At 58.1% G+C, this 125,988-nt stretch overlaps 2 protein-coding genes across 4 annotated transcripts; one reads left to right on the top strand and one right to left on the bottom strand.

Moving 5' to 3' along the window:
* Window positions 1–2,263: 2,263 nt before the first annotated feature.
* Window positions 2,264–57,048, top strand: SBF1 (SET binding factor 1). Its single transcript, XM_050325019.1, is given in 43 exon segments — window positions 2,264–2,412; window positions 26,604–26,689; window positions 30,011–30,148; window positions 30,401–30,538; window positions 31,613–31,723; window positions 34,487–34,592; window positions 34,796–34,928; window positions 35,873–35,981; window positions 36,259–36,372; window positions 36,953–37,030; window positions 37,467–37,580; window positions 38,567–38,695; window positions 38,828–38,926; window positions 39,609–39,813; window positions 40,078–40,190; window positions 40,734–40,883; window positions 40,991–41,059; window positions 41,465–41,623; window positions 41,966–42,225; window positions 42,799–42,971; window positions 43,077–43,150; window positions 43,255–43,450; window positions 43,797–43,924; window positions 44,549–44,724; window positions 47,562–47,701; window positions 48,287–48,494; window positions 48,564–48,760; window positions 48,856–48,993; window positions 50,203–50,298; window positions 50,530–50,607; window positions 51,116–51,300; window positions 51,802–51,978; window positions 52,399–52,500; window positions 52,595–52,780; window positions 52,905–53,031; window positions 53,116–53,246; window positions 53,743–53,976; window positions 54,132–54,242; window positions 54,486–54,507; window positions 54,510–54,696; window positions 54,813–54,900; window positions 54,991–55,122; window positions 55,427–57,048. Coding segments are annotated over 43 exon segments (5,751 nt in total). The 5' UTR covers window positions 2,264–2,357; the 3' UTR covers window positions 55,526–57,048.
* Window positions 57,049–68,465: 11,417 nt separating this feature from the next.
* On the bottom strand, window positions 68,466–121,246 carry PPP6R2 (protein phosphatase 6 regulatory subunit 2). Of its 3 annotated transcripts, XM_050325021.1 has the most exons (25): window positions 121,115–121,166; window positions 114,103–114,179; window positions 101,752–101,884; window positions 94,419–94,664; window positions 91,768–91,954; window positions 91,008–91,145; window positions 90,187–90,252; window positions 89,142–89,254; window positions 86,463–86,576; window positions 84,891–85,017; window positions 84,075–84,227; window positions 82,962–83,159; window positions 82,307–82,371; window positions 81,346–81,461; window positions 80,435–80,520; window positions 80,061–80,141; window positions 79,545–79,642; window positions 77,249–77,306; window positions 76,256–76,383; window positions 75,211–75,380; window positions 73,450–73,612; window positions 72,967–73,055; window positions 71,564–71,771; window positions 69,381–69,536; window positions 68,466–68,644 (listed from the first exon to the last, which is right to left on the bottom strand). In XM_050325021.1, exons 4-25 carry the CDS (start codon window positions 94,643–94,645, stop codon window positions 68,593–68,595), a joined length of 2,793 nt encoding a protein of 930 aa, XP_050180978.1. In that variant the 5' UTR covers window positions 94,646–94,664; window positions 101,752–101,884; window positions 114,103–114,179; window positions 121,115–121,166; the 3' UTR covers window positions 68,466–68,592. The 3 variants fall into 3 exon arrangements, with proteins under 3 accessions (XP_050180978.1, XP_050180980.1, XP_050180979.1); XM_050325023.1 differs by lacking the exon at window positions 114,103–114,179 and having other exon boundaries at window positions 121,115–121,246; XM_050325022.1 differs by lacking the exon at window positions 121,115–121,166 and having other exon boundaries at window positions 114,103–114,439.
* Window positions 121,247–125,988: the final 4,742 nt, after the last annotated feature.

Below are 125,988 nucleotides of genomic sequence, written 5' to 3' on the forward strand. Positions count from 1 at the left end.
CACACCCCACACACACCTCTCACCTCTGGGCACTTCCAGGGCAGCTCAGCCCGGTTTTCTCATTCCCACCCTCTGGCACTGCTCTGGTCCCGTGTCCCAGCTGTCACCTGTGCCAGCTGCCCATCCTTTGGGCTGTCTGCAGGCTGTCACCCTGCCGGTGATCCAGCAGTCACCCCAGCACATCCCTGGCCCTGTGTCACCATCCCATGGGATTGCACCCGGAGCCTCACCCTGACCCTCATGTCCTCCTTGGCCACATGGACACCACTCGGTGGCCTCCAAGCCAGGATCTGGCCATGGACCCACCAGTCCCACAGCTCTGGCACTGCTGGCAGGGCAGGAGTTTGCCCGTGGCAGCACCTGGGCCTGTGAGTGGGGACACAGGGATGTGGGATGTGGGGACATGGGGACGGCCATCCTGGTGCCAGCCCCACCCCGGCCCCGGCCCCATGGAGCAGGCAGGCAGCCCTTGGCATGGCACGTGGTGCTTGGCACATGGCACGGGGACACCCGGTCACCACTGTCCCTGCACCAGGGACCCCCCAGCACCCTCAGGAATCCCCCTGTGCTGTGGGACTGTGGCCTTTTCCCGGGTGGGCTCTGCCTGGGAGGGGCACCAGCCCAGTGTGGGGGACTGGGGGGATCTGAGGGGACCCCTTGGTGGTGCCTGGGCTGTGACAGTGCCAGGGCTGCAGCCGAACATGTCCCGACACGGCACACGCGGCCGGTGACGGCGGTGCAGGAGGTGCAAGGGCCGGGTGGGATTGCATCACACCTGGGGAGGGGGTGGTGCAAGGGGGACCCCCACTCTGGAGGGGCTGCTGGGGCCGGCTGTGCACCCCGGGCACCCCTCCCAGCCCGGGAGGACCCGAGATCCCAGGGGGTGTGAGCCCCGAGGCCAGGGGTGGGCAGTGCCCGGTGCCGCCGCAGGCCGTGGGTTTGGCACGGCCGGGCCGTGGCCATGTCACTGAACCCGGACCCCCAGGGCCCCTCGGGGGGCTGAGGCCGGACGGGACCCAGCTGCCCCCCCACCCCGCACGCACCCCACGTCCCGCTCCCGCGTGGGAGTGGGAACGGGGATTTTCCCGGGTGAATCACGGCCGGCTGTGCCCCGGCGTGTGCCCGTGACCCCGTGCCCTGGGACAGGCATAGCCCGAGGATGCTCAGCGGAGGGTCCTGCCCTGGCACCTTCCTGTCCCTGGCACAGGTGAGCTCTGGGGCGTGGGGGCAGCTGCTGCCGTGGGATGGGATGGGATGGGATAGGATGGGATGGGATGGGATGGGATGGGATGGGATGGGATGGGATGGGATGGTGACCCCACCACTGCAGCCGCTGCTCCGAGCCGATGCCACCGAGGGCTGTGCCAGGGCATGCTGCCACCTCGGCCCCCGTGTAGCCCCAGCCCTGTCCCCGGGTGGAGTCGTGCAGGTGTGGCTGCCCAGGGACAGGGATGGCGAGGACAGATCCCGGTGCCCGGGGGGGCTGGCACCGGCACGGGGACACGTGCTGCCCGTTGGCCACGGGGCCGCTCGGCTCTCCGAAGGCTGATCCCGGCTCCAGCCGCCCCGATGGGCACCGGGCTGGGCGCTGCATCCCCGTGGGACCCCCATCCTGCCCCCTGCGCCGTGTCTGGCTGTCTGTGCCGTGAGGGGCTGCACAGCCCCCGCCACGTGGGTGCCAGGACCCCGTGGGGCGGGGACACCACGCCCAGGGTCCCTGGTTGGGGGGGTGCACACCCGTGGGGCTGCACAGCTGCGGGGGGGCTTCTTTGCCTCTTAGGGGGGGTGAACATTCGCGGGGTGATTCCCAGGGGGCCCTGGGGAACGGGAGGTCGTGCACAACTGAGGTGTCCCCGCACACGCGCGTGCACACACCGGGCACGTCCCCTCACACCTGGGGGGTACTTCCCTTATCGGGGGAGTTCCCCACGTACACGAATCCATGCACACCCCTGAGGTGTCCGTGCGTATCTGCGGGGGTCCCCACACCCCTTCCATGCACATCTGGGGGTCCTGCCGCATCTGCGGGGGTCCCCCAGCCTTGTCCGTGCACATTTGGGGGGGTCCTGCCACACTGGGGGTCCCCCATCCCTGTCCCCGCCCCCCGGGGATCCCCGCCCCCTGGGAAGCCCTGCGCCGGCCCCGCCCCCGCCCCTCCTGGCCCCGCCCCTCCCGCCCTCCCCTCAGCCAATGGCGCGCGCAGCTCCTTCCCTCCCGCAGCCAATGGGGCGGCGGCGCAGGCGCGGTGTGCGCGGGGCCAAGATGGCGGCGGGCGGCGGGCGCGGGCGGGCGGAGGAGCCCTGAGGAGCCGAGCGGGGCCCAGCGCGGGCCCGGGGCCGGCACGGGCCGCGCCCGCCATGGCCCGCCTGGCCGACTACTTCGTGCTCGTGGGATACGACCCCGGCAAGCGCGGTGAGCGGCGCGGGGACGCGGCGGCGGTGGCGGTGGCGGCGGCGGCGGCGGCGGCGGGGGCCGGGCCCGCGCGGGACCGCCTGGGACGGCGGCGGTGCCGGGTCGGGGGTGCGGGATCGGGGAGTGCGGGGAGAACCCGGGCCGGGGCTGCAGGTCCGGACTGAGAGTGCGGGGTCTGGTCGGGGCGCGGGGTCTGATCGGGCCGTGCAGGGTCCGGGCCGGGTGTGCGGGGCTGTCCTAGGGGTGCGGGTGTGCCCAGCCCGGGGTGCAGGGCTGTCCTGGGGTGGGGTGTGCCCAGCCCGGGTGTGCGGGGCTGTCCTAGGGGTGCAGGGTGTGCCCAGCCCGGGGGTGCGGGGCTGTCCTGGGGTGCGGGGTGTGCCCAGCCCGGGTGTGCGGGGCTGTCCTAGGGGTGCGGGGTGTGCCCAGCCCGGGGGTGCGAGGCTGACCCGGGGCTCTGGGGCCGGGCCGGGCAGCGCTCAGCCTGCACCCCTGGCCCGGCCCCGAGCCCCCGTGCAGGCCCTCTCCGCAGCCCCCCGCAGGAGCTCCCCCCGCCCGGTCCGGCGCGTTCAGGGTGTCGATGTTCACAGAGGCTCCCCCCGCGCTGTCGCCGAGCTGTCACCGCTCCGGAAACATCGGCCGGGCCTGGGGGTGGAGGGCGGGCACTGCTGCCCTCCCGGGGGAAGCTCCCGGCCCCGCCGCCCCGGGCATCCACAGCCCCTCGGACAGGGGGTTGTGCTCCCAGCCCTGTTCCCCCCGGCAGCTCCCCGTGTCCAGCCCGACCCCCAGGTGTGCCGGGCACCTCGTCTCTCCGTCCTCTCCCACTTCCCTTCTGTCCCTCGGGTGCTGTCATTGGTTGTTTTGGTCATGGGGTGTCCCTTGTTTGGGATCTGGGGGCCTCTTTCCATCGTATTTCCTCGTACCGTCCTACCCCCGACACCTTTTGGTGAAAATGAGCTTTGGGAGCGTCATAAAGGACGTGAAGCGACCCCAAACCAGGATTTGTTGCAGAACTCCCCTCTCCGAGCATCCCTTCCCACCTGGCACGTTCCCAGGAGGAGCAGCTGGGTGGGCTGGGGCTGTTCCAAGCCTGTGCTCGGAGCTGGGGAGGGGAATCCTTGCTGTGCCCAGGGTTTTGTTGTCATGGGGGTGCTGGGGAGGCTGGAGCTGGGCTCGCACCCCGGGGTTTGCAGTGCTCTCTGGGCATCCCAGCACCCTCCCTCTGGAAAGCAGGAGCTGTGGGGAGCACGGCATGTGTTGGGAATGCTGGAGACCAGGAGGGCTCGCTCAGAGCTTGGGGTTCTCTGAGGGGTTTCTGATCAGGTGGTGGCTTATTATTAGTGTTGTTGTTATTATTATTAATGTTTTCCCCTGGTGTCCCAACATCCCTTGGCACTGGGATGGGCAGGAGCTGCTCTCCCTTGCACCCTGACCACCCCTGTGTTGGGAGGGCTGTGGGAGGGGGTGGCTGCTCCATCTGGGAGTGGATTCCTTGTCCTGTGGGGAGTGAGTGCAGGGCTGGGGCCATACTGGGCAGTGGGACCCCCTTTGCTTTGCTTCCAGGTGCTTCCTCCTGCACCTCCTTCCTCAGCTCCTGCTGGTTTGGAAGGGTTGGTGTGGACTTGTCTGGGGAAGAGGATGGTGCTGTGAGGTGAAGTGGTGGCTGCAGTGGGGCAGCCAAAAGGAAGAGAGGAGATTTAGACTGGATTTTGGGAGGGAATTTCTGTCTGGGAGGGTGGGCAGGCCCTGGCACAGGTTGCCCAGAGAAGCTGTGGCTGCCCCTGGATCCCTGGAAGTGTCCAAGGCCAGGTTGGACAGGGGCTTGGAGCCACCTGGGATAGGGGAAGGTGTCCCTGCCCATGGCAAGGGGTGGAACTGGGTGGGCTTTAAGGTCCCTTCCCACCCAAACCATTCCATGATTCTATGACACTGGGAAGGGAAGAGCTCACACTTAGTGAATCGTGTTCTTCTTTATTTTGGCTTATTTCCTCTTTATTGACTTTATTTTTGGGCTTCACTCCCCTCTGCAGGGAGGGGATGGCTCCAGGATGCCATGGGGAGGGAGGGAACAGGTCCAGGACAGCAGCCCAAACCTCTTCCCTGCTGGGATGGCACTCACCTCTCCGGGTGTGTCCCAGGGGATGTGCCAACCCCCAGGGCCTGTCCCTGGGGATGCAGAGATGGGTCCAACGCTGCTCCTGTGATTTTTGGGCCTGCTCTGGCAGCGCTCCCTGAGCACTGCCCTGTTTTCCTGCTCCCCCTCCCAGCTTAGATAACGTGGGAGGAAGGGCAGCCGCTCATCTGCCGGTGACTAATTGCTGTACAGGTTGGGTTGGTCCTGCCGAGCCGTGGGCTGGGCACGGGGCTGTGCCATGATGGTGTGCCGGGATGGGCAGGGGGCTGTGCCAGGATGGGGCAGGATGGTGTGCCAGGATGGGGCAGGATGATGTGCCAGGATGGGCAGGATGGTGTGCCGGGATGGGGCAGGATGCTGTGCCAGGATGATGTGCCGGGATGGGGCAGGATGCTGTGCCAGGATGATGTACCGGGATGGGGCAGGATGCTGTGCCAGGATGATGTGCCGGATGATGGGGCAGGATGCTGTGCCGGGATGGGGCAGGATGGTGTGGCAGGATGGGCAGGGGGCTGTGCCAGGATGGGCAGGATGGTGTGCAGGGATGGGGCCCAGGAGTTTGTGCCAGTGGGATTCGTGGTGGGGCAGGGACACGTTGGCAGTGGGGGATGTGAAAGGGAAGGTCTACCGGGTGGTGGGATCTGAGGTGGCTCTGCAGTGTCTCCAGAGTTGGAATCCCAGGATGGTTTGGGTGGGAAGGGGTCTTAAAGCCCATCCAGTACCACCCCTGCCATGGGCAGGGACACCTTCCACGAGCCCAGGTTGATCCAACCTGGCCTTGGACACTCCGAGGGATCCAGGGGCAGCCACAGCTTCTCTGCCCAACCTGTGCCAGGGCCTGCCCACCCTCCCAGCCAGGAATTCCTTCCCAATATCCCATCTATCCCTGCCTTCTGGCAGGGGCTCTCAGATCTCCCTGGAGCGCTGTCTCCTGTCCCAGCCTGTCCCCATGGGATGTTCTTGTGGCTCAGCGCACTCTGTGGGATCAAAACCGAAAGTAGAGCCAGGCTGGAGTGGGACAAGGAGGGTGGTTCAGCACAGCTGGGGGCACTGGGGTGCTGCTGGGGGAGCCTGGTGTGTCTGGGGGGGTTTCCTGGGTGGAGCTTTGCCTTCCTGGAGGGGCCCAGCCCCCGTGACCAGGGCTGTGGTGCAGAGCTGTAACCACGTCCTGCCGCTCTGGAGGGAGCAGACGAGGGCTGTTAACCCTGCAGGAGATGGGGCTGGGGCTGTGAAACCGCTGTGTTCCCGGCCTGGCTGTGGGCCAGGGGACACCCAGCCCTTCCCTCCCGGGGTCTGGAGCCACGGGGTCCCTGGGGAGAACCTGCCTGGCACCAACGTCCCCGTGTCCCTCAGCTGTGCCCTGTGCCCAGCCGAGGGGGCCTGTGGGAGGGGGGCTCCAGGGAAAAGTGTGGAGCTTAAACGTGTGGAACTGAAACACTCCCAGCAGTGGGAATTGCGTCCTTTCTTGCCAGAGTCTGTTTTATTGCGTGGTGATTGTGCACATTATTCTCTGTAAATGGATGTTTTTAATTCTCTTGGCTCTTCCCGATGCTGCAGACAGATGACAGCTTTCCAGGGCTGGGATTGTGCTGGCTTTTGCCTCGGAATCCGAGGGAATGACAACTTTCCAGGGCTGGGATTGTGCCAGGTTTTGCCTCAGGATCCAAGGGGTTTTGTCTGTGCATCCCCTGTGGCCTGGGAGTCCAGGGCAGCTCGATTCCAAATGGTGTTTGACGTGGCTGGAGGCCTTGTTTAGGATAGGGAGCACTGGACAGGCACAGCCTCTTCCTGGGGGAATTGGGACTCGAACAAACAAAATCTGGGGATTTCAGACCCGCATGTTTCTGGATGAGCCACTGAGGATCCACTGCTGTGCCTGAGTCCCTGCCCATCCTGGCCCCAGCACTTCTCGGGTGCTCCAGGCTCTGACCAACCCTCTGGGGTTCTCCTGGGGGATTTAAGCTGCCAGAGGGCAGGCTCAGATGGGATATTGGGAAGGAATTGCTGGCTGGGAGGGTGGGGAGGCCCTGGCCCAGGTTGACCAGAGAAGCTGCTCCTGGATCCCTGGAAGTGTCCAGGGCCAGGTTGGACGGAGCTTGGAGCAACCTGGGCCAGTGGAAGGTGTCCCTGCCCATGGCAGGGGTGGCACTGGGTGGGCTTTAAGGTCCCTTCCCACCCAACCCATTCCATGACTCTGCAGTTCCTGCCGTGCTCGCTGCTCCGTCCCCATCCCGGAGAGCCGGTGCTGGTGTGCCGCGGGTGGGGGTGGGTGGTACCGAGGCTGCTCCCAGGGTTCCCAGCCAGGGAGGCTGCGGTGCTTTCCCCGTTCCCGAGCGTTCATTCCCCTGGAGGAGCAGCTCCCTGCCTTCGGGGGGGTCAGGGGCAGCTGCTGCCCGCGGTGCTGCCTCTTTCCAGGAGGCGGCAGTTTCTGGGGACAGTGAGGAGCGAGGACATGAACGGGGAGGGAGCAGCTCCTCGGGCTCTCCCTGGCTCTGCTTCCTGTGGGGGAGAAGCTGCAGTGGATCCGCTGGGCAGGGCAGGGCTCCCAGGGCTCCTCCTGCTGCTGCCCCACCTGTGTTTGGGGTGGATTTGCAGCCTGTGGTGCCGCAGGAGGCCCGTGGGTGGGGGGAGGTGGCCGTGTCACCCTCGTGCGTGGCCGTGGCCGGTGACTCACGGGTCTGACTCAGCCCCGGGCTCTGGTAACGCGGGGCCGGCAAAATCCCCGCCGTGGAAAAACCACCTGGGGTTGGCACCGGGGATGGAACTGTTTGCTGGGTCAATATTTGGAGAGGGAGAGAGGGGATGGGAATGGCTGTGCCACGTGCAGGGCTGCTCCTGGCTGCTGGGAAGGTGAGGAGGTGGCAAGGAAAGGTCCAGAGGAGGCCGTGGAGATGATGGAGCATCTCCCCCATGAGGAATGGTTGGGAGAATTGGGATTGTTCATCCTGGAGAAGAGGAGGCTCCAGGGAGGCCTGAGAGCCCCTTGCAGGGCCTAAAGGGGCTCCAGGAGGTCTGATGGATGGGGGTTAGTCCTGCAGGGCCCTGTCTGTGCTGGGTCTGAGCTCTTCCAGCTTCATCGAGGGGCATCAGGAGAGATTAATCATGGAATCACCAGGGGGTTTGTGTTGGAAAATGCCTCGGAGCCCATCGAGTCCAACCATTCCCAGCATGGCCAGGGCCACCACTGACCATGTCCCCAAGTGCCACGTCCACAGGGCTTTGAAATCCCTCCAGAATGGGGACTCCACCCTGCCCTGGGCAGCCCTTTAGCTTGGGCATCGGGAAGGTTTCTCCTCCTTTGGAGGGAACATTCCCATGTCTGGCTGGATCTCCTTGCCTGCAATTCCTGCTGCTGTGCCCGTGGCCGGTGTTCCTGGTGTGCAACGCCCGTGTCACTGTTTTGGGAAGGTGGGTGAGGAGGAAGCACTGACCTAAACCAGGCATTGCAACCAGATTCTTGACCTGTCTGGAATATTTTATTTGCTGCCAGTGAGGATTTAGCCCATTTCTTTCTGGTCTCTCACATCCCAGCTCGTGTTTCTCCCCAAATCCAAAGCCTTTCCTTGCAGTAAGTCCTGTTTTCCCGTTCCTAGCGCTGGGCTGGAGTGGCGGCTGTGGTTTTATGGATGCTTAAAACACAAACAAACCTCACTTGACCTGAGGTAAAAACGTGCCCTGGAGCTCCCTGGGCTGCAGGAGGAGGAGTTAACCCCAAAACCCCTTGGGTGTGGTTCCCCGTGACACCTGGGGGGATCAGGGGGTGATCTGGGGTGGATGGGACGGATGAACTGCGGGTGCTTCTCTTCCCCCTCTCTCCGGGGTCTAGTGTCTGTTCCTCTCCATGGCTCTGACCTTCCTGACCACTGAATACTCCTGTTCTGGCAAAGCAGAGCTCTGGGAGCCTGCAGGCCTTGGGGCAGGCAATTCCTGCTCCTAGGAATGTACCTTTCCCATATCCAGAGTGTGGTTGTCCCTTCCAGGTGGGCAGCTGGTCCCAGAGGAGGCCCAGTGGGTTCGGGGACTGGGGGGGACCCTCTGAGATGGTTTGGGGGCTGCTTTTAGGGGCAGGCAGTGGGTGGAGGTCGGGGCCTGTGGAAAAGCAGCAGTGAGGGCCCTCCCTCTCCCCTCCTCCCCCACCAATTCCGATGTTTTTTTGTTTCTGGAGCGGCTCAAAGTGCCACGTGTCCCTTTGCCGGGAGCAGCCGCACGTTTGGCAGCTCCCGCTGCCTCGTCACCGCGAGCTGGAGCGTCTTGCACGTTATTTTCGTGTCTCTGCGCGCTGCTGGATGGAGATGATGCAGCAGGGGGGTTTTTGGGGAGGAAGAGCTGAGTGTGGCTGCCTGTCTGCAGCAGAGGTGTTTCTGTGGGTAGCTGGAGGAAGTGGAGCAAAGCGGCTTCTCGGTGTGCTGTGTGTGCGGCGTCTTCCTCCCAGCCCCGAGCTCTGAGCTGTGCTGATGGCCCAGATAAGGCTCTTCTCAGTCTGACACAGTCACACCCTGCCCAGGCAAGGGCTGGGGATAGGACTGGGTCTGGGCCCAAATCACCCTGCCCAGGCTCACACAGCTCCTGAGCCAAAGGATCCCTGCCTGGATGCACTGGGGGCTCTGCAGCCGGAGGGGAGCAGCAGCAGCTTCCTCAGAGCCTCCAAGCCCTTGAGTCCAGGGAAGGGAAGGGAGCTGGGAAGGGGCTGGAGCAGCAGGAGCAGCTGAGGGAGCTGGGGGGCTCATCCTGGAGAAAAGGAGGCTCAGGGGGGACCTTCTGGCTCTGCAAGTCCCTGCCAGAAGGGGGGAGCTGGGGGAGGTCGGGCTCTGCTCCCAGGGGACAGGACAAGGGGAAATGGCCTCAAGCTGTGCCAGGGGAGCTTCCTGGGAAAATTCCTTGCTGGAAAGGGCTGTCCAGCCCTGGCACAGCTGCCCAGGGCAGTGGTACTGTCCCCATCCCTGGAAGGATTGCAGAGCTGTGTGGATGTGACAAGGTGGGGACAGGGGTCAGTGGTGGCCTTGGCAGGGCTGGGGATGATTGGACTAGGTGGGCTCAGAGGCCTTTTCCATCCCAAACAATTCCGTGATTCCAAGCCAGCTCCACTCCAAAACTGTGCTAACGTTGCTCTTTTAGGGTGGGAGAAGCCTCTGCCCTCCCTTTAGGCCCCTTGCCCCAATGTTTAGTGTTTGGTTTAAACACCTGCAGTCACACATCCAGTGTTTGGGAACCCAGACACCAAAGACCTGGAAAACCCTGCCATGAATTCCAGGCAGGATGGAAAGTGCCAGGTGTGTGCTCATCTCCTGTCAGGTTCTCAGCTGTGTCCTTCACTGGGGGGGGAAGTTGGGAATGCACCTCTCCAAGGTGAGGGGAGGAGCCTGAACCCCGGGCAAGCGATGCTGCTCCGGCCACCCCGATCCCAGGCGGCCCTCCAGCGTGGCCAGGTCACTCTGAGGGCTGTGGGGGCACAGGGTTGGGACACAGCTGTGGGAGCACTGTCCTGCAATCCCTGCAACACAGCAGCTCTGTTTGGATGAAGCCAAGGACGATTGTTCGCTTCAGCCTCTGCCGCCGGAGCGGCTCCGGCTCCGGGCGCGTCACGGGCTGGATTTAGGGATGAGCACAACCGTGGCTCTCGTGGCTTCACACCCCATCCAGGACGGGTGGGATGAGCCCTTGGGAGCCAGCAGGATGCTGGGAAGCTGCTGGGCTGGCACGGCACGGCTTCCTCTGGAGAGGCAGGTGATTAGAAAGGGATAAGCTCCTGGGTGGGATGAAGGTGAGTTGGGAAGGAGGTCAGACAGTGCGTGGTACCAGGGAGCTGATCCCTGCAGGAATCACCTGCAGCAGATGGAATGTTCTGTCTGGTGATGTGTCAGGAATTGCCAGGGATGAGAATCCCCACAGTGACGATGGGAAAGCTGAGGAAGCAACTCTGTCCAGTTCCTGCTCTCTCCAGCTCCCTGACAGGAGGGTGGAGCCGGGGGGGTCCTGCCCAGTGGAGCAGAGGGGGGACAGCGGCCCTGCAGACAATCCTGGGGTGTCCCAAAGCCATGCCCTGCCTCTCCTAACCTGGCTCCTCCCTTCCCAGCAGACTGGGACTCTCCTTGGGGGACTTTGAATTAAACTTCTTGTTCCTCCCTGTCTGGCTTCGACCTCTCTGGGTTCCTCTCGGCTCTCCTGACTCAGATCCATGTTTTCACTTCATATTTTGTTTCCCTCCCTATTTGGACAGTTTTTGGCCACGTTTGGAGGCTGCTTTGCTCATGTCACTCACGATCTGCATCCACGCAGTTTCCCCCTCTCCGTGCCATCCCTGTTTTCCTTTTTTCCCTCCCCAAGTCCTGGCAATGGAGTCACTTCCCCATCACCTTCAGCAGAGGGTGGGAGTGTTGATTCTTCTCCTTGATTATTCTTTTGACCTGAATTGTTCTTGACGGCTCTCGTTTCATGCAAGGACCTTTCACGAGTGTTACATCTCTTGGGAATCCCTCTCCACGGAGGATGTTGGGATTCTGTGGGTTTTTTTAAAGGCTGGTGCACGAGCTTGAGGTGTTTGGGTTTTGTGTCTGGTCAGAAGGAGCTGTTCAATGTGCAGCTCCAAGAGCTGCTTGAGCTCCTTCACTCATCCCCTATCCCTGGAAGTGTCCAAGGCCAGGTTGGAGCTTGGAGCAACCTGGGCCCAGTGGAAGGTGTCCCTGCCCATGGCAGGGGTGGCACTGGATGGGCTTTAAAGTCCCTTTCCCACCCAAACCATTCCATGGTTCTGTGATCACGACCTCAGCCTTTCTAGAGGAGTTTTTGCCCGAGAAAAAAGTGGCTCCTTTTTCCTGAAGGCCCTTCCTGAGCATCCCTGTGTCCCTGGGCGTGTCCTCAGCCCTTCCCTGTGGGCATGAGCGCTCCAGGTGGCGCTGGGCCGAGCAGAGGGAACGTGATCTGTCGTCCCAGACACCCTGGGCACGCGGGGATGAATCGGCAGCACCGCAAACGCTGGAGCCTGGGGTGGGGGGAGAAGTCATGAGACAGGCACAGGGGCTGGGATCCTCTGAGTCACCGCTTGGAGAAAGCTGTTCCCGGCTCGGGAGGCCGTAGGAAGCGCGGTGGGAAGCTGAGGGAGCAGCTGGGAGCCGAGGAAAGGGAGGAGTGATGGTGGGATGGGGATGGGGGGGGCAGCTCCTCCAGCCTGGATTCTCTGGCTTTCACCATAAAAGGTGCCGTTTTCCTTCGCACCCCCGTGGGTTTAGAAAGTGTTTGCGAGTTGTGGAGCGCGGAGGGAGAAGGAAACTTCCGAGGAGGAAAAGTCTGGAGAGGGCTCGTGGGGCTCGTGCTCGTCTCCCTGGGGTGATGGGGTGGTGCCTGCAGGGATGTGGGACTGGGAGATGGGGTGTGATGGATCGGGGGCTTTAGGGCTGTGGGGTGGGAAGTGCCGACCAAGGAGGCAGTTTCGGTCTGGGAGGTGAAGGGGCTGCCTGTGACCCAGTGGGAGCACTGGATGCAGCTCCAGGAGGACAAGGATCCTCATGGAGTTATTAAAACAAACAGAAACCCCCAAATCCCCCCAAAATCCAACCCTCCAAACAACCCCACCTTTCCCAAAACAGCGCCTGGTGTTGGCAGCCCATGGGAAGCGAACACATCCTTGTTCAAGGGTAATTGAGGAATTTAACCCCGGCTGGTCTGTGATTCCTGGGAATGCTGCACACTCCTGGGAAGGCAGCAGCTCTGCTCTGCTTCCCTGCTCCTGGAGAAACATGGCACCGTGGGGAGAACAAGGATGGGGACCCCAAAACCGGTGGGGAAGGATGGATGTGACAGGACAGCATTCCCAGGGTGGGAAGGGCAGGGCAGGAAGCATGTCCTGCTCCGGAGCTGGAGGGATTGGGGAGGCACCTGTGGCACCTTGGGGACCCTAAACTCTGTGCCAGGCTGGGGTACCCTGTCCCTGTGTCCTTCCAGCTGGGGCTCGAGGCTGCTGTGGGATCTGCAGATCTTCTGCCAGATGGAGAGATTGCCGGCAGCCAAGTAAATCCCGGGATTTACCGGCTGAGACAGAGGGGCTGGAGGTGGCGTTGGGATGGGGGAATGTGGGAGGTGCTGGAGGGGGTCAGCCCTGGTCAGGGACTCCCAGAGAGGTGGGAGAGGAGCTCTGGATTGCCCCTGCCATGGTCACAGCCCCCTCAGGAGAAGAGTGTCATGGAATCGTGGAATGGTTTGAGTGGGAAGGGACCTTAAGGCTCATCCAGTGCCACCCCTGCCATGGGCAGGGACACCTTCCACTGGCCCAGGTGGCTTCAAGCCCCGTCCAGCCTGGCCTTGGGCACTTCCAGGGATCCAGGGGCAGCCACAGCTTCTCTGCCCAACCTGTGCCAGGGCCTGCCCACCCTCCCAGGATGTTGTCACTGGAAAACAAAGCTCAGGAGTGGGTGCAGGGGCAGTCGGGGTTTGCTGAGCACTGGGTGCCCTTGTTTAGCCACAACAAGGAGCTCACCTGGTGTGGGGTCACCTGGTGGGTGTGTCCCTGCTGTGGAGCTCACCTGACTCCAGCAGCTGCACCTCAACCCCCTCGTGCAGGTCATTTGTTTGTCTGGTTTGTTGGTTGTTTTTAATGGAATCACAGAATTGTTTGGAAAAACCCTCGGAGCCCATTGAGTCCAACTGTCCCCAGCACTGCCAAGGCCACCACTGGCCATGTCCCCAAGTGCCACATCCACAGGGATTTGAAGTCCCTCCAGGGCTGAGCACTCCAAACCTCCCTGGGCAGCCCCTACCAAGGCCTCACCACCCTTTCCAGCAACAAATTCCTCCTCATGGCCAACCTGAGCCTCCCCTGGCACAGCTTGAGGCCGTTTCCCCTTGTCCTGTCCCTGTTCCCTGGGAGCAGAGCCCGACCCCCCCCGGCTCCCCCCTCCTGGCAGGGACTTGCAGAGCCAGAAGGTCCCCCCTGAGCCTCCTTTTCTCCAGGATGAGCCCCCCCTGCTCCCTCAGCCGCTCCTGCTGCTCCAGACCCTTCCCAGCTCCCTGGCAGTGTCCAGGGGGATCTGCTGCCTGTCCGTGTTGCCTCAGGGATCAGGAGGGATCCAGGGCCTCGAGGGTGTGGGAACATCCCTGCAGCACCAGGTGCGAGTGTTGGGAGCAGAGCTGGGATGTTGGCACACAGGAATTCCTGGGATAACCTGGGATAAGTCCTCCTGAGCCCTTCAGAGCTTGTGTGGGGGATGGTGGCAGTGTCACCTGTGTCACTCTGGTGAGCACAGGGAGCTCATCCCTGTGCTGGTTTCCTCTCAGCTGCACTGCCAGAGGGGACAGCCTGGAGCCAGGCTGGGAGAGCTGGGGGGTTCACCTGGAGAAGAGAAGGCTCCAGGGAGACCTGAGAGCCCCTTGCAGGGCCTAAAGGGGCTCCAGGAGAGCTGGAGAGGGACTGGGGACAAGGCCTGGAGGGACAGCACACAGGGAATGGCTTTCCCCGTTCAGCCTTCCCATTCTCCGTCTCTGAAATCATTTCAATGTGATTATTTTGCATTATTTTGCTTGGCTCTGCTGCTTCATCCCAGCCCATGAGGGCTTTGGGGTGCCTGGAATTTTCCACGTGCTGGGGTGGCTGGAAGGAGCTCAGAAAAAGGGGGATAAGTTGGGAGTGTCATCATGTACCACCCCAAAACCAAAATGCCGTCTCCTTGCCCTGGCCTTGGGAAAAAGGAGGATGAGGAAGGGGCTCTGGAGGAGCAGGGAGAGTAGGAAGCTGCTCACAGCTCTTGGATCCCTTCCCAGAAATGCTTGCTGGAAAATGTGGACTCTCCTCCCCAGGTCTGGAGGGAGAGACAGGGACGTGGTGGGCTCATCCCAGCTCCAGCTGTGGTGTGGGATGGAGGGAATGGGGAGGTGGTGGGATCATCCTGTGCTGTTCCACTGCTTCAAGTCTCAGTTTGGACAGATTTGGGTCGGATTTTGGGGCACTGTTCCCCACTGGTGACTTCCCAGATGGTGCAGATGTTCCTGTCCTGGGCCTCCAGGGCCTCCAGTCCCTTTCTGAGCACCCAAACCACTTGGCCACGGGGATTTTGACTCTGTCAGGAGCCAAATCCCTCTGGGGCCTGACATCACCGGAATCACCTTGGGGCCAGTCTGTTTTCCTGGAGTCTCCTGGGATAAATCATGAATTCCCATTCCCTGGGGGTTTCCAGCAGTGCTGGAGTGCTGATCCTGTTGCAGACCTGGTGTTTGTCTGTGGGATTTATCCCCAGCCCCGTGTGCCCACGCACGTCTCGGCCCTCCAGTGGGATTATCCCGGGGCTCTGTCTGTCTCCTTGAGCTCCATCAGCACTGGGAAGGTCGCTCCTGTCCCGGGATGGCTCGGGGGGTGTGCGAGGGGTCCCTCACGTCCTTCCTGCCTGGGCTCTGTCCACACGGAGCTTTGCCTTGATCCACGGCCAAGTTTGGAATACTCAGGACGTATTTTCCAACTTTCCCGGCCCTTGATGTGTTTTTTTTTTTTTGGTCTGTCGGGTGTTTTTCCCTGGGATTGGTCTGTCTGGAACCAGCTGTTCAGGGCTGTGCTGTCCAAAATCCCCGGTGGGACGAGGTCGTTGCGAATATTGCTCGGTATTCCTGAAAATCTGAGCGGGACAGGAAGCTGATGTTGGAGAAAACGTTGGGATTTTCTGTGGTTCTCTGAAATTTATCGCTAATTCCCGTTTTATTTATGTTTTTAATTAGTTTGTTACTCATTTCTCTGTGACCTTTAGTGGTGTCTGACCTGGTTTCACACTCACATGGCTCTCGGGGTGGTTTCCTGGTTGTTTGGTTGACTGTGGAATGCTCCAGGGGTTGTTTCTCCTTCAGCCTGGTGAGTCCTGGGAGATGTTTTCCCTCCCTGTGCCTGAACGGGGGGTCACTCACTTGGTTGAGGTCTTGGAAAAACCTAAGCCTACGCCACAGATGGAATTTAGTTGGCTCCAATTCCAAGGTTTTCTGCTTTTTTGGGAGAGCAGGGTCTTGCTGTGGTGGAAGCGAAGCTGTTTGGGGGCAGAGGGGTGGCCGTGCTGCAGTCAGTGCTCACCTGGGGAAGGGAAGGATCCAGGGAGACCTGAGAGCCCCTTGCAGGGCCTAAAGGGGCTCCAGGAGAGCTGGAGAGGGACTGGGGACAAGGCCTGGAGGGACAGCACACAGGGAATGGCTTCCCAGTGCCAGAGGGCAGGGACAGATGGGAGATTGGGAAGGAATTGCTGGCTGGGAGGGTGGGGAGGCCCTGGCATCTGTGGCTGCCCCTGGATCCCTGGAAGTGTCCAAGGGCAGGTTGGACGGGGCTGGAGTGACCCAGGATAGTGTAAGGTGTCCCTGCCCACGGCAGGGGGTTGGAAAACATGGTCTCTGAGGTCCCTTCCCACCCAAACCATTCCATGATTCCACGATTCTCAGTTTTTCTGGCACAACAGCAGCAGAGCTGAACGTTTGGCATCTCAAGTCTGAGCAGTTACTTCCAGAGCTGGAAACTCCCTGTGTGTGGAGTGTGGAATGTGCCAGGCATCTCAGAGAAGTGCACTCCTGCTCCAGCTGGATTTCTCCTCCGCTCCTTTCGGGATGGGGAATTATCTCCTGTCCCTTCACCAGAGCACAGTGTTTCATCTCCCTGTCCCCAAGGGCTGAGCCCTGCAAAGACCCCAAATGTCACCCTGGGCTGGGAGTCCCGGGCTCTGTGCCCATCCTCACGTGTTCTCCTGAGGCTGGGCCAGCTCTTCCTGCCTTAAGGAATGAAAATGTGATGTTGTGGCTGTTCCTGGAGTTCCTGGATTGAGTGCCTGGCACAGGGTGCCAGTCGGACCCGGGCCCTGCCAGCCATCCCGTGTGGGTGCAGAGCATGGCAGGAGCTCGTGGTGCTGAGCTGGATCCAGGGATTCACAGAATCAGGGAATCCCTGAGGTTGGAAAAACCCTCCCAGCCCATGGATCCACCCTGTGCCCCATCCCCACCTTGTCCCCCAGCCCAGAGCACTGAGTGCCACGGCCAGGCCTGCCTGGGACACCTCCAGGGCTGGGGACTTATCCAAGGATTTCAGCTGAGTTCTTTCTGGAAGTGGGGGATTTTAGGCTTGGGGGGTGGAGGAGCTCCTCAAGGCACGTGGAAATTTTCCAGCCTTGTCCTCTGCTCTCCAGGATCCACTGGTAGGGAAGTACCCAGGTGTGGAGCCACCCTGGGACTGTGGACTTGCCCCAGCCTGGCTCTGTTGGTTTTGGGTGGAGAGGAGGTTTGTGTTCCCTTCCCGTAAGGATCAACCTGAGCGGTGTTTCCTTCCCAGCACACGGAGCGTCTGCCACTGCCAGGGCTGCCGGATGTGCCTCAGGTTCAGGGAATCACAGAATGCTTTGGGTGGGAACTTCAACACCACCCAGTCCCACCCTGCCCTGGACAGAGACACCTCCACTAGCCCAGGTTGCTCCAACCTGGTCTTGGACACTCCCAGGGATCCAGGGGCAGCCACAGCTTCTCTGACCAACCTGGACCAGGGCCTGCCCACCCTCCCAGCCAGCAATTCCTTCCCAATATCCCATCCAAATCTCCCATCCTTAGCTCAAACCCCTGGGATAATCTGGGAAGAGCCTCATGCCCTGCTGATCCTCGGGAACCCTCCGGGATCCAGGTCCCAGCTCCTGGCACAGCCGGAGCTGAGCGGCGTTGGCAACCGAGACTGGGGTTGGGATCGGGCTGGGAGCAGCTCTGGGGAGAGGTGTCTGGAATATCCTGAACTGGCAGGGACCCACAGGGATCATTGATCCACCCCTTGGTGACCCCAGCAATCCCCCCCATCCCTGAGAACGTTGTCCCTGAGCTCTGTCAGCGCTGGGGCCGAGCCCGTTCCCTGGGAGCCCGTTCAGTGCCCCAGCACCCTCTGGGGGAAGGGCCTCTCCTCTGGAACCGGTGCCATTCCCGCTCGCCTCCGTGACCTCCCGCAGACTTCCCAGATAATCTGTGTGGGGAGGACGAGGAGCGTTTGGGATCTGGCTGTTGGTGGGGTCAGTCAGGAGCTGTAGCAGGAGCTGCCAGGGACACGCTAATCCCAGTAATCCCCTGGCTGTGCTCAGGGCCGGTGGCGCTCGGATTCCCATCTCCCAGCTTGTTCCCAAGGATTAGAGGTGAGAAGCCATCCCGGGTCACCAGGGGCAGGAGTGGGACCGTGGCCGGGCTCCGTCTCCCTGTGCCGTGGGATTTGGGGGCAGCAGGGCTGGCATTCCCGACCCTGGGCAGGGCACGGCTCCTCTCCGGGCTGTGGGGTCAGGCTGGAGGGACAGCTCGGTGTTCCGTGGGATGGGAACTGCTGCCCTGGAACCACAACGGGCTTTACCTGCTCAGAACTTCCCCTGGTTCGCAGGGAAACGCCGATGAGGAAGCTGAAGGCTCGAGGGGCAGAATCACTTCTCCATCCCAGAGCAGTCTGTGATCGGTTTGATGGGGTTTCAGTTCCCCTTGGCATTGGCCCCTTCCCCCTCCGGGCTGGGCTGGCTCACTGAGAGGTTCCTGCCGGAGCTGCCGCTCCTCCTGCACCTCCTGGCTCTTCCTGCTGCCCTGGGACAGTCACATCCCTGAGGAGGGTCTTCCCTCACCCAGGGGATTCCCTTCTGCAGCACAGATCCTGTGAGGAGCGGCTGAGGGAGCTGGGGGGGCTCATCCTGGAGAAAAGGAGGCTCAGGGGGGACCTTCTGGCTCTGCAAGTCCCTGCCAGGAGGGGGGAGCTGGAGGGGGTCGGGCTCTGCTCCCAGGGAACAGGGACAGGACAAGGGAAACGGCCTCAAGCTGTGCCAGGGGAGGCTCAGGTTGGACACTAGGAGGAATTTCCTCATGGAAAGGGTGGTGAGGCCTTGGCAGGGGCTGCCCAGGGAGGTTTGGAGTCACTGGACTCAATGGTCTCAGAGGGCTGCTCCACTGTGTTCACAGAATCGTGGAATCCTTGAGGTTGGAAAAGCCATTGGGTCCAACCATCCCCAGCACTGCCAAGGCCATCACTGATCCGTGTCCCAAAGTGCCACATCCCCAGGGCTTTGAAATCCCTCCAGGGATGGGAACTCCACCCCTGCCTTGGGCAGCCCCTTCCAGTGCCTGATCACCCTTTCCAGGAGGAATTTGCCTGCCCTTCCCCTGGCACAGTTTGAGGCTATTTCCTCTTGTCCTGTCCCTTATTCCCTGGGAGCAGAACTCGATCCCCCACCCCCCCCCAACCCGGCTCCCCCCTCCTGTCAGGGAGTTGGAGAATGTTGGGAACATTTCCTCCATTCCAACACTCAACAGGAGTCCCTGGGCAGCTCTGGCGCTGCCGACCTGGCTGAGGCCCCCGTGGAATCTGACCTGATTCCCGCTCCTGTATCCCACATCTGGCAGTTTGTGTCATTGTCCCTCCCTGCACCATTTTCCCCTCTGGATGTGCCGCACTCCAGCGGCAGCTCCGACCCTCCGGCCGCCTCCTGTGTGGGACACTGGGAACAAAAGCTCCTTCTCCGGCTGTGGGAGATGTTGATCCTGGCAGACTCTGGATGGAAATGATCCCTGTAGGGTCGAGACAAACTGAGCCAGTGCTTAAATCAGTCCTTCTGCCCTGGCAGGATGGAATGGGGAGGGACTTGGGCACCCGTGTGTGATCCGTGAGGAACAGCCCGGGCTGGGGTTTGGATTTTGGGGTTTCCCTCTGTCCTTGGCTGCCCTGCAGGGAACTGCCTGGCACGGACAGGAGAGGGGCTGGCACTGAGCCCTTTTGTCCTGGAATTGAAACTGATTCCATTCTCTGCTGTGTCTGGGGCTGGATCTGGCTCCTACTGTCCCTCGGCATCCGTTTGCCAGTTGGGAACAGCTCTGCTCTGGAGCCAGGCTGGGAGAGCTGGGGGGATCACCTGGAGAAGAGAAGGCTCCAGGGAGACCTGAGAGCCCCTTGCAGGGCCTAAAGGGGCTCCAGGAGAGCTGGAGAGGGACTGGGGACAAGGCCTGGAGGGACAGGACACAGGGAATGGCTTCCCACTGCTGAAGGGCAGGGACAGATGGGATATTGGGAAGGAATTGCTGGCTGGGAGGGTGGGGAGGGGCTGGAATGGATTTCCCAGAGCATCTGTGGCTGCTCCTGGATCCCTGGAGTGTCCAAGACCAGGTTGGATGGGGCTGGAGTGACCTGGACCAGTGGAAGATGTCCCTGGGGGCTGAATGGGCTTTAAGATCCTTTCCAACCTAAAGCATTCCATAATTCCCACATATTTTTCCCTGCAGTTTCCCCCAGCTGGGTTGTCAGGACCCACCATCAAACACACCCCGCTCCCTCCCAGCTCCATCCCGTCCCTCCTGGGGCCCTTTTCCAGAATCCAGAGGGATTGCTGAGACCCCCAGGGCAGGAGGGACTGTGGGAGTGGGGTCCCAAGGGATCAGTGGGCTCCCGGGGCAGGAGGGGTGGTGGGAGCAGCCCAGGCTGTTTTTAGGCGTGGGTAAACGTTGGCAGCCCTGTAATTATGCCCCGGGGTGCCAGTGCAGGAGGGGAATGGCTCCCCTGGGAGGCAACTGGAATTCGGCATCAGGTAAAAATAGAAGAGGTTCCTCCCCAAAATGCTTTTAGCAGCTCTGGCCACGCGGAACCACGGCCGGGCACGACCACGGAGCTCCGGAGGGGCATCGGGATCCTCATCCCAGGGAACTGAGCCACAGCACCCTTCCCGGGCCAGGGCATGGAATCAGAGAGTCATGGAATGGTTTGGGTGGGGAGGGATTAGAGCCCATCCAGCCCGAAGGGACCTTTGAAGGTCACCTGAGGTCCCTTAAAGCAGCTCCTGGCCCCTCAGCTCGTCACAGTTTTCCTGGAGGGCTCCTCCAAGGGGATCTCTGGCCCTGGGCTGGAAGCAGCCCCATGTGAGTGGTGGTTTGGGGCTCTGTGGCCGTGTCACTGCAGGGATCCGTGGAAGTTTTCCTGGCTCTGGGTGAGCCGGTGGCAGCTGCGGAGCCTTATCTGTGTCCTGCTGCCAGGCCCCCTCCGGGCCGGCAGCGCTTTCCTGGGACGAGCTCTCGGAAACAGGCGGGTTTTTTTTTTTATTTAATTACTTCCTCTTCTGCCTTAATGTTTCTAAAGATAAACACGGCTCTCCCTTGGCACCGGATCAAGGGACAGCCGGGCTGTGCCAGGGACTCCGCTCCGTACGGGAATGTGCCGTGTCCGCTCTCCAGCCCCGCTGGAGACGGTGGGAAATCTGTCACCCCCTACCAGGACAGGATTGATTCCATACGGAGCTGCTCCCTCCTTCACCGAGCATTCCCAGATCCTGGGATCTTCCCTGACCCACGGGGGTGTGTGTTGAGTGTCATTCCAAAAGTGCCGTGTGTGGGCAGGAGCAGCATCCACTGCAGGGGGGCATCCGAGTGGATCTTCCCACAGGATCTGGGGTGGTGGGAGAGCGGAGAGCCCCACATTCCACAGGCCCACGGGGGTTTTCCAGCCAGAGGGGTTTGCCAGCATTCCCGATCCCGTGAGTCTGCACCTCCAGGTCCTGACAGGGCACCCGGCACTGCCCCGGGGGTCCAGTGCCCAGCTGCTCCCACACAGCCAGGGGAGATGGGATCTCTGACGCTTCTCATCCTTCACTTCAGAGGGATTAGGAAGAGGTTTGAGGAATAATGACAGCTCAGGGACCGGGGACCCAGGCCAGGGTTGGTGGGACAGAGTGGGGGATCAACTCTGTCCCCTCTTTCACCCACGTCATTTAGCTCCCTATAAACACCTCTTGATGGTGGGGCTCATCCAGAGCCTCACGTGCCTGCCGTGCCGGGAAAGGAGAGCCCTGGCTCCCTGGAATTGCCCTGCTGGGAATGTGCCCTGGTCCCCCGCCCCGTGCCGGTCGGGCAGTGCCGTCCCCGCTGACTCTGCTCGAGGATGTTGTAACTGGAGGTGAGTGACCCCAGCGTGGAGGGCTTGGCCTCCTTCGGGAAGCGTTCCCTGGCTGGAGGGAGTGTTTTCAGCAGGGAGCTGGTTGGGATTGCATGCAGACAGTGCCTCCTCACCCAGCTCAGCTCCGCATTTGGCCTGGCCCAAACTGTTTGTGCTCTGATCGTTATCTGTCACTGTTTACAGCACGTCCTCAGACATCACCAGGGCCATCAGTAAACACGGAATGAGGCCTTTTCTCCTAAATTTCCCCCTTTTTTTAGCCGTGGTCGGGACAGGAGTTGGTGTTCCAGGTGTGACTTGTCTCTAGTGGAGAATTTTACCCTGAATCCCATCAAAGGCCCTTTGGCAGAGCCAAAGGTGTTGGTGTCACCCTGGTCCTGCCCTGCCCACCTGCAGCCACCTGGAGTTCCTGCTGCCTGGGAAAGGGTGTTGTCCCTGCCCAAGCTCCTTGTCCTGTGGAATTACACTAAAACCTGGAATGGGGAACATGAGTGGGTTGTTATTCCTTGGGATTATTCACTCACCAGCCATGCTGTCCCTGTACCAGGGGACACAGCAGCTGTGCCCACAGCAGGGACGTGGCCTTGGGGGCAGCTGGAGGGGACAGTGGGATTCCAGTAAGTGCCACACCAGGAGGAATTTGTTGCTGGAAAGGGTGGTGAGGCCTTGGCAGGGGCTGCCCAGGGGGGTTTGGAGTCCCCAGCCCTGGAGGTGTCCCAGGAAGGCCTGGCCGTGGCACTCGGTGCTCTGGGCTGGGGGACAAGGTGGGGATGGGGCACAGGGTGGCTCCATGGGCTGGGAGGGCTTTTCCAGCCTCAGGGATCCTGGGATTCATGGCAGCAAAGTCCCTCCTTGTACCGGTGGATGGCACAGGGAGCTGCAGCACCCACCGTGTGTGCTGGTGGGGTCTGGGCTGTCCCCTCCCGTGCTGGGGGGACATTGCTCATGGCCAGGTGTGGGGACAGGGACCGTCCCCTCTCTCATCCTGGACCGGGTGGGCTTTCTCCAGAGGCAGCCCTGGGGCTGTGGCGTGGCCGGAGCAGCGGGACAGCCCCAGCCCTCACACAGCCCTTTTGTTCCCCTCCATAGCAAAGCCATTCTTCGTGCTCCTTTCGGGAATACGTAAGGAGGGAACAGTGCCTGCATTGTCCCGGAGCAGACACTCGGCGTGTTGTTCTGGGCCGGCCGTGCCCGCCGTGTGGTGGGGCTGGGGGGGGCTCTGGGGTGGGGATGGCTCCGTCCCTGCTGCTGCCTTATTGCTGTTCTCTTAATCCCCCAGAGCTTCTCCTGCTCTCCTTGAGGGAGGAGCTGGAATATCCCAGCTCTCCCCTCCCTCGGGAGTTGGAGGAGGGCTGAGCGGTGCTCCGGCCGTCCCCAGGTCAGCAGGACACCTCTGAGGATCGTGGAATGCTTTGGGTGGGAAGGGACCTTAAAGCCCACCCGGTGCCATGCCCTGCCACGGACAGGGACACCTTCCACTGGCCCAGGTTGCTCCAAGCCCTCCCAAGCTTTGGCACTTCCCGGGCTGGGGCCCGTCCCGCCCTGTGGCCTCGCGTGGTGGTTGATGCAATCGCTCCCGCGTCTTGCGGGGCATTTCCCGGGCCGTGGCGGTGCTGCCTCGGGGTTACGTGGATCTACGTGGATCCACGTGGATCCTTCCCCAGTCCAAGAGCACCGTCAGTGTGACCTGCTGGGGCTGGGCTCATTTGCATCTGCTGGAGCAGCTCCGGTGTTTGGGGTTGTGGTGTCGGGCTCTGAGTGCTCTTGGCAGGAGCTCCCGGCCCCAGGCAGGCTGTGTGGCCTCGTGCCTGGTGGCTTTGCGAGGAGCCACCTCGGTGACTCCAGGCAGGGCTTGGGAGCACGAAGGGTTTTAGGGTGCTGTAAAACTGCTAAATTTGTAAATGATTTCTGCATTGAGGCAGCGAGAAGCTCTCAGCTGATGATGCTTCAAAGCAGGGATGAGGCTGAGTCCATCTGGGGGGAGCTGGAAAATCACTGACGGTGTAAAGTGAACATTTTGGAAATAATTTAATGTATCTGAAGTAACTGAACGTTTCTGAAGTGACCCCCCTGCCCTCTCCCGGCTGAGCTGACACCTTTGGAGCTGGTGACACAGCTGGAGCTGGGGGGAAGGAAGGGTGAAGCACATCTTGCTCCTGTGGTGAGGACTTAGAATCATAGGATCATGGAATGGTTTGGGTGGGAAGGGGCCTTAAAGCCCATCCAGTGCCACCCCCTGCCACGGGCAGGGACACCTTCCATTATCCCAGGTTGCTCCAAACCCCGTCCAACCTGGCTTTGGACACTTCCAGGGATCCAGGGGCAGCCAACGCTGAGCTGTGTTGGCTGAGCTTTGTGTTCCCCTGGGTGATATCATCCTGAATTTCCGAGGTTTGGGGTGTGGGAGTCGTGTCCGAGCCTGCAGAGGCCCCGTTCCTGGGGGTTCCTGGCTGGACTGGTGGTCCCATGCCGTGGTGAAACCCCTTCCTGTGGCGTCGGTCACTGGCAGTGGAGGGCGTCGGGTGGGAGGGGCGGGACAGGACTCCTTCCAAACAAGGAAAAACTTTGCCTAAAACCCCTCTGCGAACTCAGCTTGGTCTCTGTGTGGTGTTCAGGCTGAGCTGCTGTCGTCACATCATTTAAGGGACGCTGGGAGTGAGGGAAGCGCTGGGAGCTGGCGTGGCCGTGACCCCCCGACCATGGAACCGGCCACGGAACCGACCCCTCCCGCCGTGCCAGCGCTCCCGGCCGGGGTCATCCTGCAGCTGAGAGTTTAACTTTGTGCTTATTTAGAATTTCCTGTATTGCAATAACATCCCGTAAGCTTCCAAATCCAGCCGGTGGGGACGGGGACGGGGACAGGGACAGGGACAGGCTCCCCCAGGTGTCACCCTCAGTCCTGCCGGAGCAGGAAGGAAAACGCGAGCCGAGCAGCTGTGTGGAGGCCGAGGTTCACAGGCACACGTGCTTTCCCAGGAATCTCGGCCGGGAAAGCAGGAGAATGGATGGGGCAGGTCCAGTTCCCCCTGGCAGGAAGGGACGCGCCGATCCCACAGCCCGATACGGCTCTGCCTGAGCTGAATGCTGGGAAGTGGGAAGGCTGGGATCGGGCTGCCCGAGGAGCAGCTGAGGGAAGCACCGGGAGGTTGTCCAGGAGTCCTGAGTCAGGCTGTTTGTTGGTGACAGTCCCTAAAATCAGGATGTACCTGCCTGCAGCTGGCTGAGTGGTGTGGGAGCACTTGGCTCTGGGAAAACCCCAGGAGTCAAGTTTCTCTTGGCTCTCTACAGCTCTTGGAATGAGCCCAGAAACCCCCCCTTCTGTGTCCTGGGCAAGGGAGGGGGGGATTCTGCCCTCTCAGGTGAGACCCCCCCTACAGAGCTGCCCCAGCCCTGGGAACAACAGCAGGAGGACGTGGAGCTGCTGCAGAGTCCAGAGGAGGCCCCCAGGGCTTGATCACTCTGCTCTGGAGCCAGGCTGGGACAGCTGGGGGGGTTCACCTGGAGAAGAGAAGGCTCCAGGGAGACCTGAGAGCCCCTTGCAGGGCCTAAAGGGGCTCCAGGAGAGCTGGAGAGGGACTGGGGACAAGACCTGGAGGGACAGGACACAGGGAATGGCTTCCCAGTACCAGAGGGCAGGGATGAGATGGGATATTGGGAAGGAATTGCTGGCTGGGAGGGTGGGCAGGCCCTGGCCCAGGCCCAGGTTGGCCAGAGAAGCTGTGGCTGCCCCTGGATCCCTGGGAGTGTTTAAGGCCAGGTTGGACATGACTTGAAGCAACCTGGGCCAGTGCAAGGTGTCCCTGCCCATGGCAAGGGGTGGCACTGGATGGGCTTTAAGGTCCCTCCCATCCCAGCCCATTCCATGACTGTGTGATCCTGTGTCTGTTCCCTGCGGATGTACCAGCAGAGCCACGTGCCAGCTCGTGGCAGGACCGGAGCGAGCTGATGTGGAGGGCACAGGTCGGAGCCATCAGAGCCATAATCCTGACCTGTGGATCTAAAGGGATTTTCCCGTCTGGAGCTTGAGCCGGGCCCTTGGCACCGGGAGCAGGAGCCCTTGCCCAGGGCCGTGGTGTGGGAGCTGTGGCCGGCGGGGTCTGGTTAACCCCATCCTTGTCTCTGTCTGCCCAACTTGGCTCTGACCTTTCCATTCTGGGCCTCGGGCTATAAATGGCACCTTTCCCACTGCCCTGTCCTGCTAAATCCAGCTGTGGCTGCCGGGTGGGGAGCGGGGCCCTGGGGACGCTCCCAAAATAGCCCTTCGGGGCTGCGCTGCTCCTGTTCCTGGCCCCCTCGGCTCTTCCCTGGCCAGAACCCGGCTCCCAAATCCAGCAGGGCTGGGAGAGGCCCTGGGTGGTCCCCTGGATGATGCAGTGGATGTGATAATCCCTCAGCAGCTCTGGAAGGGGCTGGAATAGCCGTCACAGGGCTGCCTGTGTTCACGGCTGCGCCACAATCCTCGAGATTTCTGATCCCCAGCTTGATCCGTGAGCGGCTTCATCGCTGCGAGGACATGTCCAGGGTGGAAGTGCTTCCCCAGGCTGGCAGCTCCTGGAGGTGGCTCAGCCATCACCTCAGGCTGTCCCAGGAGCCTCTGTGCCTGCAGTCCTTTCCATGCTGTCCGGGCCGACTCCATGGGAAAACAGCAGGATTTAGTGTTTGGGTTGGTGTGGGCTGGGGGGCAGGTGAGGCTGGGAGTGCTCCCAGTGCTCCCAGTGCTCCCTGCCCAGCGTGGCACCGCAAAGCCACGAGGCAGCAGGAGCTGCAGGGAAGCCAAAGGCAAAGCCGAGGGCAGGATGCCGTTGTTTGGGAAAGGCCGAGTGCCAGGCTGGAGATAAGGAGCAGGGAATTGCCGCTCGGACCGGGTGTGTGATCCCTGTTGGCACGAGGAGGGAGGAAGCCTGGACTGGAGCGTGACCGGAGGTGCTGCCCCACGGCCGTTCCGCTCCGCAGATAACGCCGGGAGCTGTTTGCTCCTGGATCCTTTGGAATCGCCGCTATTCCCTGCTGGGGTGGGCAGTGCCACCGTGCCTGTGGGATGGGCTGGGGTCTCTCCTGGGCTGCCATGCAGGGCTGACACGGTGCTGGAATGTCCCAGTGTTGCTTACAGCCTGGCATTCCCAGGGGCTGGTGGGGGTTCCTCCTGGCTGCCCTCTAATCCCTCTCTTGTCTCTGCAGGGAGCGGGGATGGACAGGGACAGATCCTGCAGCGCTTCCCGGAGAAGGACTGGGAGGACAACCCCTTCCCGCAGGGCATCGAGCTGGTGAGTCACTGGGGACCCCCAGGTGACACCAGGGTGGGTGACACTGGGACACGTCCCACAGGGTCTGATGGAGGGAGGGGTTCCCACCTGCCCTGGTGCAGCTCTGGGTCCAGGACACTCTGGAAACGGTGGGATCCAGTGTGTTGGCTCCCCATGATCCTCCAGGATCAGCTGCTTGGGATGCTGGAATGTTTCCTGGAGGAGCCAGGGATGCAACCTCAGGAGCATGGTCAGGCCTTTCCCGCTGCCCCCTCCGAGCAGGGGGAATCCCTGGGAGCTGCTGGGGCCTGGATCCCTCCCAGCACTCCAGACACAGTCACGGGCTGTCACGAGTCCTTTGGGATCAGCTCAGTGCCAGGTCATTCCCACAGCATGGCACACCCAGCTGGATGTGGTGCTTCATGGGATCCTCCAAACCAGCTCGACTCATCCAGGAGAGAGGGATTGTTCCCCTGGGTTGCTAAATTGCAGTGGAAGCTCTTCCCAAATCCTGCTCTGCTGCCAGCAAAGGGTCAGACCCCACACTGAGCCCCTCTGGAGGCTGCTCTGCTTCCCTCTGCACTTTGTGGGATCATGGAATCATTTAGGCTTTGAAATCCCTCCAGGGATGGGGACTCTCTCCCCTGCCCTGGGCAGCTGTGCCAGGGCTGGACAGCTTCCCATCATCACTGGTATCAACAGTGTCCGGCCTCTCTTCCCATCGCGTGTTCCCCAAAACTCCAGCGCCATTCCGGATGTTTCTGAGGCAAAAATACACGTTATTTTTCTGGTCTGAGTTTCCTGGTGTCTGCAGGGACTTGGGAACAGTCCCAAACAGGAGGAAAGCTGCTTTTTTCCCCCAAGGGTCAAACCGTCCAGCCAAAAAATCCCTGGAATTTAAACAATTGGAGCCCTGTCCTGTTGGGAGCCAGGGGTGGCTCCAGGGCTTCCCACAAGCTCCCCGAGGTGTCCCAGGGGAACAGCACGCGGGGCTGAGCTGAGGGCAGCTCCCGAAAATCCGAGGGAACCGATCTTGGGGGATTGGGTGGGACGTGACATTGCGGTCGCAGCTGGTTCTTTTTAGCAGCTTTTGGGGGAGAAGAGGCTTTCTGGGGTGTCAGGGAGCTGGAATTTGTAGCTTCTGGCCTTGTGTGGCGTCCAACAGCAATTCCAAACAGAAATATCTCATGTTAATGGATCCAGTTCCTCTGGGGACACACACACACAGGATGTGGACGTGTTCCTGTTGCAGCTCCTCCTTTCCCTGCCCAGAGCTCTCTCCTCCAGAGCCCCTGGAGCTGCCTGGTGTGGGCATTCCCAGGGGAGCAGCGGGAGAACCGAGGGATCCTGGTGGCAGTGGCTGCCACGGCCCCGAGCGAGGTGTGCGATGGGAAGGGAGATCCCTGTAAATCCAGGGCCTCTGTGTGTGCTCCAGGGAGGGTCAGGGCCATTCCCACTCTCCCTTTGGATCCTTCCTGTGGCGCTGGTCCTTCCATGCTGTGATCCCACAGGTCTGCCTGACACAGCACAGGATTTCCACATCCTGGGGCAGTTCTGGGATGGTTTTGACACCCAGACCTCCAGATCTGTTCCACCTCTGGCAGCACAGCCAAGCCAGTGTCCCAGACATCCAGAGTGCCTAAGGGAGCTCTAAGAGCTGGAAGGGAGCTCTTGGACAATGACCTGGAGGGACGGTGCCTACCCCATCCCTGGAAGTGTTCCAGGCTGGGTGGGATGGGGTTTGGAGCAACCTGGGCTAGTGGAAGGTGTCCACGTGGAACAGGATGAGCTTTGAGGTGTGGATGTGACTCAGTCTGTTGGACTTGGTGAACTTCCCTTTTAATTGTGTGTCATATTTTTTTGCTGAAGCTGGAAAATACTCCAGGTTTTGGAAAATTATTGAGGGTAAGAGGAGACAGGGATATAGTGAAGTCCCCATCCCTGGAGGGATTTAAAAGCCACGTGGATGTAGCACTTGGCTGTGAGAGTAGGCAGGCCCTGGCCCAGGGTGCCCAGAGAAGCTGTGGCTGCCCCTGGATCCCTGGAAGTGTCCAAGGCCAGGCTGGAGCAACCTGGGGAAGTGGAAGGTGTCCCTGCCCAGGGCAGGGTGGGACTGGGTGGTGTTGAAGTTCTCGGGTGCCTTTGTCTCCCCTCCCATCCCCGGGTGTCTGGGGAGATCCAAGCTCCTGCCCCATGGCCAGTGTTCAGCTCTTACAGAGGAGGCTCCATGGGCTCCGTGAGCACCGGGAGTGGTGAACAGCTGGAAAACTCACCAGGTGGAAACTTGGATTCCTGAGGGTTTGGGCAGGGATTCCTCGTGTGTTGGGCCCTGTGACCAGTCTGGCCCTGGTGCCACCTCGTTCTCATCCTGGGCTTTGCTCAAGTCCCCTTGTCCTCGGTGTGGCCCCGGAAGGAGCCGAGCTGTCCTGCGTCCAGGGAGGTCCCAGCACTGCCGGGAATTTTCCACAGGGCTGAGGAAATACAGAAAACCCCTTGAGACTTGGAAACCCAGGGGAGTCCTGGGGCTGCTGGCTGGAATTACCCCTGGCCCTGGGATGGGGTTTGGGAAGTCCCAGTGGCAGGCTCGGCGGGGTTGGGAGGTGCTGGAAGGGCAGCGGTGGCACAGCCACGGGCAGTGTGTGCCCAGGGGAGCGGTGCCACCTCCTGGAGCCAGCCCGGTGCCATGTCCTGCATGTCCACAGCAGCACAGGGTCACCTTTCCTCCCTGGACCTTGTGGTGCCAGCGTGTGGTTGCCTGGCACTGTGGTGGGCTGGAGGTGTGCAGAGCTCGGGGGGCTCGGTGCCCTGGTGGGCTTGGGGGTGTGTGCAGAGCCCAGGGGGCCATGCACAGTTTGGGGGGCTTGGTGCCGGTGCCAACAGCCCCTCACCCAGCCAAGTCCCTCACAGCTCCTGTGCTGGGGCTCCTGGGGTTGGGTGCAGGGTACCCATCCTGGCTGGGGTGTCCCATCACCCTTTCTTCCCACTTGCTTTCCTCTGGGCAGCTCCTGCTGTCCCTGTGGAGAGGAGGGGATGGCACTGGCCCTGTTTCCCCCCTGAGAGGGGGTTTGGGAAGTCCCAGAAGCTGGTCCAGGGTGTTGGAAGGGTGCCTCAGGTAGAGTGGGTGAGGGGAGGGGGGGCTCAGAGCCCAGTGCTCTCCCCATTTCCAGATCATGGAGTGCCCTTCCCTGCCTGCTTTGTGAGCGATCTGGTGCCACACTGAGCTCCCTCTTCCCAGGATCCGGGACTGGTGGGGTCAGGGTTTGCTCTCACACCCTCCAGGAATGCAGGGGTTGAGGGGCAGTGGTTGGCAGCCCCTCTGACCCCATCCCTCCTCCCCCACAGTTCTGCCAGCCCAGCGGTTGGCAGCTCTTCCCAGAGAGGAATCCCCCCACCTTCTTCGTGGCCGTGCTGACCGACATCAACTCGGAGCGCCACTACTGCGCCTGCTTCACCTTCTGGGAGGCCGTGGAGAGCCCTCAGGTGCTGGGGACACTGGGATGGGGGGCAGCAGTGCTGGGGGGAAGCATCCAGCTGCATTTAGCTCTGGCCAGTGGTTCCTGCCTTCCCTGTGCCAGGGGAATGCATGGCTGGCTGGGAAGGGGGGTCAGCGGCAGAAAAGCAATGGTTCCCCACTTCCCATGTGCCAGAGGAATCCTGACCCTGGCACTGGGATCTCAGGAGGAGGAAGAGCACCCTGTAACCCCGTGCCCTGGCTGGTGTGTGTCTCCCCAGCCCCAGAGCCACCCCAGGAATGGTGAGGGCGAGGAGGAGGAGGAGGAGTCGTCGTCGTCTCCTGTTCAACCTGCGCAGCTCTTCGCCCCCAAGAGCCTGGTGCTGGTGTCCCGGCTGGACCACGCCGAGGTGTTCAGGGTGAGTCCGGGATGTTGGAACCAGGATCCTGCTCAGGGAGCAATGCTGGGAAAGGCTTCCTGACCCTGGGAACAAGGGCCACAGGAACACCCTGGCACAGCACCCGTGGGAGCGTGGCCCGTTCCCATCCTGCCCTTTGCATCCGGAGCCGGGCCCCGTTGTGCTGACCCCGAACGATGTCAGGACACAGAGCCAGGGCCCCCTGTGCCGGCCCGGACCCGCCTGGTTAATGGGAAACCAGGAGGAACAGCCCGTTCCTGCGGAGCGTTGGTCTCTGCCAGCTGTGTTTGTGGGAAGGTGCTGCATTGTGTGCCTGGGAAGGGGTTGGGAGGGCTCGGGCTGGGAGCTGGGCTGTGTCCATGGGGATGGGGCTGGGACAGCTGGGGGGGATCACCTGGAGAAGAGAAGGCTCCAGGGAGACCTGAGAGCCCCTTGCAGGGCCTAAAGGGGCTCCAGTAGAGCTGGAGAGGGACTGGAGACAAGGCCTGGAGGGACAGGACACAGGGAATGGCTTCCCAGTGCCAGAGGGCAGGGACAGATGGGAGATTAAGAAGGAATTGCTGTCTGGGAGGTGGGGAGGCTCTGGACCAGGTTGACCAGAGAAGCTGTGGAAGGAACCTACAACAACCACCCAGGGCTGACCAGAGTCAAAGGGTGTTGTCAGGGGCATTGCCCAGATTTGGGGGACCTCAGCCAGCCCTTGCTGGGAAAGGGTCTCCTTCCCACCCCTTCCTTGGAGTATTTGTGGGACTGGGAGTGCTGGGGGGCTGCAGAGCCCAGCTATTCCCAGTCACTCTGCTCATGGCACTGTGGGAAGGCTCTGCTGCTCCAAGGGGGTCAGTGTGGGTATGGGGATGTGGTGCTGGCTGGAAGCAAACAGAGCATGTGCCAAATATCCCATCTCTGTGGATGAGGAGGAGGAAGACCTGGAGCACTGCACCTGGGATTGGCAATCCCAGGGCGTGTCTGGCCGGGGACAAGCCCTGGGAGCCCCCCAGGAGATGGGGCTCCACGCTGGGGGGGTCTCCCCAGCTCCCAGCCCTGCTCATCTGTGCCCTGCTCCCCCCCCTCCAGAACAGCCTGGGTTTGATCTACACCATCTATGTGGACGGGCTGAGCGTGTCCTTGGAGACCGTCATCGGGAACCTCCTGACCTGCACCATCCCCATCACGGGGGGAGCACAGGTGGGTGTCCTGATCTCCCTCTCCCTCTCCATGCCCTTCCCTCTCCCTCTCTGTGCTCTGCCCCCCCAGCAGCTCTGCCAGGGCCGGGCCAGGGGTCCTGCTCAGCTGGGCTCTGGGTTTGCCGTGCTGGGTGAGCTGAGTGGGCCCCGTGGGCAGGGTCTGGCTCCGTGCCCTGCTGCCTTCCCAAGTGCTCTGGAGCACAAACACCCAGATTCCGTGACGTGGAGCCGCTCAGCTGAGAAGGCCCTGCTGCTCCGCTCCGCTCCGCTGCGCTCCCCCATCCGGCAACGCGGTCCCGGCTCCTTGCTCCCTTGGGAAGGAGCACCGGGGGCTTGACCAGTGGCTGACGTGGGTGCTGGTCTGTCTGTGTAAATGGATTCCATGGTCCGTGGTCACTCCTGCACTCCTGGCTCCGATTACCCGCAGAGCTGCTCCAGGGCCGGCTGGTCACGGGCCATCTGTGAGAGCAGGGCCGGGGCAGCTGCGGGGACACCGGGCCAGGGAGGGCCAGCGATGCCAGACGGGCAGCCTGGAGCTCTCCTCGGAGCACTGGCCTGGGCCTGTGCCTGGTCCTGTGCCCGTGCCTGGCTGGCATCTCTGCTGGACAGGCCCATGCCCAGAGCCAGGGCCATCAAACCCCCTGCTCTCCCCTCTTGTGTCCCTCCAGCAGCCCCCTCCTGCTCCGGGCAGCCCAGCTGGGCTCAGCAGATGGGGCAGAGGGGGTTGGCTGAAGCTGCCTTGGGGATGGCACAGAGGGAGAGCCCAGCTGGACCCTCTGGCAGGAGGTTGGGGACAGCAGTGCAGTGCCCTGGGGCTTTCCTGCCATGGTGTCACCTCCAGTGTCACCGTGGATGTGCGCTTGTCTCCCCCTTCAGCTGAGCTCCTCTTCCTCCAGCACAAAGGGATGTTAATTATCCCACATCCAGGTGGGGGAGTCTTGGCGAGGCTGGGACAGCACCACGGGGCACTGGGGCAGCACCACAGACCCCCAGTGCCTCCAGACAGGGCTTTCCTTCCCCCTGTTCCCGTGACCCCAAGGAAGGGCTGCTCCCTGCCCTGTCTGAGCAGGTTTTTGGGCAGGAGCTCCTGGAGCTGCCGTAGGGTTGGGGCTCCCTCTGAGCACCCAGAGCGATGCAGATCCTGGGAGAGCCCGGCACTGCTCCCGGTATCTGCAGGAGAGGGATGGAGCCAGGCCTATCCAGTTCTTCAGGGAGGAGAGCAGGGTGCTGCCCACTGCCAGGGCACAGGGGCTGTGCCAGGCACCCTGGGTTTGCAATCCATTCCCGTGGGATCTGCCTGGATCCGGTTCCTCCCTGGCAGGACGAGGAGGGCTGGCTGGAGCAGGGCGGCTTCTGCAGCCGCTGTGGCTCGCTGGGTTTGGCCCAGATCCATCCCCCCAGCTGGGGCAGGACCTCTCTGTGCTGTGGGAACAGGGAGTGTGTGACAGGGGTGACAGTTTGGTGGCACTTCCCTTCCCTTGCTGTGCTTTGTCTGTTCTCCTGCCGTGTCCAAGGCTCTTTCCCAGTGCTGTAGCCATGGCTTTCACTCCATGTCTGTGTTTGTGTATGTGGGCTCCTCTCTGAGCGTTGTCCCTGCTCGTGGCTGGCTCTGCCCGTGTCCGTGTCCCCCTTGTCCCGTTGTCCCACTGTCCATGTGTCCTAACTGACTGTGCTCTCTGTCTGTCCCACCTCAGCCTGACGCGGACGACGAAGCAGCGGTACGAACTTCTTTTCTTTCCCACATTTCTTTCCCACATTTCTTTCCCACCTTGGGTCTGTCCCCTCGTTAACAGCCTCTCTGTTAATTGCTCTGAGTGTGGCCCACCCAGGCCCGTGTCCTGGTCTCAGGGCACCCTGGGCTGTCTGTCTGTGTGTCCTGGGATGTGTCCCTGGGCTCTGGGAAGGGGCTGCATTCCAGACTGGCCCATCTGCCTCTATGTGTTCTCCTGGGGGTTGTGAAAGCTTGGCTGGAGGAGCAGGTCAGGGGTCTGGCTCTACTCGACCACGGCCGTGTCCAGCACTGGATTTTGGGGCTGTTCCTGGCAGGGTCTGGCAGCTCTTGCGGCTGTGGGGAGGTGGCGAAACCTGCTATTGCAGGAGCATGTTCCCTGGAGAGGTGTGGAAAGAGGAGGAGAAGGGCCAGAGCTCTGCTCCTGCCCCAGCCCCTGCAGCCTGGAGGGAGCCTTGGGGTGTGCAAGCATCCCTGTGCCACTGGGAATGGGCTCAGTCTGGGAATGATAAGTGGTGTTGGGGAAGAAGCAATGAGCCCGTGCCCGGTCTGTCCGTCCTGTGCCCGGGAGGCAGCCAGGTCTGTGACTCCTCAGCACAGCAGGACTGGGTGGGCACAGACAGAGGAGCTGCTCCCCTTGGGTCCAAGGGCCTGGAGAGCCCTCATGGCCTGGGGAGCCCTTGAGTGCTGGGGAGCCGTTGTGTCCCACGTCTCCGTGTGGATCTTGGGGCCGCCGGGATGTTGCTGGTGCTGGCTGGGAATACTGAAACAGGTCCCCTTCCTCCCCTCAGCCCATGGACCCAGTCAAGCACCCAAGGGGTTCAGTGGCAACATCCATTTTCCTCTCTCCTCTTCCTCTTCCCTGTTTTCTCTTCCCTCTTCCCCCAGCAGCCGTGCTCCAGCTGTGCTGGGTGCGGGGGCTGTGCCAGGGGCGCGGTCACCCTGTCCCCTGCTCCGGGGGTGTTTGGCTGCCCCTGCCTCGTCCTTGTGCCTTGCCAGGATGATCCCAGTGACTGGGTGTGTGTTCCCTTGCAGAGGACGATCTCCCTGGGGGCAGGGGACAGGCAGGTGATCCAGACTCCCATCAACGACTCTCTCCCCGTCAGCAGCTGCAGCGTGGCCCTGCTGTTCCGCCAGCTCGGTGAGAGCCATCCCCACACTGCCCCTCTGGAAGAGGGGCTTCCCTGGGTGACTCAGGAGTGGCTCTCTGGGGGATCTGAGCTCCTCTCTCGGGCAGGGTGTGGGGATGGGGAGTAGTCTCCAGCCCTGGGGGGCGGGTCAGGGGTCTCTGGAGGGGTGTAAAAGGGGTCCCCCGTTTCTGAGCGCCCGCCCGTGCCCTGCCAGGCATCACCAACGTGCTGTTCCTGTTCTGCGCGGCGCTGACCGAGCACAAGATCCTGTTCCTCTCCAGCAGTTACCAGCGGCTGACGGATGCCTGCCGGGCTCTCCTGGCTCTCATGTTCCCCCTCAAGTACAGGTGAGGGGTCCCTGAGCCCCCCGACCCTCCACCCTGTGCCAGCTCTCCTGCCTCCCAGTGTGACTGGTGAATCTCCCAGCCCTGCCTCCCTCCTCTCCAGGCAGGGTGGGCTGAGCTGGGAAATGTTCTCTCCTCCCTGGTGACCAGGACAGGACCCAGGGAAGGGCTGGAGCTGTGCCAGGGCAGGCTCAGGTTGGATCTCAGCACAAGGTCCTTCCCCCAGAGGGTGGTTGGCACTGCCCAGGCTCCCCAGGGCAGTGGGCACAGCTCCAAGGCTGCCAGAGCTCCAGGAGGGTTTGGACAATGCTCTGAAGGACAGGATGGGATTGTTGGGGTGTCTGTGCAGGGCCAGGCAGTTGGGTCAATAATCCTTGTGGGTCCCTTCCAGCCCAGGATATTCCATGATTCCATATTCAGGAGTAAGGTGTTCCCAGCAGTGTTCCCTGATCCTGGCTGGGGCAGCTCTTGGCAGAGGGAAGCAATCCCATCAGAGTATGGGATGTGATCCAGGGCTGTGCAGTCACCCCATGGTGATACCAGATGGGAGAGGCCAGAGGTGCTTCTATCTCCAGAATCCATCCCCTTTCCCTTCTCTCAGTGGGATCATATTATAGAATTATGGAATCATGGAGTCCCAGGAGGGTTTGGGTGGGAAGGAACCTTAAAACTCTTCCAGTGCCACCCCATGCCATGGGCAGGGACACCTTCCACTATCCCAAGTTGCTCCAAGCCCTGTCCAACCTGGCCTTGAACACTTCCAGGGATCCAGGGGCAGCCACAGCTTCTCTGTGCAACCTGGGCCAGGGCCTCCCCACCCTCCCAGCCCAGAATTCCTTCCCAATCTCCCATCTAACCCTGCCCTCCGGAGCCGGGATCAGGGCTGGTGCCCGTGTTTTGGTGCAGAGCAGGGCTCGGGGCTGCGCTGAGGCTCTTTCTGGTTGCAGTTTCACCTACGTGCCCATCCTGCCTGCCCAGCTCCTGGAGGTGCTGAGCACCCCCACCCCCTTCATCATCGGGGTCCACTCCATCTTCCAGTCGGAGACGCAGGAGCTGGTGAGACACCGTGATCCCTGTTCCCTGTGCCAAACAGCAGGCATCATCCTCAGGGTGCCTGGGGCCACAGGCTCCATGTGCTCAGCCTGGGATGCATCCAGGTGTCCTCATGAGCCTGGTGGGAATGGCTGTGTCCAGTGGGAATGGCTGGGCCCTGTGGGGATGGCTGGGTCCAGTGGGAATTACTGGGCCCCGTGGGGATGGCTGGGTCCAGTGGGACCTGTGGGATGTGGGATTGGGAAGCCAGGCCTCATCCCACGCTGTGCTGCCCTTCCAGCTTGATGTGGTGATCGCGGATCTGGATGGTGGGACTGTGAACGTTCCCGAGTGTGTCCACATCTCCCTGCTCCCCGAGCCCCTGCTCCAGCAGACCCGGGAAGCCCTTTCCATGGTAAGTGCTGCAGCATTCCCTGCATCCCTGGGGTGCCAAAGCCCTGGGAACGACACACATGTCCAGGGAGCTGGGAACGGAGTTGGGGCTCCTCTGAGAGCAGGGTTCACACCTTGAGGTTCTCCTGATCCTGTCACAGGGACCATTCCCAATCCCAATCCGATGATGCGTGGCAGTGCCAGAGGGGGTTCCTCTGCCAAAGGTTTCTGGGAATGGGAAGGCTGGCTCCCAGCCCGTGGGCAGGAAGCAGCTGTGGCCCTGCAGCCCTTCTGGCTGTTCCCGTGTTCCCGGTGCTCCAGAGCGTGCCCAGGGCACTGTGCCCAGCCCACGCTGCGGCTCCTGGGGGCACTGGGGGGGGAAGATCTCCCTGGCACAGCCGGAGGGTTCCCCCTCCCCTGGGAGCCCCACTCTGCCAGCAGTGATTCCCAAGGAAGGGTCAGGCTGTGAGGCTTCCCGTTCCTGATCCCTGGTGGATTGTCTCCAAACCCCTCAGTGCTTTTCCAGGGGGACTGTGGGGTCTCTGGGGAGCACTCCTTGGTTTTTCCTGCCGGGAAGAAAGCTGTGTGTGTTCCCTGTGCAGGTCCTGGACCCGGAGCTGGAGGTGGCTGATCTCGCCTTCCTCCCTTCCACCATTTCCGCCTCTTCCCTCAAGATGCAGGTGAGTGGAGAGGCCATTCCTAATGGACATCCCTCCCATCTCCTGGGCACGATTCCAGACCTGTCTCCATCTCGGTGTCACTGGCACTGCCCGGTCGCTGAGGGCACTGCTCCGAGCCGTGGCTGGAGCCTGCAGTGCTCAGGGGTTCACAGCCAGGCTGGAGGCACACATGGAATGTTTGGGCCCTTCAGCAAATCCTGGGGCTGTGAGAGCTCCTCCTCCTCCCTGCGCAGCATCCAGGTGGCTGAGCAGTGAATCCATGCTGCTGTGCTCCTTTTCCCCTGGAATCCTTGCCATGTTTCCTGCCCTGACCCAATGGGTTGGTTCCCTCTCCTCGGCGCTGGGGGGGAAACTCCTGCCCTGGGAGCTGCCTCATCCACACCCTGTCCCACCTCGCCGTGACCGCTCCATGAGCTCGCTGCCCTTCCCTTTCCAGGACAAGGAGATCCGAGCCGTGTTCCTGCGCCTGTTTGCACAGCTGCTGCAGGGCTATCGCTGGTGCCTGCACATCATCCGCATCCACCCCGAGCCCGTCATCCGCTTCCACAAGGTGTGTGCGGGGCCTTTTCCAGGGGGAGGCTGGGCAGAACTGGGAGGAGTTGGGCTGTGACAGCCGAATCCAAAAAACAATTCCGGGTTTCCAGCCAGTGACCTTCGCGACATCCCTCCCCGGCCCACCTGCATCCCGTGTTTGTCCTTGAGCGTCCCGAGGTCTCTTGGATCGGGCAGTGCTTCCCTGGTCATGCCCCGGAGTGCTCAGATGCTCCACGGCCCTGTCCCTGCTCCTGCAGCCAGGGCAGCTCCGAGGCTCAGGGAGGAGAGAGCCCAGGCCTGGAGCTGGGGGCTTTTGAGATCTTGGCACTGGGGAGGCCTCCCTGGAATCCTGGGGTCAGTTCTGGGCCCTCAGCCAGGAGAGCCATGGAGGGGCTGGAGCGTGTGCAGGGAAGGGAAGGGAGCTGGGAAGGGTGTGGAGAACTCCTGAGGGAGCTGGGGGGGCTCATCCTGGAGAAAAGGAGGCTCAGGGGGGACCTTCTGGCTCTGCAAGTCCCTGCCAGGAGGGGGGAGCCGGGGAGGGTCGGGCTCTGCTCCCAGGGAACAGGGACAGGACAAGGGGAAAGGGCCTCAAGCTGTGCCAGGGGAGGCTCAGGTTGGCCCTGAGGAGGAATTTGTTGCTGGAAAGGGTGGTGAGGCCTTGGCAGGGGCTGCCCAGGGAGGTTTGGAGTGCCCAGGCCTGGAGGTGTCCCAGGCAGGCCTGGCCGTGGCACTCAGTGCTCTGGGCTGTTCCTGTACCCCTGAGTCCCTGTATCCCTGTGCCCATGTCCTTGTGTCCTGCCTCTGCACACTGAGGTGACACTGGTGCTGTTCCCTTGCCCTCCGTGTCCTGCTGCTGCTGTCCAGAGGTTCAGGATTCTGTGCAAACCCTGTCCCCGTGCCCAGCTGGGCAGGGCAGGAGGTGGCACCGTCCCAGTGCCACCCAGGTGCGTGTCCTTCGCTCCGTGTCACCCCGTGCTGACGGCACATGCTCTCCCCCTGCAGGCAGCGTTCCTGGGGCAGCGGGGGCTGACGGAGGACGATTTCCTGACCAAGGTGTTGGAGGGCATGGCCTTCGCCGGCTTCGTCACCGAGCGCGGGGCCCCGTATCGCTCCATCGACCTGTTCGACGAGGTGAGCTGTCCCCCCTTTCCCAGCCATCCCACTGGGCCCTCCCTGCCCTGGAGCACTGGCTGGGATCAGCTGTGACTCTGGGGACAGAGGGGGCCGTGGAAGGGCTCCCCTCAGCTGCTGTCCCGTCCCCAGCTCGTGGCGTACGAGGTGAAGCGCATGCGGGCGGAGGAGGGGAACAAGCAGAAGATCCTGCGGCACATCAAGGAGCTGGCGGAGAAACTGTACAAAAACGTGAGTCCTGGAGACCCCAGGGCAGGGCTGGAAGGTGCTGGGAGGGTACAGGGCAGGGAAATCAATCAGAGCCCTGGTCGCTCTCTCCTCCCTCCATAAGCTCTTGGGGCACGATCCTCTTGCCCCCTGCACTGTGACCCTGGTGTGAGCTGCTCCCAGGAGAGGGATTCCCTGGTTTTATAGAATCCCAGGATCCCTGAGGTTGGAAAAGCCCTCCCAGCCCATGGAGCCACCCTGTGCCTCATTCCCACCTTGTCCCCCAGCCCAGAGCACTGAGTGCCACGGCCAGGCCTTCCTGGGACACCTCCAGGCCTGGGCACTCCAAACCTCCCTGGGCAGCCCCTGCCAAGGCCTCACCACCCTTTCCAGCAAGGAATTCCCTAACCCTAACCCTAACCTGACCCTCCCCTGGCACAGCTTGAGGTGTCCAGTGGCACTTGGCCAGCACAGGTCACCTACCCATGGCACCCTTGGCTGTCTGGGATGGAGCTCCTGAGCAGGGCTTGGCTCTCTGTCTGTGGGGCTTGGGAGCAGATCCTGCTGGCACTGCAGGTTCCTGGGGGCTGTAGAATCCAGCAGGGAGCAGTGGAGGTGGCTGAGGGACACCTCGCTGGGGCTCCTGCACTGGGAGAGGACGTGCTGCATCCTCATACCTGAGAGGGAACTGTCCCTGCCGTGGCAGGAGAACCCCTACCCCGCAGTGACCATGCACAAGGTGCAGAAGCCCACGGAAGGTTGTCACCTGCGGCTCCACCAGAAGCCCTTTCCCCGGCTGGACGAGGGCACGGTGCAGTGGATCATCGACCAGGCCACGGCCAAGCTCCAGACGGCCCCTCCGGCCGTGAAGGCCGAGAAGAAGTGCATGGTGCCATCAGGGCCCCCCATCGGTACGTGTGGGTGCCGGGAGAGACCCTCCTCGGTGTGTCTGAGGGTCTGTGACAGCCGAACACGGAGAAGCAGCAGCACCATCCTCCTTAACTGCTGCCCCTCGGGCTGCTCAGAGCACCCTGGCATCTGTCAGCACCCTGAGGGGGAAGACCCCGTGGTCTCCTGGAGCCCAGACCCTGCCCATGGGGAGCAGGGGGGGCCCCATGTCCCCTCCCAGGGGTGCAGGTCCTGCCCTGACTGGACTGACTGGATTCTCTTCCCAGCTGCCATCCTGGAGCGCAATGGCAACGCCCTGGCCAACAGTGCCCGGCGCCTGGAGGTGGTCAGGAACTGCATCTCCTACGTCTTCGAGAACAAGATGCTGGAGGCCAAAAAGGTGAGGGGGGTCCTGAGGCTGGGGGAGGAGATGGGCAGGTTGCTCTCCTCCGTGGCAGGATGGAGAGGACATTCCCTGCCCGGGTCCAGATCTTTGCTGACTGGCTTATGTTCCTGGAATCATGGAGTCTCATGAGGTTGGAAAAACTCTTTGAGCCCATCGATTCCAACCATCCTCCAGCGCTGCCAAGGCCACCAATGACCCCTGTCCCCAAGTGCCACATCCACAGAGCTTTGAAATCCCTCCAGGGATGGGGATTCCACCCTGCCCTGGGCAGCTGTGCCAGGGCTGGACAGCCCTTTCCAGGAAGGAATTTTCCCCAATATCCAACCTGCCCCTCCCCGGTACAGCTTGAGGCCCTTCCCTCTCATCCTGTCCCTGTTCCCTGGGAGCAGAGCCCGACCCCCACCTCAGTAGTAGAATCCTGGAGTCATTGAGGTTGGAGAATCCCTCTGGCAACATTGAGTCCAGCTGTTCCCCAGCACTGCCGAGTCCCCCACTGTCCGTGCCGTGCTCCCCTCTGAGCCTGCCCATGTCCCACAGCTGTTCCCGGCAGTGCTGCGTGCCATGAAGGGCCGGGCTGCCCGGCACTGCCTCACCCAGGAGCTCAACCTGCACGTGCAGCAGAACCGGGCGGTGCTGGACCACCAGCAGTTCGACTTCGTCATCCGCATGATGAACTGCTGCCTGCAGGTGGGACGGGGCTGGCACGGAGCTGCTACTCCCTCCTGGGAGCGGGGCTGGGCGTGGGAGTGGGGTCCCGGTCCTGAATCCCCCGTCACCCCCACTCCCTTCCCCAGGACTGCACGGCCATGGACGAACACGGCATCGCCGCCGCGCTCCTGCCGCTGGTCACCGCCTTCTGCAGGGTGAGCGTCCACAGGGACCTGGGGATGGCAGAGGCTGGGGGTGGGAGGACAGAGAGCCAGGGGGTTATCCTGTTGGGGCTTTTCATGGCACGGCTCCCGCCCAGGACCTTCCAGCCCCTCAGAGGCTCCCAGGGTGGCTGGAACACGTGCGGGAAGGGCGTTGCTCTGGAATGCCGGCTTGATCTGTCCGTCAGGGTGGGCTGGGATGAGGTTCTACCTCCCGTAAAATGATGGCACTGAGGGCTCTAGGTGGGCACTGGGCAGGAGGAGAGTTCTCAAGGAATCCTGGAGGAGCTCTGGTGCACCCTCCTGCCTGCCCAAGGGCCTAGGGCTGTCCCAGCAGGTGGCAGAGCCTGGCACAAAGGCCATGCTTGTATGGACCTTTTCCACCTTCTCCCTCCGCAGAAACTGAGCCCGGGCATCACACAGTTCGCCTACAGCTGCGTGCAGGAGCACGTGGTGTGGACCAACATCCAGTTCTGGGAGGCCATGTTCTACTGTGACGTGCAGAACCACATCCGGGCCCTGTACCTGGACAGCAACGAGGAGAACCACGCAGAGGAGGTGAGGAGACTCCAACGCTGTTCCAGATGAGGAGCAGCTCTTCACAGAGCTCTGCAAGCTGATTGTGGAGTCATGAAATGGCTTGGGTGGGAAGGGGCCATGGGCAGGGACACCTTCCACTAGCTCAGATTGCTCCAAGACCCGTCCAGCCTGGCCTTGGACACCTCCAGGGATCCATGGGCAGCCACAGCTGCTCTGTGCCAGTTGCCTGTTCTGGGTAACCTGTTCAGATGAGCATCAGGGACCTCATCCTGGTTCTGGGAGATTCCTGTGGGAACAGTGGGGTGAAGGCAGGTGGATCTGTCCATGCAGACAACCAACATCACCTTCCAACCCCTTCAGGAGAGCACGGAGGAGCCCCAGGAAGCCAAGTCTGCCCTGGAGATTGCGTCGGAGCAGCTGCGGCTCTGGCCCACCATGAGCCGGGAGAAGCAACAGGAGCTGATCCAGAAGGAGGAGAGCACCGTGTTCAGCCAGGCCATCCACTACGCCAACCGCATGAGCTACCTGCTCCTGCCCCTGGACACCAGCAAGAACCGACTGCTCCGCAGCTCCGGGCTGGGAGACGTCGAGAGCGTCAGCAACAGCTTCGTCACCAACAGGTGAGGGGCACATGCTGGGGACATCCACACTGGGGTCGGCAGCTCCTGCGGCATCCCGAGCAGTCACTGCCATCAGGACGTGGGAGAGGTCCCTGCTCCTTGCGGGGAGGTTGGACCAGATGGACTTCAAGGGTCCCTTCCAACCCCAGCCGTGCTGGGATTCCAGGATTCTATCAGGACTGGGGCAGGTTGTGGTGCCCAGGGGGATTTCTGGGAGTGGGAGGTCTTCTGTGTTCCTATTAGGAGTGGGAGTTTTCCTAGATCCATATGAGGAGTGGGAGCTCTCCTGTGTTCCTATGAGGATTGGGAGCTCTCCTGGATCCATATGAGGAGTGGGAGCTCTCCTGTGTTCCTGTCAGGAGCGGGAGCTCTCCTGGATCCATATCAGGAGTGGGAGCTCTCCTGTGTTCCTGTCAGGAGCGGGAGCTCTCCTGGAGCTCTCCTGCGTTCCTGTGAGGAGTGGGATCCCTTCTGGGATCACACCAGGAGTGGAACCTCCCTGGGGCTGTTCCTGGCCTGGGTTGCAGCCAGGCAGGGCTGCTCCAGGCTGACCCTTCCCTGCTCCCTGGGCAGCATCGCCGGGAGCGTGGCCGAGAGCTACGACACCGAGAGCGGCTTCGAGGACGCCGAGAGCTCCGACGTGGCCAACTACGTGGTGAGGTTCATCAACCGCTTCGTGGACAAGGTGTGCACCGAGAGCGGCGTCACCAACGAGCACCTCAAGGGGCTGCACGTCATGATCCCAGGTGGGGACGCTCGGGGTGGGCGCGGGGGGTCCCACAGGGAGCAGTGGAGGGCACAGGGCGGGCAGGGCAGGGCTCTGCTCCAGCCTCACCCCCTGCGTGTCACAGACATCGTGCAGATGCACATCGAGACCCTGGACGCCGTGCACAGGGAGAGCAAGAGGCTTCCTCCCATCCAGAAGGTATGGGGGGTCCTGCTGGGATGGGGCTGGAGCCATGGGGGGCTGTGGAGACCCCCCTCCTGTGCTCCTCAGGGGCTGAACTCCCCGTTGTGTCCCCCCCCCAGCCAAAACTGCTGCGCCCCAACCTGCTGGTGGGGGAGGAGTGTGTGATGGAGGGGCTGCGCGTGTGCCTCATGCCCGACGGGCGGGAGGAGGCTGCCGGGGGCAGCATTGGGGGGCCGCCCCTGCTCCCCGCCGAGGGAGCCATTTTCCTCACCACCTACCGGATCATCTTCAAAGGAACCCCCACGGACCCGCTGGGTGAGGGGCTGGGGCACCACGGCCTCGGGGAGGTCCCTGGGGATGAGGGGACTGGCTGGGGATCCCTGGGAAGGAAGGGGCTGGTTGGTGAACCTTGGGGAGCTGGGGGATGGTTGGTGATCCTTGGGGATGAGGGAGGTTGTTGGAGATCCTTAGGGAAGAGGAGGCTGATTGGTGACCCTTAGGGAGCAGGTTGTTGATCCCTAAGGATGAGGGGACTGGCTGTATCCATCCTACCCTGGGGGACTCTGTGGTGGGCACAGCCAGCCAGGATGGCCCAGGGTGGCCTGTGCCTGTCCGTGCCGAGGCAGGGATGGTCCTGACCTGTTCCCATCCCTGTGTCCAGTGGGGGAGCAGGTGGTGATCCGGTCCTTCCCCATCGCCTCGCTGACCAAAGAGAAGAAGATCAGTATCCAGGCCCAGGCGGATCCGTTCCTCCAGGAGGGATTGCAGCTGCGCTCGTGCACATTCCAGGTGAGATCCCGGGGTGGGGGGAGCTCTGGGGGGCTGTGGCTGCTGTCTGGCATTGCTCTGTCTCGGCTGGTGAGATCCATGTGGCTGTGGCCTGTACCCCATCCCCACCCTGCCCCCCAGCCCAGAGCACTGAGTGCCACGGCCAGGCCTTCCTTGGACACCTCCAGGGCTGGGGATTCCCCCACCTCCCTGAGCAGCCCCTGCCAGGAAAGTGTGAGACACCCCCACATGGGGCTCCAGGATGTGGTTCTGCCAAACCTTGTGCAGGTTCCTGGGGGAGAGAAACACAACAGGTAGAGATGTCACAGAAAAGGAGTTATTGGGCACTTCACATCTTTGGGAGATGTGGAGGTGGAGCAATGCTGGGGGCGAGCTCCTAAATGTTCTGGCTGCTCCTGCCGTGCTCAGAACTGCCTTGATCAGTCACTGGGACACCCTGGAGAACCCTTGAGCCTCCAGGAGGAAAGGGAATGGGACAGAGTAACCAGCACAGAGGGACAGGCGGGGCAGCCTCCCAGCCTGGCCCGTGCCCGCTGTGCTCCCTGCTCCCACCGGGATCCGAGCTGTGCCCCGATCCCTGGGAAGGGCTGGTGACCCCTGGGCCTGCTCTCTGCCATCCCCCAGCTGCTGAAGATCGCCTTCGACGAGGAGGTGGCTTCGGACAGCGCCGAGATCTTCCGGAAGCACCTGCACAAGCTGCGCTACCCCCAGCACGTGCGCGGCACCTTCGCCTTCACCGTGGGCCAGTCGCCCAAGCAGGCCATGCAGCCCAAGGCCAAGGAGAAGAACCCCTCACTCAGGTACCTGAGAGAACCACTCCTGGAACGGGCCTGATCCTCTGGGACACCTCAGGGCTCCTCCTGGCCCTCCTCCAGCCCCCCCCAGCTGAGCCACTGCACGGGGACCACTGGGGAAATGGGGCACAGGGTCCTGAGCTGGACCTGAGCTCCCTGAGCCCACCCTGCTCAGACCTGTCCTCACACAGGATTTCCAGTGGGTGGAGGTCAGAGAATGCTTTGGGTTGGAAAATCCTACTGAGCCCATCGAGTCCAACCATCCCCCAGCACTGCCAAGGCCACCACTGACCCATGTCCCCAGGTGCCACATCCACAGGGCTTTGAAATCCCTCCAGGGATGGGGACTTCACCCCTGCCCTGGGCAGGTGTGCCAGGACTGGACAGCCCTTTCCAGGAAGGAATGTTCCCAATATCCAACCTGAGCCTCCCCTGGCACAGCTTGAGGCCATTTCCCTTGTCTTGTCCCTGTTCCCTGGGAGCAGAGCCCTTCCTGTGAGGGAACTGTAGGGTGAAGAGCTGTAGGATGTCCCATGTCCTGCAGTGTCCCCAGCCCTGCAGAGGATGGGTCACACTGGGACCCAGGAGTTTGCTGCAGTGGCATCCCCAGCCGTGCTGAGGAGGTGTCCCATGGGAGAGGTTCCAGTGGGATGGGTGACTTGGAAACATGATCCTGCAGTGCTGGGTGACTTTGGAACATGATCATGCAGTGCTGGGTGACTTGGGAACATGATCATGCAGTGCTGGGTGACTCGGGGACATGGTCCTGCCGTGCTGGGTGACCTGGGCACATGGTCCTGCCGTGCTGGGTGACTTGGGGACATGATCCTGCAGTGCTGGGTGACTTGGGAACATGATCATGCAGTGCTGGGTGGCTCAGGAATGCAGTGCTAGGTGACTTGGGGACATCATCCTGCAGTGCTGGGTGGCTCAGGGACACAGTGCTCCTGCACTGGGTGACTTGGGGACATGGTGCTGGGTGACTTGAGGACATGGTCCTGCATTGTGGGGTGGCTCAGGGACAAGGTGCTCCTGCACTGGATAGCTCAGGGACACGGTGCTGCAGGGCTGGGTGGCTCAGGGACACAGTGCTCCTGCACTGGGTGGCTCAGGGATGCAGTGCTGGGTGACCTGGGGACATCGTCCTGCAGCGCTGGGTGGCTGCTCTTGCTGTGCCCTTGCCCTAAGCGTGTCGGTGTTTGTGACAGCTCCCAGCAGGTGACCGATCTGTTCCAGGGCCTGGCAGTGGGGGTGCTGTCCCTCGGGCACCTCGGCCATCCCACCACGTAAGCTGCCTCCGGCCTGGGCGGGCGCTTCCGAGGTGGCGGCTCCGGCTCAGCCCTCCCCGCTCCCAGGGCCTCCTCTCGCCTGCTCTGCATGTGGCTGTCCCTGGGGAATGCCCTTTCCCAGGCTGGGGGTGTGGGATCTCTCACCATCTCATCCTCCTGGTGCTCCAGGGCACTGCTGGATCGCAGGAGCTGTGCCTGTACCACTAACTCAGGGATTTCCAGAGCTCTGGCCTGGGCCCCATCTCAGGAGTTTGTCTGGATTTGTGACACGAGCTTTGTCACCCTTCCCAGTGCCATCCAGTGTCCCCCACTGTCTGCAAGTCTTGTCCCTCTGGTTAGGAAGCTCTCCTGTTCCCAGCCTCTGTTCCTGAGCTTGTTCCCAGGACAGTGTTCCTTCTTGGTCCCGAGGCTTTCCCTCCCTTGGTAGTTGCAGGGAACATTGGGATTCCCTCACTGTCCACTTAGAGCAAAACAAGGCACCTCCTGATCTCCCTTTGGTCCCACCTCGAGAAGAGGAAGTCCAGGAATCTTAGCATCAGCGTGGCTCTTGTCCTGGGCTGGACAAGTCTCCTCCCCTGGCTGATGGATAATCCCACATCCCCTGGGTTGGATGTGGCCCCTTCTCTATATCCCACATCTCTTTTATTTCCCCACCTTGGAGCCCAGGACTCACCGAGATGATGACAGGGCCAAGGTCCTGCGTGTGGTGAGGCTGTTCCTGCCTTCAGGAATTCCTGCCCTCTGGAGCTCTGTGGGGCAGAGCCTGTTCTGACCATGCAGCCCAATCCCCGTGGGTTTGGCAGCTCTCCCTTCCCAAATTTCCCCAAGTGCCTCAGGAGCACCTGAGCCCAGCTGTGCTCTCCCTGTTCCTGGTGTGCCATCAAGGGGATGGCAGGGATCCCGTGGTCCCTGCTGTGGATCCCCTGGTCCCAGCTGCAGATCCCCTGGTTTCTGCCATGGATCCTTGATCCCAGTGGTGGATCCCCTGGTCCCTGCCAGTGATCCCTGGTTCCTGTGGTGGACGCCCTGATCCCAGTGGTGGATCCCCTGGTCCTTGTGGCAGATTCCCCGGCCACTGTGGTGGTTTCCCTGGTCCCTGTCATGGGTCCCCTGGACCCTACCACTGATCCCATGATCCCAGCAGCAGATCCCCTGGTGCTGGATCCTCTGGCCCCTGCAGTGGATCCCCTGGCTCTACAGTGGATTCCCTGGCCCCTGTGGCAGATCCCCTGTCCCTGCCATGAGTCACAGCCCTCTTCCTCTGGGACGAGCCGTGGTGGCTCCAATGTGGAGGACACGGTGTTAGTGCTGGGACAAGGCTGGGTCCCCTCTGATCCAGAGGGGCTCTGCCCCTGCCCTGTGCCCCCAGGGCTGAGGTGCTGGCAGGTGACACGTCCCCTCCCACATGACAGTGACTGACCAGGGCTGCTCCTGTCTCTGCTTTGCTGGGTGACAGTGTTGTCTCTGACCCTCTGGGCTCCTCTGGCCACTCTGGCTCTGGTCACAGCTGGGCAGGACATGTCACGGGGCTCAAGCTCCTGCCTGGTTTTCCAGGACGCTCTCCAAGAACCTGGTGAAGAACGCCAAGAAGACCATCGGCCGGCAGTACGTCACGCGCAAGAAGTACACGCCGCCCGCCTGGGAGCAGCGCGGCAGCCAGCACTTCCCTGAGGACAACGAGGACGAGATCTCAGGTGGAGAATGCCCTGCACGGGGATGGGACCATCATCCACCTGGGAGAAGTCCCTTGTTCCGAGGGGAGCAGGGTGGGAGCATCCCCAGCGCAGAGCGCTGCCACCATGGGCCCCTCTCCCAGTTCCTGACAGCCCCCAGCTCTGGGCTGCTGGGGGTGCCCAGTCAGAGCTCAACCTGCTTCCAACACAGGGGGAGGACGGGGGTCTTTGGGCGGTGCCCTCCGCTCCTCAGGATGGAAAATCATGGATTTGAGGTGCAGGAGGGCAGGTGAGGGTGGACAAAGAGCCGGACTGGTTTAGGGGTAGTGAGGGACTGGGAGGGACGGGAGCCCTGTGCGTGGAACCTTAGAACCTGCCCAGGTGGGAAGCCTGGAGGAGGCGTGGTGGATGGGATTTAGGGTTTCCATGGGGGATCCAGTCCCAGCTCTGCCCAGCTCTCTGGTTCCAGGTGAGGGAGCCAGGAGGCAGTTCCATCCCCGTCCTGCCCTTGCGGGTTCGGAGATGCCTCCATCCCGTCCCTCTCCTCCACGGTGGGACGCCGTGTCCGTGCCGAGCCTGTCCCCAGCCCCCACCTTGTCCCCACAGTGTCCGAAGACATGGACAGAAGCACTTTGACCCCCAGCACCACCATGAGGCCCTCGGACAAGATGACCAACGCGCACGTGGTGGAGCGCGCCTGCTGCCGCGACTACCAGCGGCTAGGGCTGGGCACGCTGAGCAGCAGCCTGACCCGCTCCAAGAACGAGCCCTTCCGCATCTCCACCGTCAACCGCATGTACGCCATCTGCCGCAGGTGAGCCGGGCCCGGGGGGTCCCGCCGGCCCCGGGGGGACCCCGCTGAGCCCCCCGCTCTGTCCCGCAGCTACCCCGGGCTGCTCATCGTGCCGCAGAGCATCCCGGACAACACCATCCAGCGCATCTCCCGCTGCTACCGCCAGAACCGCTTCCCGGTGGTGTGCTGGAGGAACTCCCGCACCAAGGCCGTGCTGCTCCGCTCGGGGGGGCTCCACGGCAAGGGCGTCGTCGGCCTCTTCAAGTCCCCGAACGCCCCGACCGCAGGTGCCCGTCCCCGAACGCCCCGGGAACACGGAGCTGGGGGGTGCACAGCCCTCCCAGGCTCTGGGGTGCTCACACTCGGGGGTCTCCCCATCCAGGCCCCTCCCAGACGGATTCCACGAGTCTGGAGCAGGAGAAGTACCTGCAGGCCGTCATCAATTCCATGCCCCACTATTCCGACGCCAGCGGGCGCAACACGCTCAGTGGGTTCACCTCGGCACACATGAGCAGTGCAGGTGAGGGAGCGGGGCACAGACAGGGGTGGGGGGATGCAGGTGGGCTCCTGCCAGCCCTGGATCCTGCTGTGCATCCCAAGTGAGCTGCTCTCCTGGGCTCTGGCATCCAAGGAGGCAGCAGAGCCGCTCCAGAGCTCCCAGCTCCAGCTGGATTCTCGTGGCTGGTGGTAGGGATGGGTTCTGGGACACGTGATGAGCACTGGGAGCCCCAGTTTTGGGAGACCCCATGGCTGTGGACCTGTGAGCACTGAGAGCCCAGGGGAGTTTGGGATACCCAATGTCCCTGGATCTGTGAGCACTGGGAACCCCCAGTGCACTCTCTGGAGCTCCAAACTCTGGCTGGGACTCTGTGGCTGGGGGTGGGGACGGGTGCTTCGAGCACTGGGAGCCCTGAGGGATTTGGGAGCCCCGGTGTCCCTGGAGCTGCAAGCACTGGGAGCCCCAGCCTGTGCTGGGATCCAGGCACTCGCCGGGGCCGGTGGGGACAGACCCTTCCAGCCAGGACCTCGGCACCATGTGCCCCCCACGCGTGGGGCTGGGTCTGTCTGGGGACCCCCGGTAAGTCCGTGCACACCTTGATGCCCCCACCAGACGGCCCTTCCCAGTCGGCCCTTCCCTGCAGGACAGAGCTCCGCCCCCGTGCCCTGCTCCAGTGCCAGGTGTCCTGTCCCAGCCATTCCATCCCGTCCCAGCCATTCCATCCCGTCCCAGCCATTCCATCCCGTCCCAGCCATTCCACCCATCATCGCTGCGGACACACGGGGGGCTGGGGGGTTCCCTGAGCCTGGGGGGATAGAGGACATGCCGACAGCCCCAGCGAGGCCCCTCCCCGGCAGGGGGAATGTTCCCGGGGAGGGGGCTCAGCCCAGCGCTGGGGGGGCACAGGTGAACTGGTAGGGCAGGGGCTGGGACAGGGTGATCCCCCACCCGGGGGGGGCAGGGCCGGGCCGAGCCCCCTCCCACACGGCCGCACCAGGCGCCTCTTTGCCGTGGCTCCAGCTGGACGGTGTTTCCCGCACACTGGGCTCTGGCTCCTGGCTCCCGGTGGACGGTGCTTCCATGGCTCCAGGTGGACGGTGCTTCCCGCGCACTGGGGGCTCCCGGGGGCTCCGCTTGCTGCCGCTTTCTCTGAGCCCCTTCCCCTCCCTCGGAGCAGCCGAGGGGAGGCCGGGAGGGCCCTCGGGAGCTGACGTTCTCTTGGTGCTGCAGATTTCTCCGACAAGAGGCAGCAGCCTAAGCTGGGATCGCTCATGAAGCAGGTGATGGGAGGGAAGGACGAAGGGCCTGGGACTTTTAGCCGCGGAGGTGAGGACATGTGGGGGGTCACTGCCCGGGGGGCCTCGCCGAGACCCCCGGTCCGGGCAGCTCTCGTAGAGTAGACGCTCCCTGAGCCGAGCAGCTGCTTCTGCTCCGCGGGGCGGCCGCAGGGAGGGGGTGGGAGCTGCCGCAGCCCCCGGCGCCATCGCCTCCATCCCACCCATTGTCCATCGCTCCGCCCCCGTCCCTCGCTGAGCTCGCTTTGTCCTGTGCCCCCAGGGCTGGGTCACAGAGCCCGGGTCATCACCCTGTCCACCCCCAAGTGCGCGTCGCCGAAGGGCCGCGAGACGCCCCGAGGTACGAGAGCGCGGCCGCCCGACCTGCCCGGGCAACCCACTGACCCACTGACCCCCCACTGCCACCCCTCACACCACTAATGCCCCAGTAACCCCCCTCAGTCCCCACGCCCGCGCCGAGCGCGCCACGGGCAGGTAAGTACCGGGAGCCTCGCCAGGTTTGCTTTGGGCTCCTTGTGCCGCTGCGGGTGCCGGGTGGCGGTGCCGGGGCTGGGTGCCGGTGGCAGGCTCGGGGTGCAGGTGGTGGTGCGGGTCTCGGGGGTGCCAGAGCGCAGTTTGGCGGGACATGGAGCTGCCAGGGTCAGGCTCCGAGTCCAGCGGGCAGGAATTCTGCAGCACCCAGCAGGGAGCAGGAGCCAAAGCAAACCTGGTGCCCAGCACGTCCCCGGCATGTGCTCCCAGGGCTGGGCTGGGGGGCGCAGCACTCAGCCCCCTGCTCGCCCTGTGACCCCCCGGCTGGGGGGTGAGCCCGCGGACCCCATCCCGACCCGCCCGTGTGGCTCCCGCAGGGAAGTGGGGCAGCATCCGGGCCAGCGGCCGCATGAGCAGCTACGCCCTGAACGTGGAGATCGGGTCCCGCCTGGCCGGGAAGGACCTGCTGGGGGCCCAGCACAACGGGACCCCCGCCGAGACCACCTTCCTGCGGCAGCACCGCGCCTCCCTCTACATCATCGGCGACAAGTCCCAGCTGAAGGTGACCCCACCCCCGGCACGGCCCCGCGGGGGAACGTGGCTGGGGAAAGGAACGGCTGAAGGAGCTGGGGGGGGCTCATCCTGGAGAAAAGGAGGCTCAGGGGGGACCTTCTGGCTCTGCAAGTCCCTGCCAGGAGGGGGGAGCCGGGGGGGGTCGGGCTCTGCTCCCAGGGAACAGGGACAGGACAAGGGGAAACGGCCTCAAGCTGTGCCAGGGGAGGCTCAGGTTGGCCCTGAGGAGGAATTTGTTGCTGGAAAGGGTGGGGAGGCCTTGGCAGGGGCTGCCCAGGGAGGTTTGGAGTGCCCAGCCCTGGAAGGATTTCCAAACCATGTGGATGTGGCACCTGGGGACATGGCCAGTGGTGGCCTTGGCAGTGCTGGGGACGGTTGGAGTTGATGATCTCAGAGGGCTTTTCCAACCTCAGCAATTCCATGATCCCGAGGGTGGTGGTGGCTCTGCTGGGGGTGTCCCTCAGGACCTCCTGCCTCTCTGCTCCCCCAGGGGGTGAAGCCGGACCCGCTGCAGCACTGGGAGGTGGTTCCCATCGAGGTGTTTGACGTGCGGCAGGTCAAGGCCAGCTTCAAGAAGCTGATGAAGGCCTGTGTGCCCGGCTGCCCCTCCAGCGACCCCAGCGTGGCCTACCTGCGCTCCCTGGAGGAGTCGGAGTGGCTGTCCCAGGTCAGTGTCACAGCCCCGGCTCCTGTCCCAGGACACAGATGGGTGTGAGGGACAGGGATGGAACAATCCAGAGCTCTGCTCCGTGGTGCTGATGTGGGTGCTGCAGGTCTGGGGCAGCTGCTGGATGGGGAAGCCGGACAGGACCCCCAGGAAATGCCCCTCTGGAGGGGCAGTGCCAGCAGTGACGGGGGTCACCGGGTGGCAGCTCCCTGGTGAGACTGGTCCCAGTGTGAGCTGTGGGAGGGGTCCCACTCTGGCTGCTGGAGGGAGGGAGGGTCTCCTGGCTCTGCCGCCACTGCCGTGTCCGAGTGTGGGGTTGTGGCCTCGTGTGACTCCCAAGCATGGGAGGGAGGGCAGAGCCCCAGCATCCACCACGGGGGTTCCCTGCACCCTCCTCACTCCTGGCCCTGCCCTTGGCAGATCCACAAGATCCTGCAGATCTCGGTGCTGGTGGTGGAGCTGCTGGACACGGGCTCCTCCGTGCTGGTCAGTCTGGAGGACGGCTGGGACATCACCACACAGGTGAGAGCCCGCCGGGGCCCGAGGTGGCCGTGGCCACCCCCAGCAGTGCCTGCAGCCCCCATTCCTGTCCCTGTCCCTGTCCCTGTCCCTGCAGGTGGTGTCGCTGGTGCAGCTGCTGTCGGACCGGTACTACCGGACACTGGAGGGGTTCCGGCTGCTCGTGGAGAAGGAGTGGCTTTCCTTCGGCCACCGCTTCAGCCACCGCGGTGCCCAGACCCTGGCGGGGCAGAGCAGCGGCTTCGCCCCCATCTTCCTGCAGTTCCTGGACTGTGTGCACCAGGTGAGCCCCGGGGTCGGTGCCAGCGGGACCCCCGAGCATTGGGAGCGCTCCAGGGGCAGTGGGAGGGGCCCGGAGCACCGCATGGTGTGGGGTCCCAGGGGTCCCACCTCGCTGCTCCCCCCAGATCCACCTGCAGTTCCCCATGGAGTTTGAGTTCAGCCAGTACTACCTGAAGTTCCTCAGCTACCACTACATTTCCAACCGATTCCGGACATTCCTGCTGGACTCGGACTACGAGCGGATCGAGCTGGGTGAGGGCACCGTGTGGGGCCCACAGGGAGGGCACCTGGACCCCCACCCCAAATAACACCCCTTTCCCTCTCCGTGCCCCCCAGGGCTCCTGTATGAGGAGAAGGGTGAGAGGAAGAGCCAGCAAGTCCACAAATCCATCTGGGATTACATCGACCGGATCAACAGGAAAACTCCTGTCTTCTTCAACTACATGTTTGCACCTGAGGATGGGGAGGTGGGAGCTCCTGTCCTGGGACATCCAGGGGGCTTGGATGGGGTCTCCTCTCTGCTGGAGTGGCTGGAGGTGGTGTTTGCCCACCAGGAAAGGGACCCTAAAGCCCATCTAGTGCCACCCCTGCCATGGGCAGGGACACCTTCCACTATCCCAGGTCTCTCCAATCTGGCCTTGGACACTCCCAGGGATCCAGGGGCAGCCACAGCTTCTCTGGGCAACCTGGGCCAGGGTCTCCCCACCCTCCCAGCCAGGAATTCCTTCCCAGTATCCCATCTGACCCTGCCCTCTGGCACTGGGAAGCCATTCCCTGTGTTCTGTCCCTCCAGGCCTTGTCCCCAGTCCCTCTCCAGCTCTCCTGAAGCCCCTTTAGGCCCTGGCAGCCTCCCTGGAGCCTTCTCTTCTCCAGGCTGGACACCCCAAATCTCCATGGGGACACACTGTCCCCTCAGCCTGGTCAGGAATGTCCATCCTGATCCCAACGCTGCCCGTTCCACAGGTGCTGAGGCCGTACAGCAACATTTCCAACCTGAAGGTGTGGGATTACTACACGGAGGAGACGCTGTCCGAGGGCCCCTCCTACGACTGGGAGCTGACGCAGGGGCAGCCGGAGCCCGTGGAGGAGCCGGACCGGCAGGACACCGGAGCCCCCCAGAGCAAGCGCAGGATCATCTGGCCCTGCTACGACAACCGGAGCCGTGTGGAGCCCGATGCCATCTCCAGACTGCTGCAGGTCAGGGCTCTGGGTGGGGACACAGCGGGGACATAGCAGGAGACACACACGGGGACACGGCTCCAGCAGGGCTGGGCTCAGCTGGGTCCCCGGGATGGGGACAGCGGTGCCAGGGATCTTGTGCCCTACGGGGCTGATGTCTGAATCCCCCACAGGAGCTGCACAACCTGAAGATGGAGCTGGGGCACGTCCAGGAGCGCTGGAAGGAGACGTGGGACGGTGTGAAAGCGTCACAGAGAACTGAGGCACGACAGGAGGGCAGCAGGGTAGGTGGGGCTGTGACAGGGCTGTGGCATGGGCTGGAGAATGGGAGTGGCTTAACCCACAGGTGCCCTGAGCAAAGGGCTGTTTGCTCCTGAACCCCAGGGCGAGGGAGGGGTCTTTGGTGCTGGGTTCTGGTTTTGGGTGCTGGTGCTGGGTGCTGTTCTGGGTGCTGGTGCTGGTTCTGGGTACTGTGGCTCCTGAGGGTCACGGCCCCCTCCCTGTCACGCCTGTTCCCTCTGTTGCAGACCCCCAGCTCCCTCCTGATGTCCTCGGGCTGTCCCACCACCGGCGCTCGCTGGGCGTGTACCTGCAGGAGAGCGGGGTGGGCTCCACCCTCAACCTCAGCCTGGACAGCGACACCAGCAGCACCTCCACCCCATCCAGCGGGAAGCCGGGCGGGCGCCGCAGCACCTCCACCCTCTACAGCCAGTTCCAGACCTCCGAGAGCGAGAACAGGCAGGGGGGCTGGGGGCCTGGGGGGATCCCTCCCTGGGGATGAGGTGCTGCAGAGCACGGCCCTCTGTGTGTTCCCATCCCTGATCCCGTTCCTGGTGCTCCTTCCCACTGTGCAGGTCCTACGAGGGCTCCCTGTACAAGAAAGGCGCCTTCATGAAGCCGTGGAAGCCTCGCTGGTTCGTGCTGGATAAAACCAAACATCAGGTACTGGGGGGCTGTGGGGTCTGTCCTGTCCCTCCATCCCGTCCATCCCTCCCATCCCAAATCCTGACGGGCGCATCCCCTCTCCCACAGCTCCGGTACTACGACAGCCGGATGGACACGGAGTGCAAAGGGGTCATCGACCTGGCCGAGGTGGAGTCCATCACCCCGGGGACCCCCACCATGGGTGCCCCCAAGACGGTGGATGAGAAAGCCTTCTTTGACGTGAGTGTGCCCTGGGGGACACTGGGCAGCCTCGGCCCTGGGGGACACTCCAGACACTCCAGGTTCTGGCTGCTCTGGCTTTGGTGCTATCAGGAATGTGGTGGGGATGAGAAAATCGCGTGGGAATAAGGCTGTGGCCAGTGGGAATGGCTGAGAGCAGCATCCCTGCTCAGGCAGAGATGAATAACCCAGGCAGGGTGCGGATCCCCGGGGGAAGTTGCCCAGGCCGTGCCCCGGGATGGTGGGAGGGCGCTGCCTGGCTCAGCTCCCGCCCCGCTCACACCCTCCCCCTCCCGTCCCGCAGCTGAAGACGACAAAACGAGTTTACAATTTCTGCGCCCAGGACGTGCAGTTGGCCCAGCAGTGGATCGACCGCATCCAGAGCTGCCTGTCGGACGCGTGAGCGGCCCCGCGGAGCCGCAATTCCAGGCACGGCTGCCGGCCCCGAGCCGGGAGCAGAGGCAGCGCCGGGCTCTGCCTGAGCCTGGCCCGAGGAGAGGAGGGGATGGCCTTCCTCCCGCCCGCCCCGGGCAGGGCGGGGCCGTTTCCCAGGGGTAGGACGGCGCAGGGAGGGATTCCTCAGGGATCCCTCGCGTTGGAGAGGGAGGCGGGACCCGACCCCACCCGGCCCTGTCTGAGCCCTGTCGTGACTCCGTGTCCTCCGTGTGCCCGAGCCCCTTCCCGCTCCCTGGGCAGGGGCGTCCTGACCCTGAACCCCCCACCCCACACTGCTGGGGGAGCAGGAGCTGCCCCCTCGTCCTGCCACCACTTGCATGTCCTGCCAGAGCCCCTGGAACCTGCCCTGCTCCTCCCACCGGGAGCTTCCCCTGGAGCTGGGGATCTGCAGTGCAGGGGATGGAGGTGACACAGCAGAGCCCTGGCACCATCCTGTGTCCCAGACCCGGAGCCCCCACGCTCCCAGCCGGGCACAGGATCAGGAATGCTGGGATGCTGCAGGCGCCGTGTCCCGGAGGGGATGTGGCTGTGGCCACTCTGCTCCCAGTGGGCTGGAGCCCCCTCGGGCTGTGATGGGGGTCCCTGTGCTGGCTGGGACAGTCTCTACCTCCACGGCCAGACCGGCTGTCCCGGGGGGGGGGCACATTCCCTATGGGAGGTGCCAAATGCTGGAGCCTCCTGGGTGCCCCTCTGACCCCTCGTGTCGGGGGGGACCAGCCCAGCCCCCTCCCCAGGATGAGGGTCCCCTCCGGGCGGCGGCGATGACAGGGCTGGGACAGGCTGGGACAGTGGCCCTGCAGGTGCCACCCGGTCTCTTTGCACAGGTTCCCCCCCCAGAACCCCCGGTGTGAAGGGGGCAGCACCAGGAGGGCACCACACAAGCTGAGCTCTTCTCCCCCCTCCCCAGGGCTCTCCCCTGCCCCAAAGCCCCCTGTGTCCCCCCCTCTGTGCTCTGCCTGAGGGGGCTCTGCTGGAGCCCCCGGTCCCCCGGAGGGCAGGTCCGTGTCCCCAGCGCTGTCCCCTCCCCGCTTGCTGCTGCGCCGTGTCAGTGACGGGGGGACTCTCGGTACAGAACCTGCTCCTGAGCCCCCCCCCGCACTGGTGGGACCTGGGGGGTTCAGCCCCCCAGCCGAGGGGCCGTGGGGGGAGCCCGACCCGGCACCGTGGGGTCACTCCGGCCCCGCTGCCGCCCGGGACCCCCCCGGCGCCCCCAGACTGAGCCCCCCGTGTTGTTTTTAAGGCCCCCGTTTCCCCAGTGCAGAGCTCCTTGTACAGTCCCCGTGCGCTGTCCCAGACCGGCTGTGCGGGTGTAACACGGAGGGTTTGTAACTTACCTGAGCAGTTGTAGATTATTGAAGTTTCTGTACATTGTGTCAAACATGCAGAGTCCTTGTATTGTATTTGTGCCTAGAGGAAAAGGTTATTCTATAAAGAGAAAACTAACTGAATTTAATAAAAAAATTAATATGACAGACGCCCCTTTGTCCCTCTGAGCCCCCGAACTGGGAGAACACCGTGGCAGCCACAGGAACAGGCTCAGCTCCTGCCCTCGGGGCTCACTGTCCTGTGTCCTGGGGACAGAGCTCAGGGAGGGATCCTGGCCCGGCACTGCTCACACAGACCTTGGTCCTGGGCCAGATCCACTCTGTCCCTCCTGCCACCAATCCCACCTGACAGGAGGGGGAGCTGGGGGGAGTCAAGTTGGCCCTGAGGAGGAATTTGTTGCTGGAAAGGGTGGTGAGGCCTTGGCAGGGGCTGCCCAGGGAGGTTTGGAGTGCCCAGCCCTGGAGGTGTCCCAGGCAGGCCTGGCCGTGGCACTCAGTGCTCTGGGCTGGGGGACAAGGTGGGGATGGGGCACAGGGTGGCTCCATGGGCTGGGAGGGCTTTTCCAGCCTCAGGGATCCTGGGATTTGCCCCTCTCTGAGGGATTGGGCTGATGAGCCCCTGTCGGTACCACCAAGGCTCAGCTGTGCTGGGTCCCTGCCTGGGCTCAGGACCTGCAGCAGAACCACTTCCCACGAAAAGAAGAAGTTCAGGTTGGACACGGGGGAAATTCCTTCTGGAAAGGGCTGTCCAGCCCTGGCACAGCTACCCAGGGCAGGGGGAGTCCCCACCCCAGGAGGGATTCAGGAGCCCTGTGGATGGTGGCAGCAGCAGGGTCACCTCAGCCCCTATGCCTTTGTACCTTCTCCAGGAGCTGGGATGCCCCAAACCCATCCCATGGAGCCGGGGCTGCCGCTCAGCCGGCGTGTCCTGCAGGATGAGGAACCCACCACTGGCACGTGAATTTTGAGCTTTTATTGATAGTTGGAATTTACAGCCTAAAACTGACAACATAGAGAGATGCAGACTTTTTTTTCCTTTTTCTTTTTTCTTTTTTTTTTTCTTGTGTTTTTTCGTTGCTTTTTTACAAAAAAAAAAAAAAAAACCAAACCAAAAAAAAAAAAAACCAAACCAAAAACCAAAATAACCAAAAAGCCACCAGCATCAGATTTACAATATAAAAGTTTTGACAGTAGAGAGACTAAAGTACATCTGGAATTACTCAGAAAAATAAACAGGGCAAAAGGCAGTAATTTAAAATTTGTCCCTCATATATACACATAATACACAGACATTGCTTACAAAGACCCGGATTCAACATTTAAGGGCAGTTGGCATCATGAGAAAAGGCTCCCCCCCACGTCATTGCACTAATTAAGGACCCCCGGGGGCACCCCCTGTGCTGCCCCTTCCCGCTGGAGAGGCCGCCTGGAGCAGGCTGGGATCAGCTCCCGGGATTCGGGATCAGCTCCCGGGATTCGGGATCAGCTCCCGGGATTCGGGATGAGCTCCCGGGATTCCCGTTCCTCGGGGCCGCTCCGTGGTTTTATTGCTTTACAGAGCGCGGCCCCGGCGCCCGCGGGGAAAGGCATCGAGTGCCCCACTGCTCTTCCCGCCAGGAAAACCCCCTCCCTCGGGATGGCCCCGCCGGGCAGAGTTCCAGGGAAACTCGGGACACCGTGACGGGATTGTGGGAAGAGCGGGAAAAGGAGCTGCGGAGCGACACCGAAAACCTGGGCCTGGGCCTGGTACCACCACTGCAACATTCCCAAATCCATGGATCCCCATCCCCACGGTGGCAGCGCCTTCCCCTGCTGGGATTGTTGGATTTAGGGGGTCTCCAGTCCTCGGGAAAGGCTCCACCTCACATTCTACAACCTGGAATTAGCTCTGCCTCGGCTGGGACACAGGGACGGCAGAGGGGGCCATTCCCAAGGGCTTATTCCAGAATGAGCCAAGGCCGAGAACTGAGCATGGCCACGGGTGCCCTGGGATGGCCACGGACCATCCTGGATGGAATCTGCTCCCTCCGGAGCTGCCTGGAGGGCCCTGGCAGCTCCCAGGCACTGCTGTGTCCCCAGAGCCTCCAGCTCTCCCAGAAATCAGGAACAATTTAATTTTGGTTCATTTTTAGTTCAAACAGGAATTTCGGGTCCCTCAGCCGGAGGGTTTTCCCGGGGGATGGGCTGTCAATCCCTGGTTTGTGCTTAACAGTCAAAAAGCCGAATGTTCCCACTGACCTGGAGCCCAACAAACCCCTGGAAGGGACGGAAGAGCCCAGAAGCGACTCCAGAAGCTCCAATTGAACAGGAAAGGATCTGGAATATTCCCCCCGTGTCTGAGTGGACGGGTGAGGAGCCAGGTGGGAAAACGGAGCCTAAGGAGGGGTTTGTGGGGATTCCTTGGAGCAGATTCACCCTGTACAACCCCCAGAGCCCCGGAGATCGGGGGGTGTGATCATGGATATCATGGATACCACCCACTCCACGACCGCCTGGTCGGAGCGGATCCCCTGCCAGGACTTGGGGTGGGATAAAGGAAAGGTTTGGAAAACGTCAGACCCAGAAAAATGTCCATAAAACTTGGCATTTCCACCCAGACTCCTCCCAACCGCCGCCGCTCCCGGGTCGGACACGGAAGGCAAAGACAGAGACGAGGAACAGAAGGGAAAATCCACGACCTGCTCCGAGGCCAACGCCAGGGACAACCTGGGACTGCTCCAGCCCAGGGAAAAGGGGAACAGGGGTAAAAAAAAAAAGGAACAAGTCGTTCCATTCTCAGCCCTCGGCCCCCTGGAATTCCCCCGGAATTCCCGGCCCCGCCCAGTACCTGCGGTTGGGTGGGACTGGACTCGTTTGTACCGACGCCCTTCGGAAGGTGCAAAATCTCCTGCTCGAGGAGTTCTCGGCAAAGCCAAAAGCTCTGAGAAAAACAGGATTCGGGTGACTTTAGAAATCTCTGGAATATATTTATATAAATAGTCCCTATTTACAGCAACAACCGGGATGGGGGTGGAGGGAGGGAGGAGGAGCCGGGACGCGCTCCCAGTGCTTGGAGCAGCTCCTGCCACCACCCCTCGCCCTCAGGATGATCCTGCCTGTCCCAGCAGTGTCCCAACCCTCTTCCCATGGATCCCTCACCCCTGGGAATGTCCTGCCTGTCCCAGCAGTGTCCCAGCCCTCTTCCCATGGATCCCTCACCCCTGGGATGCTCCTGCCTGTCCCCAAGGCTGGAGGAAGAAACCCTTTTCCTCCCTGGAATCCCAAGGATGCTTTTAAATCCCAAGGTCTCTCCTTGTCCATCTCATGGTCCAATCCTGGAGTCCCAGCCTCAGCCAAACGGGAAACCACTGGGAAAGGTTGCCACTCCCATGGATGCTGGAAAATCGCTACAGAGTGGTAGAGGTGGGGTCAGGTCTTGTTCAGAAATCCACCCTAAATCCACGTGCAGCACCTGGATGCTCCGGGATCCGGCTGCACCCACCCAGCTCCAACACTGGGAATCCTTCCCTGGGTGCCTCCTGTGATCCCAACCAGGAAAATCCTGACCCCAATCAAGGAAGGTACAACATAAACCAGGAAAATCCCAGCCCCGACCAGGGAAAGCCCGACCCAAACCAGGATGATGCCAGAGGGCGTCGATTCCATACAACATTCCTGGTGTTCTCCGCTCCTGGCATCGGCTGCGATGGAAGGGATGAACAATTTTCAGAGGGAAAGGATTTTTCTGGGACTGTTAGGGCTGGAAAATCACTTTTCATTCCAAAAAAAAGAAAAACCCACCAAAATTCATCAGAGGAATATTTATATTCCACAAGGGGAAAATATTTACAGGCCAAGGAGGTTTTAATTTAAATTACACCTTAAATAATAAAATATTTGGTATTAAATATTAGTTCTATTCAAGCAGAAAAAGAGGGACAACCCATTTTTTCGGTGCTTTTATAAGCCCGGTTTCTCTCCTGCTCGGACAGATCCGATGCCCAGGTTGGAGCTGGGGATCCATTTGGAGCAGATGGGAGGACACAGACACCACGTTATCCTTGCATCCCGAATCCATGGCAAGTCCAGGCAGGGAGGGAAAGGGGCCTTGGGGGTCCTTCTGGATCCTCGTGGGTCCCTGGGGCAGCTCCCAGTGACCAAGTCCCATCTGGCTCCACTGGGAGCTGGGATTGCAGCCGGGGCTCCGTGATGACACCAGGGATGGATCAACTGGGAAACAGGGATGGACTGACTGGAATACAGGGATAAGGAGCTGAAAGGGGTAAGAGGATGAGCACAGGGAACAGAAATACCTTTGCCGGGATCTGGATGGATTTAAGGCACTCGGAACAACAGTGGGATATTTGGGAACGTCCGCACAGCGTGGGCTCCTGGATGTGGGATGTTCCCCTTCCCTGTCTCCCGCTGATCTGGGGGTGGGACATGACTTGGCTCCAAGCTGGAATGAGAAGCAGCGGCTCCTTCCGGACTAAACCCAAGGCACTGGGATTACCCTGGAACTTCCAGTGTGGATCAGTGCCGTGCCCTGGAGAGCTCAGGGCTCCGAGGACTCGGAGCTGCGAGTGCCCAAGGGAGCAAAACGCCTTTTCCTGGGAGAGCTGCAGGTCCAGAGAAAGGGGGAGGAGCTTGGAGCTTCCCATGGGAATAGCAGGGATGTGATGACATACATGGGAATTACATGCAAATTTACAGGATACGGGAAGGGGAAGGGGAAGGGGAAGGGAAGGAAGGGGAAGGGAAGGAAGGAAGGGAAGGGAAGGGAAGGGAAGGAAGGGAAGGGAAGGAAGGGAAGGAAGGAAGGAAGGAAGGGAAGGGAAGGGAAAGGGGAAAGGGGAAAGGGGAAAGGGGAAAAGGGGAAAGGGGAAAAGGGGAAAAGGGGAAAAGGGGAAAAGGGGAGGGATTTTCCACAAAAAGCCATTTTTCCAGATGTGCTGTGGCCAGTGAGCCACTGTTTGGAGTTTGAACCTTCTTGGGATGATGAGAGAGAGGAGCAGGGAAAGGGGTGAAGTCTCAGTGCAAAGTCACTGCCACAGAAGGGAAGGGGCATGGAATGACTGCCAGGACCAGGGAACGACTGCCAGGACCAGGGAATGACCGCAAGGATCAAGGATCGACCGTGAGGACCAGGGAACAAATGACTGAGAAGACCAAGGAACAGCTGCAAGGACCGAGGAACGACTGCAAGGACCAAGGAATAACTGCAAGGATCATGGAATTCCATGGAATTCCAACGGCCACGGATGACAGAACAACTGCAAGGCCCGTGGAAGGACTGCAAGGACACACGTGAGGCCCACGGGACACACTCCAGAGCTCGCTCCAAACCCACCACCAGCAGGGGAATCGCTACAGCATTCCTAGAATTCCTACAAAGTTCTGCAAAACTACCTCTGAGCATCAAAATTACAGGATAAAAGATTTCTTTTTTTTCATAGTTTACATATTGTCCAAGGAGTTTGAGGGAATCAAAAATAGAAGGGGAAGGATCTGCCCTCTAGAGAAGGGAAGAACATCCCTCCCTCCCCCATCAGCATCAGATACAAAAATACACTTTACACAGGGGGGGGATATCCCACTGTCCCACTGCTGCTGGGAGGGGTGACAGCCCCGGAAACACAGGGAATTCCTGTACAAATCCAAGCAGGAGGTCACCACAAAGCCCTTCCAGGAATGAGGTAAGTGAGGTTTGGATGAGAAAAGCCAAGGTGGAGGAGCCAAATTGTTTCATTTTCTGTAACATCTGCCACGAAGTTGAGCCATAAATGTACGTGGAAAAGCGGGTTTGCTGGGAACTTCCCATCAGCAGCGACCACGGAGGGAATTGGGATCGGAAATCTCCCTCTCACCCCAAAGCCAAAGCTGATCCAACCCACCCTTCCAAAGAATCTTAAACTGACACTGAACTGAACATTAGAGATGGTCCAACACCCCCCAAGGTCCCCACTGGTGCCACCTGCCACGCGTCACTAATGAACCGACACCTGCAATTATTAATTAACGTTTAGGATGATCTCAAGTTTGGGATGTTCTCAAGTTTGGGACATTCTTGAGTTTGGGACACTTTTCGAGTTTGAGATGGTCTTGATTTTGGGACTGTTCTCAAGTTTGGGATGCTGTTTGGCTTGGTTTGTTCTTGGGTTTTGGGTTATTCTCGAGTTTGGGATGTTGATGGATTCAGGTTTTTCTCAGCTTTGCTTTTTCTTGAGTTTGGGATGTTTCTGAACTTGGGTTATTCCTGTGTTTGGGATGGTCTCACGTTTGGGACCCTTTTCCCCTCAAAAACTGTTTCTTGATTGGATGGAGGCCCCCCCCATCAGTACCTTCTGTCCACAACCCCAAACCTGCCGAGACAACACTTATTAACAAGAGGACTGAAGTCCCTCCCAGCCCAGGGACAGAGGTCTGAGTGCCCATTCCCAGCACAAGGAGTTCTCCCCTGTGCCAGCAGACACAGGACCCTCCTCCAGCTCCAGCTCTGGAATGCTCTGATCCCGAAGGGAAGAGCTGTGACGGGTCCATCGCACCTACAAAGCACCACAACCCAAACCCAGCAAAGGGAAAGATCCCACTGCGACCGGATCCACCCCACACCGCCCCAAGGGCACAGCAGTCCCAGACAAACACCTAAATCCCGGCTATTTTAGGGATGCACATGACTGCTCCCAACACCAACACAGCTGTCTGCCTCCAAGGCTGAGTTCAGGAGATTCCAAGGAGCCTCCAGCTCTTCCCTGCCCAGGTTGCTCTGGAAAAGCAGGCTCAGCCCTAAACCCCAGCACAGTCTGCATTCCAGGGTGGCACATTCCTTTCACCCTGATGAGGGAAAACACCCAGGTCAGGGGGAGAAGAGCGAGAGGGACAGTACGTGTCACGGAGCCAGAAGCCAACAGGGATGGGAAATGCCCTCTGGAAGCACAGAACAGCTCCCAGCCCCGGCGTGTGCGGCGGCAGCGGCGACGAGGCCACGGGAATTCTCTGGGGGCAGCACCAACCCAAGGAGCCCCGGTCTGAACCAGTTCACAGCAAGACCCAAGAGACTCAACATCAGCAAGATGGGTACAGCAGGATTACACCCCAGATACAACCCTGGATACACCCCAGATACACCCTGGATACACCCCACATACACCCTGGCACAGCTCCCCAGTCCCCTCAGCTCTTCACTGTGCATCAGATTTGGGGGGTTTTCATTCCATGGAGTCCCCACCCCACCCCCTGTGAACGGACACTGCAAGGTCTCCTCAGAGCCAGGGGCATCCTCCCCCCTTGGCTGGTTGGGTTTAAGGGCCTGTGGTGTCCAAAGCAAAGACTCTCCTGTTTGGTTGGGTTTTCCTGGTCTGTGACGTCCAAAGCACAGAATTCCCCAGGCCAGCAGCTCCCAAATCATGGACCTGCAGCCCCCACACGCCCTCTCAGAGCCTCCTCTTGCCCAGGGCTGGGAGGGGATAAGGAACTGAACTTCACCTCCAGGAGAAGCAGCTGAAAAGGTTTTATTTTAAAGCTGGGCTTGGCAAAGAGCGTGTGAGGGCTGGGGCTGCCTTGGGAGCACCCAAGGCGCTGGGCACCTCCTCCACCCCCCTCTGGGCAGCAGCTGGGGCTCTGCCACCCAGCAGGGTCATCCTGGCCAGGGGGAAGAACGGAACCGCTGAGGAAAGGGGGCTCTTGGATCGGCACAGAACCCGACGGATGAGCGAACGGTGACAAACTCCCCCAGGAGATGGTTCAGTGCAGAGATGTCACCTCAGGCAGCGCTGGCAGAGCCCCAGCCCCGGGCTGGGCAGGAGGGACAGGAAGGCACCAGGTGGCTGCAGGGACCCAGCCCAGGCTGGAGCAGGACGGAGCCGCAGCGTGGTGTGAACGGAGTGACCGGCACAGGGCTGCGCTACAAGTGATGCCACTGATAAACCAGGATGTTAATTACAGATCACTGGCCAATTGGGGGGGGGAAATGGTTCTGGGATGCCACTGGAGAACAAGAAAAAGCCATTGGAATTGTACTGCCTTCAGATATGTTCTTTGGGAATGTTCCCCTTCACCTTCCCCCACCCGCTCCCCCAAACCCTGCCCTGGGCAAAGGGATGTCTGACCCTTTTGGAACAGATGCTGAGGGAAACACTGAGGTTTGTTTTTTTTTTTTGTGATTTCTTTTTTAGCCATTTTTGGTCTTTTTTTAATCTGTGCACCGTGGGTTTCCATTCTGCTGCCCACCTGCAAGTGTCCACCTGGGACACTCACAAAATTTGTGTCAGGCTTTGCTGAGGACACAGCATCCAAACAAACACCTGGGATTTTGCCTGACATGACTGTTACAGCTCAAGAGAAGCGTGAATTCTGGTTTTTTTGGGGGGGAAATGTTGTCAGAAGATTGGTGACGCTCCAGCTTTATCCACTGTGGGATGAGGTCTCCACAGCTCCACTCTCCTCACAGGGGTTTGGGACTGCAAACCCCCCAGTTGTGCTCCCCTTCCCCCCCTGTGCTCCCAGGGTTTCCCTGCCCAGGTTTCTCCCAACATCCCTCTGCATGGGTACAAATATGCATGGAATAACAAAAATACAGGTCTGCAGACACACACAGCAGCAGGCAGGTCAATCCTATACAGGACAGGCACCCTATGGATATGGACAGATCCCAACCTCTGCACAGAGGGAGCAGGGACAGAGATGAGCAGAATCTGAGCTGAGCAAGCCCAGGGAGTTAAAGGGACAGGTGGGGTCAGGAAATCCACTTTCACACCCAACAGATGTGGCTCCAGCCCTGGGAGATGGGATGCCCAGACTCAGAAGGACATTCATTCCTGGTTTGCCTCTAAAATCATCGGAGCCGGGTAAGGAACCTCCCGACTCTGGATCTGCTCTGAACAGCAAACCCTGACACACCAAGCAGGAGGAGGTTCGTGTGGATCAGCATCACGTCGTGGCTGGTGTGAAGGACAGTCCCACGGGAGGAATGAGGTAATTCAGAGCTCCAATCCCACAGGAGGGATCACCCAGTGGCACAGAAGCCACGGAGCTCGTGCATCTCTGACTGCCAGTGACACGTCTTAGCACAAACCAGGCACAGGTCATCAAATTAATCCACCAAGGTAACGAGTGCCCCGGTACCCACCCCGTGTTTGGAGCTGCTCGCTGGATAAGCCCGTGGATATTGTCATTAAAGCTCTCCCTGGCACTCAGAGACTCGGAGCAAGAGCTGACGAACGCCAAGCTCGGAATCTGCAGCGGAAGGCACAGACAGACACGTCCTCTCGGAGCCATCCGGGGGTTATTGCTGCCAGCAGCCCTGTGGCCCAGCCCTGGGGGAATTCCTGCTCCCAAACCACGGCATTCCCAGCACAGCAGGCAGGCAGAGCTGGAGGTGACCCCGACTGTGACATGACCCAATGCAAAGCTCGTTTCTCTGACTGGTGAGGTGGATGAGAACGGATCGAAGCCAGAAGGATGAGCAAACTGTGCCTGCTAGGGACATTTTCCCCTCATCTCCTGATCCCAAATGGATCTGGTCATAATTGGTCAGGGTGGAACCACCAAGAACAGGCTGGCTCCTCCCTGGGACCGGAGCCCAGCCGTGGTGTCCAACAGCTGCTGAAGCTGTACCAGACAAATGATCTCTCAGCTCTCACAGTATCAGTTCTGGGGGCCAGAAGAACACCCAGAGAGACTCTGATTTTCAGCAGAACTCTAGCACCAATCCTTGGAAAATTAAGACTTGAATGTGTCTCCAGCCAGGAACTCAAACCTTCTGACAGTCACCCCTTCTGACAGTTCTGGCTCAGAGTGGGATTGATCCCCGGACACCAAGCAGGGGAACCAAAGCACGTGAGATTTTTCCCTCCCCAGTGCAATGTAAAACTTTAAGTTATTTCTTTTAAATTACAAGGAGTGAGTGAAGACTTCCAGACAGACCATGGCAGCACCCGCTTCCCGAGGAACTGCAGCTGGAGAATCCCCAGCCCTGCCAGCAGCACACGAGTGGCCCACAGCCCCAGCACAGCCTCCAGGAACCTCCAGGATACCCCATTCCCCAGGATTCCAGCAAGGCACACCCTCTGTTTTCCCCCAGAGCAGAACTGAGCAGTGTTTGGGCACAGAGGGACAAGCGGGTGCCGCAGGAACGGCGTCGCTGGACACACCGACCTCAACTGTGGGAACGCCTCGTTCTCCTCACTCCCCCCTCACACCTCACCACAGGGAAGGACATTCCACAAGCACCACAGACATCACAGCAAGAACAAAGGATTTCTGAGGAGGCCCCATGGCTGGGGAGCCACGGCAGGCCCTTTCACACTGGCAGGGCCAAGCCCCTCGTTCTGCTCGGGGGAGAATCTCCCTGCAAGGAGCTATTTGGGCTCCCTCTGTGTCAAGCTCCGTGAGCTCACTCCCAAGGGAACGATTTTCCAGGTCTTGTATCACTACTGGACACCTGCCAGGTGGGCTCCAGCACAGTGGCGGGTCCAGCTCGAGGGCAGAGCCTCACCTGTGTCCCCACAGCCCACCTGTGCCACCAGCACAGCCTTCCTGGGAGCAGGAGCTCCAGGCTGGGCAGGTCCCGTGTCCCAGCTCTGGGTGCTGCCCTTCCCCTGGCCCTGCCCTCCTGTTTGCCTCTCCCCCCACCACGCTGTGTCCCCCCAAAGCTCTCTCTGGGCAGGGTCACCAGGGGTGCCCACCCGGAGCTGGGAGGGGCCGTGTCCCTCTCCAATGTTGTCGCAAGGTACAAAGTGCAAAAGTGTTGCTGTTCCTGCATCCATTAAAAAACTTTAAAAACAGAACAAAACAAACAGAAAAAAGGATTTCCATAATCATTTGAAAATACATTAAGTCTCCAAAAAGCCACCAAAAGCCCTGGTCACCTCTGTGTGCTCTGGGTCCTGCTGGGCAGCAGAGCCACGGGCAGTGTCCTCTCCCTGGACACACCTGGACCACACCCCGGGCTCGGACAGGAGAGGCCAAGTGCTGACCCACCCCAAATGCTGCTCTGAACCACCAGTGTCCATGGGAGAGCAGGGAGCCATCCCTGGAATGCAGAGACACCTCACAGCACATCACCCCTCGGCCTCTGGCTCTGGACAACCACGGCCTCCCCTCCCACCCCAAACCTGCACCTCCAACCCCTCCCTGCTCCGTCCCGTGGAAGTGTTTGCATTTTCTCCTCCTATGAAATGTTTCTGATAAGGCTTTATTGCTATACAAAAGCGGTGCAAAGGCTGCCCGAGGACAGCTCCATCAGGAACTTTGGTCACACGACTGCGGGACTTCTTGTGCACTGTCCCCGTCCCGGCGTTAGACCTGCTACCTTTCCCAAGAGAAGCTGAAATACTGTGTGCAATAACACTCGGAAAATAGGACTTTGAACCCCAAATACAAAACAAACAAAAAAAAAAAAAACGAGGGAGAGAGGGGAAAGGGGGACAACTCAAATCAGGCAGAAGGCTTTGCTTGGGAAGAGCCCGTCATTCCTGTGAGGACTTAAACTGCTCAATGCTACATTTGGACAATGCGAAAGTGTCTCTCTGGACAGACTTGTTGGTGTTGGAACTGCGTGTCTGGTCCTCAATGCCAGCTCGCTCTCATCAATGCAGCATTTATTAAAAAATAAAATTAAAATGGAAAAAAAAAAATAATAAGAATTGACAAATTGCATCACCAGGAGCAGCCTGGCCTGGGTCACACACGTCCCGTGGCAGCGGCGGCATCAAGCGGGGCCGTTCAACGTGGCTTCGGCGCAGGGCAAGGCCTCTTCTTTCCTGGGGAGAAACCCAGAAGGAACATCAGGGACAGGGAACTGCTGGGACACGCTGGCTCCTAAGGCTTCCTTCACCCTGGCTGGAAATTCGCCTCTTTGGTGGGATCCGAGCCACCCTTCCTCTAGCTTTGTTTCTCCTGCCTCCTAAAGCGTCACCAGCCTTCAACAAGAACCTTCTCAGAGCCCGTCACAAATCAGTACATTGGAAAATCACATGGAGCCAGGAAATGGTTTGGGAAGGCACCTTAAACCTGTCTAGCTCCACCCTCTGCCAAGGGGATTAGGGGCACAGAGCAGCTCTCCTATGAGGAAAAGGCTGGAAGAATTGTGATTGTTCCCCTGGAGAGGAGAAGGCTTCAGGGAGACCTGAGAGCCTCTTCCAGGGCCTAAAGGGGCTCCAGGAGAGCCTGGAGAGGGACTGGGGACAAGGCCTGGAGGGACAGGACACAGGGAATGGCTTCCCAGCGCCAGAGGGTAGGGACAGATGGGATATTGGGAAGAAATTTCTGGCTGGGAGGGTGGGGAGGCCCTGGCCCAGGTTGTCCAGAGCATCTGCGGCTGCCCCTGGATCCCTGGAAGTGTCCAAGACCAGGCTGGATGGGGTTTGGAGCAATGTGGGCCAGTGGAAGGTGTCCCTGCCCATGGCAGTGATGGCACTGGGTGGGTTTTAAAGCTTTGTCCCCACCCCTCAGCAACCCCAGCCTGTCCCAGCAGGGCGGGTTTGTCCCCACCCTCACCTGTCTTTCGTGGCTGTTTCCGTGACGGCTGTGACGACAGGGGCCACTTTCTGGTGCCCCTCTGAGTGTGGGGCCACGTTGTTGAGGGCTTTGGGGGCCTTGGGTGACCCCGTGTCAGCGATGGCCATTTTCTCAACCACCACGGAGTCGGCGTCACTGTGGGAACAGGAACACGTTACAACAGCACCGGAGCTCCTGTCAGAGCCAAGGTCACAATGAACAGAAATGAACGGGGCTTGAACTGCAACAGAGGGGAAAATCACCCTCCTCCTCCTCCTCTCCCTGCACAGGCCACAGAAATCCCACAGAGAAATGAGAACTGGGATCGAAACGCAGCGTCCTGGAGGCTCTGGGCCCTAAAATCAACCAGCTACACCAAGAGTGTCAGTTCCTCCACGCAGGCATTCCCATTTCCTGCTGCACAGTCCGGGCTGAGGGTTCCCAGAACTGCCATTCTCTCAGCTCTCCCTGAACTGCTGGTTTGGCAAAGCCTGTTCTGCCGTGACACGGGCACTGACAATGCTCTGCCCCACAGACTCTTCCCAATTGGCCCCTTGAGGCTTCTGTGGGCACCTGGAAAATACTGAATTTAAGGACAGAACCTAAAATCCTGTGGAAGAAAAGCCCACGGACTGGATGTCCACGGGCAGCACGTTCAGAAGCCAAACACGAGAAATGAACTCGGAGGTGCCACAAAGCAGGGTCCTACAGCAAAACAGGACATCAAATCCTGGAAAAGGATATACTGGGGGAACAAACCCTCCAAATCTCCTCTGTTGGGACTGAAACCACCCAAATTTCTAACTGGGGAAGGGATTTCTGTGAAATTCTGGCATCTCAGGCAGAGAAGGAGCTTCCCCATGAACCACCTTCCCCCCAGGTTTCACCACTTCCTTCCCCCTCTTTCAGGGATGGCTGAGCTGGAATCCTGTTACCAGCTGCCAGGGGAGCTTTAATATGGAATAACAGAATCACAGCCTGGTAACCAGACATGTGATGGAGATTTGAGATCAAGGTTCTATTTCTGCAGCTGCTTTTCTTGAAAAAAAAAACCACCCTGACCATAAAAATGAGGAATAATGAGATCAAAACATTTCCCTTCCTCAAGGGCTCACATGCTCTTCAAAGGGAATGACTGCAAGTACAAAAATACACCTTGGAGAGAGGACAGGGATGGAGGAGATGGCAGAGAACTGAGCTGACTTCTCAGAAATGTCATTAGAAAACCACTTCCCAACACAAGAAATTGGGGCTCGTGAGACTTCAGTGGCTCAAAGATGAACTTAAAATCAACCACTGAAGTTTCCTGACCACTGAGGGGGGCAGGGAAATTCCTCTCCCTTCACCAGGCTCCTGGAAAATCACAGCTGGGAATGGAAACCTCCACCAGGGACACGCACAGACAAACCAAGGGGTCACACAAACCCAGAGAAGGAGTTTGTGTGGGGCTGTGGTCCAGGCAGATGATTCATAAGATTTATTGTCAGTCTAGAACAAACTCTGGTACCTATAAATATTTGGCATCAGTGTTCCAGCCTCAGCTGGTTTCAGCAGCTCCCTGAGTCCATAAAGGCCTGTCTGGGATGAGCTGACAGAGAAGGGAAACCAACAGACAGTGACAGATGGGACAGAAGGTGTCACCTGTCCCCTCACCTGAATCCCAGAGGTTGGAAAAGCCCTCCCAGCCCATGGATCCCCCTGTGCCCCATCCCCACCTTGTCCCCCAGCCCAGAGCACTGAGTGCCACGGCCAGGCCTGCCTGGGACACCTCCAGGGCTGGGCACTCCAAACCTCCCTGGGCAGCCCCTGCCAAAATGAGATGCTGAGAGCAATTAATGATCTGCAATCTCCCAGACTAAGGGTCTGTAAGGAATTCTGGCTATGGTCCCAAATGATCCAAGAGCTGCAGGCACAGGATACAACTCCAACAAACTGCTGCCCAGCTGCTCACAAATCCCAGGATGTGCTCCAGCTTTTTCTGGCATTTTGTGGTTTTTATCATTTATTGGCTGTGACATCGAGGGGAGAACCAGAGTCCAAGTCACACCTTCCCCTGCCTGGCTGGACACCCATCCCAGCTCAGACCCCCAGGGGAGGCTTTGATCCCCCTTTTCCGTGCGATCGCCCCCCCAAGCTCGGATCCTCCTTTCTGGCACCAGAAGTCCACGGAGGTCCCTTCCCACCTGGAGGTCACAGCCTTGTCCTTCCTGGCCTCCCCGAGGAGCTGGCTGCCATCCTGCCCCGTGGCCGTGCCCGCGGCTCCCGTGCCGGGCTCGGCCTTGTCGTCGTCGTCGTCGCTGTCGGAGCCGCCCGAGGAGCTGCTGTCCGAGGCCACCAGCGGCGCCTTCCGCGTCACACACACGTTCCACACGCAGGGAGAGCCGGGGCTGACTGCGGGAGGGGATGGCCCACGTCACAACCCCGGCACGAGGCCCGGGGACGGAACATCCTACTCACAACCCCGGCATGAGACCCCGGGAACGACCCCAGGTGAGGAGGGTGGTGTCAAACACGGCGTTTTCACAGAACCGTGGAATGGTTTGGGTGAGAAGGGACTTTAAAGATCATCCAGTTCCATTCCTTCCTAAAGGGAAGCTTAAAAACTGGAGGGGGGATTTGGAGAAGAGCCTGGAGGGACAGGACACAGGGAATGGCTTCCCACTGCCAGAGGGCAGGGATAGATGGGAGATTGGGAAGCAATTGCTGGTTGGGAGGGTGGGCAGGCCCTGGCACAGGTTGGCCAGAGAAGCTGTGGCTGCTCCTGGATCCCTGGAAGTGTCCAAGGCCAGGCTGGAGCAACCTGGGCCAGTGGAAGGTGTCCCTGCCCATGGCAGGGTGGGACTGAGTGGGCTTTAAGGTCCCTTCCCACCCAAACCTTCCTGGGATTCTGCAACTCTAAAGCCAGGTAGGGCTTTATTGAATGGGCTCTCCAGCTGCACAGGGAGAGCATCCCAAAAACCCCACATGGCAGGAGACAGAACCCTGCTTTCCCTCCCTCCCAGTGTCACCCACCTTTCCACAGTTACTACACAGAGAGGTTTAATTTACTTCCATCCAAGTCCTTTGATAAATGGTTTTTTCCCTGCTCAGGAGGGAAGAGGGAAGGGAGTCACACAGACTCCCAATGCCTCAGCACAACCACCAATGGAGGGACTTACCCTGACCCTGCAATTCTGGGGGAGCGATTTTATAATCAAGCGTAGTTAAAACAGGACTTCTGACCAGTTTATGGAATCATGGAATGGTTTGGGACCTTAAAGCCCACCCTGTCCCATCCCCTGCCATGGGCAAGGACACTTCCACTATCCCAGGTTGCTCCAAGTCCCGTCCAACTGGCCCTGGACACTTCCAGGAGAAATGAAATGTCTCTGTGATGGCAACTCCAACTTCCTTCAGAGTTCTTGCTGACAACGCTGTCCCAACAACCCCCCAGGGCTCCTGAGCTCCCCTCAACAGCCTGACCCCGGGATGAAATGAGCCCTCAGGGTGGGTGGCACTGCAGGGACGTTTTCCCTACACCTGGTGCTCCTGCAGAATTCCCAGTGGCCCAGTGCCACCCTGTGTGCCCAGCAGAGTTCTCACTCACAGTTCTTGTCCTGGCCCTGCTTCGGGGTCCCGCCGGTGTCGCCGCTTTCCGTGTCCACGGGGGAGCTGCAGCGAGGGCCTGACTCTGAGCTGAGGGGGGAAGAGCCTTGAGAACGGGAACAGGATCCCACTGCTTCCAAACAGCCCCGGCAGAAGGAATCATCAGGCCTTGACCTTTCCTTCCACGAGTATTTTTAACTTGTATAAACCTTATTAATTGACTGATTTTACTCCCCGAGTGCAGCAGCAGCAAAGGCACATGAGGTACCACAAGACAGGAATGCCAGCAGCAGTTAGGAGCACTGGGAAGCAGGAGGGAAGCAGGATCCAGGATAATCAGACAATATTAAAACATCAAAGGGGAAGCAGTGGGAAGGGGGAGGGAAGAAGAAAGGATTACAGCCCAGGCACTCCAGCAAAACGCATTCCAAACACTCCTCCACCCCAGAGCTCCAAGGAAAAACTGGAGTGCTGTGGCTCTTACCAGCAGAAGGGTTGGAAGTCTGTGAACTTGGCCCATCCCTTCTCCTCGGGCGCGGAGCTCTCCGGGGCGGCCGAGTCCCACACGCTGGACCCCACGTCCATGGCCACGCAGGGCGTGGGGGGCTTGGAGCTCACGGGCTCGAACACCGCCGTCCACCCCGCCCCTGGGGACAACAACAGCAGCCTCTGCAGCCCAGGAGCCCAGAGATCCTGGGCAGAACACCCTCCAGGGGTGCTCCTTCCCGACCTGCCTGGGAATATCCCTGTTATCCACAGGAGAGGCATCGACACAGAGAAATGCCAGGGACTCCCGGCTGAACTCCAGGTCCCTTCGCCCCTTTCAGCCATTCCAGCCCTACCTGTGGATTCTGGCAGTTGCAGGCAAGGAACTGACAAATGGATTAAAATGTTTAAGATCCCAGAAGTCACTTGGTAAGTTTGTTTTTTACAGTCCCAGCCTATTCCTTCTTCACCAGAACCTGTTCCCACTTCTAGTCCTACTCCATGCTTCCAGAGTCTCACAAATCCCACTTTTTGAAATGCCATTTTTCCTTACCTTCCTCAGGAAAGGGGAGAGCTCTGCAAACTGAATGAGCAGGGGAGACCCCCCCAGGAACTGAGCCCAAATTCCAGCTGAGGGCTCTGGAAGGGTGACAGGGCTGTCATACACCACCCACTGGGAGTGCCTGGTTTATACTGGTTCTTCCTAATAAACTGGGAACACCTGACACTTCCAGAGGGGTGCAGAGAGCAGGCAACTGGGACACCTCTGCCTGATGCTCCCAGTTACACCACCAAGGCACCACCCGGAAAAAGAAATGTTTTAAAACTGGAAATGCCTGGAGAAATGAGAAATGGAAGTCTGGGAAAACATTTTTTGTCCCCTGGATTTGTTCTGCTGTCAACACTGTGTGTCTCCTGCACTTCCACAGTGTTGTTTTCATGGTGAGGTGGGAAAATCCCTGAAGAGGCCAACAGGAAAGATGGAGAGGGACTTGGGACAAGGCATGGAGGGACAGGACACAGGGAATGGCTTCCCAGTGCCACAGGGCAGGGTTAGATGGGATATTGGGAAGGAATTGCTGGCTGGGAGGGTGGAGAGACCCAGGCACAGGTTGCCCAGAGAAGCTGTGGCTGCCCCTGGATCCCTGGAAGTGTCCAAGGCCAGGCTGGATGAAGCTTTCAACCTGGGTTAGTGGAAGGTGTCCCTGCCCTGTGGGACTGGATGGGATTTAAGGTCCCTTCCCACCCAAACCATCCTGTGATTGCATGAAAATCCTGTCCCTCTGCATCTTCCTCCAGGCTTTGTAAGGATGGCTTTGCAACAGGCAAAATACAACTGGAAAAGCAGGAGAACAGGCAGAGACCTGGAGTGTGGAGACACCTGGCAAAGGTCTGCACAGAACCCTTGTCATGTGAGGTGAGGAGATCCTCCAGAGGTGCTTTGACCACTAAAACAGCTGGGATTCACAGAATCACAGGATCATGGAATGCTTTGGTTGGAAAGGGCCTTAAAAACCACCTCATTCCAATGCCCTGCCACGGGCAGGGACACCTTCCCCTGGGATTATCCTTGTGCCTGTGGCTGCCTGAGCACAGCTGCTGTTCCGAGGGAGCTGGGCAGGACTCCAGCTCCCTGACAGTTCAGAGGCAGAAATGGACCCTGAAATTCCCATTTCTCCCGTGCACGGGTGGAACTGTGGACTCTCCACGGGAAACTGGCACTGTGCAAAGTGCTGCTGTGCTGCTGTACACCCCTTACCTTCAGAGGTGTCAGAGTCCTTCTGCTCAGAAATGTTGCTCTTGGGGCTGTTTGCTGAGGGGGGAGGTGGTTGCTGCTCCTCCTCCTCCTCCGAGTCCACGCTCCCGTCGTGGTCTCCGTTCTCCAGGTCGCTCTTGGACGAGCCCTCCGAGGTCTGTGATACCCCAAACCTGCACCAGAGCCCAGGTGAGCAGAACCCCAGTCCTCCCCAGCCCTCAGCTGCCCTCTCCCTGCTCCAGGGACACAGCCCAGGCACTGCCCAGTGCCTTTCCCAGGGTTATTTCCCCCAAAATGCACAGCCAGGCAGGGATCTGTGAGATCCCTCCAGTGACATCCCCAAGGGCTTTGCCAGTCCAAACTCATCTGCAGGGGCAGGAGTGTGCTGCAGTGACACGTCCAGGGCTGGAGCCACACAAACCAGGGGCAAAGGAGAGGATACTGGTGTGGAATGGACCCTGTGTGGGAGCAGGACCATCAGGGTGTTGGTGCTTGGCAAGGAAACACTGAGGTCTTGGTGGTTTTTCCTGTCCCCCTTGATCGTATTTTCAGATTCAGAATTAGAGAAGTGACTTTATTTGATAACTGGCTCCATCAAAGGGATGAAGGATTTGCAGAGCCTGAGATGCCCCTGGGAGGTCCCTTGTTCTCATGAAAAGCATCACTCTTTTTTCTTAATATTCTGAAAAACTTCTGTCTGCTCCCCTCAGTCTTAACTCCTCCTCCTCCTCCTCTCCAAAGATGAAGGAGTAAGTTCTAAGTATTTCACCCTAAGGGTGGGGATTTTTTAATATCTTTGATTTTACACCATTACAGGCTCAGTCCTTGGGTTTTTCCATTGTTACTGAATTCCCTTAAACCGGGTCTTTGTTGCACATTCAAGACAACCCCCAGCACACGTGGCCCGGGAAGTCCTCAGGGCTGTCAGACAGAAACCTCAGAGCCCCTCAGTAACACAAACATCAAACAACTAAGCACAGACTCGACTGAAATGTGCAGCTTCCCAACATTTAGTGGGGTGGAAAACAGTGCTTTGTTTTCACCTTACCGTGTTCTTGATTTGACCTGGGTTGCATAGGTGATCTCCTTGTCCTCCCAGATATCCTCCTCCTCCTCGTTGTCATCAAACTGCTGGATCCGCTCGTTGCAGCAGGCTTCGAACAGGGAGGCATTGGGCTAAAGGGCAGGGAAGGGAAACCAAATTCCAGTCATTCCTTGGAAAAGACTGAGGAAACCAAAGTCTGAGTATCAGACCAAACCAAGCTTTGCTCAGGAGCTGAGTCTGGGATCCCCTGGGATCACCCCTGTCCAGCTGCTGCTTTGCTTTGGGACAATAAAACAGGGAAGACCAGACACAGCCCGGTAAGAGTTGGATCCATAAGAAATCCAGCCCTCTCCATGCTTCCCTAATCTGTGTCTGGAAAGATTATCAAAGGTTGGGAGAATTGGGATTGTTTATCCTGGAGAAGAGAAGGCTCCAGGGAGACCTGAGAGCCCCTTGCAGGGCCTGAAGGGGCTCCAGGAGAGCTGGAGAGGGACTGGGGACAAGGCCTGGAGGGACAGGACACAGGGAATGGCTTCCCAGGGACAGATGGGATATTGGGAAGGACTTGCTGGCTGGGAGGGTGGGCAGGCCTTGGCCCAGGTTGGCCAGAGAAGCTGTGGCTGCCCCTGGATCCCTGGGAGTGTCCAAGGCCAGGTTGGACAGGGCTTGGAGCAACCTGGGCCAGTGGAAGATGTTCCTGCCCATGGCAGGGTGTGGGACTGGGTGGGCTTTAAGGTCTCTGTCCCACCCAAACCTTTCCATGATTCTGTGGTTCTAGGGACAACAGACTGACACTGCAGAGAGGGAATAAAATTCCTTAAATGCCAGGAATGGTATTTCTGAGGAAATATTTCTGGGGGAGACCCTCCGGGGTATTTGCAGCGCTCCCAGTTCCTTAACTGGACTCAGTGACCAGGGGGGACAAAAACCCTCCCAACGTCTGTCCTTTCCAAATGAAAGCAAGACCTGGGCAGGTTCAATAAATGCCACACTCACGCTGTCGTCATCCGCGTCGATGTTGAAGTTTATCTCTGCGATCCTGTCGAAGGGAGCGCTGGGGAGAGCAGGGAAAGAGCCTTCAGTGATGGCACAGAGGAACCTGTGCTTCCCCAGAGCCCCTGCAGGTGTTTGTTCCCTCAAGAGCCACTCCTGTGTCCGTGCACTGCTCTCCTCTCCCTTAGATGAAGGGTTATTTCAGCCTGGAGCATTCCCTGCTCATGGCAGGGGGTGGGACTGGATGGGTTAATCCCTCCCAACCCAACCAGACCCACTCCTGGATTCCATGGTTCAGATTTCCTCTCCTGGGGCTGATTCAATCCCTGAGGGAGCAACCTTTGCCACAAGCTCCTTGCTGTGGGGTTTTGGGGCTCCTGGCACTCCCAGCAGGGCTGGGCTGTTCTGAACCCTCATGGTGCCTGGGGGACATCAAGGCCAGCTCTGCTTTCACCAGATCCCTCCAGCTGAACCCAATCTCATCAGAAAAACTGAAATAAACTCAGGATTGATGAAAGAGAAGGAGCTGCACCCAGCTGCTCTGCAATTCCAGGCCTATGCTCACCCAGGAATTCCATGGGGCTGCATGAGACAGGACTCGGAGATGGCACTGATGGCACTGGGGAGGCCCCCCTGGAATCCTGGGGGAGTTCTGGGCCCTCAGACAGGAGAGCCATGGAGGGGCTGGAGCGTGTGCAGGGCAGGGAAGGGAGCTGAGAAGGGGCTGGAGCAGCAGGAGCAGCTGAAGGAGCTGGGGGGGCTCATCCTGGAGAAAAGGAGGCTCAGGGGGGACCTTCTGATCTGGGAGGGCTTTTCCAACCTCACTGATTGTGGAACTCTGTGAATCTCAGCGTGTGAGTGGCTCACACCCCCGGTGTGTCACTGTGCTGCAAAAACCATAAATGACCCAATTTGCTGTGTGGCCCCAGAGGAGCCCGCTGGGAGAACAGCAGAGGGAGCTGCAGCCCAAAAACTCCACATTCCCGGACAGTCTGGGCCAGGCAGAGTTTATCCACCCTGTTTAAAGAAAATGCCACTGTCCAAAGGCAGAGCAACATAAAGACTGTTCAGTTTAAAATACCATCCTGCAAATCCCCAGGACACTGAAACGTTATTAACATTAACATTTGTTAACTACTCCAATTCACATCTCCCACAGCTCCCAACGGCTGGCAGGGAGTACCAGTCTCACAAGATTCCACGTTTTGCAGTACTTTCTCCTTTTACCAATCCCAAATAAAGTGATAAAATCCCAGTCACAGACTTTTTTCAGCGTCATGTTCACTTTACAATGGTCAGGAGGCACCTTTGGCAGCTCCTCACAGAGTTTAACTCCTCCCCTGCACCTACACCCACACACAGGGTCACATTTGCTGCTGACACAAGTGAAAAATCTGTTTCATTTTATTTTTTTTTAAGTGTGTAGAACGAAGTGATCTCTGTTCGATTCAACTCTGATTCAGTCTGGAACTTTCTGGACTTATTAAAGTCCTGACACCTACAAGGCTCAGGAAGAACCTTGGATGAAGGACAGAGGTGCTGCCACACTCCCCTTGGGTCCCAAAGAATTCCTGGGATGGAAACAAACCCTCCAGCAGCTGAAGTGAAGGGGCAAAGCTGAGGAGCAGAACATTGGGATGCCCTGGAGCCCTTCTGTGTCCAGAACTAAATGGCTCCAGTTTCAGAACCGTTATGGCCAAGTGGGATGATCACAGTCCCAGGTACATCTTTAAGGAGAGGACGAGCTGCAGTTTTAATGGGATTAAAGTAATTCTATAAAAGCAGCAAATTCTGAGCTCTGAACTCAGCAAGTTGTGTAACATTAAATCCCCCTCTCCTGCCTCCTCTGAGCTGTCCTTGCTCCTCCTTATCTCTGTTCCCTTCCTCAGAAGGGAGTAAATGGCTCATTTTTCCGTGGACTCCATCAGACCACGATTCTTCCATTCCTAATTTTAATGAGGATTTAATTCCTTGGACAATATGTGTTTAATTGCCCAGAATCTGCTCCAATGCTTTGCTTTCTCCCCAATTAAACTTCTCCTAGAGCAGGGCTGGTTAATAATAATTGCATGTTTTATTCAAACCATTCCTCTTTAAAATGAAGAAATACTTTTCCTTGGTTCTACAACTGCCTTTGGAGAGCAGGGCCGGGCTCCCATAAAAACATGTTTTTCCCAGCCACCCATCCCTCCTCTGCTCGTTTCAAACCCAGGGAGGGAGAGGGAGGTCCATTTTAAACCTGAACCAGCAGAAAGGGGAGATGCAAAGAGGCCCAAATGCTAAAGAACCACAAACTCACTTGATGTTGTCGTCCTGGTCTGCGAACTCCTCATCGTTGAAGCCGAACTGATCCACGAAGTTGGCTGTCATCTGCTGGATCTGGTACTCGGAGAAGGCCTGGGAGAGGGACCCAAACCCACCATCACGAGGGTGTCCCGAGACATTCCAGGACCCTGCACTGAGCTGGGAGAAAAACCTGCCCTACAAGAGCACTAACAGCACCAAAAAGTGACAGACTTGGAGAAACCCTCACTCCAACCCCCTCCCCAAAGCAGGATCGCACACACACTTCTGTGAGGCCCGTGCTGACAACTCTGATCTGCTCCCAGCTCCTCCCAAGGACAGGTAGGAATTTCCACTGTGGGCTTCATTACTTTTGTTAAAAAGTTGTGGTGGGTTTTGTCATTGGGTTGCTTTCCCTCAGTGCTGCCCCAGAAACCCACCACGGACACCCAGAGGGTACTTCTGGCTTCCTCCAAGGGCAAACCAGAGCGGCAATTTTCCCGGGAATAGGGAAGGGCTGTTGTCAACTCACCTGTTGGAGGGTAAGTTCGTTGGGAAAAGCACTTTCGATGTCCTCATCCTCGCTGGAGGAGTGCAGGTGGTGGGTGCTCACCTGGGAGAAGGACCGAGGAATGAGCACCAGGGAAAGCTGAGAAAGCGCCAGTATTTTAGTTCCACCCCCACAAAGACCAAATCCCTCCCAGGAAGAGACTGGCCCGAGGAATAACATGGACTGGAGCTCATCAACACGGATCAGCTGCTGCTTGGAGAACTATTTTGGAATATGCTTTCTACGCTCTGTCCTTGAAACTCTTCAGAAAAACCAGCACAATGAGAAGGAAAACCAGAAATATCCCCTTTTTTTAGTGAAAGGACAGCCAGGAGAACTCGGGTGGCTGCGCTCACCAAATCCACCGTGTTCCTCCGGTTCGTCTCCGTCAGCGTCTCCTCCACGAAGCTCTCCCACCTCCCCCGGCAGTCCTCAGGCAGCTCTGCAATGAGAAGGGCACCACCAGATCAGCTCTGAGGGCACTGGAACCAAGCAAGGTGTGAGGGCTCTGCAAAGGGAGTCACTCCACTCGTGCTTTCCCAACCACAGCAAAATCTGCCGAGGAAGCCGCAGCTCTGGGGAGGCCAAACCGTAAGATGTGACCGGTGTGAACAACCTGAGCTCCCCTGGAGTTCTGTGGGCTAAAGATACACAACTTCTTCTACTCCACCTCTGTGCAAACAGCCACAATTCTTGTGTCTCTCTTGTCTTCAGAGAGGTGTAATAATTCTGTTATGGAATGGTTTGGGTGGGAAGGGACCTTAGAGCCCATACAGTGCCACCCCCTGCGATGGGCAGGGACACCTCCCACCAGCCCAGGTTGCTCCAACCTGGCCTTGGACCCTTCCAGGGATCCAGGGGCAGCCATAGCTTCTCTGCCCAACCTGGGCCAGGGCCTGCCCACCCTCCTAGCCTGGAATTCCTTCCCAATATCCCATCCAACCCTGCCCTCTGGCACTGGGAAGCCATTCCCCCTTGGCCTGTCACTCCAGGTCCTCACGGACAAGGAATAAGGATGCACAGACACCCCCCAGGAATGCTGCACAGAAATCCAGAAGAAGAGACTCCCTCTGGCCCCAAAGGATCCCTTCAGCCTCCGGCTGCAAAAACAAGAGCTCCAACATTTTGAGCCTCCCCGTACGAAAGCAAAGAGCAGCCAAATCCGCCAGCACATCCCGCAGTTCTGGGACACCAGGGCGTTCCACAAAGGGTCCTGCAGGGGTTGGTTGTTCCCTGAGGGGGAGCAGAGCCGAGGGCTGGGAGGTACCTTTGATGAAGTCGCTGATCTGGGCCTGCATGGGGCCCTTCTCCATGTTGTGCACCACGGCGTTGGCGATGCGCGTCAGGTGGCCCATGTTGCCCCTCCTCATCCCTCCTTCTGCCCTGCGGACACACAGCGGGGCGGTAGCACCGGGGCCTGGGCAGGAGCAGCCCCGGAACAGCCTCCCAGCCCCCCGGCATTCCAGGATTCCAGCCGCTTCCCTTCTCCTGGCGTTGGGAACACTCCCAAGGAACAACCGGGGATGTTGCCGGTACCTACAGAACCGGGCACTGGGCAAGGAAATTATTACCAGTAGGATTTGTTGTCGAGACAAGGGGTTGTAAGAGGGAAAAGACCAAAACCCCCAAAAACCATGAAACAAAAAAATCACCAAACCCCAACCCAGCAGTCCTGGCCTAAACCGGCTTCAGCAGGAACTCAAGAAATCAAAATAGTGAGGGAGGATCAAAACATTCCACTGGACAAGGAAACTGAAGCCTCTGAAGTATTTTCACTTTAATATGTTTTAGGATTTTTTTAATTATTTAGTTCTTATCACTGGAATCAGCACAAAACCCAAGGGGTTTATATTTATAATATAATTTATATATATTAAACTATGAAATATGGGGCAAATCCAGGCAAAAATGCTTGGCCACCTCAATTTCCACACAGTTTTCCACTGTAGGGAGAACATAACTATGGATTTAAAACAAAAATACAAGAAAGAAAAAAGTGAATGTTCTTTGTGATTTCCTGGGAAAGCAGCAGATTGTGTGTTTGGGATGAGGTGTTTAATGAGAGACACCCCAAAAAATAATCAGGCTTTCAAATGCTATGTGTGTTTGGGGAATTTGGCTTTCTCACATGCAGATCACCCCAATTCCAAATCCCAAAATCCCAGTGGGTTCAGACTGTAAATCCTCCCAACGGCTCAATGTGCAGCCCTGGAGCAGCAATTCCTTACTGGATTTTGTCATTGGCTTCCCAGGCATCCAGTATCCTCTGCACCAGGCAGCACTTCTGGAACAGCTGGAGGGAAAAAAAAAAAAGAGGGAGAACAGTCAGGATTTTCCAAAGGAACACTCACAGCCCACGAGTCTGAACGGGGGTTCTTCTGTTCCTCCCTTCACTCCTCAAACCCTCAGATTTCAGCACTTCCCTCGCCCAAGAATTCCTTCTTTCCCACTTCCTTTCCCTGAGGATCCAGGGAGAACAGCAACACCTGTAACATCCCCCCCTCTTTTGGGCTTTCCAGCAGCAGGAATGGAAACGCTGCTGGCGTCTGGAACCACAGCATGAAGGTTTCACCAGGAGGGCCCCTAAAGGGAAGCTGAAACGTGCTCAGGGAGGGGTTTTTTTTGTCAAAAATTTACAGGTATTTTTACTAAACAAATGGAATTAAAGACCGATGGATTCACGAGCCCATTGAACGCGGTGATTTTTACGTTTATTTTGTAACAGGAGGCTAAAAACAAACGTACAGAAGCGGATGCGGAGCCACGAGAACCAACAATAAACAACGACAGAGTACTAAGAATAAAAACTCCCGCTCTGGAACGGTTGATCCACCGATTCCCGGTGGATCCAGCGCAGAGGGAACCCGGGCTGGGGTGACTCACGTGGGTGACCATGAGGTTCTCGGGGGTGTTGGCCGGAGGCTCCGCGTGCGCCGCGTTCCCGTTCGGAGCCTCCTCTTTGCTCTCCTGCTCGCTCGTGGGGGGCTTTCCCTCTTGCACAGAGTGGGACAGGATAGCTGCTATGGACAGTTCCACTTGGAAATGCAAAAAGTTATTCCACGTGTATTTAAAAAATAAGTCCTGGAAGAAAGAGGAAGAAGTAGAAGAATTCAGTCTGGATAAATCTTCCCATTTTTAACAGTCAGTCATCTGTAGGGACCTTTCCAGCCCCAACCATCCTGGGATTCTGTGACTTTGTGATATTAAATCATTGCCCAACTTGTTTAATCAGCAATTCCACTAAAACAATTTTCCTTCTCCACCCCAGTAGCCACTGAGGGCTGGCTGGGCTCTGCTGCCTCTGGATTCCCAAGTGCTCAGTTTATTGGGAAATAAATGAACATTTCCCAATAAACTGAGCACTTGGGAATCCTCTCGCTCCCAGGCAGGACTCACAGCACAGATGTGCTGAAAAAAACAACCTAACTATACTGTGGCTGATTTAATCCTAAAAAAAGAGTAACTAATAATTTCAAAGTATGGAAATAATTCCCTTAAGGCTGCCCAGTTTATATCAGAACCTTCCAGACCTGGTCCCTGTTCCCAGCAGGACAATCAAAGGAGGTGTCCCGGGAAGGCCTGGCCATGGCACTCAGTGCTATGGGTTGGGGGACAAGGTGGGGATGGGGCACAGGGTGGCTCCATGGGCTGGGAGGGCTTTTCCAACCTCTGGGATCCTGGGATGCTGTGAGGAAGTCCAGTTCCCAGCACTACAGGAGCTCACACACACACACACACACAACACAACCAGAGTGTTTCACACATCCTCCACTGCATTAACAAGAAATGTTAAGTGTGAGGCTCAGTTCCAAATCCCAAACAATTGGATTTGGATCACAAAGGCTGTTCCAGGGCTGGATGCTCCTGCAGTAGATTAGAGCCAGTAATTAGGCTCCAGCCCCCTCGTGCCAAGGAGATGAAAGGGAAAGCAAAACTGTTCCCAGTGGGAAGTCCTTCCCCCTCTCCCCACTCCCGGTGTCCCGCTGGGATACTCACAAGTAATAAATCCATGGTACTGAGTCTGCATAGTTCCTGATTAATACTGGGAGTGTTGGTGTGGAGCAGCGCCGCGATGAGCCGGGAGCCGTGGAGCCGCGCGTTCCCCAGCGGCTCCTCCAGGACCCCGATCGTGGTCAGGATTGCGGATTTCTGCAGGAACAGGGCGGGGTCCAGCTCACACCAGCACCCCTCCAGGGCACACACACACAGGGGGTTCGCTCCCCAGCGACAGCAGGAGGAGCCACGGCCAGGAATTACACCCCGAGTTCCACCTCAACGCCAGGAAGAACTTCGTGCCACGGAGGTGGCAGAGCCTGGAGCAGCTGCCCAGGGAGGGGGTGGAGTGTCCCTCTCCAGAGACATTCCAAACACATCCGGACATGTGCCTGTGTCACCTGCTCCGGGTGACCCTGCCTGGGCAGGGGATGGTCTCCAGAGAGCCCTTCCAACCCCGACTATCCTGGGATTCTGGGATTTCACAGAACCACTTCATTTCTCCGCAGGGAAACCTAAACCACCCTCCCAGTCCCTATGACCACTGGGAGACTCTGACCTCCAAATCTGAAGCTTAAAACCCAAATATCCACTAATTAAAAGTCCCTTCCTCTTCACCATCCTCACTCAGTTCCCCAGTCCCAAGTGTATGTTTTTCTTGGATTTCCCTGAGCACAACAGCTCTCAGATTCCTCCTGCCTAACCCCTGAGCACCTGAATTATCACACTGACGAGTGAATTCTCCTCCCCAGGCCCTCTGCCTGTGGCAGCCTCCTGCTCTTGGCAGTGCCCAGATCTGTGTGCCAGCACACACCCTACCTTGGGTGGGCTGAGCAGCAGCTGGTGGAAGTCCTTGAGCCGTGGTTCGATCCCGTGCAAGATGCTGCTGTTGACAGTGTAAGACCTTTCGAATCCCTGAGTGTACGAGTCCATCAGTCCTTCCACTCTGCCAGGGGAAGAGCAGGACAATTCCCTCGGCATAAATCTTCCCGTTTTTTTAACAAACCACATGGTAGCACACGGTCTTTCAGGTCCATTCCAACCCAAACCACCCAGGGATTCTGTGACTTTGTGATATTAAATCGCTGCCCAACTTGTTCAATCGGCAGTTCCACTACAACAATTTTCCTTTACATCCCAGTGTCCACTGAGCTGGAGATCTGATAAAACCTCACAAGGGTCTCCAGTCTCACTGGCCATGCCGGTGATTTTCTCTGAAAAAATAACTGTGAATATGAAAAACAAACATTTCCAGCCACAGAATATATTTACACAATATATTTACACGCATTATAGTAATATAGCATTTACAAGATGCTCTTCAAATATCCAACTTCATGTGTCAAACCTGTGCCTGAGGTGACAGAGACACATTCCCGAAGGGTTTCCTGGTCTTTAAAAGTCCCCAAACGTTTGAGAAGCAAATGACACCAGCAAGTTAACTACAAATATTTGTTAAAGGCTGTAAATCCTCCCCAGGTGTTCAAAAAGATGCACATGAAGACACAAAGTGATGGAAAGCCTGAGGGGCTGGAGCTGTGCTCATCACCCCTCTCTACTGGCAGGGAGTAAATTACAACAGCTCTACCACCCATCTGCAGTAACACAAACACTTGCACTCCATTAGGAAATGGAATTCCAGACAGTCAGCAATGAGCTGGGCAGCAATCCCTGAGCCTCCAAGCTGACAAAGCTCCAGAGATCCCAGGAACCAGCCCTGGCACAATTCCTGCCTCAGTTCCTTCTCAGTTCAACTCTACCATGACCTTCTGACCAACACCTTGTTTCCCTAGTGCCCCCTCCTGTCCTGCCCTCCAGGGCCTCTTCCTGAAGCTCCACGATCTTCACCCTTCCTGATTCCTCCTTTTTGAACAGCGAGATGTTCGAGGTCTCACTTCCCTCCACAAAACCCTCTTTGACTTTTCTCTCCTCTTTCTCCATAAGAAGAAATAAAAGGGGACATAACTTTTAAAAACAAAATTAGAACTCTACAGTCACACACAGAGAATCATGGAGTTGTGGTGTGCTTTGGGTGGGAAGGGACCTTAAAGCCCATCCAGTGCCACCCCTGCCATGGGCAGGGACACCTTCCACTGGCCCAGGTTGCTCCAAGCCCCGTCCAACCTGGCCTTGGACACTTTACAGGGATCCAGGGGCAGCCACAGCTTCTCTGGCCAACCTGTGCCAGGGCCTGCCCACCCTCCCAGCCTGGAATTCCTTCCCAATATCCCACCTAAATCTCCCCTTTTCGCTTCAAGTCATTTCCTCTTGTCCTGGCCCTGCTTGTCCTTGCAGGCACTACCCAGCAGGCCCCAAAATGTCCCTTTTGCCCAACAAATCTGGACAGGGGGTTCCCAAAGCTGCTCCCCGGGGGAGGTTGGTCCGACTCACCCGGAGCGCCGCGTCTCCAGCAGCGTCAGCAGAACCTGCGTTCCGTTGACGATGCAATTCTCCGTCTGCTCTCCATCAAACATGTTCCTCAGGAGCTGCTCCACGCATTCCTGCCTGTTGGGTGACACCACACGGTAAGAATCACAAGGATTTTGGCAGCTGCTTTCATCACAAAATACCTACTTGTGGGTCTTCTTTGGGGAAAAAAAAGGGCTGCCACATTTATTGAGTTATTTTGGGAAGGAATAAAGACGCTGCTCGGTGAAGTCCCACGGCACGTGACTGGTTCTGCTTTCTGAACCTGGGTACAAACACCCAGACCCCAAACCAACCTGTCCTTCTCTTTCACCACCTCGTGGTTCTAACCTGGAGCACAACCCCGGTGCCAACTCAGCCAGTGCAAGTTATTAAAGACAAAGTGAAGCTATTGCTGATCATCTGCAATTAATTATCCACCAGAACCACGGGAGGACAACGCAGATAACCCTTACTGAGGACCAGGCTAAGATCCAGGGTCTGGAAACAGAGCCCAGCAAAGCAAACTGTCCACAACAACCACATTCCAGTGGGCTCAGCCACGATCCCCTTCCAGAATCCCAGGATCCCTATGGAGTGCACTCCATGCCCCATCTCCCTGCTCTCTGCCATGGGAAGGGATAACAGAGGAGCAGGAGGCTGAGCCCAGCTCTGCTCCCCATTCTGTGCCTGCAGCAGCTCCTGATTCCCCACAGAACTCAGGCTCTCCCGTTGAGGATCCCGAGGATGTCAACGACAGCTCCCCAAAATCCAGCACTCAGCAAGTGCCTTCCTTGCCCTCCTAAGTCACAGGTCCAGCTTAAACCAGCATTACTCAAACTCACAGCCCAATTTGTACTATTTTCTAACATATTTCCACTGGTATAAATAAAATATGAGATAAAAATGTAAAAACAGATGAATAATGCATGAGAGAGGATTATGTTAATGAGGAGCCTCTCAAAACACCCCGTCAGCAAAGCCAGGAGAGGTAGAGTCAGGAAAAAAAAGTAAATTTCCTGTAATTAACTGAGTTCACTGTTTGTTCACCCAGACAGCAGCCTCTGAAATCTGGATTTGGGGTTTATTCCATAACCCTGGTCCTGGTTCCTTCATCCTGCCCCAGCTGATCATTAATTCCTGACTCAGAGATGATAAAAGTTATCCAAAATCAAAAAGATCACCAAAAAGATGCTGGGAAAAAAAGTAACGGGATTTGTGACCTTCAACAGAAAGGGAACAGAGAAGCAAAAAAATCACTTTTGCTCAAATATCCTTTATTTTGAACAATGAAGTGGTAGCAGGAATTTTAGAGATGTTTTTGGAAGTGTAGGGTCCCACAGCCCTCTGCAAAACTGGATGGGGCTTGGAGCAACCTGGGCTAGTGGAAGGTGCCCCTGCCCATGGTAGGGAGATGATTTTTAAGGTCCCTTCCCACCCCAAACCATCCTGGGACTCCATGAAAATCCAACGCTGTGCCACTTGCCAGGACAGGATTATGTCCATGGCACAAAGATCCGCCCCATTCCTGCAGGTGCAGCAAAGGGAATGAAGCATTTAAGGAAGAGCAGCAGGTCCTGGCAGGGGCAGAGCTCCATGTCAAGTCCAGGAAGGTCCTGGTGGCTTCCCAGTGCTTGTGTGCAGCAGGATCCACATCCATTCCCACCCACACACACCAGCTCCTGTGCCCGGGATGCCCTTACAGTCCTGTGGGAACTGAGAGCTCTGAATCAGGAGAGAACACCAGCACTGTCACAGGAATTGAGGAGCTCTGGGTGGACACAAACATGTCCAGGGGGAGTTTGAAGCCCCAGCTGCAGCTGCTCTGCTGTTCACTGCACAGCTCCTTTCAGCCCTTTCCTGTCAAAATGTTCCCTCCAGGCCTGGAAGAGCCTGGTTCTGGTTTCAATCTCGTGGAGAACCTCCAGGAAAATTTTCGGTTTGAAGCAAATACAAGAAGCAGAAAACATGGTACATAAATAATTTAAATGCACATTACAAAGAGCAAAGAAAAACACCAAGGGAATGGAGCAAACCGAGGAAAATCAACACATGGCTCACACTGAACGTTGTTTGGGACGTCACAGACTTATGGAATGGGTTGGGTGGGAAGGGACCTTAGAGACATACAGTCCGTGGGCAGGGACACCTTCCAGGGGGACAGGTTACTCCAAGCCCCATCCAACTGGCCTTGGACACTTCCAGGGATGGAGCAGCCACAGCTTCTCTGGGCAGGCTGTGCCAGGGCCTGCCCACCCTCCCAGCCAGGAATCCCTCCTCAATATCCAACCTAAACTTCCCCTCTTTCAATTTGAACCCATTCCCCCTTGTCCTGGCATTCCAGTCCCTTTCCACTTCCCTGTAGCTCTTCCAGACCCTGGAAGGTGCCGTGAGGTCTCTCACAACCTTCTGAACACCCCAACTCTCCCAGTCTGAGATCTCTCCAGTGTGAGAGGGTTTTGCCTCACGTTGAAGCAGATCAGGAACTCTGGGCTCCCTGAGGCCCATCTTGCTGCCTTCAGACGGAGCCACAAACCCCAAAGCCCAGCAGGGGTGGTTCAGAGCACCCCCTGGCTGGCACTGTGGCACAGGAGCTGTGGCCAGGCTGGACGTGCCCCGGGGGTACGGAGCGATCCCTGAGGGAGTCCCAGCCCGGGTACTCACGATTCCAGTGCTGTGAGAAGGGGATCCGGCTCCGGGGCGTCCTGGAGCTGCGTGCTCTGGTCCCTGCTCAGTCTGATGATGTCACACAGGGTCTGGGAAGCATTGGATTGCCTCTGGAACAAGGACAGGGAGCACGGTCAGGGGAAATGGAACTGCACCAGGAGTGCAACAACAGGGATCAATCCCAATTTTTCCTACCACACTGGAGGTGGCTCCCCTGTTAGACACACCCCTGATTAGAACATTCCCAGATTTTAAAATCAAAAAGGAGATTGGCCCGGACTTAATGATTAACTGCAGTTCAGGAGCTGAAATGAAGGTTCTTTTTAATCTCCCTCCTCAAGCCCCTCAACCTGCACGTTCCCAACACAAGTGTCTCGACCTTCCTGCTCCCTGCTCAGGTTTCCCGCCTGAAGAAAAAGAAATGCTTCGATAAAACCCTTTACAACTTAATTACTGTGGATTCAAAGGCTTTGCAGGGGTATTTTGAGGGATTAATCCTCTCGTTCTGGCCACCAGTCAAAGCCTCTCTGGAGCTGCTGCAGTTCAGCATCACCCCTGACAGCTCTGCTCAGACTCACAGATCCACCAGCATTTCCCAATTTTTCCTCCCAGAGGCGTAATTTTGGCTGGGATGAGCTGAGGGAATCAGGGTTGGCACTGCCACTTTTTCTGGGCTCAGAGAACTCATCTTGTCGATTTTAGGACTGGATTCCTACTTATGGGCCAAAAGATGTGAGAATTGCACAATTTTAAAAGATTTTCAATGAACAGCAGGTTCCTCCTTAAAGCCAGTGAAGTTCCCCTTGTCTGCAGGTCTGAGATGAACTGAGGTAGCAGCAAAACGAACCAAGGAATTGGGAGTACAAACCAGATTCAAACCAAATTAAAACCATAACAAAGGGCTCTGGTAGACAGGACACCCTGAGGTCGTCCCTCAGCTCTTCCACAGGTCACCAGGACATCTCCAAAGGGACCAGGGAGTCTCCTGGACAGACCCTGCAGGACCCTCAACCCCCAGAGCCCAGACTCTGGTCACACTCACGTCCTCGTCCTGGCTGGAATGGATCAGCTCCACGAGTCTCTGGATAATCTTCGCTTCATTGAGCCACTGGAGGAAAAGAAAATCCTTGTTTGATTTCCCAGAACTCGGAACAAGAGGAGCTTTGAGAAGCTTTTCAGGCTTTTCAGGAAGGGGAAGCCCTTCCTCCTCTCTCCTAATCCCAGCCACAGGCAGGACCCAAATTCCCCGAGCACGGACAGGGATGGATTCTGATTTCCACCCTGCCATGGAACTACAACCTAAATAACTCTGGGAAACTCCCCTACAAGCTCATCCTCATCTCCACCCAACTGTTCCAGGCCAACTGCTGGATGTGTGGCATCCCTCAAAATAACCAAATGCATTCCCAGCTGCTTTGGGAATAACTCACCAAACGCTCATTAAAAGGAAAAAGACTTTGGAGGTTTCTGCAATGACAGAATCTTAGAACAGTGGAATCACGGAATCACAGGATGCTTTGGAATGGACTGCAAAGCTCATGGAACCATGGAATTGGTTGGGTTGGGCTGGGAGGGACCTTAAAGCCCATCCAGTCCCACCCCTGCCATGGGCAGGGACACCTTCCACTGTCCCAGGTTGCTCCAAGCCCCATCCAACATGGCCTTGGACACTTCCAGGGATCCAGGGGCAGCCACAGCTTCTCTGGGCAGCCTGTGCCAGGGCCTGCTCTCAGAATCAGTGACCCACAGGACTCTGGTTCCCCCCAGAGCCCCATCCCCGGTGGTAGAGCCCAGCAGGGCAGCTCCCAAGCCCCATCCCCAGCAGCAGAGCCCAGCAGGGCAGCTCCCAGGCCCAGCCCTCACGTTGAGCACGTCGTGCCGCAGCGCCGCGGGCTCCACGCAGCTGATGAGCCGCAGCAGCAGGTCCATCATGGCTGATGTGTCGATGTGCTTTAGCACCAGGCTGATGAATTTGTCCTTTTTCCTTAGAAATGCGATCACCTGGGAGGAAAGGGAGCCCCCGTCAGCTGCCAGCACCACACACACAACCCCTGGGCTTCACCTCCCCGCCCCAGCCACCCAACCCTGATCCTGGCAGCCACGAGGTGGGGAACTCTCCAGAGAACAGGAGAATAATGTTCTTATCTCATGGCAGGACTAAACACAACCTTTATAGCCAACTTTTGTCTCCTCTGCACCACAAAAGAAGCCCAAGGCCACAGAGATAAGAGCATCAAGTGAAGCTGGAGAATTGTCCTTTTCTCTCAGTCTCGGACAGCCTTCATTTTAAAAACCAGTATTTAACTGGGATGTGCACATTCCCAAATCCCTGCTCAGCACCTCTTTTACAGGGATGAGACCGAGGCTCTGATGACCACAGAATGCCTCAGTATGCCTCAGTATGGAAAACAAACCTTCAGCTGTGGCATGGGAATACCCCGACTGTGGCAGATCCCACCCCAAAACTCCGAGAAGGCGTCTGCCTAAGCCAGCACCTCCCTCAAGCGACGAATTCCAAGACCTTTTGGGAGACTACATTTGAACTCCAACCTCTAACCCAACCCTCAGACTGCCCCGAGCTCCTGGGGGGGCAGCAAGGGACACCACGTGTGCCCAGCACTACCTGTTCCGTTTTCCGTGCAATGAGGTTCCCGATGGTCTTACTGAAGAAACTGGCAAGCAAAGGGTTCAAGGGGGGCTCGTGATCCAGGAAGTCATAGAGGATGTTGAGCAGAGTCTCGTCCCCGCCGAGCTTGTCGTTGATCTGCGGCACGTCCGAGGTCAGCAGCTCGCAGGCCGTGTTGGGATACCTGCAACGACAGCGGGAACTCCCTGGGAAACCTCCCCTCGGGACAGCCCTTCCGGAAGATGTTTCTTCCCTGGGAGGGTGGGCAGGCCCTGGCTCAGGTTTCCTAGAGCATCTGTGGATGCCCCTGGATCCCTGGAAGTGTCCCAGGTCAGGTTGGACAGGGCTTGGAGCAACCTGGGATAGTGGAAGGTGTCCCTGCCCATGACAGGGGTGAGGCTGGATGGGCTTTAAGGTTCTCCCAACCCAAACCGTTCCATGACTGATTCCCTCTTGTGAGGATGTACTTTTACCTTCAAAGGGTTATTTGTTTCTAATCAAACTTGATTTCTACATCAGGATCTTTTTCAGTCTTTGCAACCGAAGCTCTCCCCCACCATGAGCCACCAAAACATTCCCAGGCCAGCTGGAAGCTTTGCCCCCTTTCCCAGCACCACTCACTTCCCAACCAGGCTCCTTTTATTTATGTAGTTCCAGTCCTAAAACTCCCCAAACCAGCCCTCCAAGGCCCTGGTGATGCTGTTTCTGTGCTCTTTGCTGCTCAGAGGACGTTAAAGCTCAGGGCATTATGGTTACAGTACACAGGGATTTTCCACCCATTACATTTCCCAGAGCCCTCAAGGGGACATGGAGACTCATTTCTCCTTTTTCTGGCTCATTGCTCCATGCAAAAGGCATCCACCATTCCTAAAAATCCGTGTGTGGTGCTTCTCTATGCACAGGGGAGAAATGAACCCTCTCCTTGTTCCAGCAGCCTCCACACCCCCAGGTCCTGATCCATCACTTCACCCTTCCCCTTCAGGCACCTCGTCCCAACCCTGCTGGTTTCCAGGCTGCAGGAAACTCATCTCACCTGACACTCACCCTCTGTCCCCCAGAGCACCCTCTGACACCCCTGGAAGTTGTGCTCTCCCCACCCTGTGGTCTCAGCAGGTTTTGGGGACACCTCACTACATCCCCAATCCATTCCAAACAGCCATGACATTCCAAGAGTTCACGCTACCCTTTCTTGCTCCAGGTCTCCCTCCAGGTGCTCAATTCCACACATTCTGCTTAGATGGGGCTTTACTGTGGGAGTTTTTCTCTTTGCAGTTCCCTTCTGGACTTCGGGAACTTCCATCCCAGCCTCTCCAGAAGGAGGGATCTGATGATTCCCTTTCCCCAGCTCACGCCATCCCGAGCTGCACGTCCTTCCAGACCTATCGAGTTTCTCCCCATTCCATTTCACAAACTCTCATAACCTTTTCTGAAGAGCCAAAACTGGGATTCCATGTGGATTTAGACAGAGTCCACTCTTCCTGCTTAGCCTTTATTTATTCCAAAAGCTTCCCAGTTTCTCAGAAGCTCAAACCCTCTCTCCCCTCTCCTGTGCCTCCCCGGGCTCTGGAAACGCTTCTGGGCCTCGTCTGCCCATGGGACTCCAAAAACTTCCAAAAACTGCCCCATCCAGGTCAGCCACAGTGACCCAGAGGAATCTGCTCCTTGAAACCTCTGTCTTTGTCTCCACCTTCCCTGTGTCATTACAACCATGGAATTGTGGAATGGTTTGGGTGGGAAGGGACCTTAAAGATCATCCATGCCACCCCTGCCATGGGCAGGGACCTCCCACTATCCCAGATTGATCCAACCTGGTCTGGGACACTTCCAGGGATCCAGGGGCAGCCACAGATGCTCTGGCCAACCTGTGCCAGGGCCTCCCCACCCTCCCAGCCAGCAATTCCTTCCCACCTGGAACAGTCCCCTAAACACAGTTATCGACTGTCTCACCTGACAGTAAACCCAAACAGTCCCAGTTCTGTGGGCTTTGAGCAATGGCCAACACTGACCCATTCCCACCAGGAAAAACCTGCCTGGCTTTATTTGTTTATAGTCAGAGCAACCCTTTATTTTTATATAAACTTAACAAAGACAAACAAACTAACTTTCCAACTCCAAAATGTAAATATTCTGGAGTATACATTTAGTTAAACGTGGATAAACACAAGTTCCTGTGAGAACCCAACCCTGTGATTTGCTCAGCAGAGTCTGAGCAGAGTCAGGTCCTCTGGAACTCTGATCCCTGGAATCAGCAGGGTCTGAACGGCCAGCACACTGAGAATATTACATTTTCTACTCATTTTACAGCTCACTTTCTTCTGGGGGTTTGAAAACTCTTTGACTTCAGAGGTTTCTCCCTCTTGTGCTGCAATTCCAATAAAACCCTCCTCGAGGGACTTTGGAGATGCTGATTTGGAGTGAACAACAAGAGATATTTTTGTAAGACAAGTTCCACGTTCAACTACTAAAAATAAAGCAAAAAGGTTCTGAAAATGCCCTACAAGGCCCAAAATGCTGAGAAATGCCCCCAGTGCTCAAAGCCTCGTTCCCCCCCGGGGGAGGTGACACCCCTGGCACCAGAGGATGGGACCCCTTGGTTTGCAGCCCCGGGATCTGTGGGTGTTGGGGGGGGACAGGACCCCAATACCTACTTGAATCGGACCTTCTCGTCCATGTCCAGGGGGGGCTCATGGGTGATGAGGGTGACGAGCTGCTCCATGCAGTGCTGCTGGCACAGGAAGTCCAGCAGCCGGCGGTTCTGGGCCTTGCACTCCTGCAGGACGTCATCCTCGTCCATCAGCTCCTCCAGTGTCACATCCTCCTTGTCCAGCAGCTTGTCCACGTGCGACGTTGTGTTCAAATCAAACTTCCAGAACATGGTGATGGGACACGGCTGGCTGGGAGGCAGAAAGGGGCCGGTTAATGCTGCACCTCTGCTGCTCATTATCCTGGGAATTGGTAGGGTTGGAAAAGACCTCCGAGATCACCAAGTCCGACCACCAAGCACGGTCACCACTGCCCCACGTGCCCGAGTGCCACATCCACGCGTGCTCTGAACACCTCCAGGATGGTGACTCTGCCACCGACCTGCGAGGCCTCTTCCAACGCCTGACAACCCCTTCCATGAAGGCATTTTCCCAATGCCCAAACAAATCTCCCCTGACACAACTTGAAGCTGTTTCCTCTCATTCTGTCACCTGTACCCTTGCCCTCTGGCAGTGGGGAGCCATTCCCATTGTCCCGTCCCTCCATCCCTTGTCCCAAGTCCAGCTCTCCTGGAGCCCCTTTAGACCATGGGCAGGGACACCTTCCACTGGTGGGGGCTGTCCCTTCCAGTCACCAGAGCAGGGCCACGGAAAGGGCTGAACATCCCAATTTTTTCACTAGATTTTAAATATCTGGGCCCTTCACAGAGCAACTTTCACACTGAAACGTCAGCAGAAGCACTCACAGGAACCACGACATGAATACAGAAAAGAAACCTTAAGTTCCTTTTACACCTGGAATCCTGGGGGAAGTTCTGGGCCCTCAGACAGGAGAGCCATGGAGGGGCTGGAGCGTGTGCAGGGCAGGGAAGGGAGCTGGGAAGGGTGTGGAGAACTCCTGAGGGAGCTGGGGGGGCTCATCCTGGAGAAAAGGAGGCTCAGGGGGGACCTTCTGGCTCTGCAAGTCCCTGCCAGGAGGGGGGAGCCGGGGGGGGTCGGGCTCTGCTCCCAGGGAACAGGGACAGGACAAGGGGAAAGGGCCTCAAGCTGTGCCAGGGGAGGCTCAGGTTGGCCCTGAGGAGGAATTTGTTGCTGGAAAGGGTGGTGAGGCCTTGGCAGGAGCTGCCCAGGGAGGTTTGGAGTGCCCAGCCCTGGAGGTGTCCCAGGCAGGCCTGGCCGTGGCACTCAGTGCTCTGGGCTGGGGGACAAGGTGGGGATGGGGCACAGGGTGGCTCCATGGGCTGGGAGGGCTTTTCCAACCTCAGGGATCCTGGGATTTCAGCAACTGAATTTTGGGGTTGGGAACAGGCATCTGAGTGTTCAACCTACGTGACACTGCAGTGACAGCGATGCTGTTGGGCTCGGTGTGTTCCTTACAAACTGTTCTTCAGATATTTTTAACTATCTCTGCTTGGTTATAAATTCACCGAGGGAAAATCTGGCATGAAAGGCCTTAAATGTAGAAGGTTTGGGTGCACAGTTAACCCAAATACATAAATATTCCCTACATATATGTGGAATCCACATGCAAATCTCACCTTTCAAATTTAAAACCATTATAAACCTGGCAATTCTGCAGTCTTCCAAAACTTTTCATACGTATCTAGGAAAAGCTTTCTGATCTTCCCTGTGCTGTCTGAGGCCCTTGGTGCAGTTCTTATCCAAGATGTTCTTCCCTGGGAGGGTGGGCAGGCCCTGGCACAGGTTGGCCAGAGAAGCTGTGGCTGCCCCTGGATCCCTGGAAGTGTCCAAGGCCAGGTTGGACAGGGCTTGGAGCAACCTGGGCCAGTGGGAGGTGTCCCTGCCCATGGCAGGGGGTGGCACTGGATGGGTTTTAAGGTCCCTTCCCACCCAACCCATTCCAGGAGTCCATGATTTTACTACCTGTACTGAGCTCCTCCCATGTCGCCCTTGCCCCTCAGCTCCCACCACAAACATTCCCCTTCCATCTCCCTGTTCCCACATCTCAGCTCCCTGTTCTGTAAGGCCGGACAAGCCCTGAGCTGCCCGAGGATTTGCAGGGATCAGCAGCTGTGAACAGCCCAAAATAAGCTTTCCAAAAGTGGCTGTTTCCTCACGGAGCCGCCATCCCTCACCTCCAGCCTGGCTTTATTTTAGCCAGGGCCTGCCTGGGGTCCCACCAGGCTGTTCCCAGCCATGGGGATATTCCAAACAATCCCTGGTACACCAACTGCTCGAGTTTCACTTTCCCTCCTTAAACAACAGGGCAAAGGAGCTGAAGCAGAGGATGAGAACAGGAGGGTAAACGTGTCAGGGTCACACACTCCTGCTGCCCAAGATAACTCCGGCTATTTTGCTTCCCAAGCTGTTTCCAGCTCTTATATCTGGGGATAAAAGCACAACGTGCTCAGTGTAAGAGTTCCAGTGAGCCCTGTCCAGCCTGAAGCTCCCAGCAGCAGGAACAGCCCATCAGCTCCCCCCCACAGTCCGGGCAGAGCCGGGATATCCCTGGCAGCAGCAGCCTGGATGGATCCATGGGAGTCTCCCTGGACTGCAGGCATCAGCATCCTTGTTGGAACACGGATCAGAGAAGGACAGGGAACAGCTCCACCTCCCAACCAGCTGCAGATGCTGCTTGTATGGGACTGGAGGCCTTAATTATGGAATCCTGGAATGGTTTGGTGGGAAGGGACCTTCAAGATCACCTCGTTCCACTGGAGAGAGAATATTTACAAGGGATGGAGGGACACAGGGAATGGCTTCCCAGTGCCAGAGGGCAGGGATAGATGGGAGATTGGAAAAGAATTGCTGGCTGGGAGGGTGGGGAGGCCTGGCCCAGGTTGCCCAAAGAAACTGTGGTTGTCCCTGGATCCCTGGAAGTGTCCGAGGCCAGGTTGGACGGAGTTTGGAGCAACCTGGGCCAGTGGAAGGTGTCCCTGCCCATGGCAGGGGTGGCACTGGATGGGCTTTAAGGTCCCTTCCCACCCAAACCATTCCAGGACTCCAGGATTCCATGGTATCTGCCACATCTCAGGTCTCAGCACTTCCATTCAGGTCACTTTTGTCCCCAGTAAATCAGAAATCTCTTTCCTTTTTCCGAGTGGACTCAAAGCCCTTCCAAGCCGCTCCTTTATTTCTGGAGTATCCAATGAAAGGAAAAACCACAACAGCTTCAGGAAACCTGTTGTCCTCCAAGTAGCTGCTGCCAGTCCAGCAGCTGAACTGCTGCACAGCAACACTTCCCAACCTGACCCACAGACACTGAACTGTCACTGCAACACCTGCAGGGAATGGGAACACCTGGAGGAGCACAGAGCCTTCAGTCAAGGAGGACACACCAGGCCATCCCTGACTCTCAGTGGTTTGGGGTAGAGGGTTAACAATGTAAAGCTGAAACCAATCCTCTAGGTATGCTTCGAAAGATCACGGAATCCAGGAATGGTTTGGGTGGGAAGGGACATTAAATCCCATCCAGTGCCACCCCCTGCCATGGGCAGGGACACCTCCCACTGGCCCAGGTTGCTCCAAGCCCCATCCAACCTGGCATTGGACACTTCCAGGGATTCAGGGGCAGCTACAGCTTCTCTGCCCAACCTGGGCCAGGGCCTGCCCACCCTCCCAGCCAGGAATTCCTTCCCAATATCCCATCCAACCCTGCCCTCCTTCAGTTCAAGGCCATCAGGGAAAGGAGGTTGTTGTAGGTGTGTTTGGGCCTCACCTGGATCAAGCGCAGCAGGACAAGTTTCAAACCCGCACAGTTAATTCCTATTAACAATAAAATGGCAAGGTTGGGGTATTTAACTTGCTTGGGACAATGTAGGAAATATTTAATCTCCCTGTTCCGACACAGAACTCCAAGACTAACAAACTCTGCCTCCTCGGGGTTGGGTTTATTACGATTCTTGCCAACAAAACACAAGCTGAGTTTACAAAACGTTAACAATTAATTCACTTGCTGTTCAGAAACACCAACCAAGGGACCCCTTTTGCCACCTCTGCTCTGGGCAGTTCTTCCTCCATCTCCACCAGGAGCCTGTTTTTCTATTTCCTTGTTATTTTTATCCCACCCAGAGCCAGGCCAGTCCCCCACTCCCCGTGCCTAGGAAACACCTCCTCAGCAGAAAGGAAAAATATCCACCTTTTACAGAGGGTGTTCTGAGCCCAACGTGCTCCTTCTGGGCACTGCAGTAGGAGATTTGTCCTTCCATGGTTTGTTTTTGATGCCTGAACTCTCAGCTTCCCGCTGAGCAGCCCCAGGGAATGGCCTGTTCCTGGCTCCCTGGGGTGACAGGAGCACACCTGGCTTTCCAGATTTCTGGAACTCCCAGTGAGGACAGAGGGAAAGGAAATCAGGGCACTCGTTGCTCTGGGCTGGTGACAAGAGGGGGATTGGGCACAGGTTGGGCTCACTGCTCTGGGAAGGCCTTTCCAGCCTCAGGGATTCCGGGATTCTGAGACTGTCCCGGTGTTATTTCTCCCAGGGTTATTCCCACAGGCACAGACAAACACCCACAGCATTCCCAACTTTTCCAAATGCTCTTGGCTCTCCAGGACCAGGAAAAGTGAGCACGGAGGGTCAGGAATCCCCCCCCAGGCAACTCCTCCTGGAAACTGGGAGGGAATCACCAACATGTACTGATGTTTTATTGTAAGCCCACTCCTGATAAAATCAAACACTTCATGTTTTCCACTTAGTTACTAAGTGGAAACACATGGAAATGCTGAGGGAAGGACGTTATCCTGCTTGTTCCCCAAAGCAGTTTCTGAATCCTTCTGACATTCCAGTAACATCCTTCCTGGTTTAAAAGCCCCCAGAGAGCCCCAGGTCCAGCAGCTGAACACCCTGCCCAGCTCCCATTGCCTTCAGCCTCGACAGACACGCATTCCTGATGGGAATTTTAAGGTTACTGCTTCTTTTGGCCAGGCTTTAATACAAAATCTCCTTTGTTTCCTCTGTAAGAGTAAGAAAGTTTGAGCTTTGCTACCCAAAGGCTCCCCAAAAAATGTGGAGAATTCTCCCCAGTTCCAGTGTGTGAGGAAGCTCCAAGCACGTCAGGAAGGGACAGAGCACCAGGAACACACGGCTTTATCCAAGAGCTCTCCACCTTTAAACCCAGTTATCCAATAACCAGGGAATAAAGTCTCACTTTATTGAACCTGCTGAACTTGAGCCCCAAACGAGCTTTTTCAGCAAACTGTTCCAAAACTGGAAAACCCCTCCAGGAAAACACAGGAGGACGAGGCCAGGCCAGGCCACAGCTCAGCTGAATTCCCAAGAAGGGAATGGGATTCTCCAAACAGCTTCAAAGCAACACTCCCTTGCTTTTGGGAATCAGCAGCTGGTTAAAATACAGGAAATAAATCAAAAGTGAGCTAAGAAATAGAACAAGGCACAGCTTGGTCCCAAACCAAGACTGTGCCATGGATTTACAAGTGATCCCAGAAGGAAGATGAACAGTAGGGAGGCAACACTTGCTTGGGATAGAAAACTTATGAGACTGAACCTTCCAAAGCTGTCACAAGAACTGCAGGACAATCCCGTGTTCGGAAGCATCCAAAGAAATCATAGAATAAAATCATGGAATGGGTTGGGTGGGAAGGGACCTTAAAGCCCATCCAGTCCCATCCCTGCCATGGGCAGGGACACCTTCCACCAGCCCAGGCTGATCCAAGCCCTGCCCAACCTTCCAGGGATCCAGGGGCAGCCACAGCTGCTCTGTGCCAAGGCCTCAGGACCCTCCCAGCCAGGAATTCCTTCCCAATATCCCATCTAACCAATCCAATCTCTGCATCTTTAATTCACAGTCTATTCCCCTGGGAGAACCTGCTTCATGTAAAACCCTTCCCTTCGGAGCATCAGAAAGCTCTTCCCAGCTAAATTACCCCCAGGAAAATTCCTGAGCCAAGCAGCTCCTCTGCTGGCACTGGGAAGGATCCTGGTGCTCCCATGGGCAGCCAGGGCACCTCCAGAGAGTCCTGAGGCAGTGAACTCCCAAAGGAATTCCACACTGCAGGAAAGGGCAGTTCCTCCTGTGTGCCTTCAACTGCTCTGCTGGCTGTTCCCAATCCCTCCTCTCAGGAACACCTCTGAGTAATCCCTGTTCACTCTCACTGCCCGATGACAAATTGTCACTTCCACACGGGACTTCCTGGAACAGCCTCGGGCAGTGCCCAGGAGTGCAGGAAGAAGAAGTGCCATCCTGTTCCCATCAATTATGTACAGCAAATTAGAGCTCAGGTTTTGAGAGGCACTTCCCAGTCAAATGAGGTTTTAGAGTAACCAGCCCAACGTACCATGAATCCCAGGATCCCTGAGGTTGGAAAAGCCCTCCCAGCCCATGAAGCCACCCTGTGCCCCATCCCCACCTTGTCCCCCAGCCCAGAGCACTGAGTGCCACGGCCAGGCCTGCCTGGGACACCTCCAGGGCTGGGCACTCCAAACCTCCCTGGGCAGCCCCTGCCAAGGCCTCACCACCCTTTCCAGAAGGTGAACTCAACCGTACGGAACCAGCTCTGAGCCTCCCCAGGACCATCCCTGCGACACCACAGCTCCCTCTCCAATGACTCCAGGTATTAAACACCAATAACAATCCCACGGGGAGCCACCAGAGCACGTCCCCCAAATCACAGGGCACGTTGTTTGTTACTGAGATTAAAAATGGGCCGTTAATGGGAAGCTCCAAGTGCCCCATCTGTGCATGCTGGGACCCCAACCCCCCGTGCCCTGGGCTGATCCCACAGGGATCGTGGGCAGCAGGACTGGGGGGATCCTGCCCCTCTGCCCCCCTCAGGGAAGACCCCCCTACAGAGCTGCCCCAGCCCTGGGAACAACAGCACAAGGACGTGGAGCTGCTGGAGAGAGTCCAGAGGAGACCCTGGAGCTGCTCCCAGGGCTGGATCCCTCTGCTCTGGAGCCAGGCTGGGAGAGCTGGGGTGTTCACCTGGAGAAGAGAAGGATCCAGGGAGACCTGAGAGCCCCTTCCAGGGCCTAAAGGGGCTCCAGGAGAGCTGGAGAGGGACTGGGGGCAAAGCCTGGAGGGACAGGACACAGGGAATGGCTTCCCAGTGCCACAGGCAGGGACAAATGGGATATTGAGAAGGAATTGCTGGCTGGGAGGGTGGGGAGGCCCTGGCCCAGGTTGCCCAGAGAAGCTGTGGCTGCCCCTGGATCCCTGGAAGTGTCCAAGGCCGGGCTGGATGGGGCTTGGAGCGACCTGGGCTGGTGGGAGGTTTCCCTGCCCATGGTAGGGGGTGGCACTGGATGGGTCCCTTCCCACCCAAACCATCCCATGACAAAAGCAAAGGCAGATGTTCATACCTTCAGTAGAAGTTATTTCAAACGTGAGATCTTCTCCACGGACAGAGACACATTTGGGTCACAGTTCCTGGAATACGCCCAGCTTCAGAAAATGGTTTCCATCCAGTGTGAATTCCTTCTCAAGCTTCCAATCCTAGAAAATATTTTTAAAAGTTACCATTAACCAAAGGTACCTGAGGGCCAAGGATTTTTCTTTGTTTCTCCTGTCTGAACTTCTCCAGAACCTTTGAGCCCACAGAGAGATCAGAGCAAGACTGTAGGGGATGACACCTCCTGCAAATCCCCCACCCCTATGTCCCACAAGATCCTCCCAGTTATCCCAGTTGCCCCCCTCTGCAGCACTGGGCAAACGGGAACTGCCCATCCCTGGAAGTGTCTCAGGCCAGGCTGGACAGGGTTTGGAGCAACCTGGGACAGTGGGAGGTGATTCACAAGAGAACTGAGCTTGGCTCAGCCCACTGAGCTCCCCCAGCACCACAGAGCTGGGTTTAACCATGAATCCAGGATACAACCCAACAGAAAACCCCAACAGCCAGCCCCTGCATGGAAGAGAAGCCAAATATACTGTAAATATCAATGTATTGCCTCATCCTCTAATCAGTGATCACATAACTGCAGGTACAGCATTCACCAAAATGGAGCTCACGGAGCTGGAGACTCTCAATGATTTTACTGGATTTAAAGTCTACCACTTTTGATGCCTTTTTCCCCACCAATTGTACCATAAAGTCTTTCCTCAGAGAATCCCAGGATCCCTGAGGTTGGAAAAGCCCTCCAGCCCATGGAGCCACCCTGTGCCCCATCCCCACCTTGTCCCCCAGCCCAGAGCACTGAGTGCCACAGCCAGGCCTTCCTGGGACACCTCCAGGGCTGGGCACTCCAAACCTCCCTGGCCAGCCCCTGCCAAGGCCTCACCACCCTTTCCAGCAACAAATTCCTCCTCAGGGCCAACCTGAGCCTCCCCTGGCACAGCTTGAGGCCCTTTCACCTTGTCCTGTCCCTGTTCCCTGGGAGTAGAGCCTGACTCCCTTTGGAGGTCCCTGATTCCAAGCCCTGCTCTCACCAAGCTCATCCACCATTCCCTGCTGAGCCCCCAGCACTGGGAGTTCAGTAAAATCCTCCAGATCCCTGGCTCAAATGGACACTGACTGCTTGGAGAGCTCAAGGCTGCAGCTGGAAGGGCCGTGGGAGAACACACAGAAATCCTCAGCACAGACAGGACAACCTGCTCAGGGCAGAGGGAGGAAGGGGGGCTGGAAGGGAGAGTTTCCCTCGTTCTTCTAAGTCAGCTTTGCATTCCACAATCACGGAACCATGGAATGGTTTGGGGGGGAAGGGACCTTAAAGCCCACCCAGTTCCACCCCCTGCCATGGGCAGGGACACCTCCCACTGTCCCAAGCTCCAAGCTGTCCTACCTGGCCTGGGACACTTCCAGGGATGAGCAGGAGTTTACAGGGATACAGTTTAGTTCTAAGCCATGATGAAACTAAAGTGTGTTGCAGATTTTCCACACATTTACGTTCCAACACCCCACGAGCAGAGCCCACCTTCCCCACCACAGGCCTTAGGACAGAATCATTCCAAGGTATTCCACAGCCTTTTCATGGTGACAAGGAAGGCTCCTGAACCAGCAGCCTAAAATCCACTACAAACCCCCCCAGTGCCTTTGGAAGAGCATTTACACGCTGGGAAGTCATGAACAATATCCCAGCTCCTCTCCCGAGCTCTCCTCAGGGAGATTCCACCTGAACCAAGACCCTGGGGGGGTCTGCACAACACATCCCTTTTAACCCTCAAGAGAGATCCTCTGGGGCACAGCAGGAGGAACAAGACTCCTGCCCTCCCTGCACATTCCAGTGGCACCTCCCAGCAGGGAGCAGTGGGATGGAAGTGTGTGGAAAAGGACACACACGGATGAAAAGGAGCTATTTTTAATGAAATTTAAAGTCTTCCCACTGCCTTAGTTACTTTAACAGGGTTGATCAGAAATATCAAACCAGATGAACTAAATTCAACCTTTTATATAAGTTGCAATGTCCCTCAAGATTTTACTAATAAAGGAAGAATTTCAGTTCTTTGAATTAAGGGAAGGAAGCCTTTCCCAGGGTACCTTCACTGCCACTAAAGAGCCTGACACAGCAACAGGAACAACCGCTAATGATTCTCCAGTCAGTTTGACCTCCACTCAGAGACATTTTGGGATAAATTCAGTCTCTTCCCACCTGCTTTAAGAGTGACCACAAAAATTACAGAATCCCAGGATCATAGGAAAAGCCCTCCCAGCCCATGGATCCACCCTGAGCCCCATCCCCACCTTGTCCCCCAGCCCAGAGCACTGAGTGCCACGGCCAGGCCTTCCTGGGACACCTCCAGGGCTGGGCACTCCAAACCTCCCTGGGCAGCCCCTGCCAGTGCTATTGAAAGGGAAAAATCCCATCCCAGTCTAGAGCAGCCAACCTTCCCAGCTTCTCCTCTCCAGCACAAGTGAGAGACGCCAGGAACATGGAAGACAATCCAGAAATTCTCCCATTTTTGGGGTTTACACCATCAACACCTGCACTGAGTTTGTGAAGTTGTGTTTTTCTGAGATCACCAGCTCCTTCCCAACCCTACTTCCCTCTGCCAGGAATTCAGGGATAAATGGGTGGAATGGCTGTAAATGCACCAACCCTCAGCCAGAACTGCCAAGTTACACAGACACCAAATGACCCACTGCAGTGCCAAACCCCTGCCCACAGCACACACACAGCTCCTTCCCACGCCCAGCTCCAGGATCACTGGGATATGTTTGGGCTTTTCCCCTTCCTCATTTCCAGGAAATAAATAAAGAAAGATCCTTCCACCAACTCTTCTGACACTCACATGTACGGTAAATACTCCCAGAGTCCCTGGGTCTGACAGTGAATAAACACCAACTCCAACTGCTGGAGCAGGTCCAGAGGACATGGGAATGATCAGAGGGATTGGCACCTCTGCTCTGGGACAGCTGGGGGGGATCACCTGGAGAAGAGAAGGCTCCAGGGAGACCTGAGAGCCCCTGGCAGGGCCTAAAGGGGCTCCAGGAGAGCTGGAGAGGGACTGGGGACAAGGCCTGGAGGGACAGGACAAGGTCCAAGGGCAGGGACACCTTCCACTGGTCCAGGTTGCTCCAAGCCCCGTCCAACCTGGCCTGGGACACTTCCAGGGATCCAGGGGCAGCCACAGTTTCTCTGGACAACCTGGGCCAGGGCCTGCCCACCCTCCCAGCCAGCAATTCCTTCCCCATATCCCACCCAACCCTGCCCTCTGGCAGTGTTTTGGAATTCCTGTTTCCTCCCAGTGGAGGAGCAGCTCCCTGTCCCTCTCTCCCAGGTGCTGGTGACTGTTCCCAGTGCCAGTGCCTGTGGTTCATCCCTCACACTCCACACCCCCAATCCTCGTGGCAAACACTGGGTTCAACACATCTTTTATCAGCTCAGGTTGAGAGCCATAGCAAATTTCTTCTCCTCTCCCTGTGGACATTTGCAAAATGAGATGCAAATCATGAGATCCATGGAATGATCCTGGTAACTGAAGAGGTAACCGAGACAGTTACTATTTTAAACTCTTGGCCAGGCTCTGGGAATGTCTTTCACAGGAGCTGACCCAGCACAGAACCAGCACGTGGTGGTGACAGAGCTTGATCCAAACCCTTTCCAATCTGCAGGGAGCTGTGCCAGGGCAGGTTTAGGCTGGGTATCAGGAAAAGGTTCTTCCCCCAGAGAGTGGCTGGGCACTGAACAAGCTCTCCAGGGCAGCGGGCACAGCTCCAGAGCTCAAGGAGGGTTTGGACAAAGCTCTCAGGGACAGGGGGGGATTGCTGGGGTGTCTGTGCAGGGCCAGGGGTTGGATCAACTATCCCTGTGGGTCCTTCCAGCCCAGAACATTCCACGATTCCAAGTACAACCCAGGATGAATGTGAAGCTGTCGTGGATCTTTGAGTCAGACAATGAAAGCCACGGGAGGTCCATCCCAAGGTCGGGCACCCTTGGATGAGGAAACGCAGCCGAGGACTCTCCAGCGCTGTTATTTGTGGCAATGAGCTGCCAAAACCTGCAAGGACAGGCCTTTAGTGCCAATTGGGCTGGCTGGGAGGAAGCTGGAGTCTCCAGTAAATCACTGGCAGGGGGCTGGAAGGTCCCCACGCGTCCCAGGGGGCCGGTGACTCCCAGGGCAGGGAGCAGTGTCACCCCAAGCCAGGGCCGTGCCCGCCCGGCCCCTCCTGGAAGGCAGCTCAGCCATTTTAAGACCTGTCAAGGCACTCAAACGAAAAACGAGGCGAGGAGCCCTGCCAGCTCCAACCTCCCAGCAACTCGCAGCTCCTGTATTTTTATCCCCCAAGCTCTTCCCAAGGAATTGGATCATTTGGGTTATCGAGATTTTTTTGACTGCACCGTTTCAGTTGCCTAAAAAGGGCCCAACTTTACAGGAGAGAGAAGTAAACGCCCTCCAAAATTCAGAGCACGCTATAAATGTCTCAAGTCTTCCCTGACAAGAGACTGCAGGCACATCTCAAAGTCTTCCTGTTGGGGAAGGGAAAGAGAGATTCACCATCCTGGAGAAATTCAGGAGGAATTTGTTGCTGGAAAGGGTGGTGAGGCCTTGGCAGGGGCTGCCCAGGGAGGTTTGGAGTCCCCAGCCCTGGGAGTGTCCCAGGCAGGCCAGGCCGTGGCTCTCAGTGCTCTGGGCTAGGGGACAAGGTGGGGATGGGGCTCAGGGTGGATCCATGGGCTGGGAGGGCTTTTCCAACCTCAGGGATCCTGGGATTCTGGGATTCAATCTGTCAGAGGGAGAGGATCAAGAGCTATGGAATTATTTTAGCGCTCACTCTCAGCCCCTCAGGCTCCTGCCTCAAACTCTCCAGGAGCACACTCTCAGCTGTGGCTTCCAAGATGAAACAACACTGAGAAAGAACTTCCTCATTCACCTTCTAACACAGCCAGGATTAAATCCAAGATCTGCATGGATTCCTCTTCCATTCACACAAGGCTCGAAGGACCCAGGACACCTTTCCTACTGGAGGAAGGGTCACGTTGGACGGGGCTTGGAGCAACCTGGGCTAGTGGGAGGTGTCCCTGCCCACAGCACTGGATCGGCTTTAAGGTCCTTCCCAACCGCAGCCAGCCTGCAATTCCATTATTCCATGAAACCAGCCCCTCTGTTCCCAAATCAACACCACACCACAAGCCCACCCTCGCTCGGAAGAGGGACAGGACCTCCAGGGGCTCTCCACCCAACTCTGCGGCTCCAGGACACCTTCAGAAATCACAGCACGGCAATAAAGCAACCATTCTAACCCCAGAATTTTCCATAACTCCATTCTCACTGCTCTCTCTGTTCCCTGCCCTCGCTCATTTGCTCGTTCCCTTTTAAACTCCCTGCCTAAAAGGCAGAGCAGGACACGCTGCAGCCTCAGAGGCAGCCCTGGCTCCAGCAGATGTTCACAACCCCGGGCAGGATCTGCAGCCCCCTGGACACCAAACTCTCGTGATCTCAGCTATTTCTGCCAAGCACATCAAAGCCTCAAGAACATCAAACCCAGCGATGAATGAGAGCCTTTATTCCCTCCCACAGCCCAGTGTATAAAATTATCAATTGCCTCTGTTGTACACAGGGAGCCTTGGAGTTAGTTATTAAATTAGTTCAGGGATAATTTAAATACCCAAAACCTTAAACTTAGCATTTGATACCAGGTTTCAGTCTTAGTAAAAAAAAAAAAGGAATTAGTATATCATTATTTTATTACTTTATCTCCCTTCTTCCCTCTCAAAGTCCCAGAACCTTCAGAGGTGAATGGAAAAAGTCACAAGTTCATTTTGTGCAGGTGAAAGATGCAACTCTGGGGAGGCCAAACCAAAACCAAGACTGAGTATTTTTTGCCTGTCAGCCACTGGCAGAGCAGGAGGTCACCCAAGCCTTGGTGAAGGGCAGAATGGCTTCCCAAGAGCTTCTGGAGTGGAAACAGCAGCTCCAATCCCTGCTCTGGTGACCAGGACAGGACCCAGGGAAGGGCTGGAGCTGTGCCAGGGCAGGGTCACGTTGGATCTCAGGGAAAGGTTCTTCCCCAGAGGGGGGTCAGGCACTGAACAGGGAAGAGGTCACAGCTCCAGAGCTCCAGGAGTGTTTGGACAGCGCTCTCGGGGCCAGGGTGGGATTGTTGGGGTGTCTGTGCAGAGCCAGAGGTTGGATCAATGATCCCTGTGGGTCCCTCCAGCTCAGGACATTCCATGGGTGAGGGCAGCCCTGCACTCCAGCACAGGCACCCACTGCTGCCTTACCAGCTTTGGGGAGAAGGACAGGTCCCCCTGTCAGAGCCCTCTCCTCAACAAGGGGAAGGAGGACCCCTTGGCTGTCAGTGCAGGGCAGCACTGAACCCACTCTGGGGGCTCGGGCATGGACACACTTCCCACAGGGGCAGAGGGTGCCATCCAGCCCGTGGGCAGCCCTGGCCAGTCCCACCACTCCTCCTGTCCCACTCCTCTTCCCTCAGCCCTGCCTCATGACTCCCTTCCCCTTGGGAGCAGAAAATACTCAGATGCACATCCCTGTCCCAAATCCACCCCCCCGAGAGGGTGAACAGCCCCTGAGAGCACCTGACCACACTGGGTACTGGTGTCACTCCATGGCCACAGCGAGTGTGTGGGGATGGAGGTGAGAATGTGGAACAAAGGGTTCTGTTCACAACCAAAGAGCTGTCTGCACTGCAGCATCCCTTAATCCCTGAGGTTGGAAAAGCCCTCCCAGCCCATGGATCCACCCTGTGCCCCATCCCCACCTTGTCCCCCAGCCCAGAGCACTGAGTGCCACGGCCAGGCCTGCCTGGGACACCTCCAGGCCTGGGCACTCCAAACCTCCCTGGGCAGCCCCTGCCAAGGCCTCACCACCCTTTCCAGCAACAAATTCCTCCTCAGGGCCAACCTGAGCCTCCCCTGGCACAGCTTGAGGCCCTTTCCCCTTGTCCTGTCCCTGTTCCCTGGGAGCAGAGCCCGACCCCCCCCGGCTCCCCCCTCCTGGCAGGGACTTGCAGAGCCAGAAGGTCCCCCCTGAGCCTCCTTTTCTCCAGGATGAGCCCCCCCAGCTCCCTCAGGAGTTCTCCACACCCTTCCCAGCTCCCTTCCCTGCCCTGCACACGCTCCAGCCCCTCCATGGCTCTCCTGCCTGAGGGCCCAGAACTGACCCCAGGATTCCAGGGGGGCCTCCCCAGCTCCCAGCACAGGGACAATCCCTGCCCTGGGCCTGTGCCCACCCTGGGGCTGCCACAGCCCACGGAGCTTTGGCCTCCTGCCCCCCTGGGCACAGCTGGGCTCGTGTCCAGCCGCTGCCACCAGCACCCCCAGGGCCTTCTCCAGCTTTCCAGCCCCTCTGCCCCAGCCTGGAGCCTTCCTGGGGTTGGGGTGACCCAAGGACAGGACCCAGCACTTGGCCTGGTTCACCTGCACCCCACTGGCCTCGGCCCATGGATCCCATGGATCTCATGGATCCAGCCTGTCCAGCTCCCTCTGCAGAGCTTCCTGCCCTCCAGCAGCCCCACATCCCACCCAGCTGGTGCCCTCCTGCACTCCCTGGACAGAGCAGGAGCTCTCAGGCACTCCCTGGACAGAGCAGGAGCTCTCAGGCACTGCTGTGCACGAAAGGGGCTCCTTTGGCTTTTCTCTTTCCCTGAAAAACTGCCGAGGGCAAACCCATTCTGAAGGCCTGTGAGTTGTACAAATATGCACCCGAAAATGAAGAGCTACTCTTAATTCTTCTTGGCTTCTGAGGCTCCCTAATAAAGAGATGGTATCAAGAGGTGCTTTGTTTTGATGATCAACCTTATCCTCACCCAGTATCTCGTTAAACAGCCTCCTAATTGCTGCCCTACCCCATGCTAAGGACAGAATTTGCAAAGCTTCATGATTTAAATGTGACTTTTTTTAATTAACTGCAACACACCCAGACACCGAAGAAACCGCAGCGCTTCAGAAGATGCAGGAAAAAGCTGCAAGAAGAGGTCCCAAACATCCTGGGAACGGAATGGCAGAAAAAGACCTTTTTTTTTTTTTACCCAGTCAGTCAGAAGCGCACGGAGCTGAACTCCTCCCAGGAATTCAGCTCCGTGGACTGCCAGGCTCGTGTCAGCAGCGAGGGCAGAGCAACCCCCCAATAATTTGACAAGGTGAGCACTTCCAGCTGCTCCTCCGAGCCCAGGTCGCTCCAGAGCCGAGCGCTCCCCACTGAACCAAAGCCCAGCAGCAGCTCCAGGGAACCCCGGGGGGATTTCTGTGCCTCACATTACACATTAACCTCTGAGTTGCAACATTTGCAACTCGATTTGAATGTTAAACAAGCAAAACAAAGTCCCGGGGTGCTTGGAGCTGATTTACAGCCCTTGCAGGACCCGAGGCTCCTCCTTCCCTTCCCTGCCAGGACCAAGCAGCACTTTGATGCCGCTCAGGACTGTTTACTACGTGCTGTTCAAGCAACAAGTTACATTTCTTTCCTGGATCACCAGGGCTGAACCCTTCAGAAACAATTATTAATAACCAGATGGGACCTCAAAAGCGTTCCTCCAAAATCCCAGTTTGACAAGCCATTCTCCACACTGAGCCACTGGCCTCAGACATTTTCATTTTTGCTGCCCACACAGAATAAGGCAAAATTACAAAAGCAGCATCGTTCTGCTCACAATAATGGGCAGCAAAGCAGCAGCATTTGCAAACTGAGATTTCCTGCTGCACCCCAGTGAAGATCAAGAGCTGCACGTTCCAGATACACCTTTTTTATCGGCACCACGGCCCCAAAGGAGCAAGAAAAACAACTGTTTGTGGTCCTTTCACGGTCCTTTGTTCAAGTTCAAAGCTTCCCAAGTGCTTTTGTGTCTCAACCTGCATTAGAACAGCCCAACCTGTCGCAGGCTGCAGTTTTAACCAGAATATTCCAAAGCTGCCCTGTTCTTCCACCCAGCAGACACACAAAGAAGGCCCCAACGAACCAGTGCCTTAAACCAGGGATTAAACAATGCATGAACCTTTCAGGACACCACAGACACAGCCCACACAACGTTTTAGTGTTTTCACAGCTAAAAGAAAGACTAAGACACTTCAGAAGTATCCCTGAATCCCAGGATTCCTGAGGTTGGAAAAGCCCTCCCAGCCCATGGAGCCACCCTGTGCCCCATCCCCACCTTGTCCCCCAGCCCAGAGCACTGAGTGCCACGGCCAGGCCTGCCTGGGACACCTCCAGGGCTGGGCACTCCAAACCACCTCCAATGCCTGACAACCCCTTCCATGCCAAGATTCCTCCTCCTTGACCCCATTCCTTGGCATTGGGTAAAACACCTTCTCTATGACAAGGGATCACCGGCCTGTTTTCCCTTCCCTGTACCACTGACATTGTATTTATGAACAACCTCCATCCTTTAAACAACCTGAAAGGACAACAATCCTTGGGAAATCTCAGACCCACCCTCAGGAGTTCTGTGGGTTTTACCTGGACAAAGAAACATCAAAGCTCAGGTTGCTCTTGAAAAAAAACCAGCACGACGTGCTCCTGCTTTCAGGCCACGTTTTGCTGTGGATTTAAACCTGCACTGCTGGAAAAAAAGAATGGTTTTCCCTTTTCCAGGCAGTATTAGCAGGGAAAAAAAATAAATCAGCTGGATCATTTCCCCAGAGGGGTTCCCAACATCGTTGCCCAAATGCTTGTGCCAACAAGGAGAGAGGGCAGGGAGGTGCTGAAGGAGTAGCAGGAAGGGGACAACATTCCAGCAGCAGATCCAGCTGAAATGCCCATCCAACTACGGCTTGGAGCACGAATTCCCAGAACTCATTCCCACTGTGACTGAATTCCCTTAATCTTAACCAAAACCCCTCATAAAAACCGTGGAATCCGTAAGGTGAGGATTTCAAATCTTCAAATCTTTCCAAGCTAAACAAGGAATTCCAGGGATTGTATTAACTTTGGGAAAATAAATTAACATCAACCTTGCACAAAGGATCATCAACAAGTTGCCTTGATCATGGAATTGTGGAATGACTTGGGTGGGGCTTGGAGCCCCCTGGGCCAGTGGGAGGTGTCTCTGAGGGTGGCACTGGATGGGCTTTAAGGTTCCCTTCCCACCCAAACCATTCCAGGATTCTCTGACTGCTCATCAGGAGTTTAAACCAGCCAACACACAGGAACTGTGGGGATTTCCTCCAGCAACAACTGCCTTTAGAGTATTAAAACCTGAGCCCATCAGTCAGCAAAACACTGTTCCTTTTACCCAGGGCCTTCGAGATCCTCCTGTTGCTCCAAACACTGGCTCTGCTGGTTGGTTGTTGACAATTCCACCTGCTTTTCCCAAAATAACATATTCCTGACCAGGGCACAGTCCAGCAGCTCTAAACAAACCAGGATTAAGCAACAAGACCTTCCCCACGTGGCAAAAGTCTCCCGTGACCCCCAGGTGGGTCCCTTTCACTTCCCTGCTCCTCGTTAAAGCTCCAGCACTGACCCAATCCCAGGATACACAAAACATCTTTACCTGCTGTTCTCTCCTAAACCTAAAAATAACTAAATAGTTTTGTTCTTGGGAACGGCACCACTTCATTCCAACGTTTGCTTTCAGGTGTTTTAGCAAACAGCAAATAAAAACTCAAAGAATCCCAGGATCCCTGAGGCTGGAAAAGCCCTCCCAGCCCATGGAGCCACCCTGTGCCTCATCCCCACCTTGTCCCCCAGCCCAGAGCACTGAGTGCCACGGCCAGGCCTGCCTGGGACACCTCCAGGCCTGGGCACTCCAAACCTCCCTGGGCAGCCTCTGCCAAGGCCTCACCACCCTTTCCAGCAACAAATTCCTCCTGACATCCAAAATCCACCAATGAAAAATGACGGTGAAGTGCTGATTTTTTTTTGGTTTTTTTCTGCAAGACAAAACATTCCTTAGCAGAGGAAATCAAAATGAAGGGAGAACCAGGAGCAGAAGGCCATGGACACACTGGAAAGCACCACCCACACCGACAGTGATGCTCTGTAACAGTTAATGTAGGAGTTAGCTCAGGCCCAGGGTGACAGAAGCCACAGGAAAACAGAAGCAATGAAACCAGCTGCCTGTTTTGCAAGAGGAAGCGGCGGGTTCGGTGTAACAGCCACAACATGGAACACACCGTCACCCCTGGCACCACATCCCAAAACACCACAGCAACACTGGGCATCCTCAGGCCCTGTCAGAGGAGTTTTGTGAACTCCTCTGCTGCTTCATCCCTGAGTCTTCCCAACCTTCAGTCGCTCTGGGCTGGCCATCAGCAGTGGCCCTTCTCTGAAGTCCAAGGAAATCCCTCACTGCAGCAGGGATGAACCTCCTCAGCCTCAGGGCCTCCCCAGGGACAAACCCCCTGTGCTGGCCCACCGAGCTGCCAGGTCATTCCTCACCCAATCCAGGAGATCCCGACACACAGCTCCTCCTCTGGCTCACACCTGTTCCCAGGATCATGGAATCATGGAATGGTTTGGGTGGGAAGGGACATTAAAGCCCATCCAGTGCCACCCCTGCCATGGGCAGGGACACCTTCCATTGGCCCAGGTTGCTCCAAGCCCCATCCAGCCTGGCCTTGGACACTTCCAGGGATCCAGGGGCAGTCACAGCTTCTCTGGGCAACCTGGGCCAGGGCCTGCCCACCCTCCCAGCCAGCAAGTCCTTCCCAATCTCCCATCTGTCCCTGCCCTCTGGCACTGGGAAGCCATTCCAGGTGCTCTTGTCCCCTTATCAGCTTGGTGGCCTCCTCTGGACCTACTCCAACAGTTCATGTCCTTCTGAAGTTGGGAGCTGCAGAGCTGTGCCCAGCAACCCCTCCCACAGTTCTGGAAAACCAACCGAGCTGCTCACGTGCAGGACAACAACTTCAGTCCGGTTTAATGCTTCGCTCTTACAGAGGTACCTGCACGACCCCAAATCCTTCCCAGCCCCACTCCCAGCTCCAAACTCACCCACCAGCCACAGGACCTGCCCCCAGCAGAGCCCAGGGCACGTGGCAAAGCACAGCCAGTGTGTCACCATCCCAGGGTCACGGAGGCTGGAGAAGAGCTCCCAGACCACAGAGCCCAACCTGCTGCTTGTGCCCCCGGCCCAGGTGAGGAGGTCCCTGTCACCTCCCTGCCCTGCCGAGTGTCTCTGCTCTGGGAGCCGCCTCTCCTAATGGGGAGATATTTATACTGTGGATGACTAATCCCAATTAGTCACCCAGACTCCCTTTGCAGGAGGGGAGAAACGAGCGCTTCTCCAGCAAAACTCGGCTTTATTTTAGACTTCTGCATGGAAAGGGAATAAGCATCTGGTTCTCTCCACCGACTAAAAAAGGATTGCTAAATGTTACCTCAGGAGCAGGGATTTACATCACAGAGGTGTGAACGTCGGGGAGAGGTTCCAGCCCCTTGAACGTGAAGGCAGAGTCTGAAACACAATGTCAGGGGGGGAAAAGTGCTTAGAAAGTCATGGAAGAAAATAAAAAACATTTAAAGAAATGTCGTATGTACTACGGACAAGGAAACGTTAAAAAGGGAAATCATGGAATGGTTTAGGTGGGAAGAGACTTTAAAAACAATCTCATTCCGACCACAGGCAGGGGAACCAAGGACTAGGAGTAAAAAACAACTGAGCACAAGGAAAAACAATCTTCCAATTAAAAAATGAAAAGGAAACACACAACAGAACTAAGTTCAAAAGCATCACTGATTGTTCTCTAATGTGTTAAACAAGGTGCTGACCGAGCACCTCCTGAGCAGGGCTGCCCTGGGGCAGGGCCTGAGGGCAGGGGGCTCCTGGGATGACCTGGATATTCCACTCCCCAGGCTCAGCTTGATTGACTCTAACATGGAATCACAGCTTATGTTGTCACCACTGCAGCACCCCGGCACATCCAACTGCCCAGGAACATTCCAGCACTGGGGCTCATGCTCAGGGAAACAGAAGCAGAGAATCATAGAATGGGTTGGGTGGGAAGGGACCTTAAAGCCCATCCATCAGGGCAGGGACACCTTCCACCAGACCCTGGCCTTGGACACTCCCAGGGATCCAGGGGCAGCCACAGCTTCCTGTGCCAGGACCTCACCCCCCTCCCAGCCAGCAAGGCCTTCCCAGTATCCCATCTGATCCTGCCCTCTGACTCTGGGAAGCCATTCCCTGTGTCCTGTCCCTCCAGGCCTTGTCCCCAGTCCCTCTCCAGCTCTCCTGAAGCCCCTTTAGACCCTGGCAGGGGCTCTCAGGTCTCCCTGGAGCCTTCTCTAGGTGAACCCCCCCAGCTCTCCCAGCCTGGCTCCAGAGCAGAGCAATCCAGCCCTGGGAGCAGCTCTGGGGCCTCCTGTGGACTCTCTGCAGCAGCTCCACGTCCTTCCAATGGTGAGAGCCCCAGAGCTCTGAAAGGAAGCAGGAGAAGCTCATAGGAGAAGCTCCCAGGAGAGGGGAGGTGTCCCCTGCCAGACCTGCTCCCCACAGGCCCGGGGCCGGCACAGGCACACCAGGAACACGTTGCACCACAAGCGCCGAGATCCAACCACGCCCTGTTTAAATCCCCGGGAGAGCCCTGGCTCTGTCACTGCTCCTTCCTGGTCACCTGTCCCCGCACCCTCCCGTGGGGCAGCGCTGGCTGGGAGCTCCACCCGTGCCCAGCAGCTCTGGGCACTCAGGGCAGGGCTGGCACCGGGCCACGGGCTCTCCGAGGTCTCATCCCACACGGATCCCGCAGCCAGCACAGGCCAGCCTGGCCCTGGGCCTGCGCCTGTCGCTGTGGAACTGTGCCCTTCGTCCCCTGGCTCGGGGACACGGGGTACAGCTTTCAACCTGTCAGCTCAGAGCCTCAATTATCCTCCGAAAAGGAAAGAAATCCATCTTAACATAAAAGAATTCAATTAAACGGCCTCCCGGGGAATCTGCTGGGGGAGGAAAGCACAAATAAACAGCTCAAGAAACACAAGGTTTCTCATCCCAGCCCGCTGCACAGACAGGCGAGGAGTTGGAACCATCTGCAGGCTTTGCAAGGCCAGGAGGATGGACAGAGAGGAAGGAATTGCCACATGGAAGAGAACCCCAAACTGTCAAGGCAGCCCCATCCTGCCCTCTCTGAGCTCACAGAATTCAGTCACCGCAGAGAACCAAAGGCAAAACTGAAACTGAAGTAGCTTGTGTTCTGTTTCCTTCTTCCTTCCTGTAGCTGCAGCAAGACAGGCCATCTCCCCTCCTGCAGCCTCAGCAGTTTTGTCTCTCCCAGTGCCAGGCTCTGCTCTGCTGCCAGGGCTCCGAAAGCTGCCCAACAGAATCAGAATCAAAGCACTCCAGAGTTATCAGTGTCACTCCGGGCCACAGAGCTCTGAGCAGCAGCAAACTGCAGTGCTGAGATCAAATGGAACCCCCAGCCCCCAGCACAGGCACACTGGAAGAGCAGCAGGGCCACTGCCAGCTCCACACAACCCCTGCACTGAGTAATTCATATGTTTGGGAAGCTTTCTTCACAAACCCCCCGAACCCAGAGCTCCACAGGGCTCCATCTCAGGCCCAGTGCTCTTCAAGAGCTTCAGGAAGGACCTGGACACAGCTCCGAGGGACAAGGGCTAAGTCTGCAGATGGTACAGAACTGAGGCAGAGAGGCCCTGCAGGGAGACCTGCACAAATCTGAGGGTGGGGAATCACCTTGTGTGGAGTTCAACATGGACAAGGGCAGCTCCCATCTCTGCTCTGGTGACCAGGACAGGACCCAGGGAAGGGCTGGAGCTGTACCAGGGCAGGATCAGGGTGGATCTCAGGAAAAGGTCCTTCCCCCAGAGGGTGGTTGGCACTGAACAGGCTCCCCAGGGCAGTGGGCACAGCCCCAAGGCTGCCAGAGCTCCAGGAGGGTTTGGGCAACACTCTGAAGGACAGGGGGGGATTGTTGGGGTGTCTGTGCAGGGCCAGGAGCTGGACTTTGATCCATGTGGGTCCCTTCCAGCTCAGGACACTCCATATTCCGTGGAAAGCTGAGACAGTGAAGCTGCCGGGTCTATCCCGGTCAGGAAGGGCTGTGAGCTCTCCCTGCCTCCAGTGACTCCCTGACCTTTGCCATTTCACAGGAGGTTGTTTTCTCACGCCTTCCGGCTTCCCCTCCTGCCCAGATAAGCCCCGTGTCCTCAAGCAGCCGGCGCGGACTCAGGGAAGGGACGGGCTGTTTGTGGAGCTGGGACACCCGGCACGGCCACCCCGCTGCTCCCAGGAACAGGTGGATACAGGGAAAGGGAAAGTGAGAGGGAAAGGAGGAGCATCCCAGCTCCACAGCTGCCAGCTCGGCCCGAGGATTTGATCTGCCCTCTGACATCACCCTCAGCCTCACTTTGCTGACACCCCTGCACAAGGCTCAGGGTTTGGTCTGAAGGGGCCCCTGCCAAAAATGACAATTTTCCTCAGGCTTCAGGCCTTGCCGTGCAGACATTTATTATTCCAACTGTTCACAGCGTCTCTGCTTCCTCTGGGGCTACATGGCACCAACAAACCCAAGGATGGAACATCAGACTTCCCCCTTCCAGCCCCGATCCAACACCAGCGTGTGTGGCATTCAGATTCCACCTAAATCTCAGCTACTTTCATCTGAGATTTTTAAGCTTGGCTGTGAAACCTTCATTTCCTGAGATAACCGATATTTATTTGCCCAAGTTTCCCTCCAAACCAGAGGCAGCACGCAGGTAAGAACAGCTGAGGCAGGTGACAGTAATGTCAATATTGGTTATTGCAGTGCTGGCAGATCAAAACAAGGAGCAGGGAAGCCCATCCTGGAGCAGGGGGGAGGACGGTGGAAGGAACAGAGACCCAGAGAGGGAAAGGGAAAAGCACGAGCACAGAAACACAGCAGCGGCCAGAAAAGACAACACACTCCTGCTTCCAATAATATTGAATCAAAGGAGACACTTAAGAGCCTTTGTTGCTACTCCTGGTCACACAGAGGCCACATTCCTTCCCTGAGCCTTCCATAAACCCGCCGACATCTGCGGATTTTCCGTGAAAAGGAGGTAGCAAACGCTCCAGCCCATAAATGTAATTAAGAGCAGGACTGTAACCCATGAGCAGGGCCAGGAGTGAGCGCCGCTGCTCCCGGGGCTGCTCCGTGTCCGGCGGCTCAGCCCCAGCGCTGCCGTCACTCATTAACACACTCTATTAACTCCCCAATTAGTTTTTCAGTCATTCTGCACCCAGCAAAACAAGACCTCCCACAAATCTTCCTCCTTGCAAAGTTCTCCAGAAGTTCTGTCTACCTGGAGCGGGCTCCCTGGGCAGCGGACGCGGCACCAGAGCTCCAGGAGCGCTTGGACAACGCTCACAGGGACAGGGCGGCATTGGGGGGTCCTGGGCAGGGCCAGGAGTGGGACTTTGATCCCTGTGGGTCCCTTCCCACTCAGGGAATATTCCACGATTCCATGACTGAACCACCCCACTTGTGCTTTGCTCTCGACTCACCAACCTCACCCGCTTTTCCTGCATCATTTACACCCAAATTTCCCAGTTATTCTTGTTGTTCTGCTCTTCTTCCAAAAACATTTACTCCAGCAAGAGACTCTCCTCTTTCTCGGCATTCCAGTTTGCCCATTTTTATGGTTGAGGTTATTCCAGTGCTGCAGCTACTGCCCTTCAGGCACTGCCCTGACTCCCAGCCCCTGTTAAGAATCCATCCTGCTGGATGACATCCATGCAGTCACGATCCCAAACACAGAATCCACGGCTTTTCCACTGCACACACCTGACTGGCAGCAAGGCAGAGCAGGAAGCTCATCCCCCTGCTCCCAGCTCTGAGCCCTCCCTAAACCCTGGGGACCAGGGACAGCACCCAGGGAAGGGCTGGAGCTGTGCCAGGGCAGGCTCAGGTTGGATCTCAAGGAAAGGTTCTTCCCCCAAAGGGTAGTGGGCACTGAACAGGCTCCCCAGGGCAGTGGGCACAGCCCCAAGGCTGCCAGAGCTCCAGGAGGGTTGGGATGATCCTCTGAGGGACAGGGTGGGGTTGTTGGGGTGTCTGTGCAGGGCCAGGGGTTGGATCAATAATCCTTGTGGGTCCCTTCCCATTCAGGACATCCTAGGATTCTGTGATGCTGGAATTCCTCTGTACCACCACTGGGCTCAGGGAAGAACAGTTTTCGGTTCCCTTTGTCACCTGAAAACTCCAGGGAGAACTCAAATGAAGCACAGAGCATGGAAAACACCATGGGAAAACACTGGGATATCTCCCTACCAAAGAGGAACAGAAGCTTAACAAACAGATTCCTCCTTCACTCAGGATCCCACTGTGTGGGGACAGCAGGGATGGAATTCCCTCCAGCTGGCTCCCAGTCCAACCAGTAAACTGTGATCAGGACTGGGGATCCCAGCTGGAGCACAGCCAGGCCCCACCAGCCCCCCCCTTTCCCCAGAGAAGCTCTGCAATCCAAGCTGTGCTGCTCCCAGCAGCGGCCTGGAGCTTCCCAAAAATCCTTTAAGCCCACAGACTGCTTTTTCCCTGGTAAAAAGCCCCCAACACCAGCTCTCAGAGAGAGCTGCCTCTTCGTTATTATTTTTGACAGTCTCCAACTCCTGAAGTCAGAAATCCCTCCCACAGCACAAGGCAGAGCTCGTGGAACACCAGGTGCAGCAGGAGGATGCTCCAGAGCTCCTGCATCCCACAGCAAACGCTCTCCCCCACTCCCAGGCTCTGCAGGAACCCATTCCCACACGGCTCTGCCCAGGCACCTGCTGCAGCACCACCCATCCAGCACCACTGCCAGCCAGGACGCTGTCCCAGAGCCCTGCAATTGTCACGTTTAATCCAAAGCACAAAAATCACCAGAAATATCGGTGCACACACGGAAAACGAGCCTTAATTCCAGCCCAGTCTGTTCCTGTCCAGCTCCCATCACCCTCTCCCGAGCAAATGTCCCTCAGATCAGCCCAGACCACGATGTGCTCCCACTGCACAGCCCAAAATTTAACTTTGCTTCCCATGAGATCACCGTGGGTTGCCATGGTAATCCCTATACTACCATCCACCAGGGTTTTTTTTTATCACTGAAGTATTTTGGCAGCACATTCACTTTTAAGTGTCAGAGTAATAAGAGAAAACATAAATGTTTCTTCTCATCAGTCTTAAAACGGAGTTTTATAACCCAAATCTGCTCCCAAGGGCCTGGCTCAAACCTGTGGGGCTGGGCAGGGCCAGAATCACAAACTTTGTCCTTTCTGAGAGAGAAAATAAAATGACAAAAGCAAGCCTCAAGTTTTTAACATACTGATTTTCAAGTGAGGGATCGAGGGAGGAAAAACCCCTCAGGTCCCTCTGAGTTCTCTCAGTTTCTCTTTTTCACTTCCTAGTTGTTGGTTTTTTTTTTTTTTTGGTGTAGCTGGTGCAAAACAAGGCCCTCAGATCCAGCAGGGCCCTCCCAGGGGCCGTGTCTCTGTCAGATGGTGATTCCTTTGGTGGCCTCGGCTCCCACCCCGCTTTATGGTCGTTCATAAAACCACCCCGGGGACGTTTACGGCCAAATCGTGCACCCCGAGGTCGGCGGGTCCCCGGGAGGGTGACACCCCCGGGAGGGTGACACCCCACCTCTGACCCCAGAGGGGTGACCTGACCCCGAGGAAGGAGTGCCTGACCCTTGGAAACAGGGATCACCGATGCTGACCCTCGAGGGGGGCACCTGATCCCCCCCAGGAGGAACCCGACCCCCGGGAGGGAGGGTCACAACCCCCCAGAACAGGACCAGCTGCTCGGGGGGGCGACCTGACCCCTTAGAGGGGGATCTGACCCCCAAGAACGGGTCAAGGCCTTCGGGAGGGGGACCAGACCCTCGGGAGAGGGACATGATCCTCGGGAGGATGAGCCCCAGGAGGGTGCCCTGGCCCTCGGGAGAGGGGCCCTGACCGTGACCCCCAAGCCCTGACCCCCGGAGGGATGTGACCCCCGGGAGGTGAGCAGACCCCCGGCAGGGCGATCTGACCCCGACAGGAGTGACCTGCCCCCCGCCCTGACCTTGTCACCACCGTTCCCAACAGCTCCGGCCCCTGCCCGCGGGCCGGGTGCGATCCAGGTGTGATCCCGGCGCTCCCGGACCCCGCAGTCCCCCCCGGCCCGCCCCGCTCGCACCAAAACACGGGAAAAGGAAACTGTCACGCGCAGACCGGGCAGATTTAACCCAGATCCGCACGAACCGGGGCGGCGAGGGCCCGGCCCGGGGCTCGGCGGCGGAGGTTGTTAACCCCCCAAACGGTGCCGAGCACCCGGGGCGCGGGGGAGGCTCCCGGAGGCCGGAGCGGAGGCGGGGGGGCGGCGGGGCCCAGCCCGCGGCGCCGGGCCCGGCCCGACCCCGGCCCCGCGCGGGAGGGCGGCGGTGCCAAGCGAGTCTCACCTGCGGTGCCGGGCCGGCCGCGGGCGCTGCCGGGCCGGGCGGGGCCGGGCCCGGGGCTGGGCCGGCCGGGGCTGCGGGGCAGCGGCGGCGGAGCGGCGGCGGCGGCAGCTCCAAAATGGCGGCGGCGCCGCGGCTCCCTCAGGGCGGGGGAGGGGCGGGGCCAGCGGGAGGGGAGGGAGGGGCCGGGTGCGGTGGGAGGGGCTAAGATGGAATGGGCGGGGCTACTGCAGGGGGCGGCACCGCGAGGGGGCAGGGGAACAGGGGACACCGATGGAGATGGGGACACCGGGATAGGGACACCGGGATGGAGATGGGAACACCGGGATGGGGGCACCGGGATGGGGACACCGGGATGGAGATGGGGACACCGGGATGGGGGCACCGGGATGGGGATGGGTTAGGGATGGGGACACCGGGATGGGGACACCGGGATGGGGACACCGGGATGGAGATGGGAACACCGGGATGGGGACACCGGGATGGAGATAGGGACACCGGGATGGGGGCACCGGGATGGGGACACCGGGATGGGGATGGGGACACTGGGATGGGGACACCGGGATGGGGATGGGGACACTGGGATGGGGACACAAGGACGGGGACGGGGGAACAGGGACGGGGACACGGGGATGGGGACGCGGGGACGGGGACATAGGGACACAGGCATGGGGAAGGGAAAAGGGAAGGGGACACTGGCAGAGGGACGGGGGGACGAGGATGGGGACAGGGAAGGAGACAGTGGGATGGGGCGGGGCAATGGGGACACGGAGGCGGGGACAGTGACCGGGGGACAGGGTCATAGGAACGGGGACGGTGGGGCGGCCCCAGCCCCGGAGATGGAGTTGGAGGCGAGGGGACAGATCACAGCCCGCGACAGCCCCCGGGGATGGATCGTGGCCTCAGGAGGAACAGGAGGAGCGGGAGGATCCCGAGGTCGGCGAGGGGCCATGGGGACAGGGGGAGCCCTTCCGTGGCCACTGCCCTCGGGCAGGAGGGGGAAGATCCCACCAGGGCCGGGGGAAGGACATCTCTCAGTCCTGCTGGCAGCCCGGGCTCCCTGGAGGCGCTGTCGCCGTGCCCGGATTTGCCTTCACTTGTGGACAAACCGCTTTCCAAGAGTGCCAGCATCCTCCAGGAACCCAGCAGGAACCCACCCAACCCCTAATTCCACAGCGAATTCCTGCCACGAGATTTACCACCAGTCTGCCCTTCGCTCATCCCACCGAGGTCCTGACCTTGCAAATATTCCTGCACGGGGTTAAATTTTACAGGGAAGTCGGGGACTTTGCCATGAGAAAAAGCCCACACTTTTGTACTGCCCTGTTTGCAGGGCTCATGGAATCACGGAATCATGGAATGGTGTGGGTTGGGAGGGACCTTAAAGCTCATCTTGTTTCCCCCCCTCCACCAGGGGCAGGGGTTTTGCCACAGAAATGCCACCAAAAATGTCCCTCATGACTAAATGAGTAAAATTCCTCGGTTGTGGCTGGCTTTTTCGCCGTGAGACTCCAAGAATTTATCCTGCCCCCAGCGTGACAATTAGCACTTTGGGGGCCATTAATAAGGGGAAAAAATAGCCCAGCCTCAGGAGTTTCACTTCTCTGTTTTGTCTGTTGGGGGGAAATGAGCTTATAAAGCGTTTTCTGTGGCTTATTGTGGCTTCTGGGGACAGGACGACACCCATCTGAGCAGTTCCCAAATCTTCCAGCCCCCCCCCGAGCATCTGCCTGTCCCCAGGCAGCGCAGGAGGGATGGGACTGTACACCCTGTCTCCTCCAGCTGATTTCTAGAGTTCCAGTCTTGGAACGGCTTCCTTGTTTTCTGCTCCAGCCCTCTGGAACACACTAAAATACAGCTGAACTCTGTGCTTGGCAGCAGCAGGGGCAGGAGCTGCCAGCTCAGCTCACCTCTCCTGGCCAGCACAGGGACGGGACAGGAACAGGGGCAGACAGGGGAAGGGACAGTGACAGGGACAGCCACTCCAGCCTGTGGGTCCGAGCCCTGGCTGTGTCCCAGGGCCACTGGATCCCACTGTGAACCAAGTGCTGGACTCTTCCCCAGCACCCACAAGCAGGTGCTGGGCACAGGACGGGGCTTGGAGCAAACTGGGCCAGTGGAAGGTGCCCCTGCCCTCGGCAGGGGTGGCACTGGATGGGCTTTAAGGTCCCTTCCAACCCAACCCATTCCATGACTCTACCTGCATCTGCAGACCCCCAGCACAAGGAGCATTTCGGCTGCAAACCCTGAGCCCCCCAGTTCTGGAAGTGGAGGAGGGAATGTGAGCCTGGAGAAGGATTCCCACCAGGAATGGGATCAGGCACACGTTTGGTAGGAGGCTGCACCACCAGAAACAGGCTGTTGATGATGAACTCGGGGATCTATTCTTGGCTCAGAGCTGAAGCATGATCTGGTGCCTACAACAGACATTAAACAGGATCTCCCAGCTACAGTTTGACATTAATCTGAGAAACCCTGAGGGGAGGAGGGGAAGAGCCCTCCTTCCTTCTACTGCAGCCACAGGCTCTTTCCTAAACACTCGCTCTTTGTGTGTCGGGCTTTCCAGACCCCAAGATTTATATTTGGCTGCCTTTGGGGGCAAGCGACAAGGCCTTGTTCGAATAACAAAGCTCTGAGCGCCCAGAGTATAAACAGCACGGAGCAGCGAGGCGGCCGCCTCGCATTTCTTGGCGCGCAGCTCATCGCACGTTCCTCGGGGCTGCGGGGAACAACGCTCCTCCTCCCGTCTGGGGAATATTATCCCGCCCGGCAGCGCGGGAGCAGGGGCAGACAGAGGGGAGCTGGACGCAGAGGATCCCGCAGGATCCGGTGGCTCCCGAGAGCTGCGATGCAGGAGATAATTATAGCGGGGGCGCAGGGGCTGCGCTCGGGGTTGAGCAATGTTGTGTTTACCGGCGTTGTCGGGGAGATGATGTGGAGCAGCCCCGGCGCTGCCCCGGCGGCCCCGAGCTGGGAGCGGCATCGGGACCAGGGCTGCGGTGCTGGATCTGCGCAGCCAACGGTGCCCAAATATGGTCCAGCACCACCGAGGAGTGCCAGGGCTCACGGGGGGTCTGGGATCAGCTGCCCCGTGGGACCGGGAGCTCAGCGGCTCCTCCAGAAGGGACTTGACTCCTTTCTCTGAGCAAATCCCACAGTGCAGAGGGATTTGACACCTTCCCTGCACCCTCTGCCCTGGTCAGAGCCCGACACCCACCCGGGCTCAAACCTGCCCCGGGCTGTGTCAAGAGGAGCCGAGGAAACGATTTATAAGGTCTCTGGTGTTTAGACAACATGAAAGCAAAATCCCCTCGGGGTGGGGCCTCAGCGCGTGTGAACCTTCCCTTGGAGCCAGGCTGGGAGAGCTGGGGGGGATCACCTGGAGAAGAGAAGGCTCCAGGGAGACCTGAGAGCCCCTTGCAGGGCCTAAAGGGGCTCCAGGAGAGCTGGAGAGGGACTGGGGACAAGGCCTGGAGGGACAGGACACAGGGAATGGCTTCCCACTGCCAGAGGGCAGGGACAGATGGGAGATCGGAAAGGAATTTTTGTCTGGGAGGGTGGGCAGGCCCTGGCCCAGGTTGGCCAGAGAAGCTGTGGCTGCTCCTGGATCCCTGGGAGTGTCCCAGGCCAGGTTGGACCGGGCTTGGAGCAACCTGGGCCAGTGGGAGGTGTCCCTGCCCATGGCAGGGGGTGGAATATCAGGAGATGAACTTTAAGGTCCCTTCCCACCCAATCCACTGCATGATTCTGTGATTCCAACACATGCCTGTCTTGCCACACAACTCCAGGAAATCCTCTGTGAAGGGAGAAACGGGGACCTTGGATCTGACTTTCTGCCTCTGACAGAGTTCCCTGGTCAGAGTAAAGCTGTGTTTCCATATTAATTTAAACCCTTCAGCCCCCAGTTTTATACTTCTCAGGTGCTCTCAGCACTTTCCTCACCCTTTTTATTCACAGTAAATTTCATTCTGCTTGCCAAGCTGGTCACGTACATGTGGCTGCAGTGAAGCCTCTGTGAGACCCCTGGAATAAGACTAAAAGTGATTTTTATTATGGGACAAAGGATTATGGGGTAATAAAATATCCAATTTTTTTTTACCCAAGTTATTTTTCCTCCCTTTTCATCCTGTCTCTTCCCTGGCAAGAATCAGCTCTTGGTCTGGCAAACTTTTTTTCACTTCTTTTCTCTGACTGTTGTCCTGCATTTAAGAAAAATGAGCAGGGACACCTTCCCCTGTCCCAGGTTGCCCCAAGCCCCGTCCAACCTGGCCTCGGGCACTCCCAGGGTGGAATTGTTCTTCTCACACTTTCTCTTTCCAGCGATCCCAATCCTTCCCTGCTCTAGGGCTGACGTAGCTGAGCAGCAGCCTGGCAGTAAATAAAACCCCCAAAGCCCGCCAGGATGAATTACTTGGATCTCCTCAGCTTTTGTAAACGTGACGGTGCCGTCAGGTAACTCCCGCAAAAAGGGATTGATGTCACTTTCTCACCTTTCCAAAACGTAACTATGTCGTCAGGTAACTTCTACGGCAGAAGCTGCTTTATAAAGAAAAGAAATTCGAATTTCGAGTATCGCCTAAAAATCCCGTCCCGAAATGAATATGCATTAGGCGGGCGGGGGATATGCATGAACAGGCGGGGCCATGGAAATTTGGCTGTCCAAAAGACGGAACTTTTTTAGCCCTTACTGTGCTTGGTTTGTGAAAGCTCCCCCGCACAGAATAAACAGCGTCTGCCTTTTAAATGCTGCCTGCGTTTAGAGAGCTCCTAAAATCGGCCCCGCTACCGGCAGGGTAGGGGGCACCGGGCCTGGGGGCTGAGAACGGGAGGGTCGGGGAGGCTCGCACCGGGGACACGCGGGGCCGCGGCAGCGCAGC

The sequence above is a fragment of the Myiozetetes cayanensis genome, unplaced genomic scaffold (genome assembly GCF_022539395.1).
Source record: "Myiozetetes cayanensis isolate MyiCay16 unplaced genomic scaffold, myiCay2020 scf3, whole genome shotgun sequence".
Taxonomy (NCBI): domain Eukaryota; kingdom Metazoa; phylum Chordata; class Aves; order Passeriformes; family Tyrannidae; genus Myiozetetes; species Myiozetetes cayanensis.

Coding starts and splice junctions, on each gene's coding strand:
- PPP6R2 (XM_050325023.1), bottom strand. CDS start 94,645: ATGTTCTGGAAGTTTGATTTGAACACAACGTCGCACGTGGACAAGCTG. Junction 79,643..80,060: donor ACGAACTTACCCTCCAACAG/GTGAGTTGACAA, acceptor TCCCTCTCCCAG/GCCTTCTCCGAGTACCAGAT. Junction 73,613..75,210: donor GGACTCTGACACCTCTGAAG/GTAAGGGGTGTA, acceptor TGTTGTCCCCAG/GGGCGGGGTGGACGGCGGTG.